Here is a 132,743-nt window from a genome sequence, read left to right as displayed (position 1 = left end):
CCAGTCACATGCTCTTAGACCAACCCAGCCAGAGTGCCCACGCTGAACCTTTACAAAGAGGTCGCTCCACCTCAGCTGCTCTCACACAGGATTGAAAGCTACTGGGCACCAACAAAAGGTGTCCAAATTTCCCTAAAAACCAACAGACTGGCATTTTCATTTGGGTTAACAGAGCAGGTGAGTTTCTCTCTGCACCAGAAAACACACACCAAACCACTTCACTGCTCCTCTTTCCCCAGACCCCCAGAGAAATCCAATGCAAGACAGGAAGGCTCAATTACTACATAGGGATTTGTGTTGCTTCATGCAATTTAACTGGACTGTCCTCTCTGTCTTGTGTTGCATGTTCCCATGAACAACCCTCCTGCTGCTTTTTCTTCTTCCCCCTCCATTGTAAGCCACTGGTGCTATCCTCACTTGTGAGCAGCTTCACAAATAGGAGAAAGGATCAACTTGCAATGAAGGCACAGGACTGGGAATCAGAGGACCTTTATTTGATTCCCAGTTCTGCCACAGGCTTTCCTACGAGCCCTGGCCAAATCACCACCTTTGTGCCTCAGTTTCTCCATAGGAGAAATTAAGCTAATAATACTGACCCCTCTCAGGTGGGGAGAGATCATTCAGGAAGAAGCAGTTTCTCTTCTCATAGATAAAGACCTAGAACAAATTATCTTTTATTGCAAAGGGAAAGTGGCCTATGAAGACTGAAGAATAAGTATTTTGTCTCTGTTGCACTGGTACCAAGCACTCTGTATTGATCATTCCCTGCACTGGGGAGCATATAAAAGGCATGTTGGAACATCATTCCCCAATAATCTACACACAGACACAAAACCCGACACACGATTCAAACTAATAATGAGCAGAATTTTTGTTGACAGCTTGTAAAACAGTCACATTGAGTTTAATTGCAAATTTCACTGGAAAGCAATTAACTTGTTTTAAAATGAATAATAAAGTGAGGAGAATTATGTAAAGAGCAGAATTAAATACAATCCAGAGAAATCTGCATCAGGTATTATTCTAGGCCTAGAAGCATAAAATAAAGGGTCTAACTGAAGTATTTATTCATTTTACACTAGATATGAAACACTTGTGAAATATTAAACATTGAGGTTCTTCTCATGTGAGGGGAGCATACGAACTGTGCAACAGTACCTTAGTGTATGGTATAACTGGCTCCATGCTGCCCATGTGACTTTTCAGTATGGCAGCTCTCAGAACTGTCAACATGAGACTTCATCTTCAAAGCAACTCGGCTGTTGATACAGGGCAAGCCATGCTTCCTCTGTCAGAGGAGCTTTCACACGCCTAAGCCACAGAACTTACATCTATAATAGCTCATTATGGAATAGACAGCTTTCCACAGAAAGAAACTTTAAGAAAGTCACCTGAAGTCGAAGAGCTCCCATTGTCCCCTCAGAAAAGGGCAGCTGTGCACAGGAGACCCAACCAAACCAAACAGGAAGTTCTTTTCAATGTTACATTATAGGGGACACTGCGGTTAACAGAAGCTGCAAATCCAAATGTAGCGTATGTCTATACTGCAATCAGAGGTGTGACTGCAGCACGTGTAGACATATCTGAGCTACCTTTGATTTAGCCTACCTCCAATAACAAATACCTGAGAAGCCATGGCAGCATGGACTAGCCATTCAAGAACAAACCTAGGGTCCTGGGCTGGCTTGTACAGCCTGTGCTGCCACGGCTGCCCAGATATTGTTGTTCAAGCTAGCTAGATCAAAGCTAGCACATGTCTACACATGCTGCAGTCATACCTCTCATTACAGCATAGACATACCCTAAGGGCTGGTCTACACTGAAAAGTTACGCTGGCAAAGCTATGTCTCAAGGGTGTGAAAAATCCACACCTCTGAGTCACATAGTTAAGCCAACCCAAACCCTGGTGTAGACAGTGCTAGGTGGATGGAAGAATTCTTCCATTGACCTAGCTATCACCTCTCGGGGAAGGGATTACCTATAGCAATAGGAAACCCTGCCCCACCGTAGCAGTAAGCATTTTAAGTGTAGCCATAGCCTTAGTTGTTTTATGCCACTGTCTGGGGAAGGCTGGTAACAAAATTAAGTCCTTTAAAGACTGACATTTTTAAGCCTAACATTTTTGGTTATAAAGAAGGGGATCTTGAAAACCTAACATGCATAGAAACACCTGAGATTTTTTAAATGCCAGATATTCTTTTCCTTTGGACCTTCCTCTGCAGTGCTGGAAACCTCTAGTACAGGAGAACGATGAAGTAAAACTGATTGAAAATAAAGCAGAACTGAACTCTGGAGATGGATTGTGATATAAAAAACAAAGAGCTAATATATTGCAGGGTCATTTTTCAAGAGCATCTTACATTAGTAAAATAGGAAACTTTAGTAAGACAGCTATGGTAAAGGATTCAATACAGTTCTTTAGAAAAATGTACCTTTAAAAACCAATCTGCAATGCTCTTAGACAGTACCAGTATCTGTGATCAGTCACAGGGGATCTGTGTAGACTCAAGTATGAATACATTTAAAAATGCACTGTTTGAAAAAGTCAGTCCCTCCTTTGCTTACTTGCGGAGCCCTAGCTCAGGTTCATGGATTTACTCAACAGGAGACAATGCCCCTAACACAGTGCAACAGAGATGGCTGCCCTAGGTGGATGCGATGTCAGCAGCTGTGGTGAGGCAAATGTGGAAGGGCTGAATTCAGGATGCAATCCAACTGCCACTGACTTCAAGGGCAGCTGGACTGGGTCCATGGTAGATAAATGGTAAAAGAAGGACTGATTTTCAAATATTGGGTTTTAAAGAATCTCAATGTGAAGACAAACCACTTTTAAGAAAGTAAATTTAGCTCTACAATCGGCACCTGACATGCTGCCAATTTGAGCTTTTACAGTCGTGCTGTATTATTAATCTTTAGAATGCCCCTCTTCCCCTTGTCAGGGGGAAAGGCCCATACATGCAACACGGGAAACTGACTCTATAAGGTGGAAAGGTGAGTGACTATTTAACAGGGCTATCAGAGTGCACAAAGTAAACGGATTCAGAAGACAAAAAAATATTTTTCTCTATTTTCTTCCCAGTGCTAGTAACTTAAGTCTTACTTGTAAGAATAGTAGGCAAAATATTACAGCAAAATGTGATCTCAAGTTGAAGGCATTCTTAAAAAGTATTTATTCATGAAGTCTACACAGATCTTCTGCTACTGATCTGAGATCTTGACCAACTTTACTAATTTAAAGCTTTGTAATTGATGGCCAGCAAAGGAAAACTACAGGGAAACTAAATATCTTAAGTGTTATTAGCAGTGATGACTGTCCATTACTTTCCTAAAACAGGGCATCAGTATTTTCCCTAAAAAAATAGAACAAAAAACCCTCAAAGGAACCCACTAAAATTTAGTGGGCAGAAATGCACATCCAATTCAATTTTTCTTGCAAGTGACTGGTTGGGTGAAAACAGCTTGGTTAAGTACAAGTAAAACCCAAGAGTCTGAAATTTTATATTAGTGAAGAGCCTTGGCTAGCAGTACTAAAATGTAACTACTGTAAATCTGCCAAATCATTCATTTTTTGGAATCTCACTAACCAAATTTGTTTTATCCCAAATCTGCACAATAGTGGAAGAATTGTTAATAGACCCAGTAGGGCTGGTAAAAAAATTTCTGTTGAAACTTTTTTGGCATTTTTTTTTACTTCATTTTTTGCAAAATAATTTGTTCTGTTTTCTGCAGAAAATTTACTTTTTTTGTCAAAAAGTCCAGACACCCTAAAAAACAAAATATTTTTATTTGGATATGCTTTCAGTGTCTCATGAGAGTTGTAGTTTGGTTGCTCCTTGTCCCCATTCTCCTCTTTGGGCCAGACTCTCTGGTCATACTACATCTCCCATGATGTACCATGGCCAAGGACAAAACAACTCCCATCACCACCAAGGGACACCATAATTAAGGCCGCAATTTAGTCACAGAGGTCATGGAATCTGTGACTTCCAAAGACCTCTGTGACTTCAGCCAGCACTGGCTGGGAGCTGCAGGGTCCCCTGCCACCTATGGAGGCAGGGAGCTGTGGGGTACCCCTGCTGCCCCAGGCAGGAGGGGGGGCCCCCGCCGCTCCCAGCTGCCACTCCAGGTGACAAGGGGGACCCCCCGCCGCTCCCAGCCAGCAGGGGGGAATCCCAGAGCTCCTGGTGGCTGCTGGTGCCGGGGGAACCCCTGCAGCTCCCAGCCCCCACAGGTGGTGGGTGCTCTGGGAGCTCCAAGCCTCCTCCTTTTGTCATGGATATATTTAGTGGAACTCAGGGACAGGTTACGGACTTCTGTAAATTTTTCATTATTGCCTGTAACCTGTCCATGACTTTTATTAAAAATATTGATGACAAAATATTAGCCTTAGCCATAATGCACCATGATAGATGTAGTCCAACTAGAGAGCCTGGCCCATGGAGCATAATGGGAACATGAGCCGCCTCAGCTACAAATCCCATAAAGCACCATGGCAGCATTTCTGAGTCAAAATATTTCAGTTTTTCGCTGAACTTCAGTACAATAGCTTTTGCTAGGAAAAAAAATAATCCAAGTTTTCCACAAAAAAGACCCCTCATTTTCTGATCAGCTCTAAGATCTAGTTTGTTCTCCAATTACTCAGCAGTAGATCAAAGTGGATCATGATTTTATATTATCGGGGTGTTCCTCTTAATCACATGGAGTACTAGTCAGTACAATCCAACGCAAATAATAGTCAATATTGTATTGTTCTAAAAGCAAATACTACATCACCTTTTCATTTAAAGCAGACTGCTTTATCTTAAGCACACATTCAGTTTCTGGCTGTACCCGATTCATATGTTACTGATTAACTCCATGGAGAAATGCTTTTATGCAAAGTATTCAGAACCTTTCCCCTGTTTCAACACTAGAACTGGTGTTATGACGCTAATATTAAAAACTGGGATGGTCCTATCTTTGTACCCAAATCTACACAGATTACAGTCCAACAACACACACAAGCTTTTGACAAGCTGTACCTACCAAATGTCTCGGAACTAACAGCACATAGCATCAGAGCATAGGTACTTATCTGTCCTCTGAAGGTAACCTCCAGAGACTAATCAAATCCCCATGGAGCTCCCACAGGTCAGTTCTAAGCCACTGAGGTCAGGCCCTTGCTCAGATACCCTAAACTGCCTCAGCCAAAGTAAGTGATAAAGCAAGATATAAAATTCACCCCAGCTTATTAAATCTATCATATTTTGATTAAGAGAAGTCCCAATTCTTTGGGGAGGAGCACTGGACTCATTAGGCTGTGTATCTGCAGAGAACAGTTACAGGTAAGCAGTTCTCTCTCTACAAATATGCAATCGCAAAGGGATTCCCACCCGTTGGCACTAAATTGGTTCATGGATATCTGAAAAGAAAATATCTGAGACAACAGGCAGTGCAAGGATCTTGAGAAGGTTATAGACAAGAGCTGAGAGGCCTCAAACTTCTGGAGGTGGGCTCAGGTACTACAGTGAGAGGCTCAGTGTAAAAACATTATGAAAGATGGGCTTCATCAGGATGGGCACACAGAGGGAAAGTTGACCAGAAAAACGGTTAAGGTCACTGCCTTTGGAGGAAATTTAAGATGTGTGCTTTGTACTTCCTACTCTGAAGTACTTGGGACTACAGTGAATCAGCAACAAGGGCTGGAAGTTCACTCACTCTAAACTGAAGTTGTTGCCATCAAGAAAGTGATTTTTCCAGGGGCGTAATCTGAGGTCAGAGCTGTTAACTGATTCAAAAGCCAGGAGTTCATCAAATGACCTAGACTACTATTACCCCACCATAAAAAAAAAAATGGCTCCAGAGAAACCAGATGGTGAACATTTCCAACTGGAAACACCTTCCAGATTTATTTTAGAGGAGCCTGCCCTTCAACTCAGGCCAACAGGTGAAAATGGCTGTCAAGCAGTGTTGTAGAGAACATGCCACTTGCACCTTATCAACAGACAGTAACCTTTACCATTTTCAGTGATTGAAAACCAGCATGCCTGTTTCCACTCTTGCAGGAGGAATGCTGACAGGGAGGGGAAGCCCAGACTAGGATGTAAGTGCCCTACTTCTGTGTGATCACATGCAGCTAGACCTGAAGCCTGATGGGATCAGATACATTCACCCAAACATGGGCAACAGTCCTCTCCCATACTGCCAGTAGGGGGCTATTCAGGGCAAACATGGTCTCATCCAAGCTTGGCCAGGACCTTTGCTCTAAGATTTTGGTGGAAGGCGCGTAAGCTTTGCAGAAATTGTCTGTTGGCAGCAAGGTCTCTTCCTGGCTTGTGCAGGATACCAACAGGTTGTTTGTTCGTTCAGAGGTCTCTGAACAATTCTACCTTTGGTGGACCACCGCACCCAATCATGCCCCTGAAGCAACTACGCAAGATGGTCCTCTACCAAGGGATACAGACTAGCCCTTCTGCAATCACGCTCCTGCTAGACACATCTCATGAGACATTCCCTGCAGGTGTGGGATTGGGTCTTTCTGACAGGAGGTATAATGTTGTTTCTTCCTGTTGGTTTATGGAGTACATGGTGACTCAAGTGTCCATTTGAATCACAGCCACCAGATGGGAAACTCACTTTCTGGGGATTTGAGCTTTCATTTTATGGCGCTTACGGGTCACAAGATATTGGACCTTTAAAAGGCCACTGTTCTGTCACTGGAGCATTGGTTTCTGACACTGGGCAGCACTACACGTCTATCAAAGATTCTAGACCAATCTGTCCAACGTTACATGATATATCCCTACAGCAGATTCACATTTGACACCCATTTAAGGAAAAGCGCAATTTAAATTTGAAAAACTAATCAATTTCTCCAGTTGTAAACATGCATCCATCAGCAAACTTCCCCACTGGCTGGAATGCATGGGAGAAACTAGAGTTAAAAGTTATAAGAGAGCTGCTGCTCCTCCTCCTGGAAAGATCAGGTTTTGGATCAACCTAATACGGATTTTTTAAAATTTATTGCAATTTTTGGATTTGGTTTGACCCAAACAGATTTTTTTTTTATTTTTCAGAATTGCCAGTGAACCCCAAAATATTCACCCAGCTCTACTGAGGAGCTGTTTTAGCCATGCTGGGCTTGTGCTATCCAGGTGGTCTTGAGGGAAGCATGCTGCAGAAGGCATGAAGTTCCAGGGAGAGGAGAGAGCAGGCACTCTCCCTTTCACATTCCGTCCTGGAAGGTCTGATTCTCAATTGGGTCACAATAGCAGAGGGGAGATTATTGTGATCTTACACCAGACTGGATTTCTGTTGGGATGCAGTGAAACAGCAGCTCTCACTCACTGAGACACACTAGCTTCCTGCCCTGGCCTGGAGACAGGAATAGTGACTGGCATGAACACACACAGTTTTTAAAGTGACTCTTCCTTCCTATAGCTATCTAAGGCATTAAAGCTAATCACTGCAATTCCTGTAATGTGAAGTGGGGGGAGAAGAAATTGCAAGCCAGTAGAAAAAGCAGATCAGGCCAGTGAGTATTTTTTGTTTTGCCTGCAGACTGAGAAAGGCGGAGCAGCACCACTTACACAGTCTCTCCTTCTGAAGTTAAAATCTGCTTGCATGCTCCAAAGAGGTTCCCAAGAGGCGAGGGAGTTCATGTCTAGCTAAGAGAAAAATTGGGAAGAATTGGGCTTGGCCAGGAAGGTAGTTTAATGAGGATTGCCACTGGGATGAGTTCTTCTAAGGAAGGGTTTTTTTTAGAACCAAAGCTAGACACACATCGAATCTGATTCCTCAGTTCATGTTAAATTTTAACGATAGGGAAAAGGTTCTCCCCCCACCCCAGTGCTATCTTTCTATTCCCCAACACACGAGGCATGACAACACAAAAATATAGAAAGGACATAGAAACAAGAAGGAGATAGTCCAATGCAACCCGGTGTCTCGCACATCTGAGAGACAATGGGTAGATAGATATTTGGTTTACATCTTGTGAGAGACACACTCTAAAACCTTGGCAACAACAATTTGATGAATAGCTCAAATCTTCACATTTTGCAGGATTTTTGTTTTTTTTAAAAGAATTAAATGGTGTTTGGATAACCCTGAGCTCCTTCTAGGGGAGTAGGATAACGTGTACCCCGGCACTATGTTTAATTGCGTTCCAAGGTTCACATCCAACTGCGATATAAACTGAAGAGTAGATCTAAAACCTTCCCTGAATTAGGTCTGAAGACGCTGGGATGTCAGATCAGATGCAAAGTTGCAAACAGATCCAGAACAGACCTAGACTCCCTGATAGCAGATAAAAAGAACAAAGTATAGCTCTACATATCAGCCATTGCAGCTGCTGAGAGAGTCACAGTTCTCCAGTAATGCCAAGAGAGCCCCATGAGTCAGAGAAGCCAGCTAGTAAGATTGAAGGCTTCTATCGAATAAAGACAGCCACAACTCCTAAAATACATGTGGGGCTTCACATTGGGGGATGGAGCAGAGAGGTGACAGACTCTCTTAATGGCCTTGGTTTGACTAGGAAAAGGTAGGGTTTAGGTCAGGCTTATGTATCTGCTCTCTCGACTGTAGACAAAGCCTACCTGGCTCTGGTGAGGCAGAACACAGGTTGTCAAGTTCAATGCAGTGCTGATCTGCCTTCCCAGGGGACCCCCTTGACCCTGAATCAACATTTTTGTTGTGAGGGGTCACGATTTAGGTTTTTATTTTATTTTTTTTGATAGGGTGGCTAGGGTTACTGTTGGTTTTTTATTTAAATAGCAATATAGAAGAAAAAAATGATTAGGGCAGCAATAATTGCATACACTAGCCAGTAGTGGCTTTTGGCTTTATTAGTAACATAGCATAACACTTTTTTGTTGACCTAAATGCCCCATCTGGATGGCTGTGGCAAAGGCAGCTTTCTCCAGATTAAACGTGTGCTGCAACACGATAAAGGATGAGGCATTTGTCTAGAATACGGTCAGCTGTTTTGGGGGATGTGTTAAGGGCAGGAAAACATTGGGTGTAATTCACGAAAAATTAAACACAACATAGTTAGAGATATTGACCATACTTTGCATAACCGCGGGCCAATGCACCGAAAAATTTTGTGCCTGAGAGCGTAACAGCAAATTAAGGGGCACCCTGGGGTAGGTGGTCCTCCAAACACACACAGAGGTATGGTAAACACATGGGCCTTAGTGGGGGCATATTTTGATGCCTTCCCTTCCCAGCAGATGTGTTGACCCACCTCGTAAAAGTGGCCTGGCATTGCCTTTTTTTATATATTATTTGAGGGGGGCTTTATAGACCATAATAATTGCCAGGTGTTGCCCTCTGCAATCCATATGTGCTGATAGTCAGAAGATGTAGTCAGCACATACTGCTTAGCCATGTTATTGGGGGAGCCACCTCCCCCACATTGCAATGGACCACCCAATCCCAGATAACAGTGATGCCACATTCCCAGGATGGTAAGACACAATTCCCCCGCCCCCACCACCAATGGATAATTGACTTTTTTTTCTTTTTTTTTTAAATTATGGCTAATTTTGAACAGTGGTAAAATCAACAAAGGAGGCCCAAAACATTGGGAACCTGAGGATTTCCAGAGAGAAATATCACCATAAATATATTGTTTTGCCCAGATAAATTTTGCAGGCTAGAAGCAGCAAGAGCCGTCTCACCACTCCTGTTTGGGGTGTCCCTGGGCTCTTGCTATTACTGCTTTGTCCTGTTAACAAAGCAAGAGGGAAAGAAAGAGACCAAACACAAATGCGCCTATTGGGGAAACTAAGGCACAGATGAAAAACTTTTTAAATTATTCGTTGTTTTGCTACAGCCCTTTTTGGCTTTTGTTATGGATGTTGTTTGCCTGATTTAGGAGGTTACAACAACAACATTACATTTTGAGATTAGTAATTGCTATTGCTTGCTAAAGGGCTTTTTATTTTATTTCCACTCCAGGTCACCACAGGAGGAACAGGGTTCGTCCCCATGGGATTCAGGGGAGGTTCGGGGCCACCCTCTAGGTATTTTGCTATGGCCCTGCTGTGTCTATTTGGACTATGCACTGTTTTTAACCACCTTTCCCCCCCTCTTTTGCCACACTGTGGCTTGGGCCCCTTTGACCGCTTGAGCTAGGGAGAGCTTTTGGAGGCTTTTTTTTTTAAAATTATCATTATTTAGATAATTTTATGGACAGCTAGAAACTCGGATGGTCCAGGCAGGTGGCTGGTCCACAGCCGAGGCCCATGACACCATGACCAGAAACCTAGGGAGAAGCATATGTTTTGAGCCGATTGGCATGCGCCCATTTTAGTTTGCTTGGTAGCTGAAGCTGGTACATTACCGGAGAGACGCGATTTACAATAGAGTACAGACCTACCCACTTGGCGTTTAGAGCGTGGGCTGCTTTTTTTTAAGCTTTTGCAACATTACTGTATTTTTAATTTGCCATTTTTTGATGTTTTTAATAATGATTTTTTTATATTTGGCTTTTTTTTTTTTTTAATTTAAAGCGGCCTTTATGGCTTTTTATATAGCTCCTCCCTTTACTGGGCAAAGCTGAGACTTTTTTGGTTGTGGCAAACAGTAAATGTCATTATTGGTAAACACAGTACTTACATTACATTTACATGTGTTTATTAGCAGGTTGTTAAGACTTATTTTTTTTAGGAATTAATACATACATATTGCTCATTATACTGTATTTTGATTTTATTAAATTTTTTTTATATACAGGATTTTAGTGAAATGTTTTTATTATAGGGCTTTGGAGCAACAGGCAAGGACAAGCACACCCACTTTTGAGGAGTCCACTTGGTACAACCCCTGGTGTTTAATAGCTTCCCTCCCTCCCCAGCCCACTGGCTCGAGGTCTGGGGTAGTCAGAAAGATTCCATGTGCCATATAAAGAGTGGGCTAACTCTTTATATTTTTGTTTGTTGGTGTGCCTGTTTAATAACAATTTCTTTAATTAAAAGGTCTGGCCTTACTATGCCAGAAACATACTGCATTCATTTGTAATAAGTATTAAATAGTGATTTTTTGCTTTGCTTTAGCAAGTGTATTAAAACCTTAGGGTTCCTTGATATTACTCAAAACATTTTGTGTTTTAAGGTGGACAAAGCAAGTATTTGCATTTCAGTACAGCCCATGGGCAATAGCAGTATGATGTTTTTATTTTTATTTGTTTTTGTATTAGGCTGTTTTGTAGCTGGGTCAGAGAGCTTAATTTTTAATTATTTTTAGGCTTATAGTATTTATAATTTTTGCTTTGAAACCAATTTTTTTTTTTAATGTGGTGTTTACTACCTGAGGATGTTTTTCTGCAGTATTTAATACACAACAATGCTAGCAACAAGACAAACACCACAAGACAAAACATAGAACACAAAACACAATTTTTACTGTGACAGTAGATTTATGGTATTTTGGGTTGCTTTTTAGCTGGTGTTAGCTTTTTGGATTTTTTGAAAGACAAACATGTTTTTTACCCCTTTGGGGTAGCAGATTATTGCATACATATTTTTAAAATAAATATTTTTGCTGATTGCAGGCAAAACAGAGGAATTACTACTATTTCTTCTGTGTTTGTTTTATAAGCAGACCAGGTTTTAATGGCTTTTATTTTTATTAATTAGGTAATTTGCATTAACACAGATGCTTTTTGGCTTGCTTTTGGATTTAAAGCCATTAGCAGCTCAGAGACTGTGTCTTAAAAAGGGACACAATCAACTTGCACCATAGTTTTGATTATTTTTTATTTTTGCTTTAAAAACATACAAAAATTTGAAAAAGAAAAAACACAACAATTTATTGTGGCTCCCTTTGGAGCCCTAACAGGATTTTAATTCAGTCACATGGTATGTTTACATTTTTTTAATAATATATATTGCTTTGTTTTTACATAGCTGTATATAAATTACATTTTTTTATACATTTGGGGCAGTTACGTTTCAATAGAACCCCCTTATATATATATACACACACACACACACACTTTTTTAAAGCAAATTTGATTAAATTGGCTATCTAAAATCATTTGCCTGGATTATTTACAGACTTTTTTTTTTTCTTTTAAGAAAAGGCCCCTTTTTCTTCAGAATGGCTGCAAAGAAACCAAGAATTTTTTTTATAGTTACGTTTAATTGCTTCATGTCCTCAAGCCTTTGCAGAGAACTTTTTTTTTTTAAATGTTTGTTTTTTTAAAATGACACCTTTATTAACTTAGATTTTACCATTCCAAGTACTATTTCAGGGATTGGAATTTTTTATGCCTGTACTTACTGCTTTTTTTTTACTTTTGCTATTATGCTTTTAGGGCTTCCAACCCGTTTTCCAATTTTTTTGTTTGCTGCCTGCCTGCTTGTCTGAGCCCGATCCTGTTTTTTTTTTTTTTTTTGCTGCATTGTTCCTTTTTATGGGTACAGGCTTTGTTCCACTACCAATTTAGCAAGGAGAGTAGGCTCCTCAACTAGCCCCCACCCCTTCTGGTCCCTTTCCTTAAACTTTTTTTTTTTTTTTAATTGTGAAATTACCATAGTATTACCTACAAGAAATACTACACTGGCCAAACTCCTATATCCTTCAGAGTTTGGTTTAACAAAGTAAGATCTGTTTAAAAGGAGTAATTTTTTGAACCAAGTATTATTTTTGGATTGCTTTTTTTAAAATATTTTTTACATAGGTGCTACTATTTGCTTACATTTTTATTTTTTTTTTTTAGAGTGGGGTTTTATATAGAAAATACTGCTTGCTTTTTTTTTTATGATTTTTTAAAATTTTTATAATTTTTTTGTACAGCTTTTAAGATTTAATTACTTGAGATTTTGCACTGCCCACACCGGCACCAGGGCTTACAATGCTCTCCCTCCGGGCCGGAGGGAGAGACGCTAAGCCTCCCTCCGTATTACTTGGTCCAATACTACCGAGGGGCCATACACCAAAACCCTTCCGGGCAGAGCGAGGCACCCTATGTTCTTCTTTTTAACTTAGGCATGCTACAGCTGAGGGTGAATGCACTGAAGATTATATGCATGCAGCGAGACTCCCTGAGTCCTCCTACTAATACCCCAAACTTCTACAACCGGGGGTATACCCACCTGCATGCTACCCCTGCCAACCGGGGTGGAGAGAGGAATGCTAACCCTTTCTTCGTTTTTTAGGCATACTACGGCTGAGAGTGGGCACACCTTTAATTGTAAAATTTTTAACATGTACTACCAACAGTGCCAGACAGAGCAAACATGAAATGCCAAAGGCAGAACAGTTGGTGTGCTCCGCAGGGCTCCCCCCTCTGCGATTCTTCACCAAAACTGTGACAGATTTGTGTTACCAATTTGCCTGGGGCGTCAGGTGATCAGGCTGAGGCTGCAGGATTTTTAGAGGAGGAGATGAAGAGCACACCAAGCGTCTGAATTTTAAAGCTTTATTGATAAAATAATAAAACAGTGGAGAGTGCTGGCGGGGGGGGGTGTTTGTTTCCCCACATCACTCAAAGGAAGGAAGAAAGCGTTAGTGCCCCAAGCCCTAACCCACTTTTATACTTACACACACGTTACCTGAGGCTGGCCAGGCCTGGGTGTAATGTAACAAGAGGGGGAGGGGCGGACAGGAGTTCTGTCCTGTGCACCGGTCGTCCAGAGTCCACTGTTGATCTTTGATTTGCCTTAGCTCTCGGGAGGGTTTTAAGTCCTGGGTCTCTTGGAGGCGTCTCCTTCAGAGACCTTTGTTCCCCATGCTCTGTGTACCAGTCCAAACCGGCCTTTTGTGACTTCTTTAGCTTTCCCAAAACACACCGGTTTCAGGGCCTTGAGACAGTTACGTTTGTGCCTTGTTGACCTTTGCTGTTTTGCTTTTTTTTTTCCCCTGTGGCCCCTGCATTTTGTTTAACGATTTTTTTTTTACGGCTGGTCGGGGGGAGGGGGTGGACTCTCTTTTGTGGCTTCATGATCTTACCCAGCATTGCTGGAAAACCCTACATTCCAGGCAAACTGAAAACTTTGCTGATCACCTAAGAAGTGCTGTAACTTTCACCGGGAGCTGAGGACCTCAATGCATTTAAAAAAAGTAGAGCAATGTGAAAAACAAAGCATGTGCAAGACTGCAGAGCGAGTGTTCTCTGTAGGTACCCCTCTGCACTAGTTAGGGTCTCCCACTGTCCTTGTCCCACAAGGACAGTGTCACTCTGCGATTCACCCCTCCAATAGGTCTACCCTCCAACCCCCAAGCACTAGTCTATTCCAATCCCAAACTGCTTATAAATACAAAGGATCACCTTATGGGTAAGGCACACTACTGGGAAGTCAATGGCAGACTCTCTTTCCCAAGCGCAGCTGCAGACTCATTGTGTCACCTTCCTCTGCAAGCTTCAGTTTCCTCGTGTGCAGAATGATACTTCCCTATTTCAAAGGGGCTGTAGGAAGCTATATTAATAGATTTACTGAGATCCTCAGATAGCACATGCTATTAAAGTTCAAAGTATATCATTTTAGCTTAAACATTTTCCACCAGGAAAACTTCAACAACCAATTCTATTGCTATTGGCCTGATTTTCAGGAGAGCTGAACATCCAAAACTCTTGTTGAAGTCAATAGCCGCTGCAGGTGTTCAGCGCCTTTGAAAAGCAGCCTTCTATCAAACTATAGAGTAAAACATTAAACTTTGCTTTAAATTGCACTGTAAATAAGGGTCTCAAACAGGAAGGCACCATAAGATGGATGAAGTCAGTTTCCCCAGTGGAAAGAATTGGAAATCAGAGCATTTTAAAAGTTATTTTAAAAGAAATATTTATTAAATCTTGAACTGTTTCAAACTGTCTGGGCTTACTGCTGAGATGCAGCCAACTTCTTGGAGAGCCAACAACTCCAAGGCACTGAAAAGACACGCTGAAGCAGTGACATAATTCCCAAAACCTTTGAAAATCCTCTTTGTGATAATATTTCTTTACTATCATTTGCATGTAGTAAGCAGTCAATGAGAATTACTAACTGGAGTTCCTTTTAATATTAAAGACAGGCCTTCTTCAGCCATGCAACCACTAAAACATTAAGCAATACGACTGGCTCCAATTAAGAAACTTTTCAGTATTTCCTGGTAAGAGCTAAGTGTTATTCTAGAAGGTTTACATAATAATGCTCATGCTATCTGAGACAGTGCCTCCTGAGAGACTACTAAAGACAGTGTATGCATAGGAGAAGGGGGCAAGGTCCAGTTGTTTCCGGCAATGAGATGCAGTCAACAGCTGCTTACAACGTGGAGGTTTTGTTGGTTTGATTAGTATTTTAGTTCTGGTAAAAAGTGCCCAATTAACAGCTCTGGATATTTCAGTCCTCTATCTACAGAACAAGAGCAGCATGGATAGTAAGCTTCTCTCATAACAGTGGGCCTCATCTCTGAGCACGACAGATCACTCTGGGTCATGAACACTGGCCTCCTGAGTCAAGCATTGGCCCTTCTGTTGAGACCACCAACAATAGTGACAAAGTCTACTGAGTTCTGTGATGTGGCCACATGTCCATGAACCATCAGATTACATCAAACAGGCCACCAAACAGCCATTGGATGGTAAATTTCAGTCACTATTGTTCTGACCCAGTTTTTTGGGGTTTTCCAAAACATGAAAGGCTTTCTATTTCTATATCCACTCCTCTCAACCATCTAGTCCCTTAGAATGAAGAATATTCTATAATCAGGTGACCCCACAAGTATTGTTCATTAGCAAACAAATAACCAAAATTATTTATTGACTTAATTGAAATTAGCCAATGATATAAAAGGTTTTGGTTTGTAACTATGGAAAACTAACCCCCCAGCTAGATGAACACACATTGGAGGTTAGGAAGTTATTTAACTACGATAAATACGAGAAAGTATATTTGTTTATTTTTGCCAAAGGGCTGATTGTCTCTGGAGTTGCATGATCCTGAAGGTCTGATATGAAGGAGCAGTTAAAGCAAAGAAGATGTTAAGTGACATTGAAAAAGGGATAAAATATAGTGCAGAAGATTAGACCTATTGAGAAATGCTAGTTTGGAGTACAGAGTCCAATTTCAGTTGCTACAATCTAAAAGAAGATATAGCAGAGATCAAAGAGGTTCATGAAAGGGCAACAAAACATGATTAGCAGGGTGGTGGGTTTTACATAAAGAGGTTCAGAAGACTTGATTTAGTCTGGAGAGGAAATGAAAGTGGGTACAGTTATTAAACTGAATCAGTCCTCTTTTCATCCTGTCCCATAATAAAAGAAAAAAAGAGCACCTGATGAAATGAAAAGGCAGACCATTTAGATCCAATACAACCTCTACTGCCTGTGAATACATAATATAGCCACACGTATCATATGATCAATGTTCAAGTTGCGTAACGCAAGACTGCACTCACTCCTGCAACTGGCCAGACAAATGTGATCACTGACATTCAAAGGAGGGCAGGATCAGTTCCTGACTAGTATTTGTAGATATGCAGGCTAAAATAAGGGTAATCAAATCTCTGATTTTAGTGTAGAAGGAAGGAAATCCACCTTTTAGGTATAGCATTGCATACGTGGCTAAGTTCACTATGGAGCTTTATTTGCTTTCTTCTGAAGTTTCGGCCACTGATTATTCTTCTCTGGTATGCTATGGTCTGATCCAGTATGTCCCTGTGTACTGACAGAGCCAAGTTACTGAAGCAGATCAAATTGCCAATATCAGCTAGTTTTTTCTAAACTAGCATGGCACTTTGTACTTTGGCTGGTCCTGCTCAGTTTTTTGCAGCAGGCTAACACTGATATCTTCACATTTCAACTGTAATTTATCGGTAGTAATGACCAGATATCTGCTAACTAATCAGTGAAGGGACTTCTCTTATTTTCTGTACTCCCATAACTCTGTGAGCTATTCATAAGAAAAGGGAGGATTGTGGAGTAAGAGGGAGAAAGTTTCAGGAAATGGTTTCCTCCTGAAGAGTTACCCTGTGGCTCAAGGAGCCACACTACATATTGCCTATGTTCTGCACCAGGCAGCCATTCTAAATTTGATACAGCATCTCATTCAGCCACACTGATATAGCCAAGTTTTTCTATTTTTAACTATCCAAAGCGTCTCATGATCTTACAGTAGTTAGTGGCCCAGTTTCCTTATAAATACAAAAGGAAACCTGCAGTGCTCATGGAATTCACCACCATGGAAAATCCTTGAGACACAATCCCCTAGATTTAGAAGACGGACAAGATATAGATGTGAACAAGGGTAACAGAAGCTGCTACACTGAGCTAGGAAGTTAGATCAGATATCCCAGAGGATAACATCCTTCATGCTTCAGGGTAAAAGCTGATCAGTTGTGAAGGTCAAGAAGAAAAAATATTTTCCTCTAATGAGTAAGAGCTGTTGAAATGAAATTATGGGTACCTGTGAGATGGGCAAGGTCTGTGGTAGAATTTTTTCAGAGCAACAAAGTTTTGGCCCCTGTGATTTTCTTCAAACAGTTCTCTAACCCCATGCATTACCTCACCTTTTAAGGTTCACATTTCATCTCTATCTCGTCAACATTACTGAGGATTCCCAACTGGTTCCCATAAAACGTCATTGGCATTCTTACATGTTGAAAGACAACTTTCTGCTTTCCAACCAAATTCTTACATATCCCCATGATATTTAAACCATGATTTGAGGACTTCAATAGCTCAGACATAGGTGAGAGGTTTATTGCAGGAGTGGGTGGGTGAGATTCTGTGGCCTGCATTGTGCAGGAGGTCAGACTAGATGATCATAATGGTCCCTTCTGACCTTAATATCTATGAGTCTCTGCAATGTCTGAGAGGTTGTGCAGGGTTACAAGGGTCTGAATTTTTATCCATAGTGAAAGTGTGAATCTTGCTCTGCTGATCACGGGCATGACTATAACATTTGTGTTTGTTATTCTTGCTATTCATTTTTCTTACATATAAACCAGAAGTGATTCTTCTTAAAGCTGATGTGATGTGTAGTAATATTATTTGAAGGGCTTATATTAAGGACTTAGTGATGTAATGGTTTTCCAGGGTCTCTTACTAACCATTCAATAGCATAGGAGATAAGACTAGTTTGGTTGAGGCATTGTTTATTTTCCTATTCCCTAAGCCAGTAGTTTCACTTCCACAAGTCACAGACACAGAGAGTGCAAGCGGCAGTTTTGTCTAATACCAAGATAAAAACTTTGTAGTTGCCAGGCTACTTCTATTACTGTCCTGTAGGCAGGTCATGAGACTTGACTAAATGAATTTGATTTACAAAATGATGTTGTCTTTAAATATTGCTTGACTGCCAATTCCTGAAAAACCATACTCTGACTACTGAATTGGAATTCATTTGCAAACTGGATACAATTAACTTAGGCTTGAATAGAGACTGGGAGTGGCTACGTCATTATGCAAGGTAACCTATTTCCCCTTGTTTTTTCCTACCCCCCCCCCCCCGACATTCTTGTTAAACCCTGGATTTGTGCTGGAAATGGCCCACCTTGATTATCATACACATTGTAAGGAGATAAGCTATTTACATAAGCCATTACCAGCAGGAGAGTGGGGTGGGGGGAGAGAAAACCTTTTGTAGTGATAATCACCCATTTTTTCATGGTTTGTCTGTATAAAAACGTCTTCTGTACTTTCCACAGTATGCATCCGATGAAGTGAGCTGTAGCTCACGAAAGCTTATGCTCAAATAAATTGGTTAGTCTCTAAGGTGCCACAAGTACTCCTTTTCTTTTTGTGTAGGAGGTGTAACTTCTCTTGGTGCATGTGTTTAACCTCATCACCATTAACCGAAATTACACACTTGCTGAAGAATGTTGTACATTTCAGGATAGTCTATGTGAGAGAAATGGCTGCTCTTTCACGCTTGACTGCACTGCAATCAGAGTTTTCTACACTATGTGCAGACTGCTGCTACCAGTGACAGCGAAAGGGATGGATTAACATGCAGGCCCCTGTGGGTCACTTTAATCCCACTTCCTCCTTCCCCGCCTTCTGTGAACCTAATCCTTAAATCCTCTCCTCCTTATAAAGGAATCTGGGGGTGTTACTCGTACACTGCTTTACGTCACTTCCTTTGCTCACTTGTTCCTTGTGTGTGTAACCTTTGGCCATACACACACTAGGAAATTTACAGAAAAGTTTCCCCATCAGTTGTACCTCCAGTTAAAACTGCAGGAAGTCACAGGGCAGAAACTGAACCGGTTTTCACCAGCCTTGACTAAACTGGTAGTATAAGCAAGTCTGATCAAAATGGTGTCACAGACTGGCCTGGTCATCAGAGCCTTGTCTACACTAAGGCTCCCTAGGGTTTAATACTTGATCAGCAGAACTGCAGTTAGAACCAGTGGAAAAGATTCTGTAAGTTTCCATGCCCAAAGACTTTGTCTGTGCTATGTACATACTGCAGCTGGGAGCATGCTTCCTAGCTCTGCTTGAGCTAGTGTGCTAAAAATACCTGTGTAGCTGGGAGTAGCACCAGCAGCAGCTCCAGCTAGCCACCTGAGCACAAAGCCACCTGGACCCCCTGGGTATGTTCTCAGGTGACTAGCCCAAACGACCACCGGTGCTACCCGGGCTACACTGCTATTTTTAGCATGTTAGCTTGAGTGGAGCTAGCATGCATCTGGCCACCTGCGCTGGGAAGCACATGCCCTACTGTAGCATAGATGTATCCTTCGAGCTGGTGGTCTTGTCACAAGGGACACTGGTGAGTCAGGATGCACTGAACAACATAAAAGAGGTGGGATAAAGGGGGACAGATGAAGCAGTTCTGTAAAGAGGGGGAGTTTGTTACATCAGCATACACAAACTTACTGAGAATCCAGCCCTTTGAAGGTGTTGAGTGATCCAAGAGCTATTGATTCCCTACTCCTCTCTCCTTTTGATAGTTCTGAATCTCTCCCCATTCCCAGATCACCTTGAATTTGCCTCCTCTCCTCTGGGATAGAACCATTTCAGCCATTCCCCATCCGTTGCTCTTTGCTGCACTCTTTGTGGCAGCAGCTGCCTTCTCCTTATACCATGCCCAGCTTTGAACTCAGAACTGCAGTCGGGATCTAACAAGAACCCTCTATGCTCATACAGAACAGGAGTTGTTGCAAACAGTTTGCAGTACATGGGCAATTACGTTACTGGCCATTTATCCGAGTAAAATTATAGGCCTCACTAATGAGGAAATTCATCCACTAATACACATAGGCATTTGAGCTACTTACAGCAGCATCTCTAGGAAAAAGCAATGCAAGCAGTAACTTGACTTCTGTTTGATCCCAAAGACAGGAATGGCAATCTGAACAACAGTAGGGCACACAAACAGCTCTAGGGTGAAGCTACACAACAATCCCACAACAGCGCTCAGTGACATAGGTCACTCTGTGTTCCAGGCCAGAGCTAAGCACGTCAATATTTACTACTGGGACCTGTAGCACATGCACATCCTTTGGATTCAGCAGGTTATCTAGCAGGTTTTTCAGGAAACATAGCACCCAAACTGTGCTAAGTGTGGCACCAGTCCTCTTTCATGATTTAAATTTACAAGCTACCTTTTTGTCCAAATGATGCTCCTGGTTTCACTAGCTTATCCATTAACTCCCATTCACTTGCCATGTTTCCCACTGTCTGCTCCACAGAAATTAGACTATGATATTTCCATCTTCTCGTGGCAAATGATGAGCAGACACCATTTCCCCTAAGAGAGTCTTCTGTTTTCTTGACCCTTCCCACCACTGCTGAAGCACAAAACTGCTTCCCACTGCCAGGCCATGTTGTGATCCTACAGCTGGAAAACCTCAAGCTCAATGTCTGTTTTCAGCCCAATCTTTCCATCCTAGTTAGCACTTGAGATGCTCATTGCAACAGAGGATTGGCTATTTCAAATCTTGCTTGTTCTAACCTGCAGTTTTTAAAAGCTGTTTCATGGAACCATATCTGAATCTCCAAAAGACTTTACCAGTTAGTGACAAGCTTGTAGGGTCTTGTCTGCTACCTGCATGACAGGTGATCTAGGCAAGGATTCCCTTTTTTGGTAAGGGACGTGTTAACACACTCACACCCTGGAAAAAGCTGAAGGAGTAGAGGAGACATTTCCAAGTCCCAGAAAAGCCTTTCCAGCAGAGCAGACAGTGCTGAACTTCCCTGTGTATGGGGTACAAGCATGTACATACTTTATTTACCTCTATTTTATTGGAACATCATGGCATTTAACTTTCTAGTCAATGATTAGACAGTTGAGCTTTGTCCTAGCTGCTGTGGCACTCATGTTTGTCCTTGTATCTCTTTCCCCTTCCTTCATTAAGCATTTCGGATCTCTATCCTTTATCTGTGCCTCAATCTTTGGGAGTCTTCCTTCCTTCTCTCCCCCTCCGTTCATCTTGCTCACTTCCCTTTCTTCCTGCATTGGATTCTCCCCTCCCCTTCTCTTTTTATTTATCCCTATTGCCCCTCAGTCTCTCCCCCTTTCCCATATCCACACAACTTCTCCATCAATGCAAGCCCTGGTCTTCTTTCCCATCCTCCCTTCTAGTAGCAGTTCATCCTCACCTTCAGCCCTCAGCTCTTTATATACTCTCTACAGCCACAGTAATCTGTAAAGATAGCTACCAGCTCCCTGGGCTGACAAGAATTGAACTGGCCCCCAGGTGAGCCTCCTCTCTAGAAGGAGAAAAAACATATGGCAGCCCTTCTCTTTTTTCAGTGGGGAGAAACCACAACCGGGCGCTTGCCTGCCTCTCAGTGCAGATCTAGAGCAGTGGCTCTCAGCCTTTCCAGATGACTGTACCCTTCAAGAGTTTGATTTGTGTCGAGTATCCCCAAGTTTCACCTTACTGAAAAACTACCTGCTTACAAAATCAGACATAAAAATACAAAAAAGTGTCACAGCAAACTTACTGACAAATTGCTGACTCTCTCATTTTTACCATATAGCTATAAAATAAATCAATTGGAATATAAATATTGTACTTACATTTCGGTGTATAGGATATAGAGCAGTATAAACAAGTCACTGTATGAAATTTTAGTTTGGACTGGCTTTTTATGTACTCCGTTATAAAACTAGGCAAATATCTAGATTAGTTGATGTACCCCCTGGAAGACCTTTGCCTACCCCTGACCGTAGCCCTGTGAACACGGAGGCAGTTATGGTGCCACAACCTGGGAAACTACTGACTACCGAGTCAGGCTGTTGAGAGGAAATGGGGCATCCAAGAGAAGAATGTTCAACTTCCCATACAAGCAAAGATGCTGTACTCCTGGAATTCAGCTCTCTGGTTTCTTCATCTTCAAGCATTTCAATACAGTATTTACTCCCGAGGGCATTCTGCACCAAAAGATTAAAACTTCTGTGCACAATATTTTAAAGTGCTGCAAAATTCTGCAAATTTTATTTGTCAAATAGATGTGGAGGCTCCAGCATGGCATTAGGGAGCACAGGCCACTGGCTACACAGAGGTTGGAGATCACTGTACAGCTCCCTCCTGGGACACGGACTTGGCGGTGAGGCTGCACCCAACCCTGACACAGCACAAGGACAGGGCCTGCCCCAGAAATACCCTAGGGCCCTGTCCCTCCATGCCAGGTGCACCTGGTGTGGGCCGGCAGGCTCAGCAAGGCAGATCCAAGTGTGGAGGGGCTTAATGTGGGGGGATCCAGGTGGCTCAGTGGGGGATCCAGATGCTGGAGGAGTGGGACTCAGTGGCAGAGAGGGAGATCCAGGTGGCTTGTCGGGGTGGTCCAGGTGCAGGGGGAGTGGGGCTCATCAGGGAGGAGTGTGTTTCTGAGTACAGTGGGTGAGGCTCAGTGGGAGGGTCTGGGTATGAGGGGGTCTGGATACACGTGGGTTGGGCAGATAGGGGAGCAGCTCCCTGTACAGGGATCCCTCCCCCTGCAGCTGAGGAGCAATGGATGTAGGAAGCAGGGAGGTGGGGGTTGCAGAGCTTCCTGCAGCTGGAGGAGAAATCTCGGGGTGGCTCTGACTTGGCCCCGGATGCTGTGCAGGGGAAGAGGAAGTCCTGTCCTCCCCAGCCCAGCCGCAACTGAGCCTGGCACAGGGTAGGAGCCACCAGCTGGGTCTTCCCCAGTCCCACCCACTTCCCCACAGTGATATACCTCTCTGCCGCCAGGGCACCAGAAACATATTTCTGGGGAGAGTTGCATAACTGCTCTTGTGACTTCCCTTTGCTTCCCCATCAGAAAATCCCTTTTCTGCAGGGAAGCAAAGAAATCTGCGGTGGACATAAATTCTGCGCGTGCACAGTGGTGCATAATCCCCCCAGGCACAATTATTGGAAAAATATAGTGGTGCCTGCCCAAGAAAATTAAAGGCCTAGAAACTGATCCAAAACCACATGGAAGAGTACACTAGGGCTGAAATTTTCAAAGTTGCTGAGCGATTTTACATGCATAACTCCCATTCATTTCAATAGAACTGTGCATCTAAATCCTCTAAGGGGCTTTAAAGTCTCAGCCTAGGGCTGGATGGCTGTTAACTGAGGAAAAATGAAAAAAGGTGGAACAGAGGCTAAAACTCAGCAGAAAATGGCTTAGTGTAAGCAGTCCCCCCAGGAGCCCCCATCAAGGCTGTTCAGGGACACTCCACATGTCTCTAGTCAGAAAATGAGCCATTAACAGAACCTACAACAGCAAAAACAAGCTGAACCTGAAAAACGAGAGCTGCCACTGGAGCTGAAACCAGAAACAGCAGCTCCCCTCCAGGAGTCTCCTGCTTCATCTGCCCCTATTAGCATGGACACTGCTCAGACAGTCTTCCTGAAGGCCAGAGGATAGCAATCCCCCTCACTCCAGGATGAACAGAGTCATTCATTTCAAACACACAAGGCACATTAACAAGTAATTAACTTGCAAAACAGAGCATGCAGCAGTATAATGCTATTAGGGCACCATGCTGCTTAGCGTACCTGTGTTTTTAGGTCCATCTGCGTACATTGGTCCAGGAGGTGGAGGCGCATTCTGCCACCCATACTGTGGATAGCCTTGATAACCCGGCTGACCTGGTTGATACGGCCCAGTAGGCCCTGGTGGGTAGCCAGGGTATGGGTTGGGGCCTGGAGGACCACCTGGTTGTTGTGTATATGGTGGGTATGGGGCAGTCGGGCCTGGGCCTGGATATGGTGGAGGGTTTTCGTAATTCATGTGGGATGCAAAATTTTTCCTAAAGGGGGGAAAAAAGCAAAGACATTATTCTGCTTTTGACTGTCGAGTTTCTTACAAGCAGGGTGCACAAATCCCAATTCAGACAGTGATGATGCTTTCCCCTTCTCTCGTGCCTTCAAAGGACCTTGTAATCATTTACAAACCTGGAAATCCTGGAAGCCCCATCATCTCAGGCACTGGCACCCTGACAGCAGGATTGTCTGGCTATGTAGACTCCCTCCTCAGGCCTTACGCTACCAGCACTCCCAGCTATCTTTGAGACATCACTGACTTCCTGAGGAAACTACAATCCATCGGTGATCTTCCTGAAAACACCATCCTAGCCACTATGGCTGTAGAAGCCCTCTACGCCAACATTCCACACAAAGATGGACTACAAGCCGTCAGGAACAGTATCCCCAATAATGTCACGGCAAACCTGGTGGCTGAACTTTGTCCTCACCCATAACTATTTCACATTTGGGGACAACGTATACCTTCAAATCAGCAGCACTGCTATGGGTACCCACATGGCCCCACAGTATGCCAACATTTTTATGCCTGACTTAGAACAATGCTTCCTCAGCTCTCGTCCCCTAATGCCCCTACTCTACTTGCGCTATATTGATAACATCATCATCATCTGGAGCCATGGAAAAGAAGCCCTAGGAAATTCCACCATGATTTCAACAATTTCCATCCCACCATCAACCTCAGCCTGGACCAGTCCACACAAGAGATCCACTTCCTGGACACTACGGTGCTAATAAGCGATGGTCACATAACCACCACCCTATACTGGAAACCTCCTGATCGCTATGCCTACCTACATGCCTCCAGCTTTCATCCAGACCACACCACACAATCCATTGTCTACAGCCAAGCTCTACGATACAGTTGCAATTGTTCCAACCCCTCAGACAGAGACAAATACCTACAAGATCTCTATCAAGCATTCTAACAACTACAATACTCACCTGTTGAAGTGAAGAAACAGACTGACAGAGCCAGAAGAGTACCCAGAAGTTACCTACTACAGGACAGGCCCAACAAAGAAAACAACAGAATGCCACTAGCCATCACCTTCAGCCCCCAACTAAAACCTCTAAAACGCATCATCAAGGATCTACAACCTATCCTGAAGGATGACCCATCACTCCTCACAGATCTTGCTTACAGACAGCCCCCCAACCTGAAGCAAATACTCACCAGCAACCACACACCACACAACAAAAACACTAACCCAGGAACCTAGCCTTGCAAGGAAGCCCGTTGCCAACTGCGTCCACATATCTATTCAGGGGACATCATCATAGGGCCTAATCACATCAGCCACACTATCAGAGGCTCTTTCACCTGCACAGCTACCAATGTGATATATGCCATCATGTGCCAGCAATGCCCCTCTGCCATGTACATTGGCCAAACTGGACAGTCTCTATGTAAAAGAATAAATGGACACAAATCAGACGTAAAGAATTAGAACATTCAAAAACCAGTCGGAGAACACTTCAATCTCTTTGGTCACTTGATTACAGACCTAAAAGTGGCAATTCTTCAATAAAAAAACTTCAAAAACAGACTCCAACGAGAAACTGCTGAACTGGAATTAATTTGCAAACTAAATACAATTAACTTAGGCTTGAATAAAGACTGGGAGTGGATGGGTCATTACACAAAGTAATACTAATTTCCCCATGTTTATTCCCCCTCCCCCACTGTTCCTGAGACATTCTTGTCAACTGCTGGAAATGGCCCACCTTGATTATCACTACAAAAGGCTTCCCCTCCACCCCGCTCTCCTGCTGGTAATAGCTCACCTCACCTGATCACTCTTGTTACAGCACCTTAGAGACATTTGTTACAGTGTGTATGGTAACACCCATTGTTTCATGTTTTCTGTGTATATAAATCACCCCACTGTATTTTCCACTGAATGCATCTGATGAAGTGAGCTGTAGCTCACGAAAGCTTATGCTCAAATAAATTTGTTAGTCTCTAAGGTGCCACAAGTACTCCTTTTCTTTTTGAGAGGTTAAGAAGTATGCCTCACAAAAGCTCTGTCAGGAGGAAAAGTATTAACCCCACCCAATCATCAAGGAAACAAGGCACAAAATGTTAAATGACTTCCTTAAGGTCACACCATGAGTCTGGGCAGAGCTTGGAATGAACTCAGATTTACCAATACCATGTTTTGGGCCACAAAATCATCCTTACAGAAATTTAATCTGCTTGTACAGTAATCAGAGAAGCTTCCACTGATGTGATTAAATAAATCACAACACAACCATTTAACTACTACTTCGCACTTTACCAACTTTTCTTCTAAGGTGCCCAAAGTACTTCCCATTGCTTATTAACACTAAGGGCTTGTCTACACTTACATTTTACAGCACTCTAACTAGCTGGCTCAAGGGTGTGAAAAAATCACCCCCTGAGCACAAGACCCAGCGCTGGGAGCCGCGCAAGACACAGCGCTGGGAGCCAATCTCCGCATGGAGGTGGATTACCAGGAGCGCTGGGAGAGAGCTCTCCCAGCGCTCGCGGTCAACCACGCTCGCACTTCAAAAAGCGCTGCTGCGGGAGCATTCCTGCAACAGCGCTTTGAAGTTTCCAGGGTAGCCATGCCCTAAACCTCATAGCATGTATGGGGCAGAGAATGGATATAAAGGATCACTTCACATCTCACTTAAATGAAGCCATTTCTGGGGAGGAACACAGCAAAACCACATTTTCACTCCTATTGTGAATACCCTTACCTCAGTGAAGCTATAGAGGAACAGAGGTAGGAGAATAATTTGTTGTTGGGATTTGGCCATACGGCGTTTAAACACTCCAACTCTTCTAAAACACACTACTGGATCATTAATGACCACAAACGATCACACCTTGATTTTTAGGTCTGTCAAGTTTCCTTCCCCACTCTGAACTCTAGGGTACACATGTGGGGACCCGCATGAAAGACCCCCTAAGCTTATTTCTACCAGCTTAGGTTAAAACTTCCCTAAGGCACAAAGTCTTTGCCCTTGGATTAGGTAAAACGCTGCCACCACCAAGTGTTTTAGACAAAGAACGGGGAAAGGACCACTTGGAGTTCCTATTTCCCCAAAATATCCCCCCAAGCCCTAACACCCCCGTTCCTGGGGAGGCTTGAGAATAAACCAGATGATCACAAACCCCTTGGATTTTTAAGACCCAAAAAACCCAATCAGATTCTTAAAAATCAGAACTTTATTAGAAGAACAAAAAAAAAGATAGGAGAACAACGCTGTAAGGTCAGAAGGGAAGATAATCTTACAGGCAGTCAGATTCAAAACACAGAGAGACTCCCTCTAGGCAAAATCTTAAGTTACAAAAAGAAAAAAAAACAGGAATACACATTTCCTCCAGCACAATGAATTTACAAGCCAAAAAACCGAAGAAAACCTAACGCATTTTCTAGCTAGATTACTTACTAACTCTACAGGAGTTGGAGAGCTTGCATCCTTGATCTGTTCCCAGCAAAGGGATCACACAGACAGACAAAAAACTTTTTCCCCTCCTCCAGATTTGAAAGTATCCTGTCCCCTCATTGGTCATTTTGGGTCAGGTGCCAGGGAGGTTATCTTAGCTTCTTAACCCTTTACAGGTGAAAGGATTTTGCCTCTGGCCAGGAGGGATTTTATAGCACTGTATACAGAAAGGTGGTTACCCTTCCCTTTATATTTATGACAAGGTCACATGCAAAGGCATCATTAAAGAGAGCTGAAAGTTCATGAACTGTATCAAATTTGTTTATTACACAGCAGTCACTGAGGGACTTATCAACCTTCTCCTGATCATTATGAACAAGCAAGATGTTTCCAAGATTAGGCTTCTACTATTGAAGAGTTCACAGCAATGTTTGTACTTAAAACACAAGGACTCATTATGCTAGCACATATGGATCAGAAAGTGAACTTAGTTGATTGGAAGTGCAAAAAGTCAACAGCAGAAATGATGTAAAATTAGAGTTTTGAAAATTCCTTCAGTTTCAGAAATCTAAGAAGCGTTCTTAGTATTGTGTGTTAAAAAGCAATCCCAAGTTCCTAAAGGGGCAATGTCAGGGTAAAAATCACTTTAACAGGATAGAGTGAGAACTTCGCCACTCTCATTCTCGATGTCTCCCCCTTCCCAAACTTCACTGGCTCCTAGCATTCCTCTAGAACACTGGTTCTCAAACTTTTGTACTGGTGACCCCTTTCACATGGCAAGCCTCTGAGTGTGACCTCCTCCCCTTATAAATTAAAACCACATTTTTATATATTTAACATTATAAATGCTGGAGGCAAAACAGGGTTTGGAGTGGAGGCTGACAAATTGCAACCCCCATGTAATAACCTTGCGACCCCCTGAGGGGTCCTGATCCCCAGTTTGAGAACCCCTGCTCTAGAACCGTATGATTCCATCAGCTGAAAATTGCTGCTGTTGGCACCACAGGGCAGCAGAAGTGTGACTGGACTACCGACTGATCATAAATCCCCAGGAGCCTCCCCTTATGGCCCTGGACAGGAGGGTGGATAAGAGAAAATGAAGTTGTATGCTCAGTATTCAGCACCAAATTTCACTGATTCGTAGAGTTGAGGCTACAACAGACCATCAGATCACCTAGTCTGGTGATCCGTATATCACAGACCATAGAATTTCCCCCACTTATTTAACGCCACAGAAAGCATAAAGCAGATAACTGACTCCCCCAAGCTCCTACAGCAGGTAACATGGCACAGCCACAAATTGAACTCCGATTTCCTGAGTGCTAGGCCAGTGCCCCACCCATGGGAACAAGAGGCCTCTCATCTATACAAAATACTGATCAAAACTAGAAAGCCTTTCAATCCATGTATCATAAAAATAACATTTAGACTGTGTTTGGCACTTCTCACAGACAGCTTCCAAAGTGCTTTACAAAGGGAGGTGAGCATCACCCCCATTTTACAGATGGAGAAATGGAAGCACAGGGAAGTGAAATTACTTGTCTCAGGGCACACAGCAGATCAGTGACAGAGCTTGCAGGTTATATTTAAAAGACAGCTGAAATAATATTTACCAAAGAAAAGTAAGCTGTATCAAAAGTAATTTGACAAACCAATCAATGGGGAACCAGCTCCTGCTAGAAGTGCATCCAGGAAGAAAGACCATAAATACTTTGTTTCAGAGTAGCAGCCGTGTTAGTCTGTATTCGCAAAAAGAAAAGGAGTACTTGTGGCACCTTAGAGACTAACCTATTTATTTGAGCATAAGCTTTCGTGAGCTACAGCTCACTTCATCCTGTAGCTCACGAAAGCTTATGCTCAAATAAATTGGTTAGTCTCTAAGGTGCCACAAGTACTCCTTTTCTTTTTTCATAAATACTTTGTTTTCTTGATTCTCTGTTTAATTGTTGCGAGCCCGACATAGCAAACCAGAAACAACCAGTGTTGTTTACATCAACTGTATTTCATCATCTCAGAGAAAGAATGTGTGCCTCATCCCCCAAGGCTTGGTCCCTGGGTTCTCTGCTTATTTACAGGTTACTCTTACCTGGGTATCAGTCACTATGATGTTAGTTTCCATACATGTTCTGATAGGTTCCCAGCTTACATTGCTTAATTCCTCCGCAGCACTGACTCTCAAAAGGCCATAAAAACCAGGATGATTATAGCACCAATGTGACTATTACTAACCCAAAGCAATTCCAGAAATGCATTCCCCAAAGTACTGGGATTAAATTCCCTCCTACAACAGCACTAAAAAGCCCTTAACTCTCAGTGGGCTGAAAGAACCGGGAAAGCCAGACTGCAGTAGTTGATCGTTACATCTGAGAATTTGTTCCAACACTCGCTTTGCCATGTAGGCCACAAACATTCAGATTCTGGCTCTGCTAAAAGCAATTTTGGGTCATTCTTGTCCTATCCACCCTGAGAAAGGTATTTCTTCATGGCAGTGCACCAAACTGATCTTATGAGCCTATTATTTGGGCAGTATATCTGGTTTTTTTTAAAGCCTGCCATTGAGGCAAACTAGCTTTTAAAAATACCTGCTCCAAATAAGCCATTAAATGACCAGTAATAAACAGCAATTTGACTCAGGCTTCATCAGTGCTACTTCACTATAATCTCTTTTCTGCTGAGTTAATGGTTATGGGATGTTTTGCAGAGAAATGCAGCAAAATGGAGAGAATAAACTGTTTATGTTTCTAAGGTAGGCCCCAGTCCTGAAATCACAATAGCATACCTCTGTGCCCATGTAGAGTCCCCACTGACTTCAGCAGGCTCCATGCAGGCACAGGTACACATATGGGTATCTCCAATTGCAGAAACTAGCCCCTACGTGCTAAGCGTCCTGCTTTCCTTTTGATATCCCCACTCCTCCTTTCATTTTTTGTGTCTATGTTTCTTGCAGTGAAAAGCTATTCCAACAAACATGAGCTGCACCCCTCAGTATATTCTCCCTCCTTCTCTGCTGTCAGGGACTGACCATCCTTTGCCCACTCCTCTTTCCCTCCTCCCAGTCTGCATAACAGAGTTCATTACTTTGGTCCCAGTCCTATGAACAGTTGCACATGTAATTTTGCACACTTGAGTAGTCCCATTTACTCACCTGCATAGGTGTTTGCAGGATTGGTGCCTTAGTTAACTAAGCAGGTACTTTTCAACAACAGATGCCCTCCTTAAAAATATACTTTCCTTCGAGAACCTAACCATTAGGAATCTCAAGCTTTGACCTGTCAGGGTAGGCACAATATGTTGTCACCTTATTCTGACCAATCATTTCATTCCAGCTGAAACCAGAACTAACTACAAGATTATAATTTAAGTAACTACATGATTTTAACTTCATACATAGAAATCATTTGGGTTTCCCATCTAGTACCTTCTGAATTTGTATAAAATTAAAAACAAAGAAATGCAGCGTGAGCTTTTTGTTTTGACCTTGCTTTTTGCTGTATTCCTGAAATGATTCCCTTTCAAAAGATTCACTAAAGCATTATGTGGTCCACTTCTCAAACAAAACTAAAATTTGCTTATTAAATTTTGCTGGGTTTGATTTATAAAAGGGACACAAGAAGTTTAGGCACCGAATTTAGGTTGTAGGGAAGATTTTTGAAGAATCAATTGATATAATTTTCACAAATTGTTTTTAAATTATACAAGAGTTGCTATTTCTACAAACATTGCACAAAAGTGCTAATGCACAAAACAAAGAAAAACAGAAAAATGAAATTGACTATTGGTCTATTTCATCATCTAAAGTTAAGAAAATGCAACATTTACAAACCATAAATGGGGACAATTAAATGAGGTGTCTGTTTTCCTATTTTAATGCTGTGGCACCTGTGACATAGATAAGGAAGCCTGGTTGTTTTTTAAAACAAATTTGTGATTTTTAATCCATGCCCTTTATATATTAAGTGCTCAGGGATTCTACTGTTGTGATAGCAACAATATGTTTACTTATGAAAATCAACAGAACAAACAGACTTCCCACAGCTGTTTTACCTGGTCCCATTTAACCATTAAATTCAGTAATGGAGCCAGTCTCACAGTTATGTCACCCATATGGTAGCACTGAGTCCCCTTTCATTGAGAGAGGAAGGAGGGGGAAAATTTTTGTACTCAAAGACAGGAGCAGGAGAGAAAGCTTCCTCTTCCCACGCCCCCATCTTCTCTGAACGTTCAGCCAATACCACACTCATCATGGTCTCTAACCTGCTCCCGGGCTCACAACAGCTTGGTATTTTTTCTCCCAGCAATTGCCTTGTTTTTTATTTGGGATTTGCTGTAAACAGTAGAAACGTTACTCATGCACCTGAAGGGAATCACCATAAAAATAAGTTCTTATTCCCTCTGCCCCGAGGAGGAGGAGGGAGACTCCAACATTACTCCTCAGGGGTACATAATGCACTTGAGAACACCTAGCTACCCATCAGTAGCTACCTGTGGACTGCTTTGTTTATTAAGCATGGATGGGTTCCTCCTCCTTGGATTTTGAGTTCATTTGTTTGTAAGAGATTTTTTAACAACAAAACTGGCCAAAGCCATGAAATCAGAACAGATATGCTTCTCTGTAAGGTTCCAAGAATACAGTAGTACCTCAGAGTTATGAACACCAAAGTTATGAACTGACTAGTCAACCACACACCTCATTTGCAACTGCAAGTACTCAATCAGGCAGCAGCAGAGACGAAAAAAAGCAAACAGTACTGTGTTATACATAAACTACAAAAAAAATAAAGTTTAAAAAAGATCTGACAAGGTAAGGAAACTGTTTCTGTGCTTGTTTCATTTAAATTAAGATGGTTAAAAGTAGCATTTTTCTTCTGCATAGTAAAGTTTCCAAGCCGCATTAAGTCAATGTTCATTTGTAAACTTTGGAATCTTTTGTTCAGGGTTACGAATAACCTCCATTCCCAAGGTGTTTATAATGAGGTTCTACTGTATATTCATTCTGGATGATATTTCTGTTCCACCTGCATTAAAACCGGAGTTGCAACACTTTAACAGGTTGAGAGGTTCTCTACTTTAACTCCAATGCCCAGTCAAGCAAGCCTTCAAACCAACCTGGGAAACAATGTTTAAAGGCACCAGGATCCTAGTACAGCAATGAGGTCTGTATTAGTATCTATGTAGACACACTGAACTAGCTAATCCATTTTAACACTGTTTGGCTAGGACACTATATTTGAACATGGTTTGGTCCCAGACATATTGGCCAATCAAAGCATGCCAAAAACTAGTTTATTTAGTACAGTGTTTCTTAACTCAGCTTGAGGTCCAAGGTGATCAAGATCTGGCACTTTGCACTCTGTTGTAATGCTCATTGACACTTCCTACAGCCAAATCTCTTAGCAAATCACATTACAACAGTAGGTTGGCTGCAGCAAAACAGGGCTATCAAGAGCTGTGGGATATCAAAACTCTAGTCTTCTGCACACTAGGATTGTACTCAAGAATGTCTTCACTTGAAATTTGGGTCTGAGAGAAAGAAGGAAAATAAATAGACCATGGGGAAATAAGTGAAGGGAAGTGCAAGAGAGGAAGGAGGAGAGAACAGGGAAAGACTGGAGGAGGAGAGAAAAAGTGACTGTCATCTTCTGTGCAATTAAGACGATTCACAAAGAAAACCCAGTGAAAGCAGCCTCCTACTCCTGCCAACAACACTTGCCAAGCAAGCATTGAATTTTCCAGGACAGCATCTCCCCTGCGGATGCTCCTACAAAGCAGGCCTATCACAAGCTTTTCTTTGACATCAGCATGTTTCTGGCCTTGAGAGACTAGAAATCAGCACGAGTTAGTCCTCACACATAGGCAAAACTATGTTGCCCATGCCACCACCAAAGAGAACATTAAAGAACATGAGCATGAAAGAGCTATTATACATTTTTAATGTGGAAGATGCACAGCTACTAATCAAAGGCTTCACTCCCTCCTCCCATTCAATGAAGAAATGTTCACATCCCTCATCTCCACCCCAACATTACCCTTTTTTCTCATTCTTTCTATTTAAAAGGGTGTCACTTGAGGTGCTGAAAGAGTCAGGATCAAAACTCAGATTGCATAGAGGACAGCAATAAGAAACATCACAGCGAGTTCTATGGAAATGGAAGAGGAGAGGAGAGGAGGAGATGATGGGTTTAAAGAGGTTCTTTGAATCAGTAAAGAGGAGTAACCCAAGGGTGCACAGACTTTTCCCAGATAACTATGTTGGGAGCTTACTAGGCAGCAAGGGGCCACACCAAATCTGGATATAGTGGAGCAGACTGCAGCCACTGCACCACGGATAGGATGGTGCAGTCAGCCAGAGCTGCAGATCTCTGTACCCGATGTTCCATATTGACTAAATTGGCCTTTGCACAGAACAAGATGGAGCAGTACATTCTGAGATACTTAGGTCCTCCGAGCTGCAACTGGAGCATCCCAGTGTAACTAAACAGCACTTTCCAACGCCTGTGGCGCCAGGAGATATTGGAAAACTACCGAGCTCTAATGGAAAGTGCATTTAGCATCAACAAATCCCAGCTCCTGGCAACAAGCCTAGAATTTAAATTATGTTTCGAATGGAGAGTTTCTCTCAATATCTGTATTAAAGTAACACACACCACAGGGTCTGCTTTCTAAATGGCATTGTTTCTACGCTTTCCCTTCTCATAGCTACTTTCCATGCTGTGTACAGCAAGTTCTACAGCTATACCCAGTGTTACAATCGGGGTGGATTAAGGATAAGTGAGGTGATGGGCCACCATTTTGCACTCCTCAACCCCAGCAGATGCTTCCTCCTTGGATTCCCACACCCCATAGCAGGGCTTTGGAGCACAGCCCGGAACTGGAGCATGGAGCAGAGCAGTGGAGCTGCAGGTTTTTACCTGGAGCGGAGCTGGAGCACAGCTCCAAAGCCCTGCCCCAGAGCATCATTTCCAGCCTAGTGCAGGAGGAAGACAACAGTCTGAATGTCTGATCCCCCGCTACCCTAGGCCAAGAGGCAGCTGTGGTTTGCTACTAACTGCTCTGTCTAGATTCTCCCTAGCATGGTGTTTGAATTGCAGCAAGCCCATCTTAATCCACCCCCAAGTAAAAATCAGTAAGTTCACATTTTTGTGAAAAGACTTTCATGAAGCTCACTGAAATTTCAAGAATTCTAAGCTAGCTCCAATACTGTCATTAGTGTGAGGTCACTTGCCTCTTACACATCTAACTTTTGTCTGGACCTGGTCCTTGAACCTGATCACACCTCAAGACATTAGTGATAGACAGCAAAGAATCTGTGCCTTCCTCACTGAATCTGACACCAGCTCAGCTGTCTGCCCCTACAAACATGCAAACTCCACCATAAAGCATGCAGATGGGGTCGCCCCATTAAAAAAAAAAAATTATATATATATATATATATATATATATATATATATATATATATATATTATATAGGAATTGGAAAAGGTTCAAAAAATGGCAACCAAAATGATTAGGGGTATGGAACAGCTTCTGTATGAGGAGAGATTAATAAGACTGGGACTTTTCAGCTTGGAAGAGAGATGACTAAGGAGGGATATGATTGAGGTCTATAAAAAATCATGACTGGTGTGGAGAAAGTAAATAAGGAAGTGTTATTTACTCCTTCTCATAACTCAAGAATGAGGGGTCACCAAATGAAATTAATGGGCAGCACGTTTAAAACAAACACAAAGGAAGTATTTCATCACACAACGCACAGGCAACCTGTGGAACTCTTTGACAGAGGATGTTGTGAAGGCCAAAACTATAACAGGGTTCAAAAAAAGAACTAGATAAATTCATGGAGGATAGGTCAATCAGTGGTTATTAGCCAGGAATGGTGTCCCTAGCCTCTTGTTTGCCAGAAGCTGGGAATGGGCAACAGGGAATACTGTTTGATTACCTGTTTCTGTTCATTCCCTCTGAAGCACCTGGCTTTGGCCACGGTCAGAAGATAGGATACTGGGCTAGGTGGACCTTCGGTCTGGCCCAGTATGGCCGTTCTTATGTTCTTACCCAATGTGGGTCACCTAATTGTCCCCTGACCTTCCTCCCCACCAACTCCATCGCATCTCAGCATCTCTAGTGATGCAAATCTTACCACGAGACAGTTTGTTTTATTGTCTCGGCAGGTGTTATGCTTAGCAATATATATTCCACTCCAGTGTATGGGTGGTCCCAGCTGGGCACTGTGATCCACAACTTTGTGCAGAATTAATTTTGGGATGGATGGGGGTGAGCTGCAATTTCCCTCCTGACCCAATATCATGTTTGAGGTGCATGACTTGGCCAACCATAAAGTTTGTGCATCTGTCTCCTGTGTCCTTGGCACAGGACCAATGTCCATGGCCCTGCTGGTGTACAGACGACCAGGTTTTATGGGGTATTTCATGATTGAGTCCTGACCTGGTATCTGGTCTGCTAGTGATTACTGTCCTCTGATGGTAACATTCATTTGAGATTAGTCAGGTTGCATAGCACAGACCATGACATCCAGGAAGTGCTGGACTCGCTTGATTTTACCCAGGAAGTTGAAAGCTCCCACAGTTCTGCTTGTATTCTAGACCCAATCTCTGCAGCTGGTCTGGATAGCCAAGATACTCAGGTCAGGGTCAACGCTGTTGACTGGTCCAGCCATCTCATCATATGTTTCAATACAGTTGTGGTATAGCTCTTGCATCAGTGCTAAAACTAGGATAGTCTCACATCCTTGGAATCTTAAGGATTTCTATAGTCTTCTCACTGGTACCAAGGCATATACAGGCTCCCCTTCCAATAGGGGTGCTAGTCAGGTCACCAGCTATTAATGGCTGCTAAACCAACTCCTTGGCTTCTCATAGTACTCTGGTTGTGCCTAGTAGACAGAGTACACCATATTGTAATGGTAATCACTGGAAGTTGGAACAGCTGAGCCACAGAGTGGAGAGGAGACAGGTCTTCTGTATGTTACATAAATTCCTAGGCGATGACTGAGGCCAAGATACGTTGCCTGTGCTCGGTCAAAGTTACAAAGACCCACCCAGCTGAACTCTTTCAGACAGCACATACTGATCCCAGACTGCCCCATATCCCAAAGGCAATTCCTCCACTTGGCTCCAGCATCACTCTTGGAGGTAAGACACATTATGGCTCCAGGCTGGTCTCATCAGCCTTGTCAATTATGAAGGTGTAAGCTTCCAGAGTCATCCACTGGTTGCGTTTGACTTTGTTTCTGATGTGGACGCCTATGATCTTCTGCAAGTCCTGGAGTGCACCACTCATGGCACTGAGCCTCGTCCATTTTGGTTAATGAAGGCATATGGAATAAGTGTGTTCTACTACTAACAGGCATTATCAATGCCTCACTTAGCAAATGGAGGGTGCTAGCCATTCCTGAACATGCAAAGGACCTGCTCCCTCCTGAAGAAGCCATCCCTTAACTCTGAAGTGTTTGCCAATGACTCTGTAGCCTCAGAACTCCTCATGACCTATTGAGGTCCCTTCCAGTCCTACACTTCTATGATTTTAGGGAAGTTAGTTGAGAAGGCAGAAATTACGGATATGCTCAACAGTTTTGCTCTTCCTTCTGTGTCAGGACTACACCTGTAAGGGCCATGAAAGATCTCCTGATAGATTGGGGTCAGCTGGCCATTTTAGTCATGCTGGGCTTCTCAACAATTTTAGATATAATTGACAATGCATGGCTGCTTTGGTGATTAAAGAACTTTGCTAACATGCATGGAATTGTCCGGAGAGCATACCTAGGAGACAGGAGTGAGTTGATGATCAACTGTCTCTCATCACCAAGTAATTGACATGCAGTGACCTTTAGGGATTGAACCTGTCTCTTATGTTGTCTAACAAATACACAAAGCCTCTTGGCAAGATCATTTCTCAAGAGAGGTAGAGTACACATGGAGACCTGGGAGAAGGCTCGGAATCTGGGGGCAGCATGGGCCGTTATAGCCGGGATAAGAGAGAATATAAGGGGAAATCTTAGATGTCTGTATACTGATGTGAGAAGTATAGGGAACAAGCAAGAAGAACTTGAAATGCTACTTACTAAACACAACTATGAGATAGTTGGCATCACAGAGGCTTAGTGGGATAATACACGACCGGAATATTGGAATAGAAGGGAACAGCTTGCTCAGGAAGGACAGGCAGGGAAAAAAGGGAGGAGGTGTTGCCTTACATATTAAAAATGTATAGATTTGGACCAAGGTAAAGATGGAAATAGGAGACAAACTTGTTGAAAAATCTCTGGGTAAGGATAAAAGGGGTAAAAACCAAGGGTGATGTCATGGTAGGGGTCCACTACAGACCACCTAACCAGGAAGAAGAGGTGGCTGAGATTTAAACTAACCAAATCATCCAAAGTATGGGACTTGGCGGTGATGGGAGACTCACAGATCTTGGGAGACAGGCCAGTCCTTGCTTACAGACAGCCCCCAAACCTGAGGCAAATACTCTCCAGCAACCACACACCACACAACAAAAACACTAACCCAGGAACCTAGCCTTGCAAGGAAGCCCGTTGCCAACTGTGTCCACATATCTATTCAGGGGACACCATCATAGGGCCTAATCACATCAGCCACACTATCAGAGGCTCGTTCACCTGCACAGCTACCAATGTGATATATGCCATCATGTGCCAGCAATGCCCCTCTGCCATGTACATTGGCCAAACTGGACAGTATCTATGTAAAAGAATAAATGGACACAAATCAGATGTCAAGAATTAGAACATTCAAAAACCAGTCGGAGAACACTTCAATCTCTTTGGTCACTCGATTACAGACCTAAAAGTCACAATTCTTCAACAAAATAAACTTCAAAAACAGACTCCAACAAGAGACTGCTGAATTGGAATTAATTTGCAAACTGGACACCATTACATTAGGCTTGAATAAAGACCGGGAGTGGATGTGTCATTACACAAAGTAAAACTATTTCCTCCCACCCCCCTACTGTTCCTCACACGTTCTTGTCAACTGCTGGAAACGGCCTACCTTGATTATCAATACAAAAGGTATTTTCCCCCCCTCTCCTGTTGGTAATAGCTCACCTTACCTGATCATTCTTGTTACAGTGTGTATGGTAACACCCATTGTTTCATTTTCTCTGTGTATATAAAATCTCCCCACTGTATTTTCCATTGCATGCATCCGATGAAGTGAGCTGTGGCTCACGAAAGCTTATGCTCAAATAAATTTATTAGTCTCTAAGGTGCCACAAGTACTCCTGTTCTTTCAACTACCCAGACATCTGTTGGGAAAATAACACGGCAGGGCACAGATTATCCAAATTCTTGGAATGTATTAGAGACAATTTTTTATTTCAGAAGGTAGAAAAAACTACTAGAGGAGAGGCTGTTTTAGGTCTGATTTTGACAAATAGGGAGGAACTGGTTGAGAATTTGAAAGTGGAAAGTAGCTTGGGTGTAAGTGATCATGAAATGGTAGAGTTCAAGATTCTAATTTCATGATTCTAACAAATGATAGGAGGGAAAATAGCACAATAAAGATAATGGATTTCAAGAAGGCAGATTTTAGCAAACTCAAAGGATTGGTAGGTAAGATCCCGTGGGAAGCAAGCTTAAGGGGAAAAAGTTCCAGAGAGTTGGCAGTTTTTCAAAGAGACATTATTAAGGGCACAAGAGCAAACTACCTCACTGCGTAGGAAAGATAGGAAGTATGGCAGGAGACCACCCTGGCTTACCAGGAGATCTTCAATTCACTAAAATTCAAAGAGTCCTACAAAAAGTGGAAACTAAGTCAAATTACAAAGGATGAATATAAACAAACAACACTAGTATGTAGGGACAAAATTAGAAAGACCAAGGCACAAAACAAGATTAAACTACCTAGAGACATGAAGGGTAACAAGAAAAAATTCTACAAATACATTGGAAGAGGAAGACTAACGACAGGGTAGGGCCGTTACTCAATGGGGGGGAGGGGAACAATAACAGAAAATGTGGAAACTGCAGAAGTGTTAAATGACTTCTTTGTTTCAGTTTTCACCTAAAAGGTTAGTTGAAAATATTTCTTCCAGCTCCACGCTCTTCCCATGGAAAACCCCCATTTGTGGAGCATGGTACAGTTGCAGAATCTGAGCTAGCTGCTCTTTATCTCCTGAAGACCTCACAACAGCAATACATCCCCACAAGCTCCAGGGCTCCACTGCTGTAATCCTCCCTTCACAAGGGAATTTCAGCTTCCTTTGGATCATTAGGGAACACACTGAAGAGGAGAAGGCCTAAAACACATTCCACTTCTCCCTTATTACTTCCCCTTAGTTTAAGGCTGCACTATTAATTCTCACAGTTTGCTGTTCCCCAGTTTATACCCACACATTTGTCTCTGTTTATACAAACAAGAGCTACAAGGTGGAAAGCAACTGGACGTGGTTCCTACAAGAAAAGCTTTATTGAGTCAAGATAAATTACACCCAGTGTGTTGCCACTGTAATTATACCAAACCTGCAATTATATAAAAAGGTCTTCAAGTTTCTCCGACATGCTGTAGGTTTTATAAAACATGGGGCTTGGTACCAGGGACACTGAAGTCACGGATACAGGAAAGTCACAGGGGCAGATCAGTCAGTGAAAACTATCACAGCTCCACTGAAGTCAAGCTCTACAGTTTTAGGTGCTTACACCACAACCCTGCAAAGGAGTGAAAGGCAGACCCCGCACTTGTGTGGAGCTCACTGAAGAATTGTGGCCTTAACATAATTTTGTTTGTTTCTGCAGAATCTTAACTTTTGTGTTTTTAATGTTTTCTTTTACAAAGACATTTGCACAGTATTAATGTTGTAACATTACAGACGCTTGATAAGTTTGAGCCTAAAATTTAGGTTTTGTTTAAAACTGTCTAGGATTTTTGTTTTAAATTACAATGAAAACAGTTTGGATTTAAATATTCATATGCAACCACAAACAGTGCATGAAAACCAGAATCTAAGACTGATAAGAGTAAAACTGACTAGAACAGTCACACTGTTCAAGCTGATGAACAGTTAATAACATGGTGGTGCACAAGTTAATTTAAAAATCCTTTAAAAAAATATAGGGAAATACGTTGCTTATTACTTAAATGACAGCCTGACAGTATCCCCAGACAGAGAGCAGCAGTAATTGCCCATGTCAGTGAGTAACACTGAAGTTTTGCTGGGATGATTTAAGGGCACATATTGCCACAGGTGTGCGATGCAATTCTCACAACAGTAAATAGGATCAGCATATGGCCCTAAAACGAACTGCACACAACTGAAAACATTTGTGTAGAAAATGTCTGTGTTCACTTTCCTCTCGATCTTCTCTTAAGACTCACATTCCTCAAAGCAGAATTTTCTTGTCAGGCTGACCACTGGAATGGGATTCCCTGCCCCTTCCTTCTCTGTTACCATTTCTTAAACTCTCCATACCCTATATACAGTTGCAACATGGTGCCTTATCTGCAGCCCAGAGGGAGGACACAATAGTCTTCTGTTTAATGGCTTCACAAGTCACATGGCACAGAAGTGCAGTTAAATCCACACTGATAACATTTATATACTCTTATGCCAACACAATTAATGAAATTGACAAGGCCTGCAGCTTATTCCAATAAACACTCAGCAGATTCTTACATGTGGTATGGAAATTGCCAAAGTCTAGATCTGAGTTTGGGTCTCCCACTTTGCCATCTAATGTTGCATCCTGTGAACTGATGGATAAGTACATTGCTAATGTCACAGAGTACTATCTTTAGGATATACAACTACAGCAGAAATTAGAATACTGACTTTTAGTCAAATTTTTAACAGTTATAATCATACTAAAATTTTATTTTTGTTTACACAGATCATTAAGTGGAGCTTAATTAAATCTAAACCCTTTGAGGAAGTGATCTCCTCTTGTCACATGATGAGTCTTTACAGCCTTCCTCTTGACTGACCAGTGTCAGAGCTAATGAGCATATGACACTAATTCATAGCCGAAACCCTGACCCTAACAGTACAATTTATTTGAATCCAGTTTGATTGACTTACGCTGTTATCTTACCCCATTTCCCTGAAGACAAAAATTTCTTTTCCACTCACTAAACCATATAGTGTCATTTTTTCATTTCCAAACATACATAAACACTGAAACAATATCTCATGTCTCACTAAGTGCCTATTTCCAATATCACTTTTGTTCAATGTAATGATTCCCAATATATGTTTACGGCATACTTGGCAAGTATATTGCCAGCTTAAACTGGGGTTTAACACAACAAAAAGATAGATCAGATACAAATAAGATAGGACAATCTATTAAACCCCAAAATTCTGTACACAGGCAAGTTATGTTCTACAAGAAGCATATAACATTAAATTATTATTTTATCTGAATTAGAAAAAGTCTACAAACAGAAAACAAAAGATATTACCTCACCCAGCTTGTCTCTCCAGCAGCAAACAAGACATTTAACTATTTACGATAGAGTTCCCATGCCTCTCTATCCTATCAAATCTCTCTCCCCCTAAATTTTCAACAGAATAGTTTCAACACAATAGTAAATAATGAATCAATTGCACTGGAATATAGGTTTACAACCTCGTCTATGTAAGCAAGGTACTGTATAATTCAGAATGAAACACCTGTGGGTATCATTGTAATGGAAACACTACATTAACATTTTTAGGATATGTACGATTTTCAATGCCAGTTAAAACTCACAAACTACTTAAGAGAGACCAAATCAGTTGCTTAATACAGATGATCTTGTAATAAAGGTGAAGCAGAACCATAATTCAATATAGATTTAGAGACATTTTGTTGCAGATTGTTAATACAAGAGATTGGCCAATAAAGGTGTCGCTTTTTATAGGTTTCACTGCATAAAACATGGATGGTGAAACTACGGCCCAGGGGCCGCATCCGGCCCTTCAGACATTTGAATCTGGTCCTCCAGCTCCCACCAGGGAGCAGGGTCCAGGGATTGCCCTGCTCCAGCCAGTGAGCGGGGTCGAGGGTTGGCCCTACTCTGTGCATGCCATGGCTCCACCCAGCTCCCAGAAGCAGCGGCATGCCCCCCCTCCAGCTCCTACGTGTAGGGGCAGCAAGGGGGCTCCACATGCTGCCCACAGCCCAAGTGCGGCCCCCGCAGCTCCTGTTGGCCAGGAACCACAGCCAATGGGCGCTGCAGGGGCAACGCCTGCATATGGGGCAACTTGGAGAGCCGCCTGGATGCACCTCCGCATAGGAGCCGGAGAGGGACATGCTGCTGTTTCTGGGAGCTGATTGAGATAAGCGCTGCCAGAGCTTGCACCCCTGCAAACTTTTTGGCCCGAGGGCCACATCTGGGTATGGAAATTGTATGGTGGGCCATGAATGCTCACAAAACTGGGGGTTGGGGTGTGGGAGGGGGTGAGGGTGCAGGCTCTGGGGTGGGACCAGAAATGAGGAGTTCAGGATGCAAGAGGGAGCTCTGGGCTGGGGCGGGGGGGGGGAGGGGGATGAGGGCTCCGGCTGGGGGTGCGGGCTCTGGGGTGGGGCTGGTGATGAGAGTTCAGGAGGGTGCTCCAGGCTGGAGCTGAGGGGTTTGGAGGGTGGGAGAGTGATTGGGCTGGGGCAGGGAGGGGGGCAGGGTTGCAGGCTCCGGCAGCGCTTATCTCAAGCAGCTCCTGGAAGCAGTGGCATGTCCCTCTCCGGCTCCTATGCAGAGGCGCGGCCAGGCTGCACTGCACGTTGCCCCGTCCAGGGGCGCTGCCCCTGCAGCTCCCATTGGCTGCGGTTCCTGGCCAACACAAGCTGCGGGGGCCGCACTTAGGCCTTGGGCAACATGCGGAGCCCCCTTACTGCCCCTACACATAGGAGCCAGAGGAGGGATATGCTGCTACTTCTGGGAGCCGGGTGGAGCCATGGCATGCACAGAGTGGGGCCAACCCCCGACCCCGCTTCCTGGCTGGAGCACCGGAGCAGGGCAAGCCCTGCACTCTGCTCCCTGATGGAAGCTTGAGGGCCAGGTTAAAACATCTGAAGAGCCGGATGCGGCCCCCGGGCAGTAGTTTGCCCACCCCTGTGCTAGCCTCTAATATAGGGTATGGTAAGAATGTCTCTGTTAGCTTAGACAATGCTAATGTGCCTGTCACTGGTGTGTCTAAGATGCCCTGCCCTCGTAATTCATTTGCATTGTGTCCATCATATAAGCAAACAAATGCATTTGAAATAAATGCTACTAACCTTGACAGAACATACCACAGCACAAGGCAAACAGCCCATTAATTCCACAGCTGTCTGTCTCCCCACAAGGAAAGCTTAAACATTTTAAAGCAGCTTCATTTAAATAACTAGGGCTGGCAGAAGGGGCAGAAACATCATAGGATCCCAGGGAATAGTAGCCAGTGCCAGCCCCGCCTTCCCTCATGGCTGCGTTTATTTGATTAAGCCACCCCAACTAAGAAGTGTCTATGCTGGTCTCATATCTCCAGGATCCCAACACCAGTGTCCTGAGGCTGCAAGACCCTGTTCTTGGAGCTATAAAGTTTCCCCTGGTATTTCATCTAGATGTGCTTGGTTTTCTTTGCACCACTCCCGACAGGGGAAGTGACTCTCACAAGTCCTGAGAGAAGGTAAGCAGCCCCTCGCCACAGGAATGCTGCCCAGCTCACCCTGCCAGGGTGGGGAGAAGCCAAGATGATTTCCCAAAAGAGACTCATCCCATCCCAGGCACTCAGACCCACCCCACCCCTCAGCCCAGCATTGTTATTCCCCCTCAGTCCAGGGCTTCCCCAGACCCCACCCAACTCCCTCCCCGCCCCAGAGCTCCCCCATGCCCCTTCAGTCGGGGCTCCCCTAGACCCACCTCAGCTCAGAGCTTCCCCAGACCCCCCCCCCGCTCCCCTCCGCCGAGGGCTCCCCCACTCCTCTGCCCCTCAGCCCAGGGCTCCGCCAGCCCCCTACCCCGCGCCCTCGCCGCCTCGCGGTACCTGCGCACCCAGCAGCCCCGCTCCTCGCTCTCTCACTCGCCCTCTCGCCACCTGCCTCAGACACCACTGCTGAGCTGACGTCACAGGGAGGTGGAGTCACCTGACTGCCTGGAAGCGGGTAGTGGAGGCGGCTGCGTCACAGCAAGAAATGGGAGCAGGGAGCGCGCGGGGCGCGTACGCGGCACGGGAGCGCGCGGGAATGGTCCATTACCGCCCGTGACCCCTCAGTGCCGGCGGCCGTAGGGGTCCGGTGCGCGCGCGCGCGCGGCACTCTCAGCGGCGCGTGGGGGGTGAACGGGCACTTGTGCACACCTAGGCGGGGCTGGTGCACCCCCCCGTCCTTTGCACGCCCACACCCCGTTACTTGCACCCGCAGCACAAGGACGTGGCTCTAGCTATGGTCAAGCTAGGCCCGGCTGAAGGTGGCAAGCAACCCCGCATGTAGGGTGACCAGATAGCCAGGGTGAAAAATCGGGACAGGATTATACAAAATAGGCACTTGTATAAGACAAAGCCCCAAATATTGGGACTGTCCCTATAACATCGGGACATCTGGTCGCAGCACCTGAATGTGGGCACGCAGCACCCTCATAATGGGCAGCTGCCAGCCACATTTGGGGGCGCCAGGCTCAAGTGTAATATAGGTGGGAGATTCTGCGGCGTGGCTTCTACTTGCACGTTTGCATCAGTCTGCACAAGGCCCCTCGTGATGCCTGCCATCTTGGTTCACACTAGGGATTGAGCCAAAAGCCTGAGCCAGGCAGGGGCTGCAGCAGACTCACATCCTCTGCTGATGGGTACATGTAACATAGCCTTACCGTGGATTACATGTGCACATACATATTCTGTTCGTTGCACAAATACATATCCCCTTGTGCACACATGCCTTTTTGTATGCACATTTTCCATTATTTGCCCGAACACATACTTGTATGCAGCTATTTCTGTTAGTAGCACTTGGACATTTCCCTACCTGCTCATACGTGTTCCATGGCTTGCACGCACATGTTCTTTTTGCATGAGAACACACACACACGCATTGCTATTCGCTTGCGGAAATCTAGAGTCCATTTCTCCAACATTTAGCCTCAAATCATGCCCCCATTTCTGTCCACCCAAATTCCTCTTCAGGGCAGTACAGTTCTCACATGTCCATAGGCCAGACCACATATAGCCAGATCTGTGATTTAGAGTTTTGTATTACATTTCTGAGCCTATCTGTTACCTGAAAATTTGCACGCAAATACAGTGGAGCACTAATCTTGGTCAAGCAGCTTTCCTGATTTGTCCAGGTAAATAGGTCAAAGGTATGGATTGTAAGTCAGTCAGTTGAACAAAATACTTCTATGATTACATGTAATACACTAGCCTGGTCCACATGACTATGACTCCTGATGGCTCACTCCAGTGTGAGGATAATAAACTGTACTTAGTGGGTGATAATGGAGTTATTTCTGTAGGTCAAGTGGTAGGAGGTTGTACTTTTATTGCTTAAAATCTTGATTCAATCCTCCTGAAGACTGTGGCAGTGTCTGTATGTATGTAGCTGCAGTTTGTGAGCAGATGTTGCTTGTGTAGGTGTGGAGAGCCCACTCCCAGAGGAACTAATGTTTTCTACTCTTGTTCTATGAAGCAGATAGGAGGATACCCCCTCTTTCCCATAAACACCCAGAGGGCCCAGCCTAGTTATCCAAGCTGGACACTGAGAAAAAAAATTGCCCTTCAAACAGAATGTTGCTGAAACGTTTGTGCATGTTTGGGAACAGGAGAAGCATTTAACTGACACACAAAATGGAAGGTGTTTCATCTGGCGGGAATAACAAGGCAGAAGCCATTGGAACAGGGCTCAAACAAGTTTTACCATCCTGCTCTGGCGACAGGGCTATAATTTGTCAAAAACTAATTTAGATTTAACACATAGCTAAGAGAAAGACTCTAAATTATAGCCCTTCCTTAGGACAGGGAGACAGACTTCCTTGGGACATGTGACAGACTGGAATGCTTGGAGACAGGAAGCCTTTAACTTTGGGGTCAAGGACACAGCATTATGACCCGTGTAACAGAGCATTCCCTTTTGGACCCCCCCTTTTACTATGTGATTTTTTTCTCTTTCTCTGACTCACCAATAAAATCAGCTTGTATTTACAAACCCTGCCTGGAACTGGGTTGTGGATCCTGTTCATTGAGCGTATCACTGATGGACAACTACCAGAGAATCTACAGTCTGGCCTACACACAAAGGTTTTCTTCCAGAAAAAGGAAAGCTATAACAGTGCAACTTGCTCTGATAGACAAGCCTAAAGGTGTGATTTTAAAATGATTTAGATAAAACAGAGCAAGTTTATGTAGGGATGCTGTTATATTGATTTGAACTTGGCTTATATCTTTTTGGTTTGCACCTACAAGCTTGACCAACACAGTGAGTTTTAAACCCATATAAGAGTGTCCATACAGGGTTTTGCACTGGTGTAATTTACATCGGGTTTTAAACCAATTTAAGTTATACCAGTATAACTAAACATTTACATTAGAGACCAGTGAAAAGTGGGTAATGACTTGAGACATGGTCATGGGCACTGGGAGTTGCAATCTGCCTCCTTAAACAGTACTGAAAAGATGCTAGTGACAGTCAGTGAAGCATGGTGAAAGCCATGTTTACACCAGCATTTTACAATTTTAAGCCTTTCCTAAAGGGATGTTTAGCAGCTCCAGAATGGAGCCAATAGTGAATTGTTTCACTTCCGCTCAAGAACAAACACAGTGCAGTATCTGGACAAGATTTTAATGGAAGGGGTCACTGTCATTTTGTAATCTAGTCCATTTCAGAAAATAAGTAAAAGTCAAACATTCCAAAAATCACATCAGAACCCTCAAAATCACAAGACAGGCTGTCATAAATATAAGGGGAAGGGTAACCACCTGTCTGTATACAGAACTATAAAATCCCTCCTGGCCAGAGGCAAAATCCTTTCACCTGTAAAGGGTTAAGAAGCTAGGATAATCTCACTGGCACCTGACCAAAACGACCAATGAGGAGAAAAGATACTTTCAAAGCTGGAGGGGGGAAACAATGTCTGTCTGTGTGATGCTTTTGCCAGAACCAGAGCAGGAATGCAGGTCAGAACGCCTGTAAAAGGGTTAATAAACAATCTAGTTAGATATGCATTAGATTCTGTTTTGTTTAAATGGCTGATAAAATAAGTTGTGCTGAATGGAATGTATATTCCTGGTTTTGTGTCTTTTTGTAACTTAAGGTTTTGCCCAGAGGGATTCTCTATGTTTTGAATCTGATTACCCCGTAAGGTATTTACCATCCTGATTTTACAGAGGTGATTCTTTTACTTTTTCTTTAATTAAAATTCTTCTTTTAAGAACCTGATTGCTTTTTCATTGTTCTTAAGATCTAAGGGTTTGGGTCTGTGTTCACCTATGCAAATTGGTGATGATTTTTATCAAGCCTTCCCCAGGAAAGGGGGTGTAGGGCTTGGGGGGATTTTGGGGGTAAAGACGTTTCCAAGTGGGCTCTTTCCCTGTTCTTTGTAACACTTTGGTGGTGGCAGCATAAGGTCCAAGGACAAAAGGTAGGAGTTTGTACCTGGGGGAAGTTTTAACCTAAACTGGTAAGAATAAGCTTAGGGGTTTTTTCATGCAGGTCCCCACATCTGTACCCTAGAGTTCAGAGTGGGGAAGGAACCTTGACACAGGCTTTAAAACCATGTGATTTAAAAATAATAAATGTTGGGTTCTTTTTATTTGTCTCCTGGTTTTGGTGTCTTTAAGGTTCACATTTTCAAGCTTTTTTTCTGTAGCCATAAAGCCTAGATACTTACCTTTTTAAAATGAAAGCTGAGATTCTCAGTTAATAACCTGATTCCAGTAGGTTGGGACAGTGCTTGATTTGTGCCAGGGCTTGCCAGGGCTGAGTCTCAGCACCTCTAGGACATGGCAATTCATAGCCCTGGCACCTCTAGGCTTGCATGAGCCCCAGCACCTAATTGCTTGAGCCCCACCATCTCTTTCATTACAAATTAAGGACTGAGTTGCGGGCTTCAAGATAACCCCCCAAATTGCAAGACTCTGATAAAATCTTGTGAGTTAGCAGCACTGGGTTCTACACATACCTCTGACAGGTTTCAGAGTAGCAGCCGTGTTACTCTGTATCCACAAAAAGATAAGGATTTCACGAAAGCTTATGCTCAAATAAATTTGTTAGTCTCTAAGGTGCCACAAGTCCTCCTTTTCTTTTTACATACTTCTGAGTAGCTCTGACCATTTCTGTGGTTTTAAAATCCAAACTGATGGACTTGACTTTAGAGGAGGCTGACTTTTGAGGCTGTCAAATGCACAAAATAAACTAGGTGTTTTAGAGAACAATCCGGATAGTATGTTTAGGAGTTGAAACAACAGTAGGTAAGAACGTTCAGACAGAACTCTGCTGTCTCTGTTCGGTTGCCGCTACTATGGCTGCCTTTCTATGTAATCATTCCCCTCTGCTACATAAAGAAGCTTCCTCTGAACTCTTCTAGTACCCAGTTGCTGCCTCTCTGACCCTGCTTGTGCCTTTGCACCTGCTCTCTAACCTTCTAACACATCATCTCTGGGGGCTGTTCCCATGTGTATCAAAATAGTTAAAAGGGGTTTGAATGCACTTCTTTTGTTGTTTTGGTGCAAGTCTGTGTGTCTGTCTAGCCCTGAATCTCTCCTCATGGTTGTAGCTCCCAAGGACCCTGTCTTATCTTCTTCCCCACTTTAGTTCTTTTTCTCAGTTCTTTCATATCCTTCCTGTAATACGGAGCCCAGACTGATGCTCAATAATTCAAGTGTGAGTCTAACCACTGAATCCCAGAAACTAGCAATGGAAAAGCTTTAGTAAAGTCATCTAGACCATTCTCTCCCACATTATGGCAGCACTGTCTAATGGTTAAAGCATGGTGCTGGAAATCAGGACTCCTGGGTTCTAGGCCTGTCTGTCACTGTCTTGCTTGATAACCTTGGACAAATCCTTGAAGCCTCTCTGTGTCTCCGTTTCCCCAGCTGTAAAAAAGAGATGGTATCAGTGATACCCACTTCTGTGAAGGACTTTGAGATCTCTGGATGAAGTGTACTATTTGCTGCAGAAGTGGAAAATGCTAGCATAATAAAGGCCGATGAAGGATTGTTCTCCACAGTACAAGGGCTGAGAATGGTACATACCTGGACAGAGAGAGTTAATAATTTCTTCTGAGCTGTGTTCTTCACCCTTTTTCATACATCCCAGGGTTCTGGACAGTCTCTGAGCTGCTTTTTGGCACCAGGCTTTTGGTTAAGCGTCTGCCCTCTGTCTCCCCACTCAGACCATTTCCTTGATCAGTAGCTTTTAATCTATGTCTGTTTCAGCCATAATTCCGCCCCCCCACACCCACCCATGCTTATTACCTTAGGCGCGTCTCCATTAAAAACTCACAGCACCCTGATCAAGTAGGATTTATGTAGGGAGGACACTCAGCAGATAGTATCTGGAAGCTATTATGTGGCGGGATTTGGAAACAATACATTAGCTCAAGCCAGGCTCGCGGTAAGCACTAAAAAAGTCTTTGACTTGAATGGCATTATGTAGATCAAGTAGTGGACCCATCTGGCTGCGGTCCACCACTCACCCCGTGGCTCAGGATATGATATTCAGAACCTCCAGCTTAAGTAGTGACTAATAACTATTGATCAGGCTTTTTGTGCAGTTTCACAAGGGCGGGAAACTCGGCTTCTGTTGGCTATACGGTTGGGCCTATGGCAATGACAATAAGGGAGGAGACAACTGATGGAGCAGTGACTCAGAGGTGGAATCAAACTATGCTATGGGCTAATGACCAAATAACAGTCCTCCGCACAAGGCCTCTCAGGTTAGATCATTTTCAAAATGGGAGAGTTGTTCAGGGTATAAAGTAAATGACAATAAATCAACAGGGTCAAGAAGCTTTCACAGCAACTGGGGGAATGGCAGAGCAACACAAATGAACTGGAATGATTATCTCCCCAAATCTGCAAGACATAGGGCTGGAGAGGCAGGCAGGTAAGGAGTGGGAACCAAGAGTCCCAGGTTCTAATCCTCCCTCTCTCTTGTACTTCCTATATGACCGTAGGCAAGTCCTTAAATGCTCTGTGCCTCAGTTTCCCCATCTGCAAAGAGGACTTAATGACACCCATCTCACAGAGAGAGGTATGGATCTCAATTCACTAATATTTGTAAAGGGCCTAAAGGAACTCAGTGGCAGGTGTATTGGAAAGGACAATATCAACCCTACTATGAGCAGCGGAGATGAGACCTGCGCTGCAGAAAGCTTAGTGCTTTAGTGTGGACAAGACAACAGCCCTCTCTGCCCAGATGGAGTCACAAATGCCATAGATTAACTCAACCCAGAATCCTGGGCACGAGAGGATCCTTAAGGGAGCAGGCTCGGTAACAACGTAGAGCCAAAGATTTGCCCCATTCCTCCGCTGCATTGAATAAGATCCTGGTGAAGGAATCAGTGGAAGGTTGGCATGGGGATCACAGACTACAGAAAACTTCCCCAAACTTACACAGCAGTGGTCTCTTGTAGTTTCACCCATCCGTGCTAATCCATGGGCTCCGCCAGCCTTCATGGGACAGAGAGGGAGACTTCGGGGAGAGTACGAATGTCAGCTAGCACCAAATGTAAATACAGATGAATTACATTCACTATACTAGAGATGGTGCTTTGCTTTGGAGGCCAGTAGCACCTTCCAGCCAATGGTCTCCAAGCGCTGGATTCAGACCTGAAGCAAGTGAGTGCAGTTCCATGGAGCGAATGGAATTTCACCCGCAAGGACTGAAGGAAGCCTCGGGAGCCAGTTCCGTTTGCAGTTCCTCTGAGGGACAATAAGTGGGGACAGTAACAATGGAAAAATAGAGGGGAGAAGAAAGAATCAGCAGGCCAGGGTGCCCCTCTGAGGAATCCCACCCAGGGGCTCTAGGATGGGAGTGTAAAAGGCTCTTATATACACTGATCTGGAGCTAAATATCTGTAGAGCCCTGCATCTGATCTGTGAGCCTCAAAAAAGATATAAAGTGGATATCTGCAGATTTGCAGGGCTCTAAATATCTGCTATTTGCTGTCAAACCCTTTCCCCTTTCCTCAGTAGGCACTGCTCTCCCAGGCTTCCCTGCTCCACTCTTCACCCAGCAGTCAGTGCTGAGATCAAAGAGAAACCACCAGGGGCCTGGTGAGGGTCTCAGCGTGGGACGACTGGCAACCACATCTTTAGCTGGTAAGATTTCTATCATGCACGCATTTTCCAGGGAATGGTGTGTTACACACGATGCTCCCAGGAATGCGTGTGGGTGAGGAATTTTAATACTCACTTGATGTTATTGTCTGGGGCAGGAAGATGGTGCAAACTGGGACTGAGCTAAGAGAGATTTCAGCTTTTCTCAAGTGTCTGGGTATTTTCAAGGCCCTGCAAGAAGCACAATTATCATGGGGGTGGGTTGGGGTGGGGAGGGAGGTATTTCACGTGGACTTTTACAGGTCCATATGCAAATTATTATCCTTCATAGAAGACTGGATATGTAGATGCCCACAGCCAGAATTTCATAGCAACTAGCTCCTGGAAGGTAGACAAGCGAGCATTTGCGAATAGATAATATATTCAATACCTTGCACTTCTTAAGAACCTTTTCATCCAAAGATCTTGGAGTGCTTTACAAATCTTAATGAATGAATCAAGCTTCCCAACACCACTATGCTGGATATATGCAGGGATCATTTCACTCACTACTGAAATTCAGCTGTCTCTGGGGTGAGATACAACTGCACCATACAACAGACTGGGACTGGAAGTGAAGAAGAATCCTGCATCCAGCTGGAATTGCTGAGACGCACTATATAATTACGTGAACTGGAATTTGGCCAGGACGTGGGAGTTATCAACCTGAATAGAACATGTGCTGAGCTCCTGAATGACCACAAGTTGTAGAAGACCCTGTTTAACATCTGTCCTCTCAGGAGCTTGATTTTATTTGGTGTCATTTGCTCTGCTGATGACTCAGACTTGTCACTACTGTTTGGGCCCTTGCGCCTGTCCTAGTATAACAGGAAAGCTGTAGCTCATGAAAGCTTGAAAATGCGTTGATCTACAACCTATCCTGAAGGAGGACCCATCACTCTCACAAATCTTGGGAGACAGGCCAGTCCTTGCCTACAGACAGCCCCCAGACCTGAAGCAAATACTCACCAGCAACCACACACCACACAACAGAACCACTAACCCAGGAACCTATCCTTGCAACAAAGCCCATTGCCAACTGTGCCCACATATCTATTCAGGGGACACATCACAGGGCCTAATCACATCAGCCACACCATCAGAGGCTCGTTCACCTGCACATCTACCAATGTGATATATGCCATCATGTGCCAGCAATGCCCCTCTGCCATGTACATTGGTCAAACTGGACAGTCTCTACGTAAAAGAATAAATGGACACAAATCAGATGTCAGGAATTATAACTTTCATAAACCAGTCGGAGAACACTTCAATCTCTCTGGTCACTCGATTTCTGATCTAAAAGTGACTATTCTTCAACAAAGAAACTTTGAAAACAGACTCCAACGAGAGACTGCTGAATTGGAATTAATTTGCAAATTGGATACAATTAACTTAGGCTTGAATAGAGACTGGGAGTGGATGGGTCATTACACAAAGTAAAACTATTTCCCCTTGTTTATTCCTCTCCCCTCCCCCCTCCCCCCACTGTTCCTCAGACGTTCTTGTTAACTCCTGGAAATGAGCTGGAAATGGCCCACCTTGATTATCACTTCAAAAGGTTTTCTCTCCCCCCCCCACCCCACTCTCCTGCTGGTAATAGCTCATCTTAAGTGATCACTCTCCTTACAATGTGTATGGTAAACATCCATTGTTGCATGGTCTGTGTGTATATAAATCTCCTCACTGTATTTTCCACTTTATGCATCCGATGAAGTGAGCTGTAGCTCACAAAAGCTGATGCTCAAATAAATTGGTTAGTCTCTAAGGTGCCACAAGTACTCCTTTTCTTTTTGCGAATACAGACTAACACGTCTGCTACTCTGAAAACTGTCTATTAATAAAGTTCTGCGCCACCTCCTCCCATTTCAGAGCATTCTCTTTAAAGGGCTTTGCCTTTCCCCAGAGCAATGCTGTTCAGACTCAAAGTGGTCCTCAGTTACCATGTTGCTGAGGTCTCGGGAGGCTGGGTAAGCGACAATCACAAAGGTATGAGGTAGGTGGGCGTGATCAGACCAACTTCTCAGCTGGATCGCTCTAGGCACAGAGCAGTGCAGTGACCTCTCCAAGGTCACAAAGCAGATTAGAACTAGAATTCAGGGATCCTGACGCCGCTTCCCTGCCCTAATCACTAGACCACACTGCCTCCTGCTGCCCCTTCCTGGATAATGACAGACTGGGATTTTCAGAGATGTTAATGAGAACTCAAAAAGCACAGGAACAGCCCAGCTGGGTCAACATCTCCTGGCTTCAGCTGTTTTATCCCCTGTCCCTCAATCCCCTCCTTCTCCAGGAACAAACCCCAGTGGCTCTGAGACTCTCTCCTTGCTGAGGATCCACCCTGATTTCTGCTTTTGGTGGCTGTCCCTACTGCCCTGGTGCAAACTCTACCCCCGGGCAGACAGGCAAAACTGCACTCTGCACTGGTGCAGCTTGAAACTAGTGTAAATTGCCTCAATGCAACCAGTGGCATATAGTGGTTCACCTGGCGAATCCCTAATGCTTGCACAGGACAGCGACAGCAGTGGGTGGCTGGGTACTGCTGGCTGAAATTGAGGCAAATCCCCAGGTAGACAAGGCTGTGACAGCATCTTCCCAGTGCTTCCTCCTCTTTGGGGGAGTGTGAGAGTGGGTCAGTATGCTGGGAAGTTAGGAAGGCATGTTTGTGGTGTCAGCTCCTCCTACAACCCTAGGGAAAGCAGAGTTGTAGAGATCGCTCAGAAAACCCTTTGGGAAAAAAGGGGCTGTGTGGACTGAGCCCTCCAGTTTCGCTTCCCTTCTGGCACCCCTTGATGAGAAGGGTGGGTAGAAGCTCCCACTCCCCAGGAGGCCGTCCATCTCCCACAGATAGCTGCTCAGAGAGGTGGCCTGGCTCTAGGGGGCACAAGGGCGGCTGCCTGTGATCAATGAAGAGATTGGGAGACAGATGGCATGTGGGTGTTCGGGGCTCACACTTCACCTCCCTTCTTTCTCATTTACTCCACTTCCATTTCAAAGTATCTTACCCACTAGGAAGTAAAAAGAAAAAAGAAAAGGAGTACTAGGAAGTGGAACTCTCCTGGACCAGCCCAGATGGTTTCCCAGCCATGTGCAGTTTCCTTCATGAGCGGATCCTGAGCCCATCGTTTAATGGTTCTTTGGCACCTGCTCCTTCCACACTCCAGTTCTTTGACAATGAACATTGCAGGGAGCTGTGTTGTTTCAGATCCCCCGCTCCAGCCATTTTCCCTGTCCTTGTGCCTACACTGCCCTCTTGTGGGATGTTTTTTGTTCATATTCCTGGCCTTGTTTTGCACTGGTTTCTCTCCCAGCGACAATTCCCAAGGGTCTAGCAGAGTCACTGAGTGTGGTAGCTGCACTGGGCCTACAGGCCTGTGTTGTAGAGACAGCAGGGAAGTAGGATTTCACCTGCAAGTGGATATTTAGCTGAACAAACCCCTGTCCCCCGCCCACATTTTCTATCTGAATCTTACTTTGGTGTGAGTTAATGAGAGGTGGGTGACAGAAAATGTCTCCCCTTAGGTCTGAAGGAAGAGAATAGACACTCAAGAAGGATCTTTCTATTGGTGGGAGGAAGGCCATGCTGTGTTATAATATTGTAGTGCCCTGGCCATGCTACTGTCAGATCGTACTTTGGACTGGTTTGTGGAGCTGTTGTAACCAGGTTAAAGACTGGGGCTGAATTCAGAGCTGACAGTGCTTGAGGCAACGACCTCTGCTGCACTGATGATGGGAGGCGCAGAACAGCAGCTGAGGGGATGTGTCCCACAGAAAGCAGAGTCACACGGGAGAGATGGAAGTGCTGGCAGAGCGGCAGAGGAAGGCATGGGTTCAAGGAAAGGGGGCATAGCCAGTTATGACATGTTCGTAGCTGGAGCAAGAAGATGATACAGGCAGATTCTGATCTCATTTATACTGCTGCAAATCTGAGCAACTCAATCAGTTTCAATGGAGTTACACTAGATTTACACCAGTGTAACTGAAAGAAGAATTGGCCCAAATCTGGGTCCATCTGCTTTATGAAAGCATAAGAAGTTACTGTGATGTAAATGACATGAACAGTGACCGAATAGGTCATTGTTGCAACCACAGTCTTATAATTGCACCAAATCTTGTACAAAGGAGGTAGAGTGAGGTGTCTATGGAAAGGTTGTAATTTGCTGGTTATGATTATGCTGTCTGTATGTGTGTATCATTTTTGTATTTGAAGTTATGAAAATTGGCTATGTACTTGTATCTCAGTGTGTTTTAACTCTAAGTAGCCTCAATGAAGCATTTGGTCAGCTTCTTGAGAAAGGACTATTCTCAGTGAGTGCCCAATCAAGAAACACTTAACTGACAATGGACTTCAGGAGACGCCAATCCACATCTGAGCTTTCCTGGGAATGTTCAAACTAACATGTAAACAATGGTGTCAGCCTGCAAAAAGCTGAATCATTCATGGACATGTGACTTGCCCAGTTGGCTATAAACTCCATCTTGTTGCTGTGACTTTGCACAGAAGAACAAAGGGGTTTCCGCCCACAAGAGGGAGAATATAAAAGGCCCTGGAAGCCCCTCCATTTTGTCTTCAGCTGGCTCAAGAGATGGCCTCTTCACCCCAAAGAGATGCCTGAAAGAAACTGGGACAAAGGACTGTAACTATGGGGGTGTGAGCGATTGCTGGACCCAGGCCATAAACCACAACGTTGGTCTGAAAAGGATTGGACCCAGACTAGGAAGGAGTCTAGTTTGTGAAAGAAGCTTATTGGAACATCTCTGGGGGTGAGATTTCATCTGTAATCAGTTCCTTAATGTATTAGGCTTAGACTTGCGTGTTTTGTTTTATTTTGCTTGGTAATTTACTTTGTTCTGTCTGTTATTACTTAGAATCACTTAAATCCTACTTGTTATACTTAATAAAATCACTTTTTGCTTATTAATTAACCCAGAGTAAGTATTTAATACCTGGGGGAGCAAACAGCTGTGCATATCCCTCTATCAGTGTTATAGAGGGCGGACAATTTATGAGTTTACCCTGTATAAGCTTTATACAGAGTAAAACGGGGTCACAGGGACCCCCTTGGGACTGTCACCTGATGTGCTGAGGCTACCTCTGAACCCGTTTTCTCTGCCAGTTTGGAACTCCAGAACCCTGCCTTGTTGAGCCAGACATACTAATCTGCTGCAACACAGACCCAGGGTCTGACCCATGCCCCCAAAGCTGCAGACTTAACTGAAAACGGCTTAGCAAGTGCTCCTGTCTCTAGCACCCAGACACCCATCTCCCATCTCTCTAGGGCTCGTCTTCAGTTCCCCAGTCCACTTCGGGAACACGAGCACCAAGGCTGCTCGCCGGAGCCTAGCCCTTATTCCAGGCCCTATTCCAGGTGGTAGCTCCACTCCAGTCACTATTTTCCTCCTATGCTTCCCCAGGCCTCTCTTATCTACAGCCAGGGACCTGCTTTTAGCCACATGACCCATCTGTCATGTGACATCACTCATTACTACTCATTCCCCCACCTGGAGAGATGAGTTAAATTTGTCCCAGGTGGGCTGGAACTCACCTCCCCTTACAGGGCCCAAGCACCCTGTGACAGAAAATCTAAGGACCAGCAAAGCCCTTGGGCTTGTTCCCAGCAGCGACAATATTCCACACGCCCCAATCAGTCAATGTACGGTAGCAAAACCATAAAGGCATTTCAAAGCCAAGTAGCATGCATGCAGATCTGTGTCACAACATCAATGGGGCAGGAGGTACATGATTAGAAAAACATGTTGCCATCTGCAAACAGTCTCTGAACTCATTATTCTTCATTATCTCCTGGTACCTTTTTCCCATGTGAGATCACCATGTTCTTGAATAACCCAGTGAATATAGACTACAGGCTTAAGTATGGAGAGGCACTCAAGCTCTAGTTGTAAAAGACTTAAGAATGCGCTTAACTTAAGGCTCCCTGAATCATAGAAATGGGCTGGAAGAGACCTCAAGAGACCATCTAGTCCTTCTTCCTTCTCTGAGGCAGGACCAAGTAAACCTAAACCACCCCTGACAGGTGTTTGTCCAACCTGTTCTTAAAAACCTCCAGGGCTGGGGATTCCACAGCCTTGCTTGGTAAGCTGTCCCAGTGCTTAATCTTCTTATGCTTTGTACTCAGCACATGCTTATATCCCATTGGGTACATCTTCTATACTGTTGATTTGGAGGCTGGGTAGACATACACTGCTAGCTCTGACTGAGCTAGCCGCGTGGCCCTAGTGGCACAGGCATTTGTTCGGGCTAGCTGCCTAGGTTATTGTGTGGGATTGTACTCGGGTTAGGGTTGCCAACTTATTAATATTTAAAAACTGGACACTCCAGCAGGAATGCCGGAACCTCCCCGCCCTGCCTCTTCCCCCCCCCGCCGGCCCGCCTAGTCCCCCAAAGTCCCACCTCTTCCCCTGAGCCTCTGCTCTGCCTCTTCCCCTGAGGCTCTGCCCCCATCCACTCCTCTTCCCCTCCGTCCCCCTGTCACTTGCTGCTTTTCCCCTCCCACCCCCGGGACTTGCCTGCAGAGCCAGGGCTGGGAGCTGCAGCCGCCCAACAAAGGTAGGAGGTGGCCCCGGATGAGTAGGGGCTGGCGCAGGTGATAACCCAGTGACTCCCCACCTCCCCTACTCACAGTAACATGACTTTTGGTGTCCGGTCAGTGTGGACACTGTAAGGTTCCCCTTTTCACTGGATTTTCTGGTCGAAAACTGGGCATCTGGCCACCCTAACTTGGGTGCCTAGGCCCTCCCGCTGCTGTGGCCACACTGCTAATTTCAGTCAGAGCTAGCTCATGTACGTCTACCCGAACTGGCAATGACCTTTCCCAGCTGTCGTGTAGACATACCCATTGACTTCAACATGCAACGCTGAAGTGCTTTGGTGAATTGAAGCATCAGACACCACAGTGATGAGGGCCATCTACAGAGATAGATAGATGGGATGTATGGAGATAGATATATAGATAGATTAGATTGTATGGGGATGGATAGATAGATTAAACGGGATGTATGGGGATAGATCGATAGATGGGATGTACGGAATGAATGGATAGATAGGTAGATAAAGGTGGATGGGAATAGATGGGATGTATGGGGATAGATAGATAGATAGATTAGATGGGATGTATGGGGATGGATGGATAGATAGGTAGACAAAGGTGGATGGGGATAGATAGAGAGAGAGATGGAATGTATGGGGATGGATGGATAGATCGATTAGATGGGATGTATGGGGATAGCTAGTTAGCTAGATCCAGACCTATGCTGGGGATCTTGACCTGTGCACAGCCCAAGCATTATGTCTCAGCATAGTGAGTAGAGCATGGTAGTCCACAAGCCTTACCTGTGCTGTCCTGATAATATGCTGCACACCCTGCAAGACCCATGCGCAGAGGTAGCCTTCTATCCACAGATCTCCCCCGTGTGGCAGAGCTTGTTGCTGTCCAGTGGGACTGGCTTGGCACAGCTCGGAAGAAGTCACAGCAGCCGGCAGGACTCAAGGGATGGAGCCTGAAGTGTGGAGTCCGCCACGGTCTCTGGTTTTGTATCCGTGTGGTGCCTTTGCCAGTGACAGGCGTGAACAGCTGATCGCCTGGCTCGGAGATGTGCCGCGGGCTATAGACTCGCTGACGATGACCTTCTACAGGCAGCTGGATCTCTCGGTGCTTTGGAACATGGGGGCTTGGTAATCAGACTGGGGTCGTGACCTTGCTGCCCTTCCCAGTTTACTGCATGGGAATGGGGTTCTAGCCAGATGCTGGCCAGAAGGGAGGGGAGTCCCAGTACGGCCACTGCTTTAGAAAAACCAAAGGCAGGCAGATGATTCAGAACTGAGTTCCATTAAACTCATGATTGATCCAGTGAGTAGGCTGGCCAGAGAGGGCTGCCCTGTTACTCTGGACCCTGTCTACACTCAGTCAAAAGCCCCTGCAAGAAGCCACTATAGCAGCTGGACAATATCCAGCTCACACATTTTACAAGCACTGGTTATGCAACTGGGTGAAACGCCTGGGACGAGAACTTCAGCCAATGCTCTGTGCACCATGTAATATCGCATGTGTGGAAATTACCCAAAAGCCCCTGCTCCCAGCACCGGTGTGGAGCACTACGAACGCCCTGATCCATCCCTAATTGGAAGGCTCCATGTGTGGACACACCAGCACCGTTCTGCAATGCTGTGTGGACCCACTAACCTGTTGCAAAGAGAAGTGATGCAGCAAACCGTGTCCTGCATTCCAGGTCCCTGCAAAGTTTCCTTGTTTCATGGAAGAGCCCCCTGAATCCATAGCATAGGGAATCCGGTCTGTGATCAACTCTGATGTTTGTAGGCAAATGAACCTAGGATGCTGCTCCCAGGGATGACTTGGACTTTGCCATCGGGGAGCTGTGGACATTCCAGCCCCCACCCACAGCTCTTTATGACATACACAATGGAATTTCCAGGCTGGTGTGGAGGGAGGAAGCGGTGGTCAGCGGAAGGAGGATGGTTTGGCTCTGTGTAGAGACTGTCTCTGTCACCACTCCCCAAACTCTGCCACATCCTGGCCCCACTTCCTTAACCAACCTGCAGGGCAATGCTTTCAGCTATCTGTGTTAGGGATTGACAAGGTAGCATGGAACATTTCAACCTGAGGTTGCTAGTACAAACCCGGCCCAGGTGGGTGTGAACAATGCTCTTACTACTCTGATGACTATTTAGTAACTGATGTGAAATCAGTTTGGGGCCTCAGCTCATTGGCCAGGTGTCCGCATCATGAAAAATACCATTACAGTGGGCTTCGTTGTCGCCCATCTCTGAAGAGAGGCCAGAGGCAGTGGTGCAAATTAGGGAGTGGTTGGGAAACACTCCCTTCCCCAAGGTTTTCGCATTTGCTCAAAGTATTATAGGCCCCAGAGCTGAGGGTGGGGGGGGCATAGACTGACCACTTTTAAGCAGTGGTCCTGTACTAGAGTGGCCCATACTGTTGCTCCGACCGCATGGTCACAGCACCACTGCAGTTTCACCCACCTGCTCCTCCGTGCAGATGTGATCTGGTGCATGGAGAGTTTGTACCTGTATGGCAGAGTCACTCAGAACTCGACTCCTGGTGGTGCTGGCCCTTGCACTGTGTGGGACAGACAAAGGGGAGATTCCCCGGCCAAGGGAGTCCTAGTGTCAGGGCAGGAATGAGTGGGGACCAGAATTGGGTTCCTGCCAGCAGTGGAAGGAGGGGCAGGGACTGGAATTTCCACACACCTGCTCCCCACCAAGAAATATCTGAATTGGTGCCACTGGCCAGAGGCTGAATGAGCCTGGACACTGACCTGAGCTGTCATTCTAGATGTGATTCCGCTCATGTCAAGATTGGGGTAGTGAATGTGTTAGAGACATCTTACCCTTGTCTTGTTTTCAGTGGAATAATTTTAAAAGCAAATATTTTATTGTACTTCATAATAGTTTTAATTACAGTTTTGTATTTTTTTTGGCCATGGTTTACAGAGTTACACATGTAATTATGCATGCATTGGGAGCCTAATTTACACATGCAGTGACTGTGCTGGGGCATGCCATTGCATTAAATGCACATGTAAATGACCAGGAAGACATCTGGCAGGCCAGTTGCTTGTGTAGTTATTGCAATTCCCATGTGCAATTGTGCTAATGGTGCTTGCAGATCAAGTGTGGAAATGCATGCATAATTTTTGTATACACAGTCCTGGAAATCTAGGTCTTTGTTTTGCACACGACCTTGACCACGTGGGGGTGGGGGGTCAGGGGGGAAGGAGAGGGGAAAACTTTACAGATAAAACCAAATTCCATGGTCTGCAAATAACCACACTTTGGGCACCGCTAAAATAAAGCGTTGAATAGATCAAATGTGAAATTCAAGAGGCACCTTCAAACCCAGGGAGGCTCCTTCTTGCTCTCTGGGAATTCATGGGGCTGGCAAGCATGGTTGAGTGGAAAGAGGAAGGTGAGGCATGAGAGCATATGCATATGCATCCTCTTTTTCTCTCTTGCACATAAAAAACAAAAAGGGAGTGACCACAGATTCATAGCTTCTAAGGCCAGCCGGGACCATTGCCATCAGCTAGTCTGACCTCCTGTATAACACAGCCAGAGAACTGCTCCCAAACAATTCCTAGAGCAGATCTTTTAGAAAACCATCCAATCTTGGCTGGAAAATTGTTAGTGAGTGAGAATCCACCATGCCCCTTAGTAAATTGTTCCAATGGTTAATTACATTCACTGGAAAAAATTTACCCATCTGAATTTGTCTAGCTTCAGCTGCCAGCTGTTGCATGGTGTTATACCTTTCACTCCTAGATTGAAGAGCCCATTGGTAGAGGCACCAAGCTATGGGCTCACTACTGCTAAAATCTAAAACACGCTGGCTGGGACTCTGGGAGGGAGACATATTGCTTGAAATCAAACATAAAGCTGCTGTAGTTTTGACTGGGTGTAATGAAAAAACCAGCCACATGGTGGTAGTGCAGCCATCAGTTTGGCAGGAGAGTGCAAGGGGAAGCTCACACACTGCCCATGGGCCAGTTCTGTTTCAGGCGGGGATGAGCTGGCAGGGAAAAGGCAGCACCTACCCCCCCCTTGGGCCCCAGCCTGGTGACACCGGGCCAGGTTACAATGTGCCTGGCTATGGAGAGGGCACATTTGGTGTGACAGGCTCATTCAGATCCATGCAGCGACTTTGGGGTTTGACACACAGGGGCTGGGTGGCTCCTGGCTAACTGCCCCCCACAGGACACTGATCAGGGCAGCGTGACATGCCCAAGCAATAGCCTCAGGAGATGGTTGCTTTGGTGGGGAGTGGAGGAAGGGGTTTGACTGCGTGGAGGAGGGGTTCGGAGGTTGTCTTTGTGGCTGGGGATCAGACTGGTTTCAGCAGTTGGGATAACTTAGGCCGGGTATGTCTACACTACACACTAAGTCCAGGCTCTGACTCAGGTTTGAGCCAAAGCCCTGCTTCCGTCCACACACAAATCAATCTGGTTCAGCTTGGCAAGCATGCAAGACCTGGGTCCTAAGACCCTGCTAGGGGGTGGGTCAGAGCCCAAGTCCTGCTGCGAATCAGGTCCAAGCCCTGTCATTTTGCATGTGGACGCAGCTCAAGCTGCAGCCCTGAGTCAGACAGTCTGCATAGCGCAGTACAGACACATTAGTACGGCTGTGAAACCTAAGCCCAGCATCTGGAAACCCAGGTTTACAACACGGTGTGGATGCTCAGGCATGGGCTTAGAACCACTGAGTCCACAGCCCAGGTCCACAGACCTGGATTTATAATGCAGTGGAGATGTACCCCTAGAGTCTAAGTTCTTTGGGGCAGGGTCCATGGCAGGGTCCATGCCTGTATCTTGCCTAGCACAGTGTGGCCCTGGCCCTAATACTCACAACAAGGCAGGATGAGTTTAAAGGCATCTGAGGTCTTTAAGACAAGAATCATGATGGCTTTCAGTGGGAGGTGTGCTCCTAACCCCCCCCCCCCAGACATTTTTATACCCCCACTCCATGCAATGGGACCTTAAAGCTGAGATTGCAGGGGTGGATGGGTGCGAATTTTACTGCTTATTAGAGCTCTTCACTGGGACAATGTTATCTATGTATTGCGGAGGTTCCCTAGCTCTGGATCAAGGTCTGATCTCCATGACCCAGAGAACCCCTGAGTAATTTCCATGAACTCAGTGGAGCGACTCCAAGATTGCACCAGAATCTCACCCCCTGATATTCTCTGTAGAAGGGGAAAGAGTAAGGGATACATTCCTTCTCCTTTCCCATTTCTTCCCGCCTGGTGTGACAATGGCTGGGCCAGAGTCAAGTGACTGATTCAGCCTCTTTTGCTGCTGTCAGGTCTGTACAGCCCAGTTCTGGCTCACTGCGGAACCTCCTGCCAGCCAAGTCCTTGATTCCTGGCTCACACTGTCTGGAAGGCACCAATTACGCTGACCCATCTTTTCTCCTTCTCTCCCTTCCAGACCAATTAGAATGTGCAGGTGTGAGGTTTTGCCATTAGCAACCCTGGTGGTTTATTCATGAAGCTCTTTGTGTTGCACTGGGAAATTAACCCATGAGGGAGGTGATCCTGGAGGCTACAGAGCCATCAAAGGCAGGAAATTCAGAGATTGGACTAATCCCTTTCCAACACCATCCTTCGTAACTGGAAAAAAATCATACGTGATCATGTAATTAAAGATGGTACCACAAGTTATATGTACAAGCAGGCTGAATTAAGGCTGCACAGACTACCTTAATTCAGGCATTTCTTAACTGCTGAGTGCTTGACTTTGAAGTCTTAATAATGTTTTTAAACACAGTTTTGTGTGTGTGTTTTCCTAGGGTTTTTTTTTTAAAAACAGAAATCCCACTGTCATCAGCAGGGATGTCACCTTTAGATCCACTGCAGGGATTTCTGCCACTTGAGCTAACAAAGTAACTGATAGCAGTAGTAGGTTGTTAGCCTCTCTTTGGATTACAGGGGGATTGGACATTTTGCCTGTGAGTTTCACAGACCTTTGACAGCACAGGAATGGTGGGACTCAGGAATCTTGGACACAGACCTTTTGCCCCATCCTCCAACCTGTCCCTGTCCTGTCTCTTCCCCACCCCGAACTCCTCGTCCTGTTCTCCTCACCTTCCCATCTCCACCCTCCAAGCTCCTCATCCCTGTCCAAGTCGTCTTGCCCAGCAAGTCCTAGTCTCGCCCCTCAGGACTCTTCATCCCAGTCCCAGTCTCACTGTCCTGCCATTCCCTTCCTGCCCAGACTCCTTGTCCCTAGTCTCCTTGCCCAGGCAATCCCAGTGTCTTGTCCGATCTCTCTCTCCCCCTTGCTCTCTGGCCTCCATGTTCCCACTGGTTCCCAGTCTCCCTCCCTGGGCTCCTCGGCCGATCTCTGTGTCCCCCTTCACTCCTCCTTCTCCCAATATCTTTGCCCAGCCAGTCCCAGTCTCTTCTCCCAGTTTATTAACCAATCTCAGTCCCACTCCCACTGGCTCCCAGTCTTCCCCCTCCATTCCCCTCCCTGGCTCCCAGTCTCCCTGCCCTGCCAGTCCTGATCTGCTACTGTCCAACTCCCAGCCCCCTGTTTCCCTCTCCCCTCCAGTCCCAATCTCCCCCCACCAGGCTCCTTGTCCCCTCTGCATTTGACTCAGGGACCTTCCTCCTCCAGGCTGCCTTGGTGTAGCACAGGGACATTGAGATCCCAGGGGGCACAAGGTCCCTGCTCTGAGTTCCAGTGTCCAGCCCCCACCCACCCTGCCTCAGCCCAGAACTGCAAGTGTAGGGAAAGTCCTGCTCAGCCTGAGGCTGGAGCATGCCCAGTGCATATGGAACATTTGAGGAATTTAGCTACAAAGCTCTAGCATGTCCCCACTGAGCATGTGTGAACTGGGATATTTTTCAAAGGCTAATAACTGGCCCAAATTTCGGTAGATTTTCACAGGGCTGAAAAAAGGCACATCACTGACACAAAGGTCACCTCCTTGCCAAATGTCAAGTCCCTGCTCCAAAGCATGGGGGCGCTAGAGCTTCTCAAAGAAACAGACACCATCCCTGTTTCACATGTACTGAACAACATATTGGTCACTAGCCTTGCTCTCGGAGACAGCTGCACTCTTTCTTGCAGGTGTACAGTGCACTCCTCCATCCATCCCATACATGACCCCTGGTGCCACTGCATCATGGACTTATGAAATCCAGGTGAAATCCTGCCTAGCCACAGGGATGGTTCGTTGGTGTTTGTCCAACCTCCAGTGATGGGGATTCCACAGCCTCCTTAGGTAATCACTTCCCAGGCTTAACTATCCTTCCTTAGAAAGTTTTCCCTAATATCTAACCTGAATCTCCCTTGCTGCAGATTAAGCCCGTTACCTCTTGTCCTGCCTTCAGTGGCCCTGGAGAACAATCGACCAGCATCTTCTTTAGAACAGCTTTTTAGATGTCTGAAGTCTGTTACCTTCAAATAATGACAGTGGCCTCCTGTGTCCAGCACTCAGGTGTTCTGAGTGGAGCAGGCTAGAGAAGAGCTAAGCATTCCTATTAGCAAGGTGAGCAAGAGAAATGAATGAGACCTCTGTGCACACAGGGCGCAACGCAGAACATTTCAGTGCAAAGATCTGCTTTCCAGTCACTTACCCGGCTTCTTTCCAACGAGCATCAGTGCAACAGTCAGTGTCCCACCCCATGGCTACTCCTTCCTCTCAGAGCTCAGTCCAGGACCTCCCCCGTAGAAAAGGATAAATAACAGCCAGTGTTCCCTCTTGCCTCCAATATGGGCAGATGAGAAAGAGCTGCCTCGGCTTCCTGATGTTGCATTGGCAATGCCTTCTCCCTCCACCTGTATAAAGTAGAAAAGATAATGCCCCTCCTCCGTTCAGGTAGCTGGTAAATCTCCCCCCAGATGGAGCTGATGGAGGGGACCAAAGCCAGGGCTACTTCCAGCTGCGCTAGCTCTCAGAAGCGCCAGACCTATGCCGGGGTCTCCTCCTGGAGCATGCTGCATAGGCTCATAGGGTACTTCTATGCTGCATTGTAAACCCAGGTCTGCAGGACCCGGGCTTGTGGACTGGGTGTTTCCAAGCCCCCACTTGAGCATCAACACTGCATTGTGAACCTGGGCTTACAGGTGCTGGACCCGGGATTCACAGCTGTGCTAACGCAGTCATGCTGGGCTGGGCAGACCTTCTGATTCAGGTTTGTGGCTTGAGCTGCATCCACACTGTAAACTGAGAGGGCTTGGACCTGTGTCACAGTGGGACTCAGGCTCTGACCCATCCCCCTAGCAAGGCCCTGAATGCTTGCTGAGCTGACTTAGGCTGATTTGTGTGTGGCTGGGAGGGGGGCTGGGCAGAGACCTGAGTCAGAGCCCAGGCTCAGTGTAGATATACACTTCAAGTGACAGCTGCACTGCAAGTGAGAGGAGGCAGGGTCACAACCTCAGCCACAAGAGCAGGGCATGCCAGATCATGCGTGACTCTGTACATGACTGGTGCTGGTAGTACACAGAGGGGAGCTGGCCTTTCCTGGGGCTTCCCCTGCTGTCATGCTTGGGATCCCTGGGTGGATTTCTTCCTAGGGGCCTCTAACAGGGCTCATTGTTCAGCTGGCATTTTGGCTAGTACGAGGGTTTGAAGAAGGGGGTAGGGGAAAGCAGCAAGGAGAACAACAGGTTGGTGAGATCAAAGACTGCCTAGCTTTGATGGGCATGTTCCCTCGGGGCAGGTGGGCATGCCCCCTGGGGCTGTGGGGCTGTATAGCCGGCGCCAACTTTGCTTTGAAAATATAAGGCCAAAAGCCTGACAGCTTCATTCCTTGATGCCCATTAGGGTTCATGGCACAGTAGCAGAACTAATTCTGCCTTTGCTGTGTGTTTGACACCACACCAAGTTGTAACAGGGTCAGCTCAGAGCTAAAGCCACACTGATCAGCAATGAGGGGTCCACAGCCTTTTCAATTATAGGGCTGGGAGATGCTGCTGCCAGCACACAGGGCTGGGATCAGTCAACTCACACGACACTGCCTCCCGCTGTCACTAAATGTCCCTCCTGGATTTGGCTGCAAGGGGAAGAGTGTGATTCCAGCACCAATTGTTTGAGGGTTAAAGACGATTCTCCGGATATAGTTGGCTCCTGTTTCATTTCCTGTGATGCAAGGAGAAGGCTGAGCATGGCTGCACGAACTATACCACATCTTCACCTGCACTGTGCTTCAGAAACATCCCTGAGAGGAGAAAAGGGAGACCCGATATCTTAAAAAGCTTTTCAGACCCTTTCATCCCAGGAGATGCAATTTCCATTGAGTTTGCATACCAATATCTTGGTGTGATTGCAGGCCCTGTAGAATAATGGGGGATCTAAAAAAGGGCTGATGAGAAACTTTCCTTGCTTCACCAGCAACTCAGTAAATGGCAATTTAAGTCTAATTAAAAGGTCCTTGGCACCAATTCAGTGGCCAGGTAATTGGGCTTGTAAATTATACACTGGCGTAGGTGGGTGTAACTGACATACCAAGGGGCAGAATGTATTATGGCAATGTGTGTAATTCACATCATGTCAGCATTTGGAATCTGAGATGAGTGGTGCAGTGCATGGAATCATAGTGGCAGGGGAGACAACATGCCTAGGATTCCTGACATTGCTTAGATCCACTTGCACTGCTCTAGCTGGGCCAAACACTGTGGTCCGTGGTCAAACAGAACTCCCGGGAAATCAGTGGGAGTCGGGAATTTTCCTTGTTTGGAAGTAGCTCCTGTGCACTTTTCAATCTTCTGATGGAAGGTGCTCTCTAAGGCAAAGAATTGATGGCTATTTGACACTCTGCAGTTCTACAAGGTGTCAGTCCATGAAGTTAGTGGCTGATTAAAATAAAACAAACTAAAGGAAATATGTCTCCCCCAGCATGTAGTCATGCTATAGAACTCACCCTGATGGTGTTACTGGAGTTTAGAAGGGCTGGCTAGCTGGTGAGCAACAATAACACTGGTAGTTATATTATACATGTTAGACATAGCTCATCAACTCTCATGCACCTGGGCACAAAGTGATTACTGCAGGAGTCAGGAAGGAACTAACTCACTGGCCACATGCATCATGTTGAGGATGGGGATTGCCTTTCTCAGAAGTATCACATATTGGCCACTGGTAAAGGCAGGATGCAGGACTAGAGAGACCAATGATCTAGTTGTGTTGAGTAAATTCTATGAACGCGCAGACTCCGGAACGATAAAAAATCCCCTAAGCCATGAATCACAAACTGAATCACAAGATGAATCACAAACCGAAAACTCCCTATAACCCCAAAGACACATCAAACTGACCCAGCTCTGGCTCAGTTTGTGATTTAGGCAGCAGGGGGCGCGTGAGACTAAATGAAATCCAGTGAATGCACCTGCTCTGCAAACAGCCAGTCCTCACGCTCTCTTCCCAACAAGCAGGAGAAAAGGAACTCAAAGGCCGGTGATGTAGCACCTCTGGGAGATTCGGTGGGGAATGCGAGCAAACATCCTACTCTTGTGAGGAGCAACTTCCTATTGTTAAGGTAGCAACATTTCAATTATGCTCCGCTGGGTTACGTCTGGGCCAGTGGAGGCAACTTGTGAATTGAAATATACATTCTTTCTCATCGCCCCTCCACCGTGACTCAAATTGCTAGGGATGGCAGGCCAAATCGGATCCTTTCACTGCAGAACTCATGATTTTTTAAAGTCAAACTTACAATAATTGAGCCGTACTCGAATAGCAACAAGCCATGCTAGCGGGTGCAAAGACAGGCTACTCTCCAGTGGTTACAGGCACTCTGTCTTTGGGTTAGTACCTTACAGGGCACTCCCGGCCTATTGCATGCCCTGCTGCAGCGGTAGTCTTCGGCAGTCTGGTTCTGACTCATCAGAGGCGAAGCGAAGCCTGCACTGAACATATCTAACTTGGGATGTGCTCATTTACATGTGCAGTCTGGTTGATTAACTCTGCCGAAGTTGCCAACCCCATGAAGCCAGTCCGAGGCGATGTATAGAAATAGACTTGTCACATGCCAGTTTTTAGCCAGCCCTTTGCTAGGCTTTTTTTTGGCCTAGAGCTTTGATCTGCAGCTATTGTGGCAAGAGAAAAAACATTAAAAATCAATATGTTGTAACAGACCCCAGTTGTGACTGGCACAATGAATGGAAGGGACCTCAGGAGGTCATCTAGTCCAACCCCCTGCTCAAAGCAGGACCAATCCCCAAGTTTTGCCCCAGATCCCAAATGGCCCCCTCAAGGATTGAACTCACAACCCTGGGTTTAGCAGGCCAATGCTCAAACCACTGAGCTATCCCTCCCCCCCCAATTTGAGCCCTGGGCGACAGCAGGGCTCGAATCTGGGATCCGCAGCACTAAAAGTACAAGTCACTTTGAACTAATGGAGCAACTTTCTTGGCATCCAGTCTGTAGCTGGCTTGTATCCTGGCTCAAACTAATGGCTAGCACAGAGGTTTTCAAACTGTGAGATGCACCCCTTCAGGGGATGTGGAGGAATGTTTGGGCAGGGGGGCGAATGGTGATGCCAGGCAGCTTGAGCCAGCCTCCATGGGGGGCTGGGAGGGAGCGCCACCTCCACCCTGACTCACCTTAGTGGGCCACCCAGCCTGTGGGTCAGGGTCAACATCTGCTGCAGCTGCACTGATTTCCGCTCCCAGCAGCCTCTGCACCCAGTGCTGGCTCCACCCCCAGAGACCATCGCACATGCCTTCCCCCACCTGAAAACCCATTGGTCACTATCTGTGTATTTGAAACGTCTAGGTGTAGGTAATGTAATTAAAGCTGGGCTAAGGTCTCCGCTAGGTTTGTGAACAGCCCATCAAGGATACTTCGGCATGTGTCTATTTTTGTCTTGGTTTGGGGGGTGCAACCCCAAATTGTAACTCAAAGTGGGGGCTCAGCTCAGAAAGTTTGAAAACCGCTGCACTCGAGGGAAACACAGTCACATACTCTTAGCATGGACACTACATACTCTCCCTATGTGATATGCTAGTGGGGACTCTCTGCTGTGCATTGGGGTCCAAGCCCCACCTGGGGTGTATACATACAGATGTGCGGAAACTGAATCCAGAACCTTTTAGCAACAAAAGTATAAGCCTGTAGCATGTGATTTATGGGCTCCACTCCACTCAAGATCAGTGAGCAGCCAGGTCATATCCTTACCGAAGCCAGCCAGTGGAAGAAAATATGATTGAATACACTAAACCAGTGTATTACATAGTCACAATGTATTACATAGTCACCCACATTTCCGAGTTGCTGTAACAAAGTGTTAGCCATAAACTTATCATTTGTATTGCAGTAGACCCAGGTGCTGTCCAAACACCTCTCAGGCACAATAGCTAGCAAGCCAGAGCACAGGGGACTGAGCTAGAGTCAGCCATTCTATTGAAAGGGACATTGTCAAGTATTGTTATTGTAATTATTTATTGTGGTAGCATCTAGAGCCCCAGTCCCAGACCAGTACCCCATTGGGCCAGGTGCTGCACAAACACAGAACATACAGTCCCTCTCTCACAGAGGTTCAAGTCTAGGCCCAGATGTTTGGTGTTGTAGGAAAGGAATTTACACTAAATGATGCCAGAAATGCTCATTACTTATATAGCCCTTCATCAAAGGTCCCAGCACAAGTCAGCTGCTTAATTCCGAAACCTAACAAAATGAAGAGAAATATTTTTATTGTTTTCAAAATGTCCTGAAAACCAACCCTTCTTTTCTGTCCGCATCCCCCTGCAGAAGCTGACAGCTCGGCTAGTGCATGTGACTCAGAAATGGACAGTGAATAGGAAGTGAAACTGATCAGTCTCCTGTAAGTGAAGTACAAACGTAACGTATGAGTGCACCAGGAGAAAAGTATGTTCATTTATTTAAATTCCTTCCATTTTTACTAATCAGAGCTGTTATTAGCAACGTTTTTATTGTGGCCATTTCCCTTTAAGCCTGGGCTTTCCCTGTGCGAGGGCACAGATGAGTTATTAATGTATGTCTGTGTACTTAAAAGAACATAATATTTGCCATCCCCCATCAGACGCCTCCAGACTGGTAACCCAGCTCCAGTAGTAGCCAGCACCTTTCTCCTTGGTACCCGCTGGCCACTGGAATGGTGTTGATTTTGCTTCGCAGGCATTCACGGGTTAGCTGGAGGTACCCACAACCGCGCCAACTTTGCTCGGGTTCGCAATGTGTTTGTCAGACAGCCTCCTGTGCCTCCTGGGTCTGATAGCAGGAGACAGATGGCTCGTCACCCCCTGGAGAGGGATCCTAGGAAGGCAGCGTTCTGGATATGCTGCATGAGTGGGAACTGCGTCGTTCCCGCGGGCAGAGCCTGACTGTGAGAGATTTCCATGATGTTCCAGATTCACAGCTCCCTTAAAGGGCGATACCTGGCTAGACAGCATGAGAGATTGCTGCAAGGGGCTGCACAGCGACAGCAGCAGTTACTCTTGGGCCTGCCTGGTTATCTGTTTCCAACAAACTCTGAGTCTGGGCCAGCATAAGCCGTGACAGCAGTAAACCTCCAGCTTCCGTTGGCTGCTGCCAGATCTCAGCAAAGAGATGGAGATGCCCATAATCTCTGGAAACTGCTAGGAATTACACAGTAAAACCAAACCTGGGAGCAGGAGCTTTTGTGCAGCTCCCCAGGACTCAAACCTCAGTTAAGCCACAGTGAAAAGCCATGTTCTTGTGGCTGCTTTGGTGACAACAGGATAAGGCACAATCAATCAACAAACAAACAAACGTCCAAGCAAGATATCTAGAGGGAGCCCTATTATGGACTGGCCCATTGGCTCTCAACCTTTCCAGACTGCTGTACCCCTTTCAAGAGTCAGATTTGTCTTGTGTATCCCCAAGTTTCACCTCACTTAAAAACTACTTGCTTACAAAATCAGACATAAAAATACAAACGTGTCACAGCTCACTACTACTGAAAAATAGCTGACTTTCTTCATTTTTACCACATAATTATAAAATGAATCCATTGGAATATAAATATTGTACCTACATGTCAGTGTATTGTATATAGAGCAGTATAAACAATTCATTGTCTGTGTGAAATTGTAGTTTGTACTGACTTCGCCAGTGCTTTTTATGTAGTCTGTTGTAAAAGTAGGCAACTATCTAGATGAGTTGATGTACCCCCTGGAAGACCTCCACATACCCCCAGGGGTACATGTATCCCTGGTTGAGAATAGCCCAATTGTAGCTCAGTGCTACAGACTGCAAACTCTAGGGATACCTTCCTAAATGCACCCTGGGAAGGAAAGAGCATCCCTGCCCCTTCACTTCAGTACAGCCAGAGCCTGGCTGCAGGAGCAGGCTGTCTGTTGCCTGTGTGTACTGAAAAATCATGAAGCATTGGTACTTGACATTTCCTTTTAAAAAAAAACCCTTCACTTTTATGAAAGAAGTTCCAAGAGTGAGAGAGCAAACAGTGGCTGAGGCTGTTTGGAAACTAGCACACTTCTCACTAACTCCAGTTGCTCTCCAGCCCAGCTTCTGTCTGCAGACTAATCAAACACAGGGGGTAGGATATAACAGTAGTTGCAACAGTATGTCACATTTTACTGTGCACTTCTAGTTCAATAGTAGTTCACTCCTACTAATAGGAGCTCACATGGATTCTAGTTTAGCTCCTATGCATATAAATGGAGAACCATATAACTCTTGAATTGCTGGAGTACATCTGCAATGCTCCTGTCTGCTCCCTGTAAACAATTCTGCAAGTCTCCCAGGAAGTTTCCTATTTCTTTCTTAGTAAAATCCTCACCTGGGAAGTATTGTCTCTAACAGAATCTGTTTGTTGTGTGTATTGCCCAATGCTGCAAACAAATCCTCCGCAGCTGGGAGGGCAAAACCATTTTCTCACAAGTTTCTTTCACAGACAGTCTTTCTAAAGTTTCAGGCTCTGGTAACACTTGATCCTTTTCAGACAATAACCGATTTACAGGGCTCTTAGTCACGTTGGCCATGGCACCAAAACCTGCCCTGTCATTTCCAGCTAATATTCCTTCGTCAGGATCAACCTTTCCTCTTCTACAGCCACCGCTTTCTACTGTTTTTTCTGGTTCCTCCTCCAGCTGCTTTCTTGCTTGGGGTGGAAAGCGAGGAGAAGGCTGGTCTGAGACTAACAAAGCAACTGAGTTGGGCTCCTCACCCTGGGAAGGGTTATTGGAGGGATCGTGGGGTAGAACTACAACAAAGTGTGCTACCCAGTGACTCAGTGTCACACCTGAGTAATTATGTTGATAAGGTCTGGAGAAAGAGCTTTCCCAGCCCATGTGATTCAGGGTGGCAGCAGGCACTGATCTAGTGTGTTTTATAGCATGCTTAAAAATTCCTAAGCTCTCAGCCCAAGGGTCATTGTCCAGTGCAGCTCTGGAAGGCTGTGTGCAAATCTGCTTCTGTGGTTTTGCTTTTGAAAACTATTAGCTCTGGCCATCTGTGAATTACTCAGTGAAATTATGGCCTGTGGGATGCAGAAGGTAAGGCTAGATGATCATAATGGGGCTTCTGGCCTTTAAAATCTCCAGGTGAAATGCTGGCTTCACTGATGTCAATGGCAAAGCTCCTTTTGACTTCAGTGGAGACAAAATTTCACCCTATAGATCTGGGAATCCTGAGCAATAGGCATCAGTTACTGTGAGGAGCATTTGTTTGTCTGTCTTTGCAAAAGCTGATATAGATTCTCTGCCCGGGTGTATTAGCCCATTGCCAAGGGTGGTAGAACATAGTGGCACGCACCTTGCAGCAAGTGTGCTTAGCAATGCTATGTGCCAATCAGTACCTGGCCACCCAAAGGAACTTCTGCTAAATGTTGGCTGAAGTCCTGGCCCCATGGAAACTGACCTCAACAGAGCCATGATTTCACCCATTGACCTGGCTGTCTATGTGGGTGGCCCATTAGGTCTGAGCAGAGTCCAGGGACTCCTCAGAAGCAGATCAGATCGATGAAGCGGGATGTTGGCTTGTAACACTCTGTACTAAAGGGTCTTCTAGGAACACAGTTTGAATGTTAATGGCAGTAAGTTGTTAAAGCCTCTTTCCCCTTTGTTTAGTGGAAACATTAATTCACTCAGGACTCCAGAGCTGAAATCATTCCAGGACCTTGCCTCCCTCCCCTGTTCAAAAATACGGCCTGACCTCTCTCTCCTTGAACAAACTAATCAATGGGGAAATCCCATGTGAGCTGCTCCATGTGCAAGTCAATGCTTCATTCTCCTTGGACTGAGGCTTCCCAGCTGTACCAAACCCAGCCATGTTGATTGCTGTGCCTGGAGGCCTCCTGCTTGATCTCTCGTGCGGGAGGAGGCCTGTGGTCCCCTGTCCCGGGACTTAGGAAATGTGGGTTCGAGACACACCTCCACCACGGATCTGCTGTGCAATGCCACTTCCCCTCTGCACCAAGGATAATGACACCTGCCTGCCTGTGAGGCACTTTGAGATTGGTGAATGAAAAGGGCCAGGTGTTGTTACTGCAGAGCCTCTCCAATACAGTTTAGGGAATTAGTCAGAAATCCCTCACCTGTTCCAAACAGTACCCCATTATCATTGCTATGTATATAACTCCCCTGTTAGATAATGAAAACTCATCAGGCACCCCTCTGGATTTCCCTGCTGAACAGCCTAATTGACTCAATTATAGAGAGGCCAAAGAGTGAGAACTCCACCAGCTGCCTCGCTAGCTGAGAAGCCAGCACACTCGTCATCGTCATCATCAGCCACGGGGCTCTTCTACACAGCTCTGTCTCCAGACTAACCAAAGGCCCAGCTACGCCGTTTAGTTCAACACTCCTGCCTCACTCTTCCCGCCAGCATCAGCCTAGCCCAGATGTGCACACGGAGATGGAATTAACCCTTTACTCACCAGATTGAACACTGTGGAAAGCACACATCTAAACAGTGCTCCTCATAAGCTCAGGGGGCGCTTTGTCCTGCCTCCAATCCAAAATATCCTTCTAACACCACAGTAGGCAAAGTCTCCCACGGAGCGGGCTGGAGGCTGGGAGCTGTAGAGGGGCAGGAAACCCTCCCATGGAAACAAGGGAAGGTGCAGAGGGACATTCAGTCTCCAACCCGGAGCAGGGAGTAGCAGACATTACAGATGAGGAGAGTCTGGGGAAGGGGTTGGCTGAAGGGGATTTTCCTTGGACATATGGATTGGATTTTGACCTGAGCATCCAAGAGACTCTGCATTTAAACCCCACATAAACTGTAAGGTTCACACAGCTCCAATTTCCCACATGTGTCTGAATTAATTTCTGGCAGAAGATTCCAGTGTTTCTTCACCTTAGTGTGGATGGTGCCATTTGAAATCCAGGGACCTGGAGGGCTGTGGTGTGGTCCTGCCTTTTGGGGGGTTTTGTTTTTGGGGAAGTGAATCAATATTCAGCTGGTTTCTGAAAAAAACCATGACCTCATTACTTCCCCCACCACTTGCCAATGGATAATCCACCAGTGTTAGCCAATCTTCCAACCTTCCCCAGGAGAAGGGAAGAGATGACCTGTCTCTGATGTCACAGTCCCACCACTTCCCATCAGGAAAGGAGCAGGTGAGTGTGGGATGATGTCACAATGCCACCTGGGAATGATTGGTTGATTGATCTACGATATGAAACTCCTCCTGGAAATATAAGAAGTGGGGAAGAGGAGAGAGGGAGAATCATGATTGGTCAATTCACCTCTGATGTCAGATACTCTCACTACTCAGAAATAAGTCTTCTTCTTCATATGGCTGATATAGATGTAGAGCAACAACTATAAATTAGGAATTAGGGAGGGGGAAGGAGGGAGCTACCTCTGGCACCACAAAACCACTGCAATTAGCTCTTCATAGAGAGGCTGAGAAGTGAGTGAGTCGATAAACAAGTGGCACTGCAGGAGGTGGGGAGCCATGCCCCTCTTGCCCATCCTGAGAAAGGTTACCTGCTAGCCTGTTCAATGGTTTAACAAAAATCTTACAGGAAAATATCAGTCCTTTGTGGGCCATATACCTGCTCATTTTATTCTTGTGAGTGGTCCCCATAAAGTCAGCGAGAGGACTTATATGAGTAAAGGCAGCTGGATATGGTCAGATCTATACGTACATAGGAAAAATGTAGACATCTTGAACATTTAAATGCAAAACTCTCGCTACACATAAATGTGTAACGCTACTGCATGTGCTCTGGAAATATTTTGCAATGTGTGGCTATTTTTCCACGAACTCCTGAGTAAAACACAGATACTATACCCATATGGCACATACTACGCTGGTATTACGTATCCTAAAATAGCAGCACATGTGCCACCCATCCCTACAAGTTTGTGCATTAATGGCCACACAACCAATAAACCACCTATGTAAAAATGACAAAACAACTTGGGAAAGGTGATAAGTCTAAGGTCTGTGCAATTCCTCATTTTGATGTGCAACATTTGGCTAATCAGACTGGTCCAAGTCATCCGAATTACACCTGGTTGCAGTCTTGAGCCATCAGAACTTAGACTCCACTTCTCAGATAGCACTTTGCAATCTTTGCAGCCAGAACAGTGACTCTATTGCTTTTCTAGGGTACTTCCATGTTAATGAGCAGACTAGTCCACTTCTGGTGTGCACAGTTTAAAAGGGTGTTTGACAAATTGGAAAGGGATAGAATCATAGAATATCAGGGTTGGAAGGGACCTCAGGAGGTCATCTAGTCCAACCCCCTGCTCAAAGCAGGACCAATCCCCAACTAAATCAGGAAGGAGATACAAGGAAGATTCGAGGTTCGGGGAAACATGCCTTGAAGTGAGACAGATGAGCTAAAGGAGCTCAGTCTAGTTAGTTTATCCAAGAAAAGGTCAAGAAGTGACTGGATTATGGTCTATGAGCACCTACATGGGTAAAGGGCCCTTTAATTTGGAAGAAAAGGGCACAAGATCCAATGGCTGGAAGCTGAAGCTAGACAAATTCAGACTAGAAATAAAGTGATGGTAATTAACCATTGGCATTACCGAGGGATGTGATAGATTCTCCATCACTTAACATCTTTAAATCAAGACAGTGTCTTTCTAAAAGTTATGCTACAGCTGCAACAGAAGTTATGGTCTTAAGGCAGAAATTACTGTGTGAGGTTTTAGGGTCTGTACAAGCAGGTCAGACAAGATGACCATAATGGTCCTTTCTGGCCTTGGAAACTATGTATCTATGACTAACATACAACCGACAGCTCTTGTACTGTGGCATATGGGTGTGGCACGATTTCCCTTCCTTATTTAGTCTAGTTTGTAAAGTCTGGAATGAAGATTCCAGCTAGTTCCCGTTGTTGTTAAGGCAGATGGCTCAGCACTTTGCAGGAACAGTTTCTTGGGAGGAAGTGCTCTTCATTGCATAGTAAAGAACAGTTTATATTCAGGCTACAGTCATGGGAGTAAGAACTATGGACGTGAGTGATATAACTGGCCATTTATTGTACATACATATATAAATGATTACTGCACAGATAAGAACACATTGTACCCAGATATTTTTGTTGTGCTTTGATTAGTGGTCTCATTTTTCACATGCAAAGCAAATACAGTGCATGTAATTTTTGATTCGATCACTTACATGCCAGTTTATTGTGCACATACACTCACCACACTCGTAGAAACACGACTGTACATATAAAACATTGATTATTGCACATGTCAAATAAAGTTCTGCTCATTTTTTATGCTTTGCATAGCACTGAGAATTCTAGTTTGAGAATATTTTGGATAAGTTATGGCCAAGATTTTAAAAATAAGGCCTAAAATTAAGGTCCTAAATCCATATTTAGGCACCTAAATAACGAGTCTGATTTTCAAAATCAGTGAACACTGAAAGCAGGCAATTTACTTAGGTGTTTAAATATGCACTAAAGAGGCCAACTTCAAGCACCCATGTTTCAAGAACGTAGCCTCAGTGTCCATTGCACACATTTTTCTACATTTAAAAATAACATAAACGTATAGTGTTTAAATGTTGAAAACATTGTAAATAGGAATTAAAATGCAAACAGACGCTTGCTACAGGTTTAAAAAAATAACACTCCACAAAGTAGTTACTGAAAGCCATTTCCAGGTTCCATGAAAAGTTCGGTTTTAACCAAGTAAGAAGGAAAGATTTTCCAATTTACTGATCCTCTGAAAAGCTGTCCATCTATAAAACCATGTGTGAAATTATTAAATAGATATGAATGGATTGAAATTGCAACATACTGAGTGTCTTAAGTAGCTGTCCAGATGAGACACAGATCCAATCCAATAATCTTTGGTTTCCTTCTTACAGCTGCTAATGACCTCCTCTTTGGTTTGTGGGAGCAAAGCAATGGCAACTCTTGGAATGAGACTCTTCTCAGCGCTCATGAAGAGGTCTGTCTTCTAAGGAGATAGTCGTTGCTTCTTCATTCAGGCCCTGATCTGCAAAACACTAAAGCACATGCTTAACTTTACTACTGTGAGCAATTCCATTGAAATCATGGGTCTATTTCCAGTAGTAAAGTTAGCGCGTGCATAAGTGTTTGAACTAGTGCTCAGCAAGATTTTTCAACCCAACTCCCCCTTCACCCCCTGCAAAAAGTGCAGATTCAGCAATGCTGAAATGTTTTGTGAATTTGTGTCGGTTTGACTGACTTGTTTGTGTTGGGAAAAAAATCCAAAAATGTTGAAACATTTTGATTTTTTGGTTTGGAACAACTTCATTTTGACATTTCCGTCAATTTTTAAAAATGGAAACAAAACATTTCATTTGACCTCCAAACAATTTTTTTCAACTTTTTGATATGCCAAATATTCACCAAAAAACATCATTTTTGGTTTGTCCCAAAACAATGTTTTTATTTTTCAGAATTTCTAGCCACCTAAAAAATTCATTATTTGCACAGGTCTAGTTTCAACCATTGGGGCCTCAAAGAGTTTCAGTTAAACAACAAGGGATGACGTCTACAAATGTTTACGTTAACTATGAAAAGTGTGCCATCCCCAACATGTGGCATCCAAATGCAGGAAGACACCTGCTGCTAATATAATTGCTCTGTACAGTACGTTTTGTCTGCCAAATAGGCACAAGATAAACATTTACAACCACCACGTTTGAATAGCTCAAGTGAGGTTCTAAGATGCTCAGACTCACAGATCTGGGCTAACGGCCAACTTGATCTCCAAAGCTGGATATGGCCCAGATTTGGCTGCCTTTAACTCCCAAGCAAATTCTTGTGGGATGTTGCAATTGCTTGTCACACACAAATACTTTGATTTCTGGAAGTGATCTTGGGTGTTTCGAGTTATTAATGATGACAAAGAAATATTTTTAGTTGCACTATATCTTTATAATTCTAGTAGCACTAGAATGCCCAAAGAGAGTTCTGTAATATTCTCACCCTCTTTGGTTTCAAGTACTCAATCAAAATGAAGGGCTGGAACTAACATGAAGTTCTGAAATTGCTTCTATTTGACCTGGTTGAAGGGACTCCATCCAAGTAAGTTAAAGCCACATCTGACCTTTTACCAAACTCAAATGTCAATAGAATTGTTTCTGGTTTCAAAGGAAACAGCTTTTCCCCAAAGGAATGACTTTCCCTAGTAGGGTTTGCAATCTGTGCATTGCGGCATTCTGCTAAAATATATGAACCAGAAAGTCAATGTATGTAAAAAAAAAAAAAAAAGTGAAAGTGACTCATCTATTTTTATTGTCCAGACAGTGAGAAATGCATGAGGTAAATCAGCTGCATGCACATCAGTAAGGAAATTAGGGGTGGAATCCTCACCTCACTATAGACAATGGGAGTTTTGGCACTGACTTCATTGGGGACCAGGATTTCCCCCTAGATCTTTAAAATTCTTTTATCTATATAATAGGTTTCCAGGATTGCCACTCTGTCTGTGTGTCACTCTGAAGCCTAGAATGTCTACTGAGTCAACCTGAGCTGATGGAAACATCTACAAGCATGGTTCAGAGCTCTTTTATAAAAAAGAATATCACCAGGTTCAGTCATCACTGGGATTCATGGTCTGTTGCCATCCAACTTGTACATTCTCGGTCATTTTGATTTTACAAATTACACCCATGTGATGTACAGCTAAGTAAGACATGTATCTCTCTTCCATGCTTAAAGTTCTAGACCACTGTGATACCAGAGGTGACTCAACCAATCACCACCCTTACTCAACAGCTAATTTATATGCAGCAGTTTCATTGGTTGTATGAGGGAGACTGAACAAATGATGGATTACTTAGCCCAGTTGCCACACCCATGTGACATCACAGGGTTTCAGCTACTAGCTGTTATAAACTACGTTGTTACCAGCACAACTGGTGAGGATGTTTTATGTAATATGTGAATTTTAACCTGAGAGTTTCTGCTCTACTCACACGGCCAATAACAATAGAAGATTTATATGGAGTAGGCAGAAGGAAGAAGCAAAGCTCCAGTTGATCCCACAAGATATGTTGTGCTTCGATGTTCCTTCTTTTCCATAGAAGGGGCGTTCAGATGCCTCCATCCCACCATCTCCCACTCCAGACTCATCACAAAATACTTTACAAACAAACTATAAATTGGATCTATTTCCCCTGCCACCTCTGTTCTGAAATGAAGAGCTGAATAACAGTAAGACTACATAACTGGGACAGGAAGTGAAGAAGAAGAATATCTCAGGCTACTGTAACTGGTGGGAGAAGTTAGGTAAGCAGAAAATAATCCGAGATGGAATTTGGCCTAGTCAGCAGGATTAACACCTTGGGGGTTTTTGTGAACATGCTATAATCACAAGTGGTTAAGACCTTCCCTTTATGTCTCAGCTGAAAGGCAGCACATTGCCTCAGATGCACCTGAAGAAGTGTGGTTTTTTACCCATTAAAGCTTATGCCCAAAAAAATCTGTTAGTCTTTAAGTGCCACCGGACTCCTTGTTGTTTTTGTGGATACACCCTAACATGGCTACCCCCGATACTTGAGTGCTGTGCTGTGGCATTGGTTCATCCTAAATTATAGGGAAAAGCACCCGCTCCTGGATCGCCAAAGCCACTTCCCTTCTTGGAGGACTGGGTTTCCTTAGAGACTCCCATCCAAATACTGATTCTGCCTGGCCCTGCTTCAGTTTGTGAGCTCTGATGGGAAGTTTGCAGAAGGTGGCAGGGCTTAAGGTTAAACAAAAATTGAGTCAGCTTCAGTTAAAAAGATAAAAAGGAGCAGCTGAAAGCAGAGAATGCTCCAATACACTAAAAGGTACAGACCGACCCGAAAACAAAGGCTTTCTGGGGCAGGAGGAGAGAAAAGGCTGGTTTTAAGAGCAGGTTAGACAAACACCTGTCAGGAATGGTTTTGATAATACTTAGTCCTGCCATGAGTGCAGGGGACTGGACCAGATGACCTCTCAAGGTCCCTTCCAGTCATATGATTCTATGAGTCTATGATTCTATTGTGATGTTGCACTCTATATGATTTTATAAAAATATGCTAATGAGTGTGAATATAATGTAACTGGAATATGCTTCATGCAAAAGTCTCTGGTAAGGTATCATTACAAAGCTTATACTCTACTGAGTGCGGTCATCCTATTTGTATAAATGTATCACTCTTGTATCTGAAATTAGAGATATGAAATATAACACTGAAGTCCCAAGCTGGGAGGCAGCGAAAGCAGGGGCAGAAGTAGTCTTGGCACATCAATTAACAGCCCCAAGAGGGTCTCTATGATCCAACCCGTCACAGTCTGTAGTCGAGCAGGATCTGTGCACAGCTGATTGCTTTGAGATACTGGTAGTGATTTTAAGTGAGTTTTGGGTGTGGTGGCAGGAGAACAGACAAAGTGGTTACTGGTTTGCTATTTTCTGTGTGCTTATTTCGGGGAAGGGAATAGAGGCAGGAAAATCAGCAACATGAGTGAGAGCGAGGCTCAGAAAAAGCTAGAACTGCACAAGTTACAAATGGCTGAGAAAGAAAATGAACATAAGAACCTGATGGAATTAAAACAATAAGAAATTAATGCAGAAACAGCCAGGGAGGAAGCTGCCCACAAAAGAGCTACGGAGGCAGAGGCAGCCAGAACGGGGGCTGCCCATAACAGACCCCTGGAGTTAAAAGACAGAGAAATATAGGCCCAGATGGAGGCCCAGATTGAGGCACAGAATCGTGAATTGGCTGTTATGGAATTGAAGAGACAAAGCTCTCCAGCTGCTGGCTCCACTTCCCCAAAAATCCACAAATGGGAGCAACTATGTCCACAGTATGATGAATCCAGCGATATTGCCAAATATTTCATCACCTTTGAGAGACTGTGCACCCTCCATGTAATCCCTGAAGATCAAAAGATGACCACACTGATAACACAATTGACTGGAAGAGCTCTGGACATATTCAATAAGATGCCTATTGATGATGCTTCAAACTTTCCATTTTCTTTTTTTTTTTTTTAAATCTTTAAAAATGCTCTAAACTTGAAACTATCTTTTTTTCTTTGAGTTGCCAGAATTTTTTTGGTTTCTAAATTATTATTTTTTGAACACCAGCAAACTGAAAATGCTGTTAATCACACAGATCTCCCCCCACCCTTGAGATTCCCCACTCTGCATATCTGAGCTCTCTGCCTAGCCTCCCCCACATCCTCTATCCCCCCAAGTATATCTCAGCTCTTGCCCCAGTCCTATATTCCCCCTCCTAGCCAGTAAGATCGTCACACGTTACCCACCCCCTGCTCGTGCACTTCTACCCCTGCCGTGCTAGCAAGGAGTGGCCTCCAGTCTGTCTTGGTTTCTAGGGTAGGGGAAGAGGCTTGGAAGGGGTCTCCTACAGGCCCCTGTGATTGTTCCTCCCAGGGAGGGGTGGGGTGTTGATTGTCTCTTCCTCCCTCCCCCTCCAGCTGTGCTTTTGTTTAATTTCTAACTGTGGTTTTATACTTTCTCTAGAAGGACCTGGGTGGGGCAGGGTGGCTGGGCTGTGGGAAGGGTCATCCCTCCCCTCTCTTTGTGTGTCCTCGTGGCATTGGATGCGGGGTGTGCGGCTGGGGTGGGGCAGTGTCCTGCTGTATATTGTGTTCTGTTTGTGAACGGTGCACTGTGCCCGTCTCTCTGGTGTGTTGCCACGTGATGGCGCTGCCCGCTCCTGTGGGGTGGATGTGCCAATTTAATAAACGGAGAGCATCCGATGAAGTGAGCTGTAGCTCGCGAAAGCTTATGCTCAAATAAATTGGTTAGTCTCTAAGGTGCCACAAGTACTCCTTTTCTTTTTGCGAATACAGACTAACACGGCTGCTACTCTGAAACGCTTCAAACTATGGTAAATTTAAGGAACTGTTTTTGAAACAGTTTCAGGTTACATCTGAAACCTACAGGAGGGAGTCTTAAGAGGAGATCTGGATTGAGTAATGTGGCTTCTGTAAATGAAATGAGAGATCTGGTAGATAAGTGGATGAGGGGGAAAGGCATTACAAGCTTTGAAGGGATGTGTGATTTGGTACTCAGGAACAGTTTCTGAATATGTGCAGTGACGATGTAAAACAGTACTTGTGGGACAAAAAGGTGACTACAGTGGGTGAATTAGCTGGGTTTGCGGACTCTTACGAGCAAGCACAAGCTGCAATTAAACACAAACCACTGGCCGCGGGAGACAGGGTTGGGGGAAAGCAGAATCACTGTTTTACCCCTGTGAAAAAGGAGGCGGGGCGTTCACCTCCCCATTCCCCTGTTACTCGCCCACGAGGTGCTCTCATTGTAAGTCCACTGGGCACCTGAGGGATAAGTGTCCCTTGCTGAGTGGAAACAGGCAGCAAGAAACACATGAAGTTGCTACTTCTCAGAGCCAGCCAGGCTGTGGCCTCTTTCCACACAGGATTTGTAAAGCTTGCTTCCGCACAACCAAGCAGTGAGCATATGGATGCTGTTAAACTGAATGGTAAAGTGCTTCTTGGACTGAGAGATACAGGTGCTGAGATTTCTGTGGTCAGGAGGGACCTGATCCAGGAGAAGGATTTGTTGCCAGGGAAAATGGCAGAATTGGAACGGGTGGGGGGTTACAAAGTCCTTGCCCCTTTAGCTAAAGTACACATGCAAACTAGCGGTTTGCAGGCTGAGCTGACTGTTGCAACAGTGGCATGCAATTTTGCACCATTTCTACTGGGGAATGATTTCTTTAATGGGGCAGAATCTGTCCCAGGGTTGGTTAGCAGTGAGCAGGAATCTTGTGCTAAAAGCCTCGGGGTGTGTGTGTGTGTGTGTGAAGTCACATGGACTGCTGGGGGAGTAGGAGGGTGTCTCTTAGATTCCTCTGTAGCAGTAAAGAATGCAGCTCTGGGGGCAGGGATGGTTGTAGCCAAATCCTGTAGCCCAGGGGCTCAAGGCAAGTTCCAGAGGGAGGGGCTGGACGAAGCCAGCTCCTGTCCCGTAATCATCTCCCCAGGGGAGGGGAATGTACCATCTTGTAGCGGGGGGAGCACCGCAGCTGCTGACTGCCAGGATATTGCAGGTCATCAGGGGGGAGGGCCTGCCCTAGGGTGCACAGAGACATGTGTCCTGAAGGGAGCTGGTGACCGCTGCGGTGGGAACAGACCCTAAGCACTCTGTAGCGGGAAGCAAGCCCAACCTGAGTGAAAGGGGAGGAATTTTGCTGGCCAGTGAAGGGTCTGTCATAGCTGGTAGCTGTGAGCCCACAGCTGGACCAGGGTCACCTTTCCCTTTGGGGGACACAGGAGTGTCTGACTCAGAGGGAAGCCCAGAGAAGGAAGCCCAGACGGTAGGTGAGGGGGGACCGGAGGGTTCACCCACCTTTTGTAGGGAGGATCTTTCCCAGGAGGATGGTGAAAAGTCTGCATTTAAAATGCCAGACCCCTCTCCTGTGGATCAGGTTTTAAGGGAAAACTGCGGGTCAGATCTCTTGGAGGGGAGCACCCCCCCAACTAACCTTTGGGGAATAGAAAGAGGGGTATCCAAGGGGATCTTACCCATCCAAAGCACCCCATTGAAAGATGTGGTTCTTGCTACGCTTGTAAGAGATAAAACTGTCTTTTAAAGGCAGGAGGAAAAAAATCTCTGCATGGATGAAACTTCACAAGGGAGTGGGGTCCGGCCCAGAGAAATTCCAGAGGGAGGGGCCAAGGGCAGGCATGGTTGCAGTACACCCTTTCCTTGCCAAAGCCCCAAACACATGCCTGAATTAAAAGCCTTCTCCAAAGAGGCGGAAGAATCTGCATCAGAGTGCCTACCAGGGGGCACAAAGAATGGGAAAACGCAGTAGATACTAAACAAGCTAAATCATGTAGATTTGCTGATAATCTTGTGTCTTTTGCTAATTCATCTACGGGATAAAAAAAAGGAATTAATACTAGTGGTAAATCCTTTAAAGAGGTGGGACATACCTGATTTATGGAAAAAACTTTTGTACATGCTAGGGATGGTGACAAGACAGCCCCACAAGCATGTTACTTTGCAGCATATACCTGTAAACAGACTGGAAGCTAGGCACAGCAGCAAAAGCATAACAGGCCCATGCTGCTGTGTAGAAGGGGAAACTGAGGCACACCACCTCATGGCATTGGTGGCTAAATGCCAAGACACTTACACTTTAACAGATGTTAAATGCTGTTAATGCTGTCTGCATTCTCTTAGCAATACTACACCCCAACCTGTTTTCAGGCACCTGGGGATCAGGAACCCCAAAACTTTTTAGAACACTTATGAATGACATCATGTTGTTTAAAGGTACTGAAAGGGAGTGTGACCAAAGACAAACAGGGATTTTACATGTACTGCCTCCGCCGTGGACAGTGTCCTAGTCTCTGGCAGTAAGTTCAGAAGAATGTGACAATGCCCCCCGTAAGGCTTTATGGAAATATGCTTATGAATATATATATATATGATATAACTGGAATATGTTTTATGTTACATAGGCCATGTAACATATCTATGTAAAGGTTATGATCTACTGAATATATTCATCCTATTTGTATGCATGTGTCATTGTTGTATTCGAAGTTATGAATACTGGCTGTATACTTGTTTGATTTTAAATAACCTTAGTAAGGCATTTGGTCAGCTTCTTTAGAAACAAATTTGAAAGTTAAGTGCCCAGTCAAGAAGCACTTAACACAATGGATCTTGGAAGGCTCCATTCCACATAAGAAGTCTTCCTGGAGACATTCAAGATAGCATGTGGGTGATGGCTGCTTCCTGTAAAAACTGAGTTATTCATGGACATGTGACTTGCCCATGTGACTCCAAAACTCCACTTTGTAGCTGGATTCTACACAGGGGGAGGGAGGGGTTTCCACCCACAAGAGAAAGTCTATTTAAATCCCTGGGAGACCCTCCATTTTGTCTTCAGCTGGCTCAAGAGATGGCCTCTCCACCGCCAAGGATACCTGAAAGAAACTGGAACAAAGGACAGTAACTACAGGGCATGTGAGTGATTGCTGGACCCAGACTAGAAGGAGTCTAGTCTGTAAAAGGAAGCATACTGGAATTCCTCTGAGGGTGAGGTTTTTATCTGTGTTCAGTTTTCTCACTGTATAAGACATAGACTTGCGTGTTCTATTTAATTTTGTTTGTTAATTCACTTTGTTCTGTCTGCTATTACTTGGAACCACTTAAATCCTACTTTCTGTATTTAATAAAATCACTTTTTACTTATTAATTAACCCACAGTACGTATTAATACCTGGGGGAGAGGGAGCAAACAGCTGTGCATATCTCTCTATCAGTGTTATAGAGGGCGAACAATTTATGAGGTCTTATACAAGGTAAAATGGATTTATGTGGGGTTTGGACCCCATTGGGAGTTGGGCATCTGAGTGTTAAAGACAGGAACACTTCTTAAGCTGCTTTCAGTTTAAGCCTACAACTGTTAGGGGATGTGGTTCAGACCTGGGTCTGGGTTTACAGCAGGCTAGCAGGTCTGGTTCAAACCAGGCAGGGCACTGAAGTCCCAAGCTGCCTGGGCAGGAAAGCTGGGTCAGAAGTAGTCTTGGCACATCAGGTGGCAGCCCCCAAAAGTTTTCTGTGATCCAACCCATCACATCTATGAAAAGCAGCAAGATGCAATGTCACGGTCTCATGTCTTCCTGGCACTCTAATGATCTGGTAGTGAATTCTTACCAGAGCTTCTCTATTGCAGTAAAGGAGACAAATCTTTCAATGCAACATGTTTGGGGGGGGGCGGCGGGGGGCTTCCAGAAGGGGTAGATCAGAGGATAATAGTGTACAAGAATAGGGAGAGGAGGGCGGTCAGGATCAGACAGGAATGTGCAGGCAATATCGCAAGAACTGGAGAACTGTTCCCATATGCGGAGCCCTGGAATTCATGGGCTTTGCTGAGAATGCTGGGGAGCAGGGACACATATACCCGTAAACAGACTGGAAGCTTGGCACGGCAGCAAAAGCATAACAGGCCCATGCTGCTGTGTAGAGGATGCTCGGGCAGATCCTCAAAAGTATTTAGGCACCTAACTGTCACTGATTCCTTGAGAGTTAGGTGCCTCAATACCTTTGCAGATCTGGGCCAAGGTGACTCTTGGGGTGACACTGGAAGGCTCAAGACCTAAAATCAGAGAGACCCAAAGACCTTAAGAGCATAAGAACATAAGAATGGCCCTACTGGGTCAGACCAAAGGTCCATCTAGCCCAGTATCCTGTCTCCTGACAGTGGCCAATGCCAGGTGCCCCAGAGGTAATGAACAGAACAAGTAATCATCAAGTGATCCATCCTGTTGCCCATTCCCAGCTTCTGACAAACAGAGGCTAGGGACACCATCCCTGCCCATCCTGGCTAATAGCCATTGATGGAACTATCTTCCATGAACTTATCTCATTCTTTTTTGAACCCTGTTATAGTCTTGGCCTTCACAACATCCTCTGGCAAAGAGTTCCACAGATTGACTGTGCATTGTGCGAAGAAATACTTCCTTTTGTTTGTTTTAAATCTGCTGCCTATTTTTATTTACTTTCTCCACACATGATTTTATAGACCTCAGTCATATCCCCCCTTAGTCATCTCTTTTCCAGCTGAAAAGTCCCAATCTTATGAATCTTTCCTCATACAGAAGTCATTCCATACCCCTAATAATTTTTGTTGCCCTTTTCGGTACCTTTTCCAATTTCAATATATCTTTTTTGAGATGGGCAACCACATCTGCACGAAGTATTCAAGATGTGGGCATACCATGGATTTATATAGAGGCAATATGATATTTTCTGTCTTAATATCTATCCCTTTCTTAATGATTCCCAACATTCTCTTCGCTTTTTTGACTGCCGCTGCACACTGAGTGGATGTTTTCAGAGAAGTATCCACAGTAACTCCAAGATCTCTTTCTTGACTGGTAACAGCTAATTTAGACCCCATCATTTTATATATATAGTTGGGACTATGTTTTCCAATGTGCATTACTTTGCATTTATCAGCATTGAAATTCATCTGCCATTTTGTTGCCCAGTCATCCAGTTTTGTGAAATCCCTTTGTAGCTCTTTGCAGTCTGGTTTGGACTTAACTATCTTGAGTAGTTTTGTATCATCTGCAAATTTTGCTACCTTACTGTTTACCCTTTTTTCCAGATCATTCATGAATAAGTTGAATAGTACTGGTCCCAGTTCAGACCCCTGGGGAACACCACTATTTACCTCTCTCCATTCTGAAAAATGACCATTTATTCCTACCCTTTGTTTCTTATATTTTAACCAGTTACTGATCCATGAGAGGACCTTTCCTCTTATCCCATGACAGCTTACTTTGCTTAACAGCCCTTGCTGAGGGATCTTGTGAAAGACTTTCTGAAAGTCTAAGTACACTATATCCACTGTCCTTGTCCACATGCTTATTGACCCTCTCTAAGAAGCCCAGTAGATTGGTGAGGCATGATTTCCCTTTACAAAAACCATGTTGACTCTACCCCAACAAATTATGTTCATCTATGCATCTGATAATTTTGTTCTTTACTATAGTTTCAACTAGTTCACCCGGTACTGAAATCAGGCTTACTGGCCTGTAATTGCAGGGATCACCTCTGGAGCCCTTTTTAAAAATTGGTGTCACATTAGGTCATTAGGTACAGAAGCTGATTTAAATGATAGGTTACAAACAACAGTGTTTCTGACTCTTTTTATAGTACCAGGGTGAAGAGGTGGTTAGAGGAGGGAGCTGTGAGGGGTGTTAATAAAGGGACAGACTATCAAAGAAGCAAATTCCGTGTTTTATCCAGACAATTCTAGGAATCAGACTGAAAGCTCTACACTAGGGGATCTTATCTACCCTTCTAGCTTTTGCAGGGCTGTCTCTACATCCTTCAGTGCTTCGTCTAATCTACTTATAAAAAGAACTTAAACAATGAGACTTTTAGCTATTCCCTAGTCTAATAGCACCAGGAAATGTTTTCAGACACATCCTAAATTTTCCTTCCTTCTGATTCATCCCATTGCTCCTAGTTATCACCTTCACTGTGCTCAACACTTCCTTTGGTGTTCATGCTCTTCAAATACTTGCAGGCACTTATAGTTTAACCAATGAAAGGTCCATCACCGTGGTGGGTAGGTCCATCAATGGCTATTAGCCAAGACGTTTGCCGTGTTGTAGTAGTCATGCTGGTTCTAGGATATTAGAGAGACAAGGTGGGTGTGGTCATAACTTTTATTGGACCAACTTCTGGAAAGCTTGTCCCTTTCACCAACAGCTTACACAGAGCACTTCTTCAGATCTGGGCAAGATTAGCCAAGATGGTCAGGGATATAACCCCATGCTCATTGCGACCCTAAACCTCTGACTGCCAGATGCCAGGAGGTGAAGACAGGGGTGGGTCTCTCCAAAACTGCCCTGTTCTGTACACTCTCCTTCAAGCACTGTCGGAAGACAGGATGCTGGGCTAGATGGACCATTGGTCCGACTCAGTATGGCTGTTCTTATGTTCTTAATTTTTACATAATTTAGGCTGATATTTTCAAAGAAGGCCCCGCAATGTATGTCCCATCAGTATGGAGCTATGTACCTAATAGTAAGCAGCCATGTGTGAAAATTTTGGTCTCAGTTCTGCCCTAATGAGTGAAACCCTTCAGCCTCTTCATTAATTTTGTTGCTCTTCTTTGACTCTCCTCTCCACTCATGTTGCCCACTATCATTCAATTCACTTCCTGGGATGTGCCCAGCCCAGGCTGTAGGTCCCTGGGGATAGTAAGTATGCTTGGAGCAGGATATGCAAGCCTGCATGGAGTGTGCAGAATTGGCTTGGCACAGCCTCCACCCTGGGCAGTAATAGCGTGGGAATGGGTGGGGGCCTCCTGGCCAACAAATGCACTGATGCAGGCCAGACAAAATTTAAGCCCGGTCCTTCCCCAGACTCTAAACCTGGCCCAGCATCCTCTGTGCCTCATAAAGAGAGCCTGGCCCGATAATTCATAATCATCCAGGGAGTTCTCTAGCCAGTGTGATACAGGTCAGACTAGCTGATTACAGGGATCCCTTCTGGATTTAGAACCTATGAATACATGAATAGTTTGTCCAGTTTAGAAAATGCACCAATCGGACACTAGGCACATGCACTACGGGCTTGTCTACACTTAAAATGCTACACCAGTGCCCAGGAGTGGTGGAAGGTCCCTATAAGTGGTGGGGGCCACCAGCACCCGAACTGTGGCCCCACCCTTTCCCCCTGAGGCCTCATCCCCAAGCCGCCTTTTCTCCCTGAGCCAAGGCCCCATCCATGCTCCACTCCTTCTCCACGAGGCTCCGCCCTTGCATTACAACCTTTTCCCCCCAGGCTCCTCCCTGCCCCTTCCCCCCGAGTCCCTGCCTCTGCCCCTTCCCCCCCGAGAGGCCCCGCCTCTTGCTTGTTCCTCTCCCCACCCTCCACCCGCCATTTGCCCTTTTGGCCAGTAAAAAGTGGGAGGACATAGCCCTCATAGTGCTTCACTAAAGACACTACCTATGCCGACAGGAGGGGTTCTCCAATCAGCATAGGTAATCCACCTCCCCAGGACAATTCTCCCGTCAACCTAGTGCTGTCTACACTGGGGTTAGCTCAGTTTTACAGCGTTGCTCCAAGGGGTGGACTTTTCACACCCCTGAGTGATGTACTTATAGTGATATAATTTCCTCATATAGACTGGGCCGAAGTTAACACGGCATTAATGTCCTAGCTCCCGTCCCACCAGAGGCAGCCAGACTGGAGCTATCACTTCTCTGCTCTGTGACCCAAGCCCTCAAGCGGACAGCCCAAAGTCACGGGGCGGGTGATGGGGATTTTGCCAGCAAATCTCTTTGCAAGCTCATCCCTAACATATTGTCTGCTATTCCTGAGATTGCCTTCAGCACTGCTACTTTCCAGCTCTCTCCCTCACATTGTAGTCTTAAAGTCACACCCCCCAAGATGTATTGGGGTGTGCTCTCCTTGGCTGTATTTCTAGCTTTGGTACATATCCAGCTACCATCACCATAGTGTCTGAATAGCTCACACTCTTCAGTGTGTTTATCCCACAGCACCTCTGTGAGCAGGCAGTGCTGGCATCCACATTGCACAGACGGGGAACTAGGGCCCAGAGAGACTGAGTGATTTACCGAAAGTCCCATGAGAAGTCTATGGAAGGGGAGGGCATTGAACTGGGCTTTCCCAAGTACCAGGCTAGCAGCCTCACCATTGCACCAGCCTTCCTCCCTAAACATATGGAGTAAGATATCGTCTCTTTCCTGCCCACCTGTCTAACCCCCACACACACCTGGGCTTGCCGTGCTCTCAGATTAACAGCATTTGTAAAGAATAATATGCCTTCTTCCATATCGTTAACAAACATCTTTAATAAAACTGGACCAAACAGAAAATCCCCCTTGGTGGCCCTGTCTCAGGTCCACTCACTACTAGGGGCACCTCCTTCTGGCTGCTCTGGGGATTAGCTCCTGCCAGGTGCTGCACCCTCCTCCGGCAGTTTATCCACCTGTCATCTTCTCTCACCCTGCACCTGCAGCCCCTCTTGCTCCAGGAGCTGCAGCTTCCTCTTTGTGACTTAGCTCTCTGGCCAGGTCAGTATGGTCCCCGCTCTGGGGCATCAAAGTCTTTTGGGGCAAACTATCCCCGGCAGCCCACTCCCCAGCCTGTGCAACTTCCCCAGTGGCTAGTAGGTGAACCCAGGCCTGCCCCCTCTATGCTAGGCTCCAGCTCAGGGACTGAACTATCCTGTACCTTGCTGCTTTACTCCGGAGCTTTTCCTACCTTTCTGGCTCCTGCCAGGTTTGCTAGACCAAACTCCCTCCTCCCAGGGAGTAACTGTGGACTTCCCTCTATAGTCCCAAACACACCTCCCTTCTCCCAGGGGTGACTGCAGCCCCTGGCTGCTCTCAGCTCCTGGCTTTATACACCCCATCCTGTTCCCCGCCAGCTGAGCCTCATCTAGTTAAGCTGGGGTCCCTGACTCCTCCTCCAGGCGCAGCCTGGGCAGTTAACTGGCCCACCTAGGCACCTTAATCCCTTCAGGGCTTGTGTGGGATGAGCACCCCACCGTCAGGCCCCCAGCAAAGAATTCCCTGCAACTAAATATTGCCCCTCATCATCCCTTGCTTATGGCCCTTCTGCCTGGTTCACTCCCACTTGAAGAGTCTCACAACCAAGTCTGACACTTTCTGTAATGAAACAGGAATAGACTGAGACTCTTTGGAGCCAAGAGAGGTAAGAAACCCCACAAAGACAGGAGCCAGCTACGGGGTAGGGCCCGTGGGGGTGGGGGTGGCGTAGGAAGCTAAAAGGCAGCCTAGTCCTCCAACAGAGAGGGCGCAGCACTGGGATTTATAAAAGCTGTGCTCTATTTCCATCTCTGACTCTGACCTCCTGGGTGACCTTGGGCAAGTCACTTCCTCCCTCTATGCATCCTTTCCCCCTCCCACCCTGCTTCTGTCTGGTCTATTTAGAGAGGCAGCTCTTTAGGACAGGAATTGCCTCTCACAACCTGTCTGTAGAGCAGCTACCACACTGGGGCTCTCTTTGGACTTCTAAACACTACTGCAGTACAGTTAATTAATAACCAAGTAGCTACATGGCACCATTGACTGTTGGGACTTTAGTCTGGTTAGTCATGCAGCTAATCACGCCGTAAATCATTTCACAAGCTGCCTGCTTTATGGACAGAAAAACATAGGAAAATTCCTTGCACCAAACTCTTCCTTCAGTTACACTCATTTGCTCTCCCTCTTTTGTTGGGGAAGCAATATTTGCATGCACATAGATCTTGATATGAACCAATGAATGGTGCACTGTGTGTGAACACTGGTATTCAGTTTTGTATACACTTTTCCCTGGTAATTTTCAGTATTCCTTTCCATTTCTTTCAATAAGCAGAACACGAGTCCTGCCATGGCTCATTTAATACCTGTTAATTGCCATGGAAGTTAATCCAAGGCAGTGTTGCCTAGTGGATATCAATGTCTGCTTCACGTTTCAGAAGGGACTGTGATGAATTCAATCCTGTTACGGTTGAATTTATTGCATTTTCTGTTATTCCTCCCTCCGTCCCCAGTCAACGTGATTATAAATTAATGTTTACTGTTTGGCTAAAGAAAAAGAAACTGATCCAAAATATAGTCTACGTAAACTAAATAACTAAATAAAATGTGCAGTTGAAAAAGAGAGATAAAGTGGGTGAGGCACCTCTGTAATATCCCGGGATTGACCTGCCTACAATACTGCATACACCGTAAACTGGAAAAGGACAGTTAGTCTGTAGAAAGATGTACTATCTACTGAAAACCCAACCAAGCAACCAACTCAGAATAAAATAGCTGTTGGAATGGGAAGCAAAGCAACTGGGGTTAACTTGTAATTAGCAAGCCCAAATGAGCTTTCAGCTGTGGAGTGAATGAGCTAATACTGCAGCACGACAGGAATGGAATAAGGAATGCTTTTAAGATTTTGTTAAAAAAGATGACAATGAAGTGGTAAATGAAAATACACGATGGAACACTGCTAAATGCCCTCAGAAGTCAGAGGCCTGGAACTGCATTGGCACAGAGAAATAAAAACAAAACAAAAAACTCCCAAAAAAGAAACGAGAGGGAAAGATTTAAAAGAGGGTGTTATGGAGAAGTAATTGAAAGTGGGGAAAATCCTGAGAGAGTGACACAATGGATTACCACTAGAGGGCAGTTAAACACCATTCTCATGGAACAAACTGAGTTTTCTCCCCAAACAGCTAGCAGTAGATTGTCTGACAATGCAAACTCAAGCCTGACTCATTGCTGGCACAACTCTTAAAAAAAAGAGCTCAAAAGAAGTTGGAGAAATCATGCACAAATGGCAATTTACTAGCAAGATACAGAGGATTAAACACTTATTCCAGACTTTTCAGGAAGTTCTATACACCCCTGAATCAGAGGCAGAATAGATTTTCTTGAACAGATCTGCAGATAATGGCAGAAAAGATGACGCTCGCTACATAACATGTGAAGCCCAATAAGTCGTGTGGCCCAGAAGCTTCTGTACAAGGTTGAGTGAGGTGCCATCCCCTGTTTGGAAGCAAATCAGTACTGAAGTCAGGCCACATGTATTGTTTTAATTTATCAGCACAGCATATTTGACAAAGGTGGACTCCTGATGTGTGGTGGTCGGATGCAGCTGGAGAGCCAATGTATGTTGGAAAACATATAGGATTGAAAGAAGGGCTGCATCTCTGAGCCATCTAAGCAAGGTGCAGGGAGAACAACGGAAAATTACTTACCTTGGAATTCTGCTTCTCTGACCAGCTCATCTTGCAGGATTCTCATTCCTGGAGCAAGATGGTGGAACTTTCCAAGCATAATGATGTTTGGCCCCTAGGGAAGCCAATTCTCTCCCCTCTGGGGGTGGCATGTTTCCCTGGATCTCCAGACACTGGATTTCTTAACATTCTAGTAAGTTCCTTCTTGATCACAGTCAGCAAAGTCACTCCACCTGTTCAAGAGCTGCTCAGACCCCAGGGGTTCTTCCAGCTTTGCCCTGCTTTGGGGATCTTTGTGCAGACTCCTTCCTTTCCAGTCAGGGCTGAGGGTTTATTTTTCATGAGTCGTCTGTGTGCCTTGCTCTTCCCTGCTCATCAGCTTAACCATGGTTTGGTGAAGCCCTTTGGCACTTTGCCAGGTGAGGCCTTGGCCTGTTTTGCCCTGAGAAGGTCTTTGCAATGGCACTTGAGTGCTTTGAGACGGTGGCTCTTGCCCTTTGGGGTCGTTGCCTGTCTGTTTCTGGGTGGTGGAGGCCTTGCCTCGAAGCACTGTTATGTTTCAGTGCGCCAGAGCTTTCCTCCAGGTTTCCACGCTTCGCCTCCACTCTCCAGCACTTTGGAGAACTTCCCCAGCACATTGGGGCTGTCGCTATGCCGTGAATGGCATTTTTCCAAGGAGCTGTCCTCTGTTTCTGGCGTTGTTAATCTGAAACTTCAATAACTTTAAAAAGCTTGACAGTGTCCATTTCTTTCGGGCAAATTCCCTAGGTTCCAGCCACAGCTCATGTCGCACAGAGGTCTTCCCCCTCCCCTCCCCCCAGCACAGAGTGACCCCGTGGGACTCCAAGCAGGGCCCCAGAAGACTCCTAACATGGCATGGGCTCCCAGCAGAAAGCGCTGGAGAGACACCCTGCGTTGAGTGCTGTCCAGCTCCTGGTGCATGGGAGGCGCCTGGCAGAGAGTACTGAGGGGGGGCAGTCTGCATTCCCAGCTCTTAGGGGAAGGCACTGATGGGAGACCAGGCACTGAATTCCACCACCCACCAATGCACCTGAAGCACCCAGCATAAAGCAGTGATGGCAGGGGTGCAATGGAGGGGTGGGGGTGGCAGAGGGCCAAGACCCTCCCTTGGCCATAGACACTGCAACAAATTCAGGTGAATGTTCTCGCCGAGCCACCATCTCTCCTTCCACAGTGGGCCTGGAAATGGAAGAGGTGGACAAGGCAGCATGAGGAGATGGGGGGCTGAGGTTCTGGGAAGCAGGGAGCCAGGTCCAGGGGGCCCCAGGGCCTGGAACTCCAGGAGGAGCCACTGCCCCTGCTCCAGCCAGCTGCTGACGGCTTCAATTGCTGCTTCTTTTCCTCTCCACAGACTGGCCCCACATGAGAGAGCTGGGCTGGGACCTTTCCCCCTCCCCTCTCCTGGCACCGGAGAGACTGGGACTGGTTGGGACCTCTCCTGCCTCCACTCCACTCCCACCGGAGAGACTGGGACCAGCTGGGACCTCTGCCCCCCGCCCAACTTGTCCCCCACTGGAAAGACTGGGACCAGCTGGGACCTCTGCCCCTCCCACTCACCTCCCACGAGAGACTGGGACTGGCCGGGACCTCTCCCACTTTCCCTCTCCTCCCCTCCCACCGGACAGACTGGGACCAGCCGGGACCTCTTCCCCACCCACTCCCCTCCCTCCGGAGAGACTGGGACAGGCTAGGAGGACCTCTGCCCCCTTCCCCCCCCCGACATTTCCCTCCAACCAGAGAGACTGGGACTGGCTGGGACCTCTCCCCTCTGCCTCCATTCCCCTCCCACCAGAGAGATGGGGACCATCTGGGACCTCATCCCTGCACTCTTCTCCCATCGGAGAGACTGGGACTGGCTGGGACCTCATCCCCCTCTCCTACCAGAGAGACTGCGACTGGCTGGGACCTCTCCACCCCTCCCCGCCCACCAGAGAGTCTGGGACTGGCTGAGACCTCTGTCCCTCCCACCGGAGAGATTGGGACTGGCTGGGACCTCTCCACCCCTCCCCTCCCCACCCACCAGAGAGACTGGGACCAGCTGGGACCTCACCTAGAGTGACCAGAACTGTTCCGATATTTACTCTTTTTCCCGCATCCTGATCAATGTACAGTTGGGACACCATTTGCCCCGATATTCAGGTAAGGAAGTGAGTGGGAGGGAAGCACCAACTCCATCGGTGCTCTGGGGCTGGAGCACCCATGGAACAAAATTAATGGGTGCTCTGCACCCACTGGCAGCCAAGCTCTGCCCTCCTCACCTCCTTCTCCCCGCCCCCAGGCACCGCATTCCTGCTCCTTCCAGTGCTTCCTGCCGCCTAACAGCTGTTTGGTGGTGCTTAGGACTTTCCCTGGAGAGAGTGGGAGCAGCGGGGACATGGTGAGCTCAGGGGACGAGGCAGAGAAGAGGCTGGGCAGGGGCAGGGACTTGGGGGAAAGGGATGGAATGGGGATGGGGCAAGGGCGGTGCAGGGGCGGGAAGAGGCAGGGGGGTGGGCGAGAACCCACTGGGCAGAGGGGAAGTTGGCGCCCTAGGCCGGCGAGTGGTGACTAGGTGGGTGGGTGGGTTAAGAAGTGAGTGGTGGGTGGGGGACTGAGGAGGGATGCAGCAAGCCAGCGGTGGGATGGGGGATGAGGAAGGGTGTGGTGGGGGGCCAAGCGGGGAGGGGGCAGGACCTGGGGCAGAGTGGGGGCAGAGCCTGGGAGGAGTGGGGGTAGACTGTGGGCAGGGCTGACGGCACCCCAAAGTGTCCCGATATTTTACAGTTGTGATCTGGTCACCCTAACCTCACCACCCCACTCTTCTCCCACCGGCAAGACTGGGACCTCTCCCTCTCCATTTCCCTCCCACCAGAGAGACTGGGACCATCTGGGACTTCTTCCCCCACACTCACCAGAGAGATTTGGACAGGCTGGGACCTCTGCACCCCCATTCCCCTCCTATTGGAGAGACTGGGACCGACTGGGACCTCCCCCTCCCCCCCGCCAGAGAGACTGGGGACTGGCTGGGACCTCTCCCCTTCCCCTCCATTCCCCTCCCACCAGAGAGACTGGGACCCGATGAAACCTCTCCCCTGCCTCCATTCCCCTCCCACTGGAGAGACTGGGACCAGCCAGGACCTCTTCCCCCTCCATTCCCCTTCCACCAAAGAAACTGGGACCAGCCAGGACCTCTCCCCCACATTTCCCTCTCACAGGAGTCCTACAGCTGACAGGCTTCCCTGGGAGAAAGCTGTGGTATGGACTGGGCCAGTACACAGACAAGTAGTTAAGAAAATACATATTTATCATGTATATCTAGGAAAGGAGGTTCTGCAATTCGTAGGTATATTTAGCTATTGTGAAAATGATGGGTGTTCCTTAGCATTTTCACTGCTGAATTTAGGAAAGCTTGACTTGTTTTATTATTGTATTTTAATGTCCATAAATATGTTACCCAAAATAGGGCTAAAGGAGACTCTTAGGATCATCTATTTTGATCTCCTGCATAACACAGTCCACAGAATTCTGAACCAGTAATTTCTGCCTTAAACCCATCACTTCTCTTTCAGCTAAGGTATCCGTTTTAGAAAGATTCCAGTCCTGACGTAAAGACTTCAAGTGATTCACAATCTACCATGCCCTAGGTAAGTTATTCCAGTTAATTACCCTCACTTTATTTCTAGTCTGCATTTGACTAGCTTCAGTTTCCAAACATTGGATCTTTTTGTGCCTTTTTCTACTAGATTGAAGAGCCATCTATTATCAGAAATCTCTTCTCCATGTAAGTACTTGTAGACTAGTGTTTTTCAACCTTTTTTGCAGTTGCAGACCCTTAAAAACTTTCAAATGGAGGTGCAGAAACCTTTGGAAATCTTAGACATACTCTGTGGCCTCCGGGATCTGTGGACCACAGGTTGAAAACCACTGTTGTAGACCATGTTCAGGACACCTCTTAAACCTCTCTTGGATAAACTAATTAGATTGAGCTTCCTATGTTTCTCATTATAAGCCATGTTTCCCAGACTTCAAATCTTTCCTGTGGTTTTTTTTCTGAACCTTTCCCAATTTTTCAGCCCTCTTTTTGAAGCATGGGCACCAGAACTGGACATGATATTCCAGCAATAATCTCACCAATGCTGTACACACCTCCCTACTTCTTCATATTTTTCCCCGATTAAAAAATTGCATTTTTTAAAGATGAGGTAATTTTTGTGAAAAAATCTGGTTTTTTTACATTTAACCTGGAATACTGAAAATTTGCCCCAAACTGAACCTTTTAAGTTTAAAATTTTCAGTGAATATCCCGAACATTTCAAAGACATTTTGTCAAAAATTGTCACAGGAAAAATAATTTCCCAACAAGCTCTAGCACCGAAAACAGCTTCCCAGGGAATTCCGGGAGCTAGCCCTCACTACTGAACCTAATACAAGAAAAATGAAGGTAAATTTGGAGACAGTGACCGTGGGTTTTATTAAACCCTCTAACAGAAAAGAAATTTCTTTCTTCCTATTGTGTATGTACCTGACTGGCTTAATGATAATTTCCTGGTTAATAAGAATTATACTGGTATTCAATAATTCATATGCATCTCACACACTGAGATTTTAAGTGCTGTCTCACGTTTTATTGCATATATAACACTACTTGTGGCGTACTTAGCCAGAGCTTTTTGTAACAAACCAGTAAACTTGGTTTTAATCAGTTGCCCCATCACCTGGTGTTGGCCGTTTTATAAACAAAGAACGAGTAAGTAAGGAGGAAGGGAAGACTATTGTGACTGCTCTTGAAACACTGCTACTTAGATTGGAAGCTCTTTGGGGCAGAGGCCATCTGTACGGCACTTAACGCAACAGGGGCCTGGTCCACAATTAGGGCTCCTCTGCGCTACAGTAATACAAATAACATCTGAGAATGACTGGGATTGCAATCTCAAACGTTGAGACTATACGCAGGCCACCCCAGGGTTAATTTGATGACAGCCTTTCTAATTTTTAATTTCTCTTCTATGAAGCTATCAAACTCTGGTGTTGCGGCTGATTTGACCTAAAGTGATCTCAAACCCTCCTCGGCAATCTTGGTGGCTTCAGTATTTATGACCCAGAACAAATGCTTACGTGGCATCATTTATCAATGCTAGTAACGTTTCTTTTACTATTGAGTTTAACATTAAAAATCCCTTGGCAATAACCCCTCCCCCCCCAATGCTGCATTGCAACAGACAAAAATGAAACTGGAGCTCTGGTGAGCCAGTGAAAGTGTCCTGTATGGATAGGGCCAAAGGCTGTGGGCACCATAACCAGTAGGCATGGGAGGGAAGGGCAGGCTCCAGTCAGGCCAATGGCACCATGCGTGGGGAGACAAATTCCATACCTGCCAGAGGCGTGTAGTTTGGGGGCAATGCCCCCCTGCACCCTCCAAACTACACCCATACTCTCAGTTACACAGCCACTCTGCTCTCAAAGCAGCAGTGGAGTGAGTTATGGTCTCAAAAATGAGGTACACAGAGAAGGAAAAATTGGTGTGTTGCACAGGTGATTGCCATGGGGGAGGGGGAGGAAAAAACACAGACTTGGAGCAAAGCTGTTAAGTGTAACTGAGTGAATTACTGCAACAGGCAACCAAGTTCTCTTTCTTCCAATTTGACCCCTGTGCTGTATGAAGACAGAATTGTTGGTCTTTACTGTAAAGATCTCGTTGATCTTCAGTAACCGTGATAACATGTATGGGCTAGAACAGTTCTTGGATACTTTGCACAGGTGAGCTTTGGGGTTTTTTAATGCAGTAAGTATATGTGGCTGGGTATTTTGAATGGCTGAGATCACCTGTCTCTTTCATGGGAGGGAAGGAGCATACAGTATGAACCTGCCAATCACAGACCTCTACTATTTGCAGTACTGAATGGGGACATGGGTGGAGATTGTGAAGGTTAATCAGCTTCTCAAGCAGCTGTTTGCAAAAGGTTTCAGCCATTGTCTTCTAATACTTCTGTGTTTGAAATGAAAAGAGACCAGTCCCTTTACTAGCTATAGAAACTATTTCAGATGTTGGAAAAACTAGAGATCTTACGTTGTGAATGATACAAGATTAAAAAAAAGGTCAGTTTGACCTTTCCCCCTCTTCCTGAAACTTAAAAAAAAAAAAAAAAGAAATTTTTTTTTCCAAAAAGCGACTCTAGTTTTGGCATAATGCATTGACCAGGGAACTGGAAGTTTCTGGACTCAGTTTCTAGCTGTGCCCATAACTCACTGGGTGGTCATGGACAAATAATTCAACCTCTCTCTGCCTCAGTTTCCCCAGTGGTGAAATGGAGATACTTACTGAACTCAGGGACATGTTGTGGGGATTTATTGCTGAAAAACCAAGGGCTTTGAAATTCTAAAGAGCTATACTACTGCCAAGTGTTTATTATTGTTTTTGGTGTGAAATTTCTTATTGTTAAAAATGTTCTCCTGACCTTTCTTTTTAGAGGTAAACTGGAAGTGGCATGTTCCTTGCTCCTGTTTGCACGCTAATTAAGCTTATTTAAAATTTGGTTTTCAGTGGCAGTTTATCCCAAGCAATGTGACAAAAGCTGAAGGAAGGGTTAACTGTTGTAGAAATTGTTGGAAAGGCTAATTATCATTGTAGTAAACATAGATTGTAAAATCTTAAAATCAAAATACTTTGCTCCAAAGAATAAAAGATTGAATATCAAAAATAGATTCTCCTTCTGATCTGGTGGAATTATCAATAGGCTCATTAATATAAATAATCTACATGTTGACCATGCAGTTGTGGGTTGCCACAACATAGAAGCCTGTGCTTAACTGAGAAAAAAAACCACTCTATAAAGAGAATAATAGATACAATGGATTGGGAATGTACTATTAAGAGACTGGTGAGCATTAATGAATAGTTGAGCTGATTATTCCTTCACATGGCAGTCATTTTCATGTCTGTAAAATATTTATCTACAACTATTTGGAAACAACTACTATTCTTCATTAAAACAGGCCCTACTTTCCAGCTGGTGCTACAACCCAGTGAATCCTGGGGGACACGACTCTTAGCAGGGATGGCGCAGAGAAAGTCTCACTGCTGTTGTGCCCACTGCTAGCCTTTTGCCCTCCTTCTCTCCGTGGCCACACGACCACTGCTGTTTTCCTTCATTAGTGGTAGGCACTGGGAGGGAAGCTGCTGTTTTGTTTCATTAGCACACATCCGGTTGTGAAGGCACAGGCTTCTGCTCTAGTTTGTTGGGATGGATTGGGAGCGATTGCTCAACATGGCTTTTGGGTTAAGGCACCAGTTTTGTTTTCTAGTCTTGGTTTTCCCCCATGGGGTTGCAACATGGGCAGGGGTTAGCTTAGTCCTTCTTTCTCCCAGCCCCACCTAGAAAAGGCTGAATAAGTATTTAACATTCAAGGAAGAAATGGATTAGCCTCCCAAATGAGGATGGGATTTGGAGTTGGGGGTATATGCCATTTGTAAAGCATTATGTAGCAGATTTATTCAAAGTTGGTGCAGTAAAAGATGTTACCCCACCTGCCTTGTGTCTCATATCCTGGGACCAACACGACTACACCCCCACTGCAATCTATTCAACTGTGAGGACTGGCCCTGAGAACAGCATTCTCTGTGAGAGGAGGTTATGTGACAGGGCAAGGCCAGATAGCTATAGGAAAGTAGTGAGAAACAGGTATGTTAGCCCCAGGCTAAAGAGATCCCTGTTACCATGGTAACCAAATGGCAGTTGCTTCAGGTTAATCAAGACACCTGGGGTCAATTAAGATTCTTTGAGAAAGCAGTAGAGACAGCTAGGTTGATTGGGACACCTGAAGCCAATCAGGGGTTGGCTGAAACTAATTAAAAACCTCCCAGTTAGTCGGGGGGGGGGGCATATGTCAGGAGGTGTAGGAGGAAGTTGCGCTGTTGAAGAGACTGAGCAGTACACACCATATCAGGCACAAGGAAGGAGGCCCTGAGGTAAGGGTGAAGTGGATCTTGAGGAAGTGGGGGCTGCTGTAGGGAAGTAGCCCAGGGAATTGTACACATCCTGTTTCTAAAAAGTCAGCTACCATAGGTCCCTGGGCTGGAGCCCGGAGTAGAGGGTGGGCCTGGGCTCCCCCCTTTGCCCCCTGATTAATCACTGAGCCTGGGAGACAACAGAGACTGTGCAAGGGAGGATAGCTTCTCCTCACCTCCCTTGCTGGCTTATGATGAAAATGGCTCAGTAGGCTGTGACCCTTGCCTCTAGAGAGAGAGAGAAGGGCTACATGAAGGGTCACAGTGAGCCTCTGAGGCTAGCAAAATCTGCCAGGAAATGTGGGACCCACGGAGACCAGGACAGAGCTTTGTCACACTTAGCACAGTAGTACACATGGGATGCAGGCTGGTTAGGACTTTGGACACTTAGTGAGTAGCTGTTTTACACAAGAATAAGAACAGAAATAGCTAAAGGTAGCAGAGATTCTTACTCTTGTCTCTTAACCTCTCTGCCAACTTGCTAAAAACAGCCAGGACCTTCTGGCTTCAATTAAATGTAATTAATAAAGTTGTGGCCCCTTGGCCATTTAAAACAACATTAATGAAGTGGCTGTTGAAAGCTTTCAAAAGAGCTGATATTAACAGCACAATCCAGCACCCACTTAAATCAATGGAAAGACTCACATTGTCTTCAGTGGGTATTGGCTTGGGATCTATGCGAGACAAGGAAAATGCATGCAGTACATGGCACCATCTCAACAGCAGTACTGAAAATTTTGTATCCTGAGATTTAACTGCTGTCCTGGTTTGTATCATCCCATTGATTGTACAGTTTATTGTGATATACATTTACACCAGATAAGATTTAATGACTATGAATAGGGAGCATAGAAAATATGATTGGAGAATGGATAAAGCATTTAAAAACACAAGTTATTATTTGAAATGCTGAAGATATAATTGTGGCCATGGCAATTTATAGACTACAAAAGACAAAACTTGAGAAAATTTCCCCGAGATGTATGACAGCCTAAGAATAACAGAATGAATACTGACTGATACAGCCCAGAGAAAAGTGAAATCAGGTGTAGGCTAATTGTTTCAATAAGAGGTCAACAAGTTATTTTTATACAAAACCAGATAGATGAGATTCTGTAGAAGCTCCTCCCCTACCCCCCATTTTTTTTTAATTTTTATTTTTTTGCTACTGTCAGTTGAATTCAGTGTTAGTGCTGGTTAAAGTAACAAAATTGTTTTTTGATGGAAAATTGAGTGAGTTTTTGACTAAATTTTTTCCCCACAGTTTGTTTTTCATCAGAAAATTTAGATTCTCTTTTTTAAAAAAACCCAGCGCCTGAAAGAGAAAATATTTTGATTTGAATATGCTTCCACAGTGTCTCATGTGAATTATAGCTTCAGTGCCTTATCTTCTCCTTCTTCTCTATGGACTACATCTCCCATGATGCATCACCTATCCTTCCCACAAGGGAAGACTATAGTGCATCATGAGAGATTCAATTTGACCAGGGATCCCGGCCTATAGAAAAGAATGGGAGCATGAGGCACTCAACCTACAATTCCCAGGAGGCAACCTGGTGGCATTTCCAAATTGAACTAAGTTTGGTATTTGGCCAAAATATTTGGGAGGTGGTTGACAGGGACTTTCCAACCAGCTCTAATAAGTATGCTTGTACAGAGCTTTTTACTTGGTCATATACAGGACAGGTTGAAATATTCAAAGGGTGAAAGAAACGGCAATTATCATGCATCCCCACGCCCATCAACTCTTAGTTACTACAAACCAAAAGGGAATATTCTACTGTGGCTTTTATTTGCCTCTGGAAAAGGCACTCATCAGTACAGAGGTTCCCAAAGTGTGGTCTGCAGAGAGTTGGATGGTCACGGGGTCTGGCTTCTCCTGGTTTTCTTCTGCTGAACAGTATTAAAAGAAGCTAAACACACTACACACTTTCCTAATATTACCTTTCTGTGTAACTGGCTGATGTAGTTGCTGCAGGAATGTTCTGGGAGGTTCTCATGACTAAGGGGCACATTGGTCCACAAACATTCTCTTCGGATGTTGTCCAATTTGTAAAGAAATATAGGATCTCACTCCCACCACACCCTCACCCATATCATTGAAGCCAAGAGGGAATGAAACTAGCATTTCAAATTAACCTCATGTCAAAGTTAAATAAAACACAAATCAGTACTATCCTTTGGGTATTGGTAGCATATTAATGCGATGTTGCTTAGGTCCCAACACTGACTTTCTTTAATCAAGATACATCTTTTACAGCATCATTGGAGGATGCCTCTTATGTAGGTTAGTAAGACAAGACAAAGTATTGTCTGGGCACAGAGGCTTTCCCACTCCCATCAGGCCACTGATCTACTGCCTTAAAGAAAGGTGTAAACCTCCCATCGTCCCTCAAGCCATTTATGCAATAGTGTAAAGACCTTCCTGAGATCTGATTAACTGTAGCTTGTATAACCATGTCTAAAATCTATCCACATCATCAATTATAAAACACACAGGCCCCCCACTCTGGCAAGTGACTCTGAGTGGATGGGTGGAGGCTGAACAAGCTGGGAGTCATTAGGCTTCAAACAACCAGGAAGACTCTAAAGTTTTGTTTATATCAACGAGACCATGAGGAAGCTTTAAAATGTTCATTGCCAGGCTGCTGCAGCAGATCATCCTTTAAGAGAAATTCTGGAGCCTGAACAGGTTCATAGTGCGTATCTCAATGGATTCAATCATATTTCATCCAAATAGAATCTAGTAGACTGGAATGCCAACTAGAAGCAGGTTTGTGTGTCTGCATTTACTGTGAAATTGTGTGTTGCTCACTGAATTAAATTACTCCTGAATAAAAACTAGGAGTGGATGGGTCATTACAAAAACTAATTTCCCCCTACTAAATTTCCCTCTACTGTTACTCACACCTTCTTGTCAACTGTTTGAAATGGACCACCCTCATTACCACTACAAAAGTGATTTTTTTCCTCCCTTGGTATTCTACTGTTAATTGAATTGTCTAGTTAGACTGACCCCCCACTTAGTAAGTCAACTCCTATCTTTTCATGTACTATGTGTATATATACCTGCTATATAGATACCTGTGTATATATACTGTATTTTCCACTTCATGCATCTGATGAAGTGGGTTCTAGCCCACAAAAAGCTTATGCCCAAATAAATTTGTTAGTCTCTAAGGTGCCACAAGGACCCCTCATTGTTTTCAGTGAATATACTTCCTTGTATTTTATTACATCTAACAATTATTCAGTCACAGAATCTACTAATGGTGGCAAGCCACAAAACACATGCAAAGGCTATCAGTGAAAAATATCACTTTCTTGTTGCTTTATGGATAAACAAACCATAGATTTCATCAATCTGTGGTGATGGGCCCGGAGCCACTGGGACTAGCTCAATGAGGGGTCTGCCTAGTGCACACTGGGAGTTAAAGCGAATTATAGGAAATACTACAGAGCACGGGAGAGCAAATGAGGCCAGTCCAGTGATGTGCTTAGTTTTGGATGCCATATCTTAAAGGGATTGCTAAGGACCAGAGAATGGCAGTGAAGATAAACAGAATTATGCCGAGATTTAAGGAGGAACTCCCTAGTGGAAATTCCAGGTGAACATTTCCAAGTCATTTCTACTGACAGCTGATTGTGCAACAGAGCAATGGATCTTATTGGTCTCCTGGGCCTCCAATAGAAACCAACAGAGACCATTTGAAAGGTTCTAATGGAGCCTACTAGAATCTCCACAAAAATAACTGAAGTAAACTTTTGAAGGTTACAGTAAACACTAAACAGTCCCTCCTTTTATGCTCGTTGTATGAGATGACAGATCACACAAAGTTAATGGCAGACAAAGTTACTAGCCTGTGCACACTAACCCATAGCCTTTTTGTAGCCCTGACCAACAGTCATGTACTTCCAGGAACAAAGACAAGTCTTTTATCAGCTCATCTTTAAAACATGGTGATCAAAAATAAACTAGATCTTGGTCAAAAATAGATCAATAGATCACTTCAGTTGCTGAGACTAGAAGGGAAATCTAGAAGGCAGAGAATTGGAGATGGTGGCAGCAGTGCTTGCAGACTGTCCTAGAAGCAAGTGGTATTGAAGGAAAATCAGAGTGAATTCTTCTCTGTTGTTGTTTAGGAAATACATGCCCAGTGTGTAGCTTCTTTAAAACCAGGATTACTATGATTTTCCCCACCCAAAAACATGCACTGAACCCCCCCCCCCCCCCCCAAAAAAAAAACCTAACAAACTTCAGGAAGTTTTTATTACATTAAACAATATACATATCATGTAACTCACTTTCTTAGGATATTTATTCCTCAGTAATAAAAAGCCACCTTGTCTAAAATAGGAAAGTTTGTCATAACTTTTACTGTCAATTCTGCAATCTCAGTCTGCTCTCTAGTTTAGCTTACTACTTTGTAGTATCTTCCCTTAGCAAATAAGTTAGACATTGTTATACTTTGACTATTTCAGCATCTAACTTATTATGAAGTTTTGGCCAAACCAATCTGAATGTACTATAAGCATGCCTGATTGAACTGAAGTGTCAAGAGCACAGGGTTATTGATAATTCTACCTTCAGCTGCCATGTCTTCCATGGTTATTTACATATTTTGTCATCTTGAGGGCAACAAACTGACAACCATCTTTGCAAATGTAAATTTGGGACAGAAAACTGTATCTTTAAATTTAAAGGGGATAAGAAAGGGACTTAAACATGTTTTTATCAGCCATATTTCAGCCTCCTCTTCCTATTTTGGTTTCAACCTATGCTCTTTGTTTGGGATCAGTCACGTTGGCTGAGTCATAAAAAGGTTCTACAGCATCTCTGAATCATTTTTGCCCTGTGTGGTCCCAGTTCTTTATAGTCAAATAGATCAAGCCAAATGTTTATTGAGACTGCAACTGTAGTGTCATCGGTTTGTAATCTGTAAAGTCCCTTTGAAAAATTTTTCAGTGGCTTTTGTAAGTTTTTTCCTTTCTGCAGAATTCTCATTTTGTAAAATGCCTGTTATAGTCCGATCAAAGTACTCCACTGGTTCTCTGTAAGTATCAATGGACTCATGGAAGTTGGCAACAAATGTGAAGAGTTCCACTGAGTCGTTGACAAGTCAGGAGTCAGCCCGCCTCTTTCAACCAACCAACTGTGAAGTTGTTTGTGACTGCACAAGAATATTTGAATTTCCACATTATGCTTTAGCATTGCATTAGACGTTACTTCTCTCTCAATTAAGTTCAGAAGTTTTGGCTGATTGCATCTGAGAAGTTCTCTGAGCCTTCTCATTCCGTTCTCATTGTCTGAGAAAATAGCACAGAATCCTTTGTTATACTCCTCTATATTTTTGGATGGCATCTTTTGTATATTGTCTTCAATACTCTGCAGCCTTCTTTCCAGTTGTAGAATCAATAGCATTAAGTGGAAAGGCATTTTTCCCTGGGTGGGTGCCTGCAGCCATTATCAGGTTATTTCTCATGTTAAACTTTTTTATATTAAATGACAATGCTGAATCTTTATTTCGCCTTCTAATTTTCCTCTTTCTCCATTTGCAGCATCTACTAGTAAACCTTCCAGTAGAACTTGGTCTGAAGGTATATATCCAAAGTGAAGGGCTTCAAATTATTGCTGTTGCTTTTTGTGTTACAGCGAAGGTGAAGTTCTTAGTGTAAAAAGACTGCAGCTTCCTTATCAAGTTCAAGTCTATGCCTTTCTATTGTTTCTATGGCATAATTACCATCTTGGGATGTCAAAGAAAGAGTGCTCCTGAATGAACCTGATGTTGAAGACTTTAATTATCAACATGGCTATATTTTGATGACACTGATCAAAAATATATCTTAACTACAGGAGCAAACTCAATGTTTAGCTCTCCCACCTCAGACAGTTTTATTCAAGGGCACATCTGATCTTTAAGAATCTGAAGAAACCAATTTTCAGACCAGATGACAGATCCTCCTCAGTTGCATAGGCTACTGCAGAAAATTGTTTTGACAAGCGGTCCTGTGACCAGAAAACCACTGGGTTTCACAGATGGGGATCTCTCTAAATAAGAGACAGAATACTCCTCCCCTGTCAGGAAGTTCATACTGTCGGACAGTATCTACCCAAACCAACCACCACAAATTGATACAGCCAATTAATAAAAAACACAAATGGAGACAAGCTTATGGTGGTTGTTTTTGGTGGAGATGCTTTATTTGTTGGGCTGTCAAGCGATTAAAAAAAAATTAATCGTGCTGTTAAACAAATAGCATACCATTTATATTAATGTTTTTGGATGTTTTTCACACTTTCAAATTTATTTCAATTAAAAAACGGAATATCAAGTGTACAGTGCTCACTTTATATTTTTGTTATAAATATTTGCACTTTTTAAAGTAATAGTATTTTTCAATTCACATAATACAATTACTGTTGAGCAATCTCTTTATCATGAACATTGAACTTACAAATGTAGAGTTATGTACAAAAAATAATTGTATTCAAAAAACAATGTAAAACTTTAGAGCCTACAAGTCCATTCAGTGCTACTTCTTGTGCAGCCAATCGCTAAGACAAACAAGTTTGTTTACATTTGCAGGAGATAATGCTGCCTGCTTCTTTACAATGTCACCGGAAAGTGAGAACAGGCATTCGCATGGCACTGTTGTAGCTGGCGTTGCAAGATGCGCTAAAGATTCATATGTCCCTTCATGGGTCAACCACCATTCCAGAAGACGTGTCCATGCTGATAATGGGTTCTGCTTCGTAATGATCCAAAGCAGTGCAGACCAACGCATGTTCATGTTCATTTTCATCAGCTGAGTCAGATGTCACCAGCAGAAGGTTGATTTTCTTTTTCTGGAGGTTCGAGTTCTGTAGTTTCCGCATCTGAGTGTTGCTCTTTTAAGACTTCTGAAAGCATGCTCCACACCTCGTCCCTCTCAGATTTTGGAAGGCACTTCAGATTCTTAAATCTTGGCTCAAGTGCTGTAGCATCTTTAGAAATCTCACATTGGTACTTTCTTTGCATTTAGTCAAATCTGCAGTGAAAGTCTTCTTAAAATGATCAACATGCTGTGTTATCATCTGAGGCTGCTAAAACATGGAATATATGGCAGAATGTCGGTAAAACACAGAGCAGGAGACATACAATTCTCCCCCAAGGAGTTCAGTCTCAAATTTAATTAGCGCATTTTTCTTAATGAGCATCATCAGCATGGAAACATGTCCCCTGGAATGGTGGCCAAAGCATGAAGGGGCATATGAATGTTTAGTATATCTGGCACGTAAATACTTTGCAACGCCGGCTACAAAAGTGTCATGGAAGAGTCTGTTCTCACTTTCTGGCGACATAAATAAGAAGCAGGCAGCAGTATCTCCTGTAAACGTAAACAAACTTGTTTGTCTTAGTGATTGGCTGCACAAGAAGTTGGACTGAATGGACTTGTAGGCTCTAAAGTTTTACATTGTTTTGTTTTTGAATGCAGTTATGTAACACACACATGTAGATTTGTAAGTTGCGCGTTGACAATAAAGAGATTGGCCTATAGTACTTGTAAGAGGTGAATTGAAAAATACTCTTTTCATTTATACTGTGCAAATATTTGTAAGAAAAATAAATAAAGTGAGCACTGTACACTTTGTGTTGTGTTGTCATTGAAATCAATATATTTGAAAATGTGGAAAAACATCCAAAATATTTAATTTCAATTGGTATTGTTGAAAAGTGTGATTAAAACGTAATTTTTTAAATCACGATTAATTTGAATTAATCACGAGTTAATTTCGATTAATCGACAACCATATTTATTTGCATTTCATTTTCCAAACACGGAAAATGAAAGCGTAGCCACAGGAGTCAATAGAGCCCAGCTGCCACATGACTGGTTTATTATCTTTTATAACTGCAATCCATGTCAAATAACTGGGGCCAGACAAAGATCATTTTACTAACAGCTTTCCAATGTGTCACCCCATTATTACAATAGAGAAATATGGTAGCTGACTTTTAAAAAGGGCTGGATAATTTTATGACCAGCAATATCTGTAACTACTCATACTAAAAAAGAAGTTCTCAGATAGGACTCAGAGTGGCAGATATTTGCTGCAGGGGATCAGGAAATGTTCTCTTGACATATACTACTGCACAAGTTAGCCAAGTGCATTGTGAAAGTTTTAGCCTTCTTTTGAACTGTTGCATAGTGGCCATTGCTTGAAGCTGGATATCAATTTAATGAATCATTGGCCCAAACTCGTATAGAACATTCAGTCTCTCTGTGCGTTACATACGGTAGCATACTTTTGCACTATCTGAAACCTCAGCTTCACTTCAGCTTCCCCCAAATGAGAGAGGCAGTTACTGCAAGTTCAACTACTCGCACCCCCACCCCATTTTCATATGAGGAAAAGTTGCATACAAGCATGCTAAACAGGAGAATAAATAGAAAGCATAATTATCTGGAGTTGTAGCAGCAGAGTATGTGGAATCTTGTGACATCTAGGATTGAGCTGGAGAAAGACAGGGCTTTAGTTTTGGGTTTGAAATTGACATGTGTAGCCTGGAGTCTTTAAAGATTGGTGAGACCTGGGGTGTGCTCAAGCGTGTGGGAGTGTGTGAAGACTTGAGTGAAGGTGCTGCACAGGCGAATGCAGTGTTACCTAGCCTAACTCCTCTGGCTGGGAGTCAGAACAAGTCTCGTGCAATGGTGAGGCAGAATAAGGGGTTAACCTCAGCTTTTGCTCACCTTTGACTGACTGACTGGATTCTGTTCTTGAATAAATTGTAAAAAAAAGCATTTCCAAAAACCTGAAATTGTAAATATAAGACAAGTTTTCTAAACCTAACATTTAATATTGAGAGCATTAAACCAAACATTGTGGCTTAACTAGCATGCTGTATCAAAAGCAGGCTGCAAAAGATACATAAACAGATTGCATTCTTTGTATTGTCAATGCTTGTAGGGTTAATAAAGAAAGAACTGTTACAACAGCTCTGTTATTCCAGACCTGCCCCTTTACACCACTCCCCAAAATTCACATAATCCAACCTCCCAACAGTCTAGTCCCTGCTTCTCTTGAGCAGAGACCAGAAGTCTTGTTGAACTACATCCCTTTTCCATCATGTGACCAAGCAGGGTCTAGGATGAGACCAACCCCACTTTCACATAAGACCCAAGCTAGGGGTTTGAACTGAAAACTCCAGAAATACAAGACTAGCGCACCAATCCCTTTCATTACCTAGCCTATTGGATTTCCTCCACACTGAGAGTGTCTTGTCTTTCACAGGTCCTAACACCAACATTCTAAGTCATCCATCATCATTACTCACGGCTTCAATAATCATTAGAGAACAACAGTGGTTCTCAGTCTTTTCCGTACCATGACCCCATGTTACAAGAAAAATGTTTCGGGACCTATCTAAGGCATTAAGAAAGCGAGGAAGGTGGTGAACCCCTTCACTTGCTTGCAACCCTCAAGCTGAGAGCCCATGACTTTGATCCATCTGAGAATACCTCTTGTGAGTTTCCCTAGCAATTCTGCAATTGCCCAGAGAACAGCTACGTGCCACTTCAGGATGTGAGTGACTGAACTATCTTTTAGCCATCCCTCTCTCCAGTCAAGAAGTGACTTTTCCCACAAAGTTTTAACAGAGAAAGAATATAAGGACCATTCCATTGGTCCTGTTTGAACTCACTCAGTGTCAGGCTTTACAATTCATTACCTTGAAACATGTTTACTTGTAACAAGCCACTTTCAGCTGAAAGAAAATGCCAGGATTCACAAAGTGAAAACTGTGGCTACATAGTACCATTAGTTGGCGATATTTCAGCTATTAGCATACTGTTCCACTTCGGCATTATAATTTGTTTTGGATAGGAGAGAGAAATATCACGACGTAGATAACGTTGGAAAATGTTACACAGTAATCCTGTCAGAAATCTTGGGGAAACATATGTTTTCTGTCTTCCTCAGAACTTAATTTAAAACAAACGGATGCACTGGGGGAAAAAAAACTGCTTCAGGAGATTTTAAAGAACAGCATGAGCTGAAAGACATTAGCCAAAAATTATTAATTTTCTGCATTAAAAATCAGCACTGATAAGAGCCATCTTAAATCAAATAATTTATTAAGTAATTACATGTAAACACTTTATATTTACTAGCAAATACAATGCTTGCTGTTCTTTTAAATAAGTAATTCAAAAAAATAAGAATCTATTATTAATGACAACAGTGATTAGAGATACCCATTCTACTGTACAGTGAGGAATTTGTTTTCTAATGAAGTTAACATCTTGATTTTTCTTGTTTTGTTTTTTGACTTAAAGGACATAAAACATAAATTTGAGCAGCACCCCAATATGATGTCAAAGCTGACTTTGGTCTATCAGCAAAGGCTAAACAAGTAATCACCCCCACTCTGGAATTTTAAAAATTTACTTGAGAAGCCAGATGGCAGGCCCTTCATAAACATCTTTCAAAAAATATATGCCTTTTTGTCATAAAACAGAGAAAATATAGTCAAAATGTAAAACACTTCTCTTCTAAATGGTAAAAAGAGTATGATTTCATTATTTGCATTCTAGAGTTAAGTTATCAACATACAATACAGATACACATACACATATCCACAGAGTTTCTGAAATGTGGCCTATCATCTAAAATATTTTATCGTTCTGATATTGTTTGCCCAGGTACACTAAAAACAAAAGAATGATAGCTGCTTACATAGTCAAATGAAAAATAAACATCTTTATTTTTTTGCCTACTTTATTTCAATTTTTAAATAAATTTTAAATAAGTCTGTACAAAGTATACTGTTACAGTATATATTTGTAAGTTAGCTAAAATGACTAAATGTAACAACACTACAATAAGCAGCATATATTGACACATCTCTAATAAAGATTAACTTGTAAACCCAAAAGTACCACCTGCTACAAAAACCTTTGAGATATTTTGGATCCTTTAAGGAGAGTCATGTTGCAAATACATTAGAGATCAATCCTCCCTGGCCTCTGAAAAGAAAAAATACTTTGCTTTTGATAATTCTGCAGAGAACATGAAAATTTTAAAAGCGAACTGTTAAAGAGTTAAAAATCAGATGAAAATCAGATGAAAATTAATTTTTAAAAAGAAAATGTCTTTAGAGAACCTTAGGTTAATAAAACAAAGAAATTTTAGAAAATCTAATTTATTTCCCCCATCAGTGCTGAGGAAGACGAAGAAAGTGATCACTCAGGACCTGATCCTGTTTCTGTGAAAGCTTTGCCACTGACTTTAAAGGGCAAAGGCCTGAGCCTTTACTTTGGACAATGAAAAAGATTTAATGTTCTGCAACTAGTCAATTTCTAGTTGCTTTTTGGCATACGCACATTACCACAAAGCTGCAATATTTGGGATGCAAACACTGCTAGGGGGAATGCATACAGCCAAACAAACAAAAAATCTGTTTTCATTAGAATGTTTTTTTTAAATAATGAAAACATTTCTACTGAACTTGGCCTTTACAAATACTGGTTTTTACAAAAACTTAAAACTGATGTACAGTGTCCCTTTACTCATTATAAAGAGTTTTTTGATTTTCGATACATCAGATATTGCAGAGATTCTTGTTCACTGAAAACTGGCTAATAAGAGCCATTTACATTCAAGTATTCTCAGGTTTTAAAATGACAAGTTCCAAGTGCAGTTGTTTAGCTGCATTAGCTTTGTAAATCTGTAACTGTAATATTTCATTAAATTACCTTAGCATTGGGACTGAAGAGTATAAGTGTTACATTTCAAAGAAGAGACTCACCTCAAAACTTTTCTCCCAGAAAGATGTATTTAAATCAATGTTAATTTTTTTTATTTAAGTTAATCTTACATAGAATATAATGCAATACTGACTGCAGCAGGAACCACAGAAGTGGAACACCATTAAATAAATCTGAACTAACACAGATTAAACTTTGTTAAATATTTCTAAATTAATAAAATATTGACAGGATTATAAAATTACAATATTTACAGTAAGAAAAATCTAGAGTAATATATACCTTTAACAGGCTCTTTTCTCCAATTTGGGATTGCACGGGAATTATGAATATACCAAAGGTTCATAATAAAGCTGCTTTGCAATATAATTTTCCATCAGTGCTAAAGAGAATAATCTATCACTGCCTTTTAAAGTAAGTGACTTCTCAAGGTGGGACGGAGTATTTGAGTACCAGACTGGGAACAGAAGTCCTCCTCAAGTCATCTGAAGATAATGTAGGACCAGTCTCAATTGCTCAGATTAAAGCTGCTGTACTACAGAACTGCCAGCAGTCAGAACCACACAGGCTGCAAAAGGGGAGGAAAGGTAGTTTTCAGCTCAGAAAACGTACTTACTGCTGGAAGACTCCAGTCACCATGGACTCCAACAAAGGTTGCAAGAGCTTTGATTTGTACTGAGAGCACAAAACCAGCAAAGATAACGAAACACATCTAGGATAAAATTTGCAAATTGTGCTGCATCTCCTTAAAGGGACATTGTTCAGCTGAATAACTACAGAAAATAGTCTTGCATTATGAATGCTGTAGATACTTAAAATTGAAAGAATTTTTTTAAAATCCTTTTTTTACTCTTTGCATTTCACCTGTTTTGGAGAATGAAATTTGGCTGGTCTGTTTAGTCAGCTTCATTTTCTATTCCTTGCTAGCTTCTGTCTCTTGTGTATGAGCACAATGCTGTTGTGTTTGGTTGCAAACATTACAAAGAGGTGTTTAAATACTTCCAAATCCTGTCTGGGTTTTTAAGAATAAAATTGACTTTTGTCAAATGTATTTCTACTCAATTTTTTGTAAAATAACCAGAAAACTTAAATTTGTGGTCTAAACTACCCAACAATGTCCTTTTAAGTTTAACATTTCACTGTTTGACTCTTCTCTCAACTTCAAAGCATAGTTTTGTGAACAGTTTAAAAAAAGATCCTGTTCAAATTCTGTTTTTTCCCTTTACCTATTGCAAGAGAGAACTTTCATTTTCTAGTGTATACTTTCAGATAAGTACTTTCTAAGACTAGGAATGAATATATGGGAACAGAACTACACACGATATTGTCAAATATCAGTCTCCTAATTATATATATATTTTGGGGGATTTCTATAAGCGCCCACCACCACAGTTTACTTAAGCACCTATAGTCTGAAAAGTAAGTTTCCAGAAAAGTTTGAAATTTTAAACAACAATAATCTGTAAATTCATACCTACATTACCGATAGATGTTCTCTAGGTCCGTAAATTCCCTTTTCGGTAGTGCAGAGGAGGAAAACTAGGAAGAAAACTGTATCTTTCAATTACCTGAGAGATCACATAATTTATATTAAATGGGGGAGGATAGAGAGGAAATGACAACTGACCTTATAAACAAAGGTATGTTTAGGGCTTCTGATTTCAGGAATAAACCGATATTTACTCGTAAAAGTCTGCCAAAAAACAAAAACAAACACAGGATTACTGGTAAATATTGGTTTATATGGAGAAGAAAAAAAATGTCATTGTGTTCCTGATTTCCATAGGTTAAACTTCTATAGTTTAAGGAATTTCACACTACAGGCAGATGGAAGAAACATGCCCAAGAAACAGGACAGTTTCAAACTGAACTGCTGACCACCCCCTAGCCTATCCCACTTCCAACAGAATATTTTTGGCAAATTAAGTGCCCCAAACCAGAAGCCTTATGTTGAAAGAAAAAGACGACTTTAAAAAAAACCTAACAAATCATGTATGCCTTCTTCTCAATTTCATTCCCCACTTTCCAAACCACTGTAGTTAATTTAGCACTCCTGGAAGATGCTTGACTGATAGACAGCCTGGGAGACTGATGCTCTTTTCAGAATTACTTGAAAGAAATTCATTTGTACATAGTATGGTATCTCAACATCCCAACAACCACTTGGATTTCAGCCTTTGGGATTTTGATTATCATCCCACCACATGAGATATCATAAAATATACAGTATTTAATTTATCTGACTTTTAAATAAAGAATTTTCTTATAAGTGGTCATAAACCCTTTTGTTTTATTTACATGCGTATTTATTTCCAAAAATAAAGAGTTGGTCCACACTGGACATGAGAAGAAGTGTTAAAAGTTTAACATCTAACCGAAGTACAAGAAGTTCCATAATTCTGTGGTTGATTCAAACCACAGAAACATAGTACATGAGCCACAGACACATTTTTACATATAGCATTATATTCTCAATAATATTTACAAACATAAGGTCAAGATGACTAGAAACCCCCAGGGAACAGAACAGTGTGTCATGGCTAAAAAGAAAGAACAGCTTAAAAATAACCTAAATACAAAGGGAAAACAAAACTTTACATAAAACTTTTGGACAAAAAAATCCTCATTTAACTTTTCTGGTAGTCAAAATTTAGGATTAAAGTTTAAGACATCTTGAATACCAACTACATTTAACTTCCTAAACACAAACTTAACAGCTACAGTAAACCAACTCACTAAGTATGTGAATGGCATTACAAATAGAGATTTCTTTATTTATTGTACCTTTTAAGATACAAGAATGCATGTGGCTGAAATACAAAATACCATGGTACTACAGAAGGGATTACACTTCACCAATACACCTGTTTACAAACTGGCCGTTTTTGTTGATTATACATTTAAGTTGCAAGATGCATTAATCTTACTAGGTGTTACATACACATGCATGGGAGAACATATGCCATGACAAGAACTGCAGAGAACTTGGACCTTATAAAGGTTCATGTCTACCTTCATACATGTAACTCCATGAAAGACCATTACACACAGGAAAGCCCAAGCAAACAAAGCTTTACTCAGATGTGCTGAAGCACAGTGGGTCTGCAGGAAAGAATCTTCTTCCAAACATATACTCCAGCACACCTACGTACCCAACACCATGTTGTTATTTGATTGGGATGGAATTAGTACTTGCAGCCTGTTGATCCCCTCCCACACTGATTTTGGCCCTTGAATATTCACCCACTGGACATGCCTCCATCTTGCCCAATTTTTACCCCCAGCTGCAGCATTAGGGGCAGAGAGTTGCTGCATACATGTCTGCCCCAGTAAATGACATTCCCTCCAGAACAGATTCTCTATTTTTTGGCTTTCTAGCTCAGCAGAGTGCAGCTTGGCCTTAAAGCAGACCTGGAAAGGAAATATTTATACCCTTTTCTTTATCTTTATGGTGGCTGACGACTACCTGAAAGAGTTTGGTTTTTAGATGAAAGTTTCTTTTCCTACCTATTTTTTATATTAACAATTCAGGTCTTGTCTACCTTGTGTTTCCTGGAAGACTATGGATGGTTAGGGACTGAGTAGATTTACGGTATCAGATATCTGGAAACGAAATCTGATCAATTAAGGAATTACCTTTTTTTTTTTTTTTTTTTTTTACTCAGACTACTTAAAACTTATTTTTAAGTTTAACCTATTTATGTCAGACATCTAACAGCTGAAAACCACCTGAAGAGGCAACATCCTTGCCCTTATAGCTACCTATCTAGGTATTTATATGGACCCAATAATGGTATTATCTGAGTGCCTCCCAAGTGTTTAAAAACGGAACAATATTTTTTCTCTACTGATCCCAGCCTTCATTTAAGAGCTGAGAGAGCCCCCAATCCATATACCTGGGTCCTCCTACAGAGACCCATAGTCAGTAAAATGGGAAAGACAAGACTTGACATTCCTGGTATTTCCATGATGAAAAACAAGCAGAAAAACATAACATATACAGCATTTTTCTCTCTTCAAGTCTTTGACACTCACATTAAGCTCAACCCAATGTGTAGACAAGTACAGAACCTCATTTATAGAGCTGCAACAATAACTGAAATGTATACTCTAACTACAGTTATTTAAAGGCAGATAGACTTAATACATTAGAAAAAAATCATACTACAAATTAAATGCCTGCTCTTAAAAATATCCCAACATAAAAATAGCCTTGCAGTTGTATAATTTAATGTACAGCCTAGAAAAATAAGAATTACCACTATTACTAGCCAGGTATGCAATCATCAACACAAGAAATCTTTTCTGACTTGTCTATATGCATTTCTCTATCTAATCCCAGATTAAAATGTAACAAATATGAAAACTTTAACTGTTAAAGGCCTAACCCCGAGGAGCCCTTTGGTCATCATGGGACTCCCACTGGGCTCAATGCACATATGCAGGATCAGAACCCAAATCACTTTACAAACTGGATGATATAATTTAAACTACAAATATGGAGTATTAAATTGAAATTAATGCTTTGGGGGAAAAAAAATCTGTGCTTTTTTTTTTTTAAAACCAAAAATTCTTTCAATGGGTAACTGCCAACTCATCAAGAAAAACAAACAAACAGGAAAGTCCTGGAGATCTTTTAAACTATGGTATTAAAAACAACGAAACTTTAAGTGTTTAATTCACTCTGACCTCATAACAGTGCTCAGAATCTGGAGTAAAATCCAAGCAATTAAAAATCAGGATCATGGGCTAATACGTGGGAAGGATCCAAACTAGGGGTTGTACATCAGAGGATATAGCCTCACTAAGTGCCTTATACAAAATGTCATCTACTTGTGGCCTAACCACCACAGACTGGAGTAACAAAGTAAATTGGAGATCAGACTAGTAGTCTTCCTAGTCCAATACCCTGTCTGACAGAGGACTCTCCAGAGGGTGATAAGGGTGCAGAGATAGTGGCATAGCGTTTCCAATTTCTATCCCATTCTTCATGCATCTTAATTTTTTTTTAAACCCAACAATGCACCTGAGGTATTGCTAATTATTTCTTCCACTGTGCTGTGCTGTGCTGTGCGTGTGTGCGCGCGTGCATGCATTCCTCAGCATTGAATTCCACCTGCCTTCATGCTGCCTATTCACCTAGCTTTGCCAGGCCCTTCTTAAGCTCCTCAGCCTTCTCTAGAATTGGGTAACCTAAATTACCTCGCTGTTCACTCTCTTTTCTAAATAATCAGTTAATATTAGGGCTGTCGATTAATCAGAGTTAACTCATGCGATTAACTCAAAAAAATTAATCATGATTAAAAAAATCAATCATGATTAATCACACTGTTAAACAGTAGAATATCAATTGAAATGTATTAAATATTTTTGGATTTTTTCAAAAATATTGATTTCTATTACAACAGAATACAAAGTGTACAGTACTCACTTTATATGATTTTTTATTACAAATATTTGCACTGTAAAAATGGTAAAAGAAATAGGACTGGTATTTTTCAATTCACCTCATACAAGTACTGTAATGCAATCTCTATCCTGAAAGTGTAATTTACAAATGTAGATTTTTTTTGTTACATAACTGCATTCAAAAATAAAACAATGTAAAACTTTAGAGCCTACAGGTCCACTCTGTCCTAATTCTTGTTCAGCCAATCGCTAAGACAAACAAGTTTGTTTACATTTACAGGAGATATTGCTGCCTGCTTCTTAATTATATCACCTGAAAGTCAGAAAAGGCATTCACGTGGCACTTTTGTAGCCAGCGTTGCAAGGTATTTACGTGCCAGTTATGCTAAACATTTATATGCCCCTTCATGCTTCGGCCACCATTCCAGAGGACATGCTTCCATGCTAACGAAGCTCATTAAAAATATAATGCGCTAATTAAATTTGTGACTGAACTCCTTGGGGGAGAACTGTATGTCTTCTGTTCTGTTTTACCCATATTCTGCCACAGTTATAGCACTCTCGGACGATGACCCAGCATATGTTCTTTTTAACAACATTTTCACAGCAGATTTGACAAAACGCAAAGAAGGTACCAATGTGAGATTTCTAAAAATAGCTACAGCACTTGATCCAAAGTTTAAGAACTGAAGTGCCATCCAAAATCTGAGAGGGACAAGGTGTGGAGCATTCTTTCCAAAGTTTTAAAAGAGCAACACTCGATGTGGAAACCACAGAACCTGAACCACCCAAAAAAAAAAAAATCCAATCTTCTGCTGGTGACATTTGACTCAAATGATGAAAATGAACATGCGTCAGTCCGCTCTGCTTTGGATAGTTATTGAGCAGAACCCCATCATCAGCATGGACGCATGTCCTCTGGAATGGTGGCTGAAGCATGAAGGGACATATGAATCTTTAGAGCATCTGGCACCTAAATATCTTGCGACGCCGGCTACAACAATGCCATGTGAATGCCTGTTCTCATTTTCAGGTGACATTGAAAACAAGAATCGGGCAGCATTATCTCCTGCAAATGTAAACAAACTTGTTTGTCTGAGTGATTGGCTGAACAAGAAGTAGGACTGAGTGGACTTGTAGGCTCTAAAGTTTTACATTATTTTAGGTTTTAATGCAATTATTTTTTTGTACATAATTCTACATTTGTAAGTTCAACTTTCATGATAAAGAGATTGCGCTATAGTCCTTGTATTAGGTGAACTGAAAAATACTATTTCTTTTGGGTTTTTTTACAGTGCAAATATTTTTAATCAAAAATAAATATAAAGTGACCACTGAACACTTTGTATTGTGTTGTAATTGAAATCAATAGATTTGAAAATGTAGAAACATCCAAAAATATTTAAATAAATGGTATTCTATTATTGTTTAACAGCGTGATTGAGATTATTATTTTTAAATCGCTTGACAGCCCTAGTTAATATATTAAACACGGGTTCTAATATGAAGCCTTGAGGCATCCACTGTTAACCTTTTTCCTACGATAAAAACTAACGGTACCTTCCTATTGTTTTCTCTTCCTTAGCCAGTTTCTCATCCTCCAGGACTGAGATTCTCTCCTGCACCACAATCTAGTCAGGGAGCCTGATACGGCTTCCTGATTTTTAAGCAGTTAAAAGTGAGAGCAGTCTAGGGCCTATACATACATCAGTAGAGAAATGGCAAAACACAGACACACTGCACTCTCACTGTCAGAAGGGGGGGCAGCCGGTATACGAGCCAGCTACACCACTGTATACCAGTTGAGGACTCTTCCAGGCTGGGGGAATTCTCAGATGGCCAACTTGGGCCAGGATTCTGACCACTTTGTGCTGCTCGAGTGATACACAGTGGCCAGAACGAGGAAGATAACCTGCCCCCTTGCCCCCCGATATTACTTTACCTCTCACCCTATACTTAGTTTCCTTAGTAGTGTCTTGAACTGTCAAGGCTTTTAAAATATCCAAATACATTAGGTCAGCTAGTCCTGCATTACCCACTATTTTGTCAACGCATTCAAAAAAATCCTAGTAGATTATTAGAGGTTCAATTTTCCTTTGCAGAAGCCATTTCAACTTGACTACCTGGTACTAAAGCAAGAGTCTTTGGTTTGTAATTCCTAGGCTCACCCGTAACATTTTTTTAAAAAAGAGGTACAATATTTACTACTGTTTAGTCCTCAAGTATACTGATCTTAATGAGACATTTATTTTAGTTAGCAACTCAGCCATTTCATTCCCAAATTCCTTCAGAACTCTTGGATGAGCTCTGATCTTGGTCATAACAGAGCTTTAATTTATTAGTTTGTTCCAGCAGCTCCTCTTTGGACACTTTGGTCTTTTCAGATAAGGAAGATGAGGTACTCTTAAAGAGTAGATCAAAGTTCAGGTATCTCTCAAACTCTTCTGTGATGAAACTGATGCAGAGTCGTCACTCAGCTTCTCTGCAATGTCCTTGACCTCCTTAGTTGTTCCTTTTGCAGCCTCATACCTCAGTGAACCCAAATTCTCTCATAGCCTTCCTGCCTCTAACACACTTCAAAATTTCATTTGCTCTCAGCTCTTCAAAACCCCTTTTAACCCTAATTGCCATTTTACATGTTATCTGCCATAGGTTTCTATCCACTTCACTTGGGTTGGACTTCCATTTTCAAAAAAATACTTGTTTGACTCCAGTAACTCTTATACCTTGCCATTTAACCATACTGATTTATGTCTTGACTCCCTGCTTTCTTTCAGCTTCAGGGCCATGCACACCTTCTTGAATATTTATGACTTTTTGCGATACCTAGGTACCCTCCTTGCTGAGTCTAAGGATTTTACCCTCATCCCTTTTGATGTAAGGGTCTGATTGACTAGCATCCTCATTTTCCTGAAATCTTCTTTTCCTAAATTTAGTATCACCTGGTTGGTTTTAGGTGTTATTTCTCCCTCTCCTGAGGACACTGAACCTGTAATTATACCATGGTCATGATTACTTAATGGCTGAACTATAATTATTTCTTAAATCAATTCTTCTGTGTTATTTAGTCCTAAATCAAGAATCTCTCTTGAATAAGAAGCAATCATTTAAGGTGTCAAGAAATTACTTCTCCAAATTGTGCTCTATTTTGAGACCTGACCAGATCATACATGGGTAGCTGAAGTCACCCCTTATTACAGTTTTATGAAGCATCAACTGCCTCTTTGCTCTCCTTCAACAATGAACAGTCAGTAACTGTCTTCCTGGTCAGGAAGACAGTAATACAGTTGTATCCTTACAACATGGGATTTGTCAACATGCAGATTCTAATGCATGATCCTCAACTCTAGTTCTCTCAATTCTATGAAAATGTTTTAGATAGAGTGCTACTCGACCATCTCTATTACTTAATCTGTCCCTCCTCTATTGTTTATAGCCAGGTAATACAGTATATCTGATTTTTATGATTCCACCATGTTTCAGTAATGTCTATTGTATCAAGTCCTCTTCCTTTGCCAGGCATTCTAGTTCATCTATTTTTAAGCCTCTTGCACTGGTACAAAGACACTTACAGTTTTTATTTTTGGCTGTGTGCCTATTTCTTAGTTAACTCCTTAGTCTGACACCCTTTTCCTTTTCTAGACTGTACTGTTGCAATCTCAACCTGCCTTTGCTCCATTTTCCACTGCGTATTCTCTCCTAGATGCAAAGATCCCTCTCTATTACTGACAACCCAAGCAGATGCCCTAGTCCAATCCAACTGCTCCACTGCACCTGTCAGCTTTCCTTCAGCTCCTACTTTAAATAATCTTCTCAAAACCTTATCAACGTTCTGTGCCACCAGTCTGGTTCCACTTGGGTTAAAGCAGAACCCAATCCATTCTAGATAGGACCGCCTTACCCTCCAAAGCTCCTCAGTGCCTAATTTATTTACCCTTCATACTCTTTGCGTCCTCTTCTCAGCTTCCCATTAACTCTCTAAGGCACCTCCCGATCGAGCAGGCCCTACATGTAGCAATTAAAGCATTTCAGAAAAAGGTACCACATAAATCCTAAACTCAAGCCTTTTTCCTAGTTATCTAAACATCTCCACATCCCGGATCCCAATATGTACCATAGCCACAGGCTTCTCCCCAGCACTCATTAGAAGTTTACCTAGGTATCTCTGAGATTTTTACTTTTGCACCCCTGAAGCAAGTCAGCAAACAGTTCTCACAGTAACCCTATACTTGGCTATCCATATTTCTAATGATCTAATCTTCTGCCACTGCAGTACATCAACAATTCTCAACTATCCCCATCTTCTGAAGGGGCCTACTTTGGTGGGTGAAGAACAGTCACTTTCCTCTATCAAAAGGTACATCCTCAATTAAGGGTTTGTCCCTTCATTTTGCCTTGCTGCCCTCCAATCATAAGACAGGCTTCCTCAAGTGGAGGACTGATTAAGCCAATCCTGAGATAAAACCAGTCTACAATATCTATATATGCTGTCTTTGTATATAATTCTCTCTCTCCTCCTCCTCCTGCAGCGACTCTGGCCTCAAGATGCTATACTGGGGCTCCAAGGACTACCAGTTCCTTGTGCTGCTTGTACAGATGTGCCATATATCCACAAGGCAAGCAGTCATTCTGTACCTGGTGCAGTAATCTAGGTAGTTGCCATCAAATTAACCTGTGCTACCGCCATAATCGAACTAAGAATTATGACTCTGTTACTGGATACTAAAGTTTTATCTTTCAGTTAGAAGCCAAGGTCTATTTGCTTTACTTTGGCCCACCAAGAGTTTGATTCAGCACACAAGTTACTGTATAGCGCTGGAAAAGCTTGCGGAAACCAATTTCCCAGGACTTTCACTGCCTAATGCAGCATGGAAACCCAACATATTTTTTTGCTGAATCAAGCTCTTAACGCAGTGTGATCAAAAGGCCTATCTGCAAACTGAACTACATATGCTGACCAAAAGAAAAACCATCATTACATATCAGTTTAAAGAATTTAATTCACAAATGTTAATTGCAGAAAATAGCTCTTAGGCCATCTAATCCATCACCCTGCAACACTGCCATGCAGTACTGAGAGACCTCTCCAGAATCCACATCAGTTGTCCTCTGTCTGGTCTTGCCTTGAACAGATATGCCCCAGTGACAACTCCTCCATCATCTCAGCCTGTAGCCAAATTATTTCATAAAAATATCCCTCCTACGAAAACCTGAATTCTCTCTCTCACACACAGTATTTTTATATAGAATTGCACCTCTCCATTAAAAACAAAATATCCTGATAAACCAATGGCAAATTATGGACTCATCAGCTTATTGGAAGTTATAATGCCACCTCCCATAGAGTCAGAGAGTCTAAGGCCAGAAGGGACCACCAGATCTTCTAATCGGACCTCCTGCATATCACAGGCTCTCATGCACCCTTCTTAATACAATCCATTATCAAAAAATCTTGGCAACTTGCCCAGAAATTGAAATGTTAGCTCTGCAGAAAGCAGGTTCCAAAGACACGAGCTGTTCTCTGAAGACACGCTGCCCAGCGTTTAGTCCCTCATGACTGTAGCAGTGGACTGCCGGATTTGAGCACCTCTGCTATGGTATCATAGAAGGAAAAAGGCAGACAATGGTAGAAAGGGTCCCAAACTTTGGTAGACCTCCAGCACACCTAGAGTGGGGTTCACATGGACAACACATCTCAGAGAACCACAACTGTCTACCTGTGTGCTACTGAAAAATTAGAATTCTTGATCCTTGCTGGTACCTAATCACCCAGAAGCAGCTGGGAACCCAATAAACTCCTAAAGTTGCAAACCTGGATCACAAAAGCCAGAGATGCCCTCCCAAATGAGAACTGAAATAGTCCCCTGTCAATTCTTCAAACTGTTTACCCCAGCCAACAAGAATGATCTTAGTCTTGTATGGGCTGACCCACTGCCAGTTAGTCTTTATTCAAGCTCCAGTCTCAGCTAAGTACTGAGTAAATTACTACACTGTGCCAGATTACATGGGATGAAAACACAGAACTAGGTTTCACACACCCCTTCCCATACTAATGACACCATAGCCCATATTTCCTCACAAACCATGCTTAAAGCTCCACACACACACTGAACAAAAGCACAGAACACAACTATGTGGAATGCTTAGCACAGGTGACCAAGTACCCAGGACTGTGATATGGGATCTCTCAGAAAAAAGGGAACTGAGCCACTCAAGACAGACTCCATATACTCCTGCTAGGGTCAAAACCTCTTCCTGGCCAAGTTAACTAATAGCTCTATATAAATCAGCTAAGACATCTGATTATCTGCCACCAGGCGGCCAGCAACCAGCAAAACCCCCATGCATAGTCTCAGTATCACTTTCAGGACTAACCCAGACTGGTGTGGGTCAAGATGACCTGGGAATCCAGGTGTTGTTGCAGCTGTCTTTCTACAGCCTTCTCCACAAAACAGAAAATTCAAAACAGAGTGATAAAATGAAGAGTATGTCACCATCAAGATTTTTATTTTGAACAAGGGTCTAATCATTTTCTTGAGAGCAGTGGGCACTTTAAAAGAAGTTTCACCTAACGGACTCTGCCAATCAGCTCTTATAACATCCTTCACGCCATCCCATTGGTTCTCACTAGCCAAGAGGGATATATATCTAAGTTGCAAGTTCTAGCCTAAAGCTTCCTCAGCATCTCTGTGATCAACAGTGGAGGCAAATTAGTCTTTTTTCCCCTCCTACACAGCTTCAGAATAGGATTTCAAAAACTCTGCACCTTAATCAGTCAGGCTTAGTACATGGCTTCCATCATCAGCTCCAATTCCCCTCTCACTACAGTGTCCTATGAGGAAAAAGCCAAGGAAGAGGCTGTGTAGGAGCCTCGGTTACTTATAGCCAATGACAGAAGTGATGATGAGCCAACTGGCCACCAGAGCAGTCGACCTGCTAAAGAGCAGGCTGAGCAGTATTATCCCCAAACAGGCGCCATTAGCCTCTGAGGTTGGGCCAAAGAGGGGGGCCCTTCAGCCTGATGACAGCCGTGGGTGAGCAGACCAGAGTACAACATCCATGCCCGAAGGCCTCTAATCCAAGCTCAAAAACAAAATGCAGAGGGTGGCCAGGAATTGACATGGATACAGAAACTACCTACGACAGTCCCCTGGTGGTCATCATGAAATCCCAAGGCATCTGATAAGAGACATCATCTACACGGAGAACGAAATCACCCCAATATAAGTAGAACTCTAGTTACCAGTGCAGGCTGTCCTCTGCATTAAACTTCTTAGGACCAAATTTTCCTCTCAGTTACACCGGTACAACCATACTGGCATCAGATATACAGAAAAGCTTTGCTGGATTCTCCTCTGTGATCTCCCTTTTGTGCTCTTACACATCATCAAGTACTTATACTGCACATTAAATATTAAATGATTTTTAAAGATATAGACCTGATGTGCTCTAGTCTCTCAACACTTCACTCCACTTTTAGGTTTTACTGAAATTGCAGGTTGCAGAGTTTATACCTTGTTCCCAGTGAACTGTACAGCACTGGACTTCTGTGAGTGGGACTCTATTTCACTACCATGGAACTTGGGGTGCTAGACATGCCAGTCTCACAGAACAAATGAAGTGGAGATAGTATGCACTAGAAAGCACAGTATTTGTCTTTGACTGATAAACTAATGTAGTTGTCTGGGGACCCATTGTCTGACAAAGGTACTTCAAAAGAGCACATCAGGTACTATGCCACAGCAACTATTAATCATCCTCCCCTTGCTCAAAGGACTTCCTCTGCTCCTTCCCAAGGTAACACTTCTGGAAAATATTTCCAAGAACTGTTGCAGAATGCAGCTGCCTGCTTGGTAAGAGAACGGCTAACATCCAGCCCCCTATGAGCTACCCTGGTTATAAGGCAAAAAGTTTGAGAGTTAACTGATGATAAATCTACCTCTTAATCTAGGCCGCAGGTGCTTGAACAACCCTCTCGCAGTTTTAGAGTATACATCTTCAAAGCCATCTAGCTCTGCTGGACCATTTTCTTCCCATCCTGAGGTTCTATTGAAAGTGGGCCTGGTCCTTCTCAGTTCCGGGACCACAGTTATGGGCTCTCCCTGAAGGAGGCCAGAGTCCACCTGGGGCTAATAGAAAGGCTTTGTATTTGTGTTAGTACACCTTGCTCTCTTTTCATAACCTCTTCCAGTTCAAATCACTTTCTTTGTGCCGAGTTTGCTGGTTAGAGCAACTCATTTTCCTGAGCCAGTGGATCCAGTTTTGGTTTATTTCTTTTAGTTTCACACAAGGTCCTAGATGTGTGGAAACCAACACTAGAAAATAAATCCCCGCTCTACCCTTCATTTCCCATATACTTCTCTAATCACAATTTTAAGTGTCTTGAACTACCCAATTAGCCAGCTGAGAGTTTGGTACTCCGCTCCGTTATGCCATCTAGGGCTATTAAGATGCATTATACTGATAAACTCAACGTGTGACCCTAATAACCCTCACATGCTTTGTATTTCACAAATCATGGAATACATTTCAAACTACTATATAAGATGACTTTACTTGGCCCTCATGGATGCCACTCTACCCTGTTCAGACAAATGACAGTTTTCACAGTAACTACTATACTTCGAAAGACAAAAGCAGAGGGAGACTAAAAAAACCAACACAAAGCAAACCAAAGACAACTATCTGGCATGAACGTGTGAGTGAGGAGATGGAGTAGCACTTGTTTGAGAAGACATGCAGAACCGATTCCTGGCCTTACCACTCCAACACACAAATCCTTGCTGCCAAAATTTAGAGAAGCATTTTTCATTTTCATTCAGACCATTACTCTCAGTAATTCCAAACACACAAGAGATCAGTTTTAAAAGAATGCCAAACATTTTAGGTCCAAAGTTTAGGTTTTGGCTAACAACATTTCTAATATTACTAGGTTTAGAGAAGTTCATTAAATTAAAATTCCATGAACTTAAAAAAAAAAAATATATGCCACCTCCCTGCCATGTTTGCAACCCACACACAAAGCTTTTTGCACAATGGTAGAGAACCAGAGTGTTAAACTGACTGAAACCAAAGTGAACCTACCCAGTGTAAAGTGACGCCATTAATCTCATTTCTCTCTCAAGTTATTTCATTTTACAAGCAACATGCAAGATTCCCACAGCTGAAAGATTAGAGAAAAAAATCTCAGATTAGTTTGTCCTTTTTGTCAACACATCATTTTGACAGCACTGTGTGTGCAATCAGTTTCACTGTTACACTACCAAAACTTCACTATCAGTTTCCCCCATTTTTGTGGGGGAGGGTAAAGAGGAGTAAAAAGCTTTATGAAGTACAAAGAAAATATTTTTTTTAAAAATAATAAAATGTGGTTGTTAAAGCACAAAAACTGGCAGGGGACTCAGAAGCAGAGGTAGAACCTGCAACTACTTTAACCTTTTTCCAAACTGTCTAGATATCAAAACTGACCTTGACTTTTCAACTATCCAAACTGAGTTAACAGCAAAATAGTAGACAGCTAACATGGGAGGTGAAAAGTGAAGGTAAAGTAAATCTGAAAATTTTAAAAAGCTAATGTTTTAGCATAATGGATTTTTAAAACAATTTTTAATTTAAAAAAAAAAATCTTGACAGTGTTCACTAGCAGGAAATTCTCCAGAATGAACTTCAGCAAATTCCTTTCTGAAAACTACCATGAATTAGGAGTAGATTTCTGAATGAGCAATCTGATTTCTAACTAGATGATCATACACAGATGCTCATTTTCTACAAACTGAGTTGGTAAAAAACAGAAAATTCAGCACTGCTAGTTATACTCTGAGTTTTCATGTTTTGTGTAAGTTCCCATAAAGTTTAAACCTGTTTTAGCATTCTTGTACATCAATGTCAGGATATCCACCTCCATCCCCGACAGCTTTGGAAATAATAGGAACAAGTCAATCAGATTTGGTATATGCCCTGAAACGGAAAGTCTGGACTTAAAAAAAAAAAAAAGTTAGCGCTTATGAAAGTTGCTGAATCCACTGAAGTCCTTAATCCAAAACGGTCAGTTTATTTTTTGCTTAAAAAGCTTTAAAATGTTTATCTTAGAGAAATTAAAATGGAGGAGACTGACCTTTGAGGAAGGGGGAAGAAACATGTAAAGGAGCAAAAATATAACATGGTAACCTTGTAAGGCTTTGAGGAAACTAAGGGTTTTTTTTCTTCTTAAAGGCCAGAAAAAAGTAATCCAAGGGTCAGTTTGAGAATTTACAGATACTAGATTACGTAAAGGTGGACGCATAGTCAAGAACTTCAGATTTGAATTATTAAAAAGTTGTATGCGTTAGATAAAAATGCATATCTACCAAATCTTCACTGACAATAAAAGTTACTTGGATATGAAAAATCACTTCAATTTATGATGTCAATATTTATCCTTTTCCCCCCTCCTCCCACTCCATTCCTCCCCAAATTCAGTTTACTTTTTTCTTGGGAGACGTATAGCACCACTGCATTAGAACGTACAAGAAATGAAAACAGTGAGTACAACTGATATAGATCCATTGACTTTTTATTACAAATTTACTTGATCACGTGGCTTCAAAAAGTTTAAATCAATACCCTATTTTCTGTATGCTAGTACAAAGCAAAATCTATTTTACAAATTAAATACCTAAAAATTTGACAAAAATAAAGTTTTATGGAAAACAGTTATAAAAATCTTAAATCCCCTTTTACGAAGGTAAGAGGTAACATTCCCTCCCCACCCCTGCAGTCGTTATACAATATTAACGTTCATATTTTTAGAATAGGTAGGTATATTATATTTTGCTGTTAGCATACAAAAGTCATACTAATAGCTTTATTTGTATATACTCCAGTTAGTGCACGAATGCCATCTGATTGTAATATAATCAACTATCTTTAATTGAATCCTAGTTTACATTTAATAGTTTGCATAGTTTGAAAGGGATAAAGGTTATACTACAGCTAATCATAAAAAGAGTGATTACAGTGCTATTTTTAAAGGCAACAAAGTAATTGCTCCCAAATGAAGTTATCGGTCTGCTCTAGGCAGGGGTTAAAATTACCAGCAGCTTTCTGCCTTGCCCGATATGACTGTTACGTCTCACTAGCCATTCAAAGTGGACAGCCTCTCTCTTTAGAATGTCTGAAAAGTTCTTAGTAAATTGCTAGTTTTGTACTACTTCTCAAAGAACGCTACACTAAGTAAATTTCAACCCCTGCAAGGGATACTCAAAAAAGTGACACTGTCAAGTATTTTTTTTAAAATAAAAGGTTTTAATTTTTAAAATTCTCCATTGTGTATGATGCCCTCTGAGAAGTTTGAAAAGAACACCCACTCCTCACCCCTATACTGGATTTTTCTATTTGGTAACAACTGAATTTCCCTCCTCCACTTCATAGGGCGCAAAAGCCAACTTGGCTTTACTTGTAAACTTCCTTGTTGTCATAGGCATCTTCAATGATTTCCGCACAGTTCTGGTTTGTTAGTTAGCTTTTGCTCCCCCTGTGGCTGGATGGCTGCCTCTTGCAGCACAAGCAGAACAATAAATAAGAGGCATGAATCAACAGTGGCTAATTTTTTTTATTTAATTTCTCAGAGACAGAGCAATTTTTTTTTAAACAAAAAAAAAAAAGGAACTTAGAATCTGGAGGACATTCTCCATTAGATTATAACCGCTTTAAAGAGAGGTCATATTTTAATTATAAATTACTTGACAGTGTCCCTTTAACTTAAAAATAAACGTATGTCAGTATTGCAATGAATTTCAAGTTTTCTTGCAGTTAGTCATATAAAGTAGTTTTATCATGCTCTTGGACCTTTTCTACAAGACATTTAAAAGCATATCAAGGAAAATATAAGGCATATTTTTCAGGAATTAAATTTCTTGGCACATTTGAGCATACTGTCTTTTTTAGAACAACACATATGGTCAAATATACCATTACCTTTATTCGTCTAACATTAAACAGGGTTTTCCAACTGTATTTTGTTTTAAATACTGAGATAAAGAACCTTGGTAAAGTACCGAGCACCTCAGGAAAAAAAATGAGATGCCAATAAAATTAAATAAAATCCTTTACAGTCATTTAGTCTTTCATCAATATCATTTATAAATTCCTAGAATATCTGGATGTGGATTTAATTTAAAACAAAACACAAAAATAAAACACTGACCACAAGTTCTCAGACACTGTTCACAACACTTTGCTAAAACTGTGTTAAGCTGTAATGGTATGAATGGAACTGCAACAACCCATGCACTTCTTCACCCAATCAGATACCATGTAGGATCTGAATTTTACAGGTAAAGATTTCCCTTTAGGCAATGTTGACCCTGGGGAAAAGCCTGTGTATTTAACAAAGCTTATATTAACTCAAAAGTAAGGAAGGACACTTTGCAGCATTTTCACTGACTCACACTACTTATTGCTAATAACGTAGAACACTTGTAACTATGAGCAATGTGTGTCAATCTGCAGTATAACTTTTAAAACCGTAGCAAACAGTAGAACCAAGACAGTCAAGTAGCAATACCAAAACAATTAACTTCCCTAACTACATCTAGCAGCATGGAGAATGCAGTCCTTTCCACATCACTGTTGAAGTACAATAAATG

The 132,743-nt window shown here is 43.7% G+C and overlaps 1 long non-coding RNA gene across 1 annotated transcript; it reads right to left on the bottom strand.

The window, feature by feature from the left end:
• Positions 1-63,398: 63,398 nt before the first annotated feature.
• Positions 63,399-116,598, bottom strand: LOC141992096 (uncharacterized). Its single transcript, XR_012640522.1, has 5 exons — positions 116,187-116,598; positions 67,317-67,526; positions 65,943-66,144; positions 65,679-65,843; positions 63,399-63,968 (listed from the first exon to the last, which is right to left on the bottom strand). It is a non-coding gene; the product is annotated as an uncharacterized LOC141992096 (long non-coding RNA).
• Positions 116,599-132,743: the final 16,145 nt, after the last annotated feature.

Source organism: Natator depressus, chromosome 8 (assembly GCF_965152275.1).
Source record: "Natator depressus isolate rNatDep1 chromosome 8, rNatDep2.hap1, whole genome shotgun sequence".
Classification (NCBI taxonomy): Eukaryota; Metazoa; Chordata; order Testudines; family Cheloniidae; genus Natator; species Natator depressus.
Note: the sequence above shows the minus strand (reverse complement) of the source record. Positions and strands in the feature narration are given on the sequence as shown.